The sequence below is a fragment of the Cupressus sempervirens genome, chromosome 11, assembly GCF_028749045.1.
Source record: "Cupressus sempervirens isolate cs-2001-9-10 chromosome 11, ASM2874904v1, whole genome shotgun sequence".
Classification (NCBI taxonomy): domain Eukaryota; kingdom Viridiplantae; phylum Streptophyta; class Pinopsida; order Cupressales; family Cupressaceae; genus Cupressus; species Cupressus sempervirens.
Genome location: NC_143128.1, coordinates 230593344 through 230737522, shown reverse-complemented (window position 1 = coordinate 230737522; position 144179 = coordinate 230593344). Strand labels below are relative to the sequence as shown.

Sequence of the window (144179 nt, the reverse complement as noted above, 5' to 3'; positions counted from 1 at the left end):
ATTTTTACTTCTTCAAAGTGAGGTGGGAAATTATTTTTGGAAATGTAGGTAGCTCGCAAGGATTATGGGTTATTTATTTCTATTTGTGTTTAGGTATTGGTGAGCATAGAGTGTTTGTGGTTTTTTAGTGTGAGAAAACTAGTGCTTCTAATTGCAGTGTGTTTGGGCTTTTTTAGTGTGAGCATACCAGTGCTTCTTTTACATGGATAATAGGGCGAAAGAGGAAATGAGTTGAACTATCCAGCTATGTGGAATGGAAGAACAAACTAGAGGTTTGGTATATCCTTAGGCATGGCAATTTTACGAGTTACATGGAGAGACTTAAAGGAAATAACCTGACAATCATGCACCAGTTTGTAAAATCTTGGAAGGATGGCTCAATTTTGGTCAAGAATCAGAGGATGAAAGTCACAAAAGAAACCATCGTGGAGGCTATTGGTTTGGATTTGGATAGGATGAATTTATACAAGGAAAGGTAGATATCAGACAAGACAATTAATGACTTTTTTGAGATTGAACAGGAAAGAAATTGTCTAGTAAAGATAGGTAATTCTTACTTCAACCCAGCTTCTATGTCTCGTCTTTAGTAGTTTGTTTTCTTTGTTATTATGGAATATTTTACTTTGGATGGTAGATACACAAATTTTATGGTTACCACTTTATGTTTGCAAACCATTTTCATCATAATATTAGGGTGAATTTTCCTTCCTACTTGTTGCAATCTTTTGCCATCTCTACCGAAGCCATTCAACGTGACCCAATTGGAGAACATGTCTGGCATAAAGAGTTTATGGTTTTGATCATGAATGTGCTCAAATCTAAAAAAATCCCAAAACCTAGGAACTTTAAAGGGGGAGATGAAGACACTAAAGGAAGCATTCAAGAAAAGGGCTATGACTCTGATATGCAAGATGATGCCAATGGAGGACTACCAAGCCCAAAAAGAGGTTCAAGTGGTAGCAACAAGAAAAAGGAAAAAGAATTCTGATAAGGAGGATTTTTACCAGGAGAGGGAGAGTGATTTTGTTGAAGAAATTTTTAGAGAGCACATCAAAAATAAGGGAGGCAGAAAAGGTAAGAGCAAGGGTTGTCATAATGAGAGGGCCTCTCCTCATTCTGATGATGAGCCTCTGGCTCAATGCTTGGAGAGGAAAAGGAAGTCTATGTGGTGACAGGATAATAAAAATGTAAAAAAGGTTAAAGAGGATTCTGACTATGCTAAGGATGATGAGTAGGGGTCTAAATCTAATGGGGGTGATTATGCAGGGAGTAGATTAGGGTCTCCTAAAGGCTTATTTGGAAACCCTAGCTCTATTTAGAAATACATTAGCATCTTAAAGCATAGAATGTTTTTGCTAAGCAAGGAAATGGAGCAATTTTCCAAAATAGCCAGAGGGAAAAGAGGCTTAGGACAACATATTGACAAGCTCTCAGAGGTCATGAGAAACACTGAAGAAGTGAAAAATCTTATGCATAAGATTCCTATGTTGGAAGCTAAGTAGAGGGTTATGGACAAGGACATTATCAGTATCCAAGGGAAGGTGTCTAAACTTGAAACTAGGTTGGGCAACATGGATAAGTAGCTTAAGAAAATGGTGGATAAGGTAACCAATTTCTTGAAGAAGAATGAGGTAGATAAAGGCCAGGATTCTCCCCTAGGGGCTAATTCTCAAGGACCTAGTATGCATACCTAGGCCCATTTGAAGAAGATCGAGGAAACCAATAGAAAACCATGCATTCTCTGGTACACCAAGTTGTGAATATGATCAATACTCCTTAGTTGGTTAGTTGTTGTACCTTAATTGGACTTTTGCTATCTTTTCCAACACTATCCTTTGTGACCTCCTTTTGTTGTTGGAGGTCTATTTCATGTTTGTTCTTGATTTCTTTTCTCTATTGTTCTTTTCTCCTACTTATCTCTAGAACTCTATTGTTGTAAAGGTTCAGGTCCTTTAAAACCTATTTTACTTAATCAAAACATATACTAAATAGTAGGCCTTTTGGCCAAATGTCTAAACCAAAAGCTTTGATACTACATGTAAGGACTAACCTAATCTTAGAAATGAATAAAAAATTTATTGGAAGAATGATAATAATAATTCAACAAAGAATTCACAACATTTTTAAAATTTAATTATGGATTACTTGGAGGATGAGTCCACATGGGACAAAATTTCATTTATCCACTTAGATTCTTTTGTCTAGGGAAACAAATTGATCAACTAGACCATCTTCAATTTGCTAGGAATAGAAATTGATAATTTTTCTAAATGGCCTTCTTCTATCCATTCGGGATAGTTCTTGTATGGAAAAGAATATTAATGTACTTAGATCAAAGGGTCTTTTTTCACTCTTTGGAAACATCCAGGTCTACACTTGCTTTCTATAATTTCATAGCCAACCCTACATGTGTTCCAAGGTTCTAAGCAAGGCCAACATAAATCTATACCCTTCCTTGGGTTCTAGGTGTACAACTAGGTGCTAGACTACTGAGAGTTTCCTAAGCCCTATGCCTCATCTCAACTTTTGAGCTTTTGGCCAAGTATAGGTACCTTCCTAAGAATCATTTTGTATTCTAAGTTGTATTAGTTTAAAAAATTTTAAATTAATGAGGCTTAAGTAGCCACAAAATCTATGTCCAAGGTATATGTGCTCTTCTTCACCATCATACACCCACTTAGGTGAATCAGGTGGTAACTCATACCATACATCCTAACTTCACTAAGTTTCAATCTGAAAACATACTTAATTGTTTGGAGTGATCTATTATTTTCTCCAAATAATTTTATTCTAAAAATATAACCAAACTTTTTGGAGGGATTTCCTATGTCCATATGTCCCACTCCTCTCTATTATCATTTCCAAGGCTTGTTCTTTTCAAATAGTTCAACATACTTTAAGTGATTGGATATATAAAGTCTAATGATTGAAGGTTGTTGTTAGATTGAAGGTGACATTATTTATATACATTTGTTTTTGCCAAAGATTTAACTCTCAGTAACCTGAATTCATCCATTTCAGTGTCAACTAGTTATAGATCCAAATATTATTGAAGCCTTAATCCCACTAGTACTCTATTGTTTTCCAAAAGAGTTTCTAAACAAGACATATTGAGGAATTAAACCAAATCCTACCTATATCTATACAACCTATAACAAAGTAAAATATCATAGTATTTCCAAAGAAATTTTATAAAAAAAATAACTAAAATTTCAAATCAAATAATTTTTCTTATAGTTTATTGTTATTTCTATGAATGAAGACTTTTCAAAAAATTTAATAGCAAAAAATTTTAAGAGGCTTCCTCAAAATTAAAAAGAAAAATGTTACAAGGTCATTTTCAACAAATAGATCCTTAAAAATAATGGTTTAGGAAGCATAGTTCACTCTTAAACAAAATTTCAACCCATAATTATGGTGTAATAGTGCATAATACCTTTTTCCTTAATCTCTAAAAAATAATTTTAACAGTAAGACATTTTGTCAAAAATTGGCAAACATTCTAGTTATCAAGAACATTCAGGTTTTATAGAAGCTAAAATGGGGAAATATCTAAATCTCCTCCTAGTAGTGGTGCATAGGGTATATATGAAATAAGAAACTATATCTTTTTCTTTCTTTCCAGATTTTACATAGGCTAGAAGGAAAAGAAATAATTTATATCATTCTTAGAATTCTAAAATAAATAATACATATATATTAGAGTTAATTACTATTTTATTTCATGTAGATGAGATATTTAAAGCTTACACAATAATCAATGTGTTGGGTGATGCGACGCGCTCCCCTGCCCATAGGTGGTTAATTATGTGGTGTTCCATGTTCACTAACAGTCATGGCTTTTGGTGCAACGGAAAATGGGCCCTACAATTGGTATCAGAGCCTGGTTTTGGCCTGGTCATGGGTTCAAATCTCCCTAGTGCCTTCCTGATCCACGTAAGCACCTGGTATGCGCGTCGAGGGGGAGATTGTTGGGTGATGCGACGCGCTCCCCTGCCCACAGGTGGTTAATTATGTGGTGTTCCATGTTCACTAACAGTCATGGCTTTTGGTGCAATGAAAAATGGGCCCTACACAATGAACATGATGAAAGTAATAAGACATAGCAATTTTTATACAAAATTGTCCAAGAAAAATTTTCAAGATAAGAAGAATGCATATGATCTACTTTCAATTTAAATTAAAATGTGACATGCTATCTCAAGCTATCTAAAATAAACCTTTTTAAAGCCAAAGCTCCCAATATTCTTAGCATTCTTCTTTTAAGCTATAACTAAGCATCATAGATCTACAAATTAGAAAATAAAATTTCAAATGAATTCTTAAGTCACAATAAGTTTTCCAATACTAAATTGTAGGACAATAATAAAAGAAAGGAATGATAACATACCTAGAAGTTTCTTTTTAAGGCTACAAGGTTAGCAACAAAGGTACATGACCTTTCTTATTATTTTCTTTCTTGACAACCCTCTACTCCCTCTACTTGCTAATACCTCCTAAAAATAATGTCCCATCCATATATATTTTCTTCAATCAACATTCACTTAGGGTTCTTGCTCCTGAATGCTCTTTTCCTTCCCTCCAAATCTGATTATTTTTGCATATATCCTTCTGCATAAATCAAATTTGGTGTGTTCTAGAAATCACTTATGGCTATAGATGTCAATGGACTACTCTGTAGTGGCCATGTTTTCCTTTAGCAATGCTCCTTTCTAAAATGAGCATGTATAAAACCTAGGCTTGTGTGTTTGCTTGTGTGTGTGTGTGTGTGTGTGTGTGTGTGTGTGTGTGTGTGTGTGTGTGTGTGTGTGTGTGTTTGTTGTGTTGCCTTTTCCCATTATTGGCTCAGTAAACATTTAAAATGTAATGGAAGAAATGCTCGATTATGGTTTCCCTTTTACATTGGCTTATAATTTCATTTAATTTTTCTTTAAGCTATATAGTCTATTTGTTGTAAGTGTCCTTTAATACTTTGTTGTTTATAATTTTCCTATTATTTTTATATCAAATGCAAAGTAACCTTTAATTATTAAATATTTAAAATTTAATGATTAGTTCTTTTTATTTTTCAAATTTAATAATCTATAAATGGCTATCACTTATAACATCTATAATAAATTTTATAAATTATTTCAAAACTTTCATAAATATTTACTATGGACTTGATTTGGAAGTCTATCAAGATAAATTTTATTTTGATTTTAAATTTTAATAATTATTATAAAAATGAATGATGGTACAATAATTTTCTATCCATTAAGTCGATTATTTAAATTTGATTATTTTATAAAATAAAATCCTATTAACTTTAATTGTTCCAAATGTTGTCTTTTGAAATTGTTTTCTATTATGAATCTTATCAATATTATAAGATGCAAGAATTAATGAATATCATCTAGAAGAATCAATTAGTTTCAACATTTACAAAATGTAAATGAAATTGAATTAAATATTCACAAAATATTTAATACTTAAGATACCAAATTAAATATATTCAAAATGTTTAAATACATAGTTTCTCAAAAATCAAATTAAATAATCTTTATTTAAATAACATCTAAAATAAAATTGGTAACTCAAATAACCACGTAATAATGAAATAAATAACTTCTCAGAATTTTAAGAAAAATTAGTTCCATTAAAAAATAATGAGATATTTATAAGAACATTACCTAAGGGCTAAATTAAAAAAACACAAAAATATTTAAATAATAACTTCTGAAGAAATCAAATTAAGTATCCCATGAGGACAAATTAATTATTCATAAAATATTTAAATAGTAACTTAAATATCCCATGAGAATAAATCATTTATCTACAAAACATTTAAATAATTTACCTTTAAGAAATTTAAAATTGAATAGAATTGATGATAAAAGATCACAAGTCATACTTTTCAAGTTATCAATAGGTACATAAGAGTTTTGCAAAGGATGAACTATAGAGTATCATGACATCTTATTTATGTACAAAAATAAATAGGTTTACTAAATCTACATGGCAATAAATATATTAAAAAATTTGGTATGTCTAAGAATGAGTTGTGAAAAATATGTTGCAAGTCTTATTGGGAAACAAGATGTTGAGGGGTAGTGGGGTGGGGGGTGAATTAGAATCTTAAAACCTTTTAGTTCCTCAAACAATATAATAGATTAACTGCATTCACTTCTAATCCATCCCATATCTTAGATCTCATACCATTTAATCATAAATTGTAATGTTGAAAACAAATCCATCTAAACAGAACATCCATGAAAATATAAAAATAGAACACAAAGGTTTTGATAACCTAGAAACCCCAAGGTGAAGGTAAAACTAGGTTGGGGATGAGACCTACAAATATTTACTGTTGCAAGAACAAAGTTTGTCTCTTAGGGATACAATTTGATCACTTATACTAATCTACCCTATGAGGGGTCTTCTCGATTAAAAGCAATATAAGACTATTAAGTCTACCTTGATTAAGGGATTTAAAATCACAATAAAGGAAGCACTATTTTAGGAGATTTAAACAAGGTCTTTTAAAACCACTCTGTTAAGAGATTTTCCTAGATTCACTTGTTAGAATGTCTCAGTACCTAATCCCTCAATTTTCTCTATCAAAGTTGTTTATGGATCTTCTCTCTTTAATGTCTAACTTTGATCTCCTAATTTTTTTTGCTATGTTCTACTCTTCACTGCTAGGTTTCTCTCTTTGATATCCTTATCAAACTTAGCCTTCCTTGCTTTGTCCTTAGCTTGTTTGCTCCTTCACATTTTCATCTTACTCTCATTACTCTTTCCATAATTATTTAGGGTCAGATTGCTTCTTAAATAGACAATCCTAGAATATTCTAGATCATAATTAACAATTCATAATTCGTCCTTTTGTTGTTTAATGCTTCTAATTTTTGATTGGTTAATCTTCTTTTCTTGGGATTAATGCCTTCTAACAAAATGTGTAATTTTCTCCTTAACTATCTCTACAATCCTTAAATTTCATATAGAAGTTGGCCAAAATGGTTTACATAAGTGTTTATGTCATTAAAAACATAAATGCCAAAACTTGTAACTTGGCAATTGAATGTTCTAATGCTCGGTCATAACTAACATTCATGTTATGATTCAACTTCTATAGGCTCAACATATATTGATTGACTCGACATAAGTTAACTTTACGTTGCTCGATCTCCATTATTTTACTTGACATGTATGCTAACTTGGTCTCTACTGGGGTGCTTGAAAACCTTTGACTTGTTTGGCACGTAGTGATATATAAATAAGTCCTTGTAGCTTGACATTCTCAAGATGGCTCGGTCATAGTGATGATTGACCAATGCTGCATAGAAAATAATTAAGTGTTGAACACTAATAGAAAATAAGGCTTAGAGATCAATAATCTCCCCCTTTGATATTAGTGGCAAGAACACTTTTCCATGACTTAGCAATCCATTCAAAATTACAAAATATCAAAAATAGATATAAAAATAGCACTCCCCTTGAGATTGTGATTTAGTCTTCAAAGACTTAACTCTATTAAATACATTTTTGTAAATTTTGATGCTGACTCATCTGATAACTCTACTACTGATCCAATCTTCTAACTTCTACTATGCATAAATTATTTCCCCCTTTTTGAATGATTATTTTAATGATAACCTTTCCCCCTTAATTTTTGTCATGAGTAGAATTCCCCTATATTTTTGGCACTATGACTTGGGGTTTGCAGGGGTTAGTTGGTATGTGTCCAAACATGTTTTGTGAGAAGACAAAATTTCTTCAAGTCCTTGATTCCATTTTGATCTCATTAATTCCATGACTTGAATTTGAATATCTAGTTGAGCAGTTAGCTCAATTAGGCTCTCTACTATTGAGATCTATGTGAATCTCTCATTATTAGATTATGTGCTATAGTTAGATCCTTTTGAATTATCTCTAAATGGGATAGTAGGATGAATTGAATAGATATTAGTTTATTCATTATGTTATTGTCTATTGAGTTATCATTTTTCATGATGCTTAATGGCAGGAATCCTTTCAAACTCCTCTTTTGAAAAGATAATCTAGGATCAACTCCAAGGTTCTAAGTGATCTTGTGAACTACTAGAATCTGCTCAGTAGAAGATAAATGTGAGTGTTCAAGAGGAGGCCTTTTCTAGTTATGACCAATTTTAGATAAAATATTGAATTTTCTTTCTAACTCAAAAAAGTAACCACACAAAAAGAAATATACTTTTCTATTTTTCTATTTATAATGAATACAGTTTTATCTATGCAACTATATGAATTCTTAAATTAACCAAGTGTTTGTAAAATAAAATATTGAAGATAGGGTAACAATAATTTTAAGCAAATGACTTGAAAAATAAATTCCTATTGGACATAAGCCATGGAAACAACACATCTACTAATTAAGCCTTTGAAAATATCAATAGCTAATAAATGAAAATAGGAACAAAACTTCCTTAATTCCACTAATGTAATTGTTGATGGTAATTCAGTAATCGTAAGATGTTTCACTTTTCATCAGATCACAAGGCCACAAAATGGTGCGCTCATGTGAGACAAAATCTATGCAGGAACAATAGGGTGATATCTTCTCCAACTAAGTACATCAATAGAATTTGTAAACATGTGGCAAACACCAAAATTAAAAGATCGCTCAATCAAAATAACACAACAAAACCATTGGCCCCATTACACTTCATGAACATACATCCACAAAATATAACACACTCAGGAAAGAATAACTACACTCCAAATGAGAACACCAATAGCATATATTATTGCATTAAAATAATAGCTTGGAATACATGTTTAAGTCCTTAATTTATAGGAAATCTTCTCCTCAATTTGTGTTGACAGTGAGAGATCTCTATAGGAAAATATATGATTCTAAAATAATAAAACAAATCTATTTATGTACAAATTGACTCTCTAACTGGTGCTAAGTAGGTCTCCACACTTGTTTATATCATTAAATGGGTGCATGAGCCTTTACATGTCTTAAAACAAAGAAAGCATGAGAAAATAAGAAGAAAAAGGCATTAGATGATGTAGGAGTCTTTGGAGATGCCAAAAATAGAAGCTCAACCTTCTTTAGAGGTTTGTAGAGGTTTGTAGGAGTTAAACTACCATTAGAATGAGTTTTTGATGCATGAAAAGCTCTAAATTTGAGCTGGTAGATAACTATCAATGTACCTCTAAGTTCTTCAAAAAAAAATTGCGCACCTTTGGAGAAGCACACCTTTGGAGAAGTGCACCTTGGAGGAAAGGTCCAAAAAATGCAAAATTTTCGCTAGTGTCAAAACTAAAATTCTAGCTTCTAGGTTTTATTCCCCTTCATACCAAAGATATGTCTAGGTATTTTCTCTTTAATTTCTCTATGATCTCCATCACTTGAGTTTCATCTAGAAAATCTAAAGCATCATATTTATCCTTTACTTTTTGTCAATAGTTCCCCACCTCTATGTGAGTCTCTACAAAATCTCCCAATTTTGCATCCAATTCTAGTAATGCCTCTTTGGTCTTAAATGCTTCTCTAATATCCTCATTAGTAGAAGCTTCTTCAAAAGTCTTCTAAAATTTTTCAACAACTTCTTGCACATTCATGAGTCTATCCCTTGAATCATCTTCAAAAATATCAAGTCAAGCATCACTGTAATGCCTCTCTACTTCCAAAATCTGCTCTTGGGCTTGATCCTTGAGCTTATGAATATTTGCATGTAATGTTTCCATTACTTTATTACCATTCACAATATTCTCAATCCAATTATCTATCTTATCTAACTCATCTTTCATATATACATCTATCAACATTTGATACCTTCGATCCTTTATTGATTGTAACATTTGCAGGTCTTTACCCTAGGTATGTATGTCATCCATCAACCTAAAATCCTAGTTCAATATAGAAACCAGCTTGTCTACATTATCCTATGTGTGGTGTAATAACTTAAGATTTCCTTTTATGATCTTCACACCTTTTTCTTTAAAACTTTCCTACCATTGCTAACAAGTCTTCAAAAATGGATCTAATTGTACATTCTCCTTATCCCTCCTATCGAGTGCCACACCTAAAGTATCCTCAATATTTTTAGGATCCAATGGACCAACAACTTCATCCAAAATAACCTCTTAGTATTTCATTCTACTTTCAAAGATTTAGCAATTCAAACTCATCTTGTTCTAAGTGCCTAAACACTTCTTTGATTCTCATAGTGACCATCAATTTGACAGTATCCAAAGTGGGTTTTCCAAGCAAGACCTCTTTGATTTGATAATGTTTTGGGGTCAAATCCTCAATATCTACATGTAGAGAAGGGATAGAAACATGGGCGAACAAGTCCTAATTTTTATTACTCATAATAAAGGACAATGTTTGTGCATCATACATGGGTGGCTCAAGTTTCTTGAGAGCTTCAATTAATTCTCTCATTCCCTCTTCCTTAGTAAATACAACTATATTTTGTGTCCAACCATCACCTCTTTTCTCAACCATCTTGGAGTATCTTCCATTGGAGACTTATTCTTAGATGAAGAGGGAGCTTGTACCATTGGGCCCTTGCCTTTATCACTCCTCCCTGGAGTCTTCTCCTTTTGTGAGAGATCTATATTAGGCATCTGTGTCTATTGAGTCCATAGTCCTCACCTCTATATCTTGGGAAGTTTTTTGTGAATCCTCATCTATTTGCCCCTCCTCTAATACTTTGTTAGTGGGTCTTTTTTTTTGCTCTTCTATCTGTTTAGCTTGTACCTTTTATTCATTATTTAGAGGGAGAGGAGTAACTAACCTTTATCCAAGCAAGATAAATCTTGACTTGGTGATGATGGAGCAATTAAAATTCCTTTGTGGCTGAGGTAGAAATTGAATCCAATCCTCTTGTGGAGGTTGATTTTTTGGTGTATCCCTTATCTGACTCCTACAAGTTCATTGCCTACATGCATGAAATCAAAATCTATCATCCTAAATACATCAACCCCTTAGTCCTCTTGCTCATTAATCCATTGTTGTAACTCATGTTTCAAAGTTGTAACCTGAATAGGTTGTGTAGGAATGGATGGTGGTGTTATAGTGGAGCTCCTTATCTATTCTACCTCAGTAGCCCTAGCAAGATGATTCCTTTGACTTAAGGGAAGGTTATCCTCTTCATATTTTTCATCCTATTCTTCTTCCTTTGAAATAACTTCTAGCATTGATGGAAAAGGAATAACCTTTCTTATCATGTTTTGTCTCCTTTTCCTTTTAACTGAAGTTTTCATCTTTCTTTTCTTAGGAGTTAATGGAGAGGATTCTTCCTCTTGGGAAGGAAAAGGCACTTCTTATGATTTTGCTTTAGCTTCTTTCCCTTGTTCTAGTGGTGGCATTGGTAGATTATCCCAAGTTTGAGTAACTTCTACATTCCCTGCCCCTTGGTTCTCAGGTGTTTGAGTTGCCTCCTCTTTAGGACTAGCTTACTAAGGGGAAGTTATTTTCCTATTATTTATACCCTTATATGCCCTAAAGTATCCAACTTCTCTATCAATTTGATGCACTATTTTTGGCCTTATTAGAGACTGAGCTATGAATGTCAAAACTATCACTTTCACTCCTCTACCTTTCATTGGGTGGGCTTTAGCTTGGAAAACTATTATTTGTGGAATTAGATCCAGTTTGAATGGTCTCTTAATCCATTGCTTGGTTAACTGGATGATATGCCTCACCCTATGATTGATATCTATATTTTCTTCTCTATTAATCTCTATTATAATTGATTTAGAATAACTGAGAGGGGGGATGAATTAGTTATTCAAGGTCTAGATGTCCTATTCAAATTTTTCACTAAGTGTAGTGAACCAATTCAACCATTCATTCATCCAGGCTTTAACTTATCTAATCAACAAGTTACTATAAATCAACATGCAGGTATAACACACAAGAAATCAACACATGATATAGTGATTTACGTGGAAACCCAATTTGGGAAAAACCACCAGTAACATACTACTCAATTCTCACCCTTATGAAGTAATTCCCTATGAAAGGCCTGCCTTATTAAAATCTTAAAAAACACTATTAAATGTGACCTTGTTAGAGGATTTAACCACCCTGTTAGAAGTGGGCTTGGTTAAAGGACTTTAGAACATTCACTTGGAATGCCACCCTATTAAAGGATTTACAAAGGACTGTTAGACCAACCTAAGTCCATAGGATTTTCAGATCTAAAACAATTGCTAGAGAGTATTAGAAAATTTTGACCTAACTACAACACACAACTTATCTTGCAGATCTCAGATCACTTCTCAGCTCATACCCTTGCCTGGCCTTCAATCTCTATAACTCTTGACAGCTTGCCCTCCTTTCAAACTTTTTCCCCTTGAGTCTCCATACTTAATGTACCAGTGCAATAATCTCTTCATGACCACTTGTAGAAGAAGAGCCTCTATGCTATTCCTTCTCCTAGATGTCACCTCCTTGACACCCTTTCAATCACTTCGTAGATTTGTCTCTTTAGCAACAACAATATCAATAGCTCTTTACTTCTTGGTCTATAACTTCTTAAATAAAAGTCTTGGAGTACCTTTTCCCACTCAATTCTTCCATTTTTCAATTTCAATTCACATGGATTAGGTAGGATCCATTGCATCTAACCCATATTCTATTTGCTCTAGAAACTTCTTGATTAATCCTTTAGAATTCACCCAAAAATGGCTTTCATAGGATTCTGTGCTAACAACTCATCATCCTTATCTTCCAACTCATTTACAAAATTCAATGTGGCCACTATGTTGGCTTAGATTTGGTGAATCTTCATCTTTTGAAATAATACAATAGCTCGACACTATTGAAATACTGGTGCTCAGCACATACTATGTTACTCGGCATCAACTGTGTTTTTCCTAATGCTCGGCACATAAAGATCACTTGGCACCAACTGAATGTTTTCTAATGCTTGACACGTGATCTTCACTTGGCACTTGAAAATCACTTGGCATACACTAGAAATTTCTATTAATCATCTTCTACTAAGAATTTGCTTGACTTAAACTAGCTTGCTCGACACCCACTAAAGATCTTAGTTTAAGCTTTGCAGTCAACCTTCTTACCACTTCTTCCTCAAATGTTCCTAAGTGTGACCAGCCTCTATATCTTTTGAATATATCATCAATACATTACTTGACCATTGTCTTAACTAATCCTTGCACTTCATTACAACATCATAACTCAACCTTTCCCTTAGGTGCTTTTTTTACATCTTATTGATCAAATCCTCTTCATCAATCAACTAAGTGATAGTACTTGGATCTTATAAGAAAATATAATCCCTACAAATAGCAGGTTTGACATCAATGAAAAACAATGATTGAAAACATTATTTTACAACAATCTCCCTCTTTGATCTTCAACAACAATGAGATTTTCAATTAGATTTCCAACAAACTCGCTCTCTGGAATTGATGGCAAACCAAATTGATCAACCATCAGACTAAACCATTCAACCACAAGCTTACTAGGTTAGAACAGTAAGTCAAATGCCAAAAAGTAAATTGTAACATCACATCTCCTTCTTCTAATTGCTTCATTTCATCTTCTCCCTCTTTGCTACTATATCCTTGTTCTTTTTCTTTCTCCCTTTATAGTGTTCATCTTTGTCTATTCTGATCAACCTCTAAAATCTCCCTCTATCTTTATTCCAATTGTCTACTTCTCCATTTTTTTTGATCTTTTATCTTCAATAGTTGTTGATCAGTTGTTTACTTCTCCCTTTTTGACAACAATGCCAAATATGTAGCTCTTACAAGTTCATTTAATATCTCCCTCTGTCACCTTGCTTGTATCTGATTTGGAATTTTAGCACTTTTACTACTTTAGGCATGGATCCCAAAGTAAACATCTTTTGCATCAATGTGTAAAATCTTCAATTTCAGCTTATTTTATGCATGGCATGCTTTTTGGTTCAAGTAGCATTAGCTAGGGGTATCACCCCTAACTTACCTCTAAGATACTCAAAAGCATATTTTGGTAGTGCTTTTTTGAAGATATCAACAATTTATTCTTTTGAGCTAACATATTTCATCTTCACTTGTTTGTCTTCCACCAGCTCTCTTACATAGTGATACTTGATTGCAATATGCTTGGTTTTAGCATGCATCACTAGATTTTTTGATATGTTAATGAAACTTGTATTATCACAATAAAGTATCATAGGCTCAATTACCTCTTCCTTCATACCTTGCAGCAAGTGTTTGATCCATACAATATTAGTGCAGTTTATAAAAACTACCACATATTTAGCTTCAGTAGTAGACTGTGAGGTGCAGTTTTTCTTTTTTCTTGTTTATGTTGTCAACCTCTTTACTAAGAAAAGTGCTCTTCGACTGGTGCCTTTTCTATCATCAATTTTACCTCCCCAATCTGCATCAGTGTAAGCTTTCAACTCAAACTTCTCATTTCTCTTGTAGTACAAACCAAAGTCATAAGTTTCTTTCAAGTATCTCAATATTCTCTTCACTGCCATTAAGTGATTTTCTCTTGGATTTGGAGAAAATCTTGCTACTATTCCAATAGCTAATGCAATGTTGGTCTACTATGTAAAACATATTGCAACTTGCCAATCATTTTCCTATACAATATCTAATTTACTTCATCTAATTCTTCATTCTTAGATAGATTATGACCTGTTGCCATTGGTGTACTGACTGGTTTTGATTCTTCTAGCCCAAATCTCTTGAGTACTTCCTTGATCTATTCATATTGGGTCACAAATATGCCATGCTTCAACTGATGCACATGTAATCCAACAAAGAATTTAATTTCTCCAAACATTGACATCTAAAATTCATGTTTCATTTGATCAAAAAAATATTTGCATAACACATCTTTTCCTCCAAATATTATGTCATCAACAAATATTTATGATATCAAAATGAATTTACCTTCTTCAGCTTTGATGTACAAGTTATTGTTGTCATCTATTCTTTCAAATCCTATTTTCACAAGATATTTGTGCAACCTTTCATACCATGCTCTTGGTGCTTTCTTTAATACATAAAGTGCTTTGTGTAGCTTACAGACCATATCCTTGTTCTTCTTATCAACAAATCCCTCTGGTTGTTCTATGTAGACTTCCTCATCTAGTATACCATTTAGAAAAGTAGACTTCACATTCATTTGGTAGACATTGAAACCTTTGTGTGTAGCATATGCAAGTAATGTTCTTAGTCCTTCCATTCTTGCAAGAAGGGAAAATGTTTCTCCATAATCCAATCCTTCTTCTTGTGCATAGCCTTTGCAAATTAGTCTGGCTTTGTTTCTTGTTATCTCACCATTCTCATCAAATTTGTCTTTAAACACCCATTTTGTACCAATCACATTCTTATCAGCTGGTTTGGGAACTAGAGACCATGTTTTGTTCTTCTCAATCTGATCTATCTCTTTTTTCATGGCTTTATACCAGTCATCATCTTGTAATGCATCTTTTACTAATTTGGGTTCAACCTTGCTTAGTAGACATGATTCATTTATGAGCCTATTCCTTGTCATTGGTTTGGCATCCTTGTCATCAATGATTTGATCTACAAGGTGATGTTTTCTTACATACTTGGCTAATTTGGGTTCAGTCCTTCTTTCCATGTTTGATCCTTCAACTTTAGTGTCATTTCATTCTTCTTCATCTGGCATGTCATCATTCCTTTCTTGCATACTATTTTCAAAATCAGAGTGTGCATTTTCTATTTTCTACAACTCAACTTTTGAATGTAGCTTGACATTGACTAGTTGAGACTCAGTAGATACTGAAGTTTGTTGTTGATTCCCAACTTGATTTGTAGCATTGTCTTCAACTGTCATTCATTCATAGAAGTATACAAAGGATCTATAATTCTCTATTTGCTTTGACTCATCAACCTAAACTTCTACATGCTCATCAAAATTTACATTTTCACTCTCCACAACTCTATTAGTGTTAACATTCAAACACTTATATGCCTTACTCCTAGTGGAGTATCCAAGAAATATGCCTTCATCACTTTTTGCATCAAACTTGCCATTTCTAGTATCTTTTAGAATATAACATTTACAACCAAATAATTTGAAATGTTTAACATTATGTGAATGAGCATACCACAATTCAAAAGGTGTTGCATTTATACCTTTCTTGACATGAACTCTATTTAGTGTGTAGACAGTAGTACTTACAACTTCTCTCTAGTATTTAATGCAACATTCTTCTCCATCATCAAGGTCCTAGAATAGTCAATCACTGACCTATTTCTTCTTTCAGCAATTCCATTCTATGGTGGAGTTCTTGGTGCTAACGTTTGCCTTTTAATACCTTTATCATTGCAGAATAGTTCAAACTCTCTTGATGTGAACTCACCTCCTCTGTCTAACCTTAGGCATTTCAGGTTCTTTCCTATTTCCTTCTCAACACTGGTCAAATACCACTTGAACATTTGGAATGCATTAGATTTTTTGTTTAAGAACATAGTAGTCATCATCCTGGGATATTCATCTACAAATAGCATTATGTATCTATCTCTTAGGTAGCTTTGCACTTCTATTGGACCACATTAGTCTATATGAATTAACTCTAGTACTTCATTGGAAGTGTATGTTTTTCTTTTGAAACTAGACTTAGTCATCTTCCCTAGTTGACATTGTTTGCACATTGTGTTTTCAGTTTTCTTCAACTTGGGCAACCCTCTGACTTTGTTCTTCTTGCTAATGTTGATCATATTATTAAAATTAACATGACGCAACCTTTTGTGCCACAACCAAACATCATCAAGTCTAAAACCAAGACATGTTGCATCTTCCATATCTAGGTAAAATATATTACTCCTAGCTTGTTCACCATTTCCTATCAAATTTCCATCAGTATCATAGATCTTGGCAGTTTTTTTTTTCCAAATTCAACTTTGTAACCTACATTGCCTAACTATGATACACTCAACAAGTTGTAGTTCAATCCTTCAACATAGTATGCATTATCACATGAAATTTTCTCTATAAGTTTGATAGAGCCTTTTCTTTTGATTTGACATGGGGTATCATTACCAAATCTAACACTATTTCCATCATACTAAGTAAAGGTAATGAACTTACTTTTATCTCCTATCATGTGATGTGAGCATCCACTGTCTATGATCCACTTGTCATTCTTGTTCACATAGGTAACCAATGCTATTGCTTCATCTTCATCTTTGTTTGATTCATCCTTCATGGCTACATAGACTACTTCATCATCATTCTCATCAGAGCCTTCTTGAACAATGTAGCATCTCTTACCTTTCTCCTTGTGATCTTTGCTATCATCTTCTCTTTTGTTCTTGTACTTGTTTTCTTCTTTATCATTCTTCTTTTGTGGACATCTTGCAGTAATATGACCAACTTCATTGTAATTGAAACATATGATAGGGAGTTTACCTTTGAATTTGCCTTTACCTCTATGGAATCTCCTAGCCAATAGTGCTTTTAACTATTCCACATCTTCTCATCCATGTTGTTATCACTAGATGCATGTTTTCCTTTTCTTCTCCTCTTGCTTGATGTGTCCTCTCTAGTATCTTTCATTGTAATCTTGGCCTTGAAAGAAGATTCAAGGTTCTCAAGTCTGTAGTTGTCAAAATTGGATAGCTCAAAGGTAGTAAGTCTTCCTACTATTCCTTCAAAGTTTAGTGTGTTCCCTTATACACACCTCAGCTCTTGGATGGCTGAAACTCTTATAGCATAGATAGGGAGCAAAGTTCTTAAATATTTGTTGGTTGCTATTTCTTTTTCCAATTGTCGACCTAGAATTCTTATTGCACTCACCACTTCTTTCATTCTTGCAGTGTACTAAGCAACATTTTCTCCTTCATCCATCTTCATGTCATCAAAATTTCCTCTTAGAGTTTCTCTCTTTGCTCTTTGGACATTTGGATCTCCTCCATAGATTTATGACAAGGTTTTCCACATCTTGAATGTAGTGTCATAGTCTTTGACGTCATCATATTCAACATAGTTAAGTGTAGAGGCAATCTCCAACATTTCTTGGTTATGCTCCTTCTTTTTGTTCAAATCATCTACAGTAAGAGGTCCTACTAGAGTTACATGTTCTATTCCAATTGAGGTTTGTGCATAGTCACCTATTGATCCAAGGTGCAATTTCATCAGACTCTACCATGCATCAAAGTTGTCTTTGTTAAGCTTGGGAACTTCTCTCTTGGATATCTTGATCTTCCTGCTTCTAGTACCTTGAAACTAAATCAGCAGAAGGCTCTAATACCAATTGTTAGAATTTCTTTAGAATAACTAAGAGAGCGGGGGGGGGGGGGGGTGAATTAGTTGAATTAGTTATTCAAGGTCTAGATGTCCTATTCAAAATTTTCACTAAGTGTAGTGAACCAATTCAACCATTCATTCATCCAAGCTTTAACTTATCTAATCAGCAAGTTACTGTAAATCAACATGTAGGTATAACACACAAGAAATTAACACATGACATAGTGATTTACGTGGAAACTCAATTTGGGAAAAACTACCAGTAACATGCTACTCAATTGTCACCCTTCTAAAGTGATGCCTTGTGAAAGGCCTGCCCTATTAAAGGCTTACAACACATTATTAAATGTGACCTTGTTAGAGGATTTACTCACCCTATTAGAAGTGGGCCTAGTTAAAGGACTTTAGAACATTCACTTGGAATTTCACCCTATTAAAGGATATACAAATGGTTGTTAGACCAACCTAAGTCCATAGGCTCTTTAGATCTAAAAAAATTGCTAGAGAGTATTAGAAAATCTTGACTTGACTACAACATACAACTTATCTTGCAGATCTTAGATCACTTCTCAGCTCATACCCTTGCCTGGCCTTCAATCTCTGCAACTCTTGATAGCTTGCCCTCCTTTCAAGCTTTGTCCTCTTCATTCTTCATACTCAACATACTAGTGAAATCATCTCTTTATGAAAACTTGTAGAATCAAAGCCTTTGTGCTCTTCCTTCTCCTAGATGTCACCTCCTTGACACCCTTTCAATCACTTTGTAGATTTGGCTCTTTAGCAGGAATAGTATCAGTAGCTATTTGCTTCTTGGTCTATAACTTCTTAAATATAAGTCTTGGAGTACCTTTTCCCACTTTATTCTTTAATTTTTCAATTTCAACTCACATGGATTAGGTAGGATTCATTGCATCTAACCCACATTCTTTTTCCTCTAGAAACTTCTTGATTAATCCTCTAGAATTTGGCCAAAAGTGGTTTTCATAGTATTCTATGCCAACAACTCATCATCCTTATCTTCCAACTCATTCAAAAAATTCAATGTAGCCACTACGTCAGCTTAGATTGGGTGAATCTTCATCTTTTGAAATAATGCAGCAGCTCAGAACTATTGAAATACTAGTGCTCGACACATACTATGTTACTTGACATCAACAATGTTTTTATTGATGCTTAGTAGTTAAAGATCACTTGGCACCAATTGAATATTTTCTAATGCTTGGCACCTGACCTTCACTCGACACTTGAAGATCACTCAACACACACTAGAAATGTCTATTACTCAACTTTTACTAAGAATTTGCATGGCTTCAACTTACTTGCTCGAAACCCACTAAAGATCTTAGTTTAAGTTTTGCAGTAAACCTTGTTACAACTTCTTCCTCCAATCTTTCTTAGTGTGACCAACCTCTGTATCTTTGAGTATGCCATCAATAAATTACTTGACCATTTTCTTAACTAATCCTTGCACTTCATTACAGTATCATAACTCAACCTTTCCGTTAGGTGCTTTTGTTACATCTTGTTGATCAAATCCTCTTCATCAATCAACTAAGTGATACTAGTTGGATATTATAAGAAAATATTATCCCTACAAATAGTATATTTGACATCAATGAAAAAAAAATGATTGAAAACATTCTTTTACAACAATCTTCCTCTTTGATCCTCAACAACAATGAGCTTTTCAATCAGATTTCCAACAATTTTTGCATTCATGATAGGCCAATAATATATCTTATCTTGGTTATATAAGGGATCTAAGACCTCTTCAGTATCTTGCTACACAATATTTAATAGGACCTTCATTTTCAAGGCACTACCTGCCAAATAAAGAGTCATTCTACAATAATCCCTTATTTGGATCTCGTAGTCATCTACTACATTCATCCAATGATCCTCTATGGCATCTTCGTGTTTGAACTATTTTCCTACCAAGTACTAAACTCTTTCAACGTTATCAAAACATGGACAAGGGGAGTTATAATCCTCTAAAGGATACTGATCCCATTATGACTCAAAATTTATGATATCATGCTTTTGTTTGACACCAAATGGAGCTATAGAGATGGGTCATACTTAGGTATTCTTATGATTCTTACTTACTCTATCGTATACAAATGAGAGTTTTTGTGCAATCTCTAGGAATATGAATCTATCACACGGATACCTAGGGAGCTTCTTTGGCTACTACCCTTAAATAGCTGAATGCCTTGAATTGGATGTAGTAGGAACCTATTTTTCTAATCTTTGATGTTGCCTCTTCTGACATCCTTTCTACATAGTCTCCCTCAATGAAATAGATAACTACACAAATTAAAGCATCATTTATTGTTTTGTATTGTTTGCTGTTATCTAAGAGATTTTTCCTCACCAACTAGGGTTATACCACATAAGGCCATGCATCAACATCTCACAAGTTGCCCCTTTTAAACAACCTTGGATAATCTGTTGTTTTTTCTACTAATAGATACACCAAATAAGATGTCATATAGAACCTTAGGTCATTTTTTATCACCACCAATTGTTCATCTAAATTCTCACTGAGAATTATGGCCCAGTCAATTGGCATCTTTTTTTGTTCTAATGGTTTCAATGAAGTGCACCATCCATATGTTTAAGTGTCATGTTGCTGGTAATCCCATGATTCTACTCAGGAACACTATGGAATGTCTAATATCATCTTTCATATAACCTCTTGTCATATCTACTTTTCCTACTTTTCACCCAAGAGGAGTCCTATCAATGCAATACAAGGATTGAACAATTTCTATGGCTTCCTATTCATGCTCTCTATACCACCTTTTTGCTTGATGGTATGTCAACCTAATGTACTAATCTACCCTTACAAGATGGAAAAATTTCTCTATATTCTTAGGCCTCAGATCTAGGATGATCTCTCTATTTATACCTTTTACCACCCTTTCTTTTGAAACATAATTCTTTTCCAATGCCATAATCAACTCAGAAGATTGTACTAAAACTGAGTGTAAAGATGCTTTTACTAACCCTAATCTTATAAGTGCAGAAACCATAGGGGGCCTCTCATTTGGTTTGTTTCATAGAACTAGGAATTCTTTCCAGTCAATATGGCCTAGCTCAGTGTCTCGAATCTTTGAATGAGCATCCTGGAAGCATGATTTTTGATAGAAACCACTATTTTTATAGCCATCTTTGTAGTGAGGGAGGACAAGGAGGAAGCCATTTTATCTTCCCAAAATAGACATCCATTATTCTATAAGGTTGGAAACAAAACCCTAAACAAACCCTAGTTATGATAAAAAGAAACCCAGAATGCAAAACTGTGACAAAACTAGCAAAAACCCTATTTTATACTTTATTAGATAGAATTTGGTGCACCTCGTGCACCTTTATGGTGTGCTAGGTGTGCCACTCATAAGAAAAACCCTAAAAAATAAGGGTGTACACATAGTGCAACTTGTGAGGTGCACTAGGTGCACACCCTATAATGCAAAATTTAGCCAAGTGTTTTAGACAAGAGGCACAACTTTTGGGGTGCATTGTGTGTGCACTCTTACTATGCATGTAGAGGATGTTTTCTTGAACAGTGCACATGTACACACCTTAGATAGGTGCACACATGTGCACCTTTCACTTGGTCAATTTTTCTTAGGTTTGTTAAGTTTGTTAAATGTTTGTGAGAAAAAAGGTGCACACCTAGTACACCTTGGATAGGTGTACAAAATACACACCTTTTAACATGATGATTTGTGTGTTGTGCGTAGGTTCTATGAAGATTAGCACATCTCACAAAGTGTGGAGATGTGTTCACCAGAGTGCAGAAGGAGAAAGTGAAGTGAGAAAGAGGGGTGGGGTCTTGGGCTTCATAGGCCCAAGATGGAGCACAACTTTAGAGTTGCGCACCTAGGCATGCGCACACTTCCAAGGGTAAGTGCTCTTGCATTAGTGGACATAGTGCACTAGTGCACCTTGAGGGGTGTGCTAGGTTTGCTATGTGCACTAGTGCATCATTTTCTATAAAAAAATCAATTTTCACCTTAAAACTCTAATTTTTGGCAAATGGGTTTTTCAAATAGTGAGCTAGACTAGGCTTAGAAACCAGGTAGAACCCTAAAAAATACTCTAACCCTAGACTAGGGATCTAGAAAGATAAAAAAATATACTAGAGGGTCTCCATTTCTAGGAGAAATGGACATGCATTGTGAAACCACAATAATGTGCATAGGTGCACACTTCCAAGGGTAAGTTCTCCCGCATTAGTGGACTTAGTGCACTAGCACACCTTAAGGGGTGTGCTAGTACACCCTTTTCTATAAAAAATTCATTTTTCACCTTAAAACTCTAATTTATGACAAATGGGTTTTTTGAATAGTGAGCTAGACTAGGTTTAGACACTAGGTAGAACCCTAAAATTTACTCTAACCCTAGACTAGGGATTTGGAATGCGGCATGTGTTGTGAAACCACAACACTATCTTTAGCCATCAACGTAACTAATATTCCCTTATCAAGTGCTAGTTTATTATAAGAATGTGAGCTTGAACTTGTGTTTTTGCCCAAAGAAATAGTACAAGCCTTCATATCTTCATATATCTGATCAATAGAGTGTTGATTCTCCAATGTGAAGAAATAAACATCATAAAGTTTCATATGTAAAGAATGAATAAATGAAAAAAATTCTTCTAAACTTGTTACTAGGTTAGAAAGCTCAACCTACCTAATTGTAAGTTAAGTTGAGGCTTTATCCAAAACTTTGTTCTCAAATATATTCTCAGACTATCTTAACAATTTATCATTGTTCTCTATATCCTCATTGTGTACCTTATCAACTATGTATACTAGTTGATCAAAAATTTGATGTTGCTCAATAACATCATGAATCTCAAAAGAATCAACAAAAATATCCTTAATATCATGCAATACCTGCTTTTGATTGAGTTCTCTCCTTAATTGCTCTTACTTTGTCTTGTGACTTAGCAAAGTTTGTAAATTCTACATCTATTCCAGAGTCAATTTTTTTAGGTCATACATGGGTAGTGTGATGACCTTATTCAAACTTATTGTCTCCTCCGGTGTATCAATTTTGTGTGCCACTATTTGTTACCAAGGGGTACTATCACTAGGTAGTGATATTTGTAATTTTTTACCCTTTATACTCATTCCACATGTCTGTCTAAGCTTATGTGGAGTTTATATAACCTGTTGAAAATGTGTAACCATTAATGTATTAGTTGGAATGACACTCAAAAGCTATATAAGAGATTGAATGGCCTCTTTCTCTTTTGGTTTCCCTGGCTCTACCAACTCTAATTACTTTTCTTCCTCTTTTGCCTTTTCTCATATGATTTGCTATCTATTACATGGGTGAATTGTGGAAGCACAATAATTGCCTTCCTTTCTACTTGATACTCATTTCTGGAATATGTATAATTGATGTAACTCAAAAACTATTAGTTTCTACACTTTCAATCCATTGACAGTCTTGCATTTGTAGAAAAAATGGACTGGTGCATGGTAGATAGATGTTTGGGGTATTTGATTTAGCATTTTTCAAATCTTCCTCAGTTAATACATTAGTGGTGTTGAATCAAGAATGTCCTCAATACTAAAAACTTAATGTTTTTCACTCCCCTCTATCAATTGTTTCACTTCATCTTCTAATTTTGCAAGTTCTTCATCATCATCTTGACCTTCTAGTTCTGCAACATCTCTTCCCTCTTTCTTTTTTTAGCTGATGCAACTAGCAATCCAAATTCTTTCTTCCATATAATAATGCTCTCTTTTTCAACTTCATGAGATTTACTCTTCAATTTTTGGCATGCCCTCTCTTTAGGTATGAATTTCTTTACAACATCTTTTAGGGTTATAGACATATGTGTCTTCCCTATGTTAGGCATTGTTTGTGCTAAAGTGGTCTCCCTTATTTGTCTCTCACTAGATAATTCCCACTTCCACTTAGCATCAAATTTATTATACAAATATTTAGGAATTCCTTCACCTAATTCTAGAGGTGTGTACCTAAATTTTATCATCATATCTATCATAGCTTTCTCTATCTTTTCTTGATCAACTTTGTTTAAAGAATCATAATCAATTTGTTTAAGTCCTACTATTCTAGCTGAATATCTAATCTTCTTGCATACCTGATCAATAGTCATTAGAGGCAGTCTGGGTACAATCTAAAGTTTTCTTAGATCATCAAACTCAATTTCCTCTTCATCTTCCTCCTCCTCATCAAGAGTCACAACTAATTTTCTTCTTGGCCTCTTAGGTAGGCTCTGCTAAGCTTCTTTGGCATGTTTCCTCTTTGCTAGGTTTCTCTTTGTCTTAGCAGTTAGGGACTGAGTTTCTTTAGATCTAGTAAGCATCTTCCTCTTTAGATTAGGATAAAAAGGTGTGACTATTTTCTTCACATTTTTCTTTAGATCCTTATTCACCTTAGGATCAAAAATCACCACTTTCATTTGTTTAGTTTTCTTGGGCTCGACAACAACTCATTATTTACCTTTTGACTCTTTGACTTATATTTCTTCACCATATTATTCATCCTCTCCTTTTTCGTCAATTATTTGGAGCTGTCATGTGTCAATTTTTCCCTCAAGATCTTTAATCATATTCTTTTATTTTCTATCTATCTTGGGCACTTTAGTTTGCATAAGCATCTTAATCTTGGCAAATGCTAAATGGCTCAATATTCTTATCTATCTCCTCATATAACAATGAAATAACTACTGTAGTGACTACATCTACATTAACTTTATATTGAATTGGCCTTAACCATGTAACCCTTGGTAACATTGCCTTGGCATATGTATAATTTATGTCTACCATAAATCATATATCATCAAAATAATGATCCACCACTAATTTTAATATTCTCATCCCATTTTTCATCTTGTTCTTGAATGCATCAAAATAGTTGTCCATAATAGCCTCAAACTTTTCTCCCAATTATTCAATGAGATCATTAATTTGTTTAGTAGCTAGTCTACTCCTATCCCATGCAACTATGCTAACAGTAAGGAATGAATTATGTACATATAAAAAATAAAATAAAAACAATGATCCAAACTTACAAGATGTTTTCTTCACCTTTCTTATTGCTCCTATATTTTCTAATAGCTATTGTAATTGTAGCTCAACCAAATCATAACTATGATTTGTCTTCACTATCTTATAACCTAGGTTGACTACCACGCAAGGAGCATTGTTCAATTGGATCAACTAATAGAATTTGTGTGCAATTACACATACTAAAAACTCCATAACTAGATCTTCAATCCCATAAATTGATAGCCATCGATCATTCCACTTAGCCTTTGTCTGTTCCTCAATAGTGTCTTTTGCGGTGCACCTCATTGCCTTTGGTCTATTAAGGTAGGACAACTAGTAACTCAATGAATAATTATCTTGTTTGTCTTTATTGATCCACCTTCTAACCATATTTTCATGTAGTGTACTTGATTTAGTACAATATTGATTCATTCTACCTTGAATAACTTTGGAAATGCTAGGGCACAAGTAATCCATTTCTTGGCAACAATCTTATTTTCATCTCTCAGAACTTCATTGTCACACAACTTATCATAGGCTACTCTTAGTTTGTAGTCTCCAATTTTTATAACCTTGAACATGTAACATGATTGTGCATCATGAACCATTAAAAATCTTGGTGGGATTGACAACAGGATGCTTGATGTGTCTCTACTCATTAAAATGTTGGGGCACTCCTTGAATTTTGGTGGACACCGATCATTCCTCATAATGCTAGGGCACGAGTAATCCATTTCTTGGCAACAATCTTATTTTCATCTCTAAGAACTCCATTGTCACACAACTTATCATAGGCTAATCCTAGTTTGTAGTCTCCAATTTTTATGATCTTGAACATGTAAAGTGATTGTGTTTCGTGAACCATTAAAAATCTTGGTGGGATTGACAATAGGGCACTAGATGTGTCTCTAGTCATCACAATGTTGGGGCACTCCTTGAATTTTGGTGGAGGACATCGATCATTCCTCACAATATATGCATTACTTTCCTTCGACATTTCCTTTCTGGAAATATATGTTTAGGATGTCATTTTAAAAGTAGGGTTTAAAAAAATTTATTTCAACAACTTCAAAATTCACTTAATTTGGCACTAAAACCTTACTGAATTCTTAAAAATTTTCCAACGATGCACTGTGATTCACTTATTCTTTCCCTGAATTTGCCTTGATCAATTTTGAATCACCTGAATTTACTAAAATTTCTTGGTAAATGAAAATAAACTTCAAAAATGTGATATATACCTTGAATATGTTCATTTATGTATGCAATAAATGCATTGTACTATATTAGGTGCATAATAGTTGTCCCAACCTTCACATTGTGTTCACACTTCCTTTATATTCAAATACTTGGTCACTATTACTTGACTCAGTCAATACAATTTAGCTCGACCAATACATCATCTTAGTTAATATAAGCTCTTGATCTATATTGCAATGCTTAGTCAATTCAAACATTATTATTGATGCTTGACACTTGATAGTTTAATTGATTCTATAGCCCAATTCTTCTCTCAGATGTGTCCTAGTGCATCTTGATTCATGCTGTTATGGAATTTTAATCACATTTCTTGTTAGAAACTAGTGTATAATATATCATTCAAGTATATAGTACCTTAAGTACCTTCTTTTCTTAGTTGATGCAGTGTGATCACTTTGTCCATCAGATTAGGTGATCTCAACTCCACTTGATCCACTACCTCCAACTTCTACAATTTTTTCCCATGAATGTTTCATCTCAAATTTTCCTTTTCCTTTGTTGTTTTCATTATTTGGTATTGGTTCTATGTCCTACAGTTCTTACTAACATGTCCAACCTTAAGACAACTAAAACATACTAGACTTTCATTCAACCATTTCTTGTAATTACCTCTAAAACGTGTCTATCCTCTCCACAATAATGATATTTATACCATGCATTATAATCATAATTGTGAGATTTACCTTTCTTAATTGCATGAACTTTTCTTTTAGATGTTGAGTTGGATTTTTCTTTGGATCTGCATTCTTGAGCTTTATGTCCATATTTCTAATAGTTTTAATAATGTCCTTCAAATCTAGGTCAAGGTGTAGCAGGTGCATCATTTATCTTTGTCATGCATTCATGTACTTGTTGTCCTTATTTCTTGAAATTAAAATAATTCCCAATAAATTTAGGTTTCGGATTTTGTATACCTTTCTTGCTTCTACAAATATTTGTTGTGTCAAGTTTACCACAATGATGACATGTAGGTTTTTCCTTTAGATTTTGCATTTCTTTTTCTCTCCACTCTTTGACGACTCTCCTTAGTAGATGAAGAATGCTTGATATGTCCTAGACTAGAAGTGTCACTAGATGACTTTGGTGATCTCATTAGTTCTTCAAAGTATCTTATAGCTTCACTTGGTTGATTCATTCTTGCCATAAGTTCTTTTTCAAATCTCAATTCATTCCTTGGTCACTTTTTGATCTTAGATTTGTAATATCCATGTCCTTTCTATTTAGTATCAACTGAATCATCATGTCAAGTTGAGTATTTGAAGGTCAAATGACCTTTCTTCAAGTCTGGTATCCATTTTTCTTTTGTTTTCTTCAGCCATGATTGTGTCTTCTTCAATTTTCTTCTTTTTTAGTCACTTTACATAATCTTATTGGTGTAAATAAGTATTCACTATTTACATTTACTTAAGTTTACTTAAGTTAATGTATTATTTTATTATTTTGCATTGTTTTATTATTTTATTTTTTGAGACACTTAGGAGTTTGCACACCTTTTTTAAGTTGTCATGTTGACAACACAAAAGTATGCAACTCTATTTTAGCACATGGTGTCTACAATAATGATTTGTGTGTTACACCTTGTAGGCTTATCCTCTCATCACCGCACTTACTTTTGTGCTTAATGGAGGATAACCCATTTTTGGTGGACATGTGCCTGGTTGTATGACATATCATGATTCTGATTATGAGGCATTCTAGATGTATCTCAGCGACCTTTATATACAGACACTCCTAGTGTACTTTAACACTGCATATTGAATGAATATATCATCATTTTGATCATACTCTCTCTTTCTGGTCTACAGTTGTACTTGTGTTTGAGTTCTTAGTTCCTAGGTGAATTTTTCCCTTAGGAAAATTCTTACATGGTATCAGAGCTTGGATATTTTCTCATCACATACTCATTCAAGACCATTGTTGCTTCAAAAACTAAGCTCGAATGTGGAGTACTACAAAAATTGGGACCATCTAGAGCTAGATCTAACCTCACCATTGTGTTTGAAATGCTAAATTAGTGAAGATTGACTATAAACTTGGCTACCTTGGCCCAAAGTTGAACATGAGGAAATTTTTTTTGCAAATTGAAACCCAAAGGCCCCAATTTGTAGTTCAGGTATGGTTATTTTTTGCAGATTTAATTGATTTATTTAGATCTGTAATTTTTCATCAGAATTCTCAGATTTTTTTTTTTGCCCTTCAAGCACCCAGCAGAGAAATTTTTTTAACAAAACTAGGCAGTGACACCCCGGATCTACTATTTGGTGGAATATTTTATTGGTTCAAAAGAGAAATTCCTTTTTAAAATCTGTAGAGGCCGTACTACACATAGCACATACAACAACGGTACAAAATTCACAGCTGGTGTCACATAATCTAGCAATGAAAAACTTCATCAGACCGACCAAGTTAACAGGGAGGCAACTGAAATTCCACCAGTTGCCTCTTTGTTTTCAAAGGATACTACATTTGAGTTATAAATACATTTCATATCTATCATGGGTTACATGTGGTATTATCCCCACAAGCCCTCCCGCCTGTATTTACAAATCTGATGCACTTTTTCAGTACTCGGCGTGTAAAGTCAAAACTTCTGGCATGTGTTAATAGCTCAACAATATTCAAAACTCAACAAATGGAAATTTTCTTCTTCGGCTCGTGCATTTTAAAAATAGTGACAACATTTAAATTCTTTCACCCATGGTTTTGATTTTTTTGGCCCCGTATAATATCTTTGGCTGCAACTGTACTTTGTCTCCGACACCTACGTGAATTTTTTTATGGCACTATTTCTAGTTATTGTGGCAATGGATAAATTTTTTGGCACCTACACTATTTGGCGATGTGTGTTAAATCGACGACAGTGTACCACTTACCATGTGGACCCAATAGGAGTCACCACATGACCTTTATTAATTGGTCTAGCCTGTAGCAACATGTGACAAACATACTAACAATTCTATATGATTCCATACTACTGTATGATGCCACATGTCATTCGTATCATATGGACACTGAGTCAACCTGACATGTCAGTAGGGTGCCCATTTTTCGTTGATGTCAGCTAGTCACTACGTTAAATTTGATGGTCATTTGACCATCAAACATAGGAATTTTTAAACTACTATGATGGCCATTTGATCATCAAATTTAAGCTCTTATTTTTCCTTTCAGACCCCTCTCCAAATTGCTTTTCTATTTGGTAGCCTGAATTTGTGACCCCATAACTTGGACATCTAGACTCCGATTCAAGTGCATTTTTTTTTGAAATTGGGTAGAATTTCCTAAATTTTCTAATGTTGGTGTTATTTTTTGGTTTTGGTGTAAGAATTTTTTAGAAATTACATTTTTTGGCAACTAGACCTACATAATCCTACATTTTGCAAACTTCAAATGCTCCGTACGAGCACAATTAGTCACTTTTTTAGGTTCTATTTTTTTTTTAAGTGCATTTTTTTGGTCTACTTTCCAAATCTTTAGTCAGATTGTAGGGTTGTTTGGACAAAAATCTCACTTTTAGAATTAGGCTTTTTCTACATTGTGAAGCTTGATTACTTTTTAGAATTGTTGTGCATCTGAGCTATAGTGATTAGTGATAGATTTGGGCCTTATAAGGTAGTCATAAAAGAAAAATAAAAAAATCCACTTTGTTCATTTTGACAAGTGGCCCATTATACATGCACTACTTATAAATTACCAAAAGCATCTTTCTTTTTTTGTGTGTGGCGGGGGGGGGGGGGTCTTTTGATTGAGTGAAAAGGGGGTGTGTAATATGTTCTTGTGTCTCTCTTTTGTGCTCTTTTCATTTTCTACATCATGGGTTTTAAATGTCCTTCTCTAACTTCATGCAACTATTCTACATGGAAAGATATTGCATGGAGTAGATTAATGGAAAAAGGATGTGGTCTTTACATTGATGGTACAATTACCAAACCTACTAATGCTAAAGAACACATTAAATGACAAAAAAAAGATCAACAAGCTTTAGGAGCTATCAGGAGTTGTGTTCATACATATCTCTTCTTTCACATTGCCAATTGTACAGAATCCAAAGCAACTTGGGATAAACTTAAATCATTGTATGGTAAAGTGGATGAAGAAAAGGGATTTTAGATTGAGGATGATCTACATCTCTTGGATCCAAAGAAATTTGACACAATTTAGGATCACATCAACAAAGAAAATGAGTATAGGGCACTTCTTGAAGATTGTGGAAATCCCATGAAGGATGAAAAGTTGATTCATCATATCTTGAAGAGGCTACCTTCTGAGTATGCTTCCTATGTTTTGAGTTTTAATACTCACAAGTTGACCATGGGATCTACTTACCAAAATCCTTCAATTGATGCATTTGTAGAGATTTTGATTGTTGAACAATCTCACTTGATGGATTTAGGACTTCTCAAGTCATCAAAGACCAAAGCCTTGGTGGCTAGTGATGAGCACCAATCAAGTCAAGGAGGGAAAATCAACAACAAAAAGAAGTAGTGGAAGTAGAAATCATAATCTGAGACACAAAAATCCTCCTCTCAACAAGGTAGTTCTTCTTCCAACAAAAAGGAAAGTAATGAAAAGAAGGACAAAATATTTTGTGCATACTACAAAAAACCAAATCATGACGAGCATCATTGCAAACTAAAAGAATCGATGAGTTAGAAAATATGCTCAAGAAGAATAAGATTCAAGTGCCACATAATTTTAAGGATTCATCTCCAACCTCTTCAAAGGGTAAAGGATTCTAGTGCCTCTTAACATATGGGTTCTTCAAAGGGAAACTTTTCTTCATTGAAGCAGACAAAGGTACCATACATCTTCATGGGAGATGATACTAAAATGGAATTTGAAGGGAAAGGAAATGTGGAAGTGGAAAATGGGGAATTCAAAGATGTTCTCTACATTCCAAACCTTAGCTCCAATCTCCTATCAATTTACCAAATCACTCACCTTGGAGATGGTCATAAAGTTGAGTTCCTTCCAGATTCAGTGATTGGTGCGAAGTCTTAGAGATGATTCATTGGTTGTAGTGGGGAAAGTCAATAATGACAAGAGGCTTTATTCCTTCTCCCACTTTGTTCCTAAGTCTCCTTCTCAATCCTTGTTGACTCACTCTATTTAAAAAATCACATTATGACATGAGAAGTTTGGTTTCCTTGCCTTCTACTATATTTAACAACTTTTCTCAAAACACATGGTCAAAGGTCTACCTACTATCAACTTTTCTAAAGGAGAATGTTCATCATTTTTAGTTTATATGCATCTTGAGGAGAAGTATGATAAAAGGAAGTCTTCATGAGCACTAGTTGTTCTCCAGTTAGTTCACATGGTTTTAGCAGGACCCTTTGTAATGACTTCAGTCAGCCAAGGCTCCTACATCCTCACATTTGTTGATGACTTTTCAAGATTAATTTGGGTCTACTTCCTTCATCACAAGAATGAAGTGGTTCATAAGCTTCAAGACTAAAAGACTGATGTTCAACACAAATCTAGGAAATCCATCAAGGTACTAAGGGTGAACAATGAGAACAAATATGTGAATAGAAGACTTAAGGACTTTTGTAGAATTGAGGGGATTGATCTTCAAAACCCACTTGCATTCAGTTTGCACAATATAGATGTTGCAACTATGAGGATTAGGACTCTTCAAACCATAGCAAGTTGCATGATAAAAGCCAAGTCTCTTGATCCTACACTTGAAGTTGAAGCCATTAGTAGTGCTACTCACATACTTAATAGGTCTCCTCATAATGCCTTAGACAGGAAGACTCCTTTTGAGACATGGTGCAATGGAAAACTAGTTGTGAGTCATTTCAAAGTATTTAATTGCCTAGCATGGGAAAACCTATCTTCTAGGGGTTGAAAGGCACTGGCATCTAGGCCTTGTACCTTTGTCAAATATGAAGACAATGCTAAGGCATATAAACTGATGGATCCAAAGAATCATGAGATTTTTGTGGAGAAGGATGTTCAAATTGAGGAAAGTTCACCTAGCTTATCCTCTAATCCTTTCTACACTTCATACATAGTGGAAATTGATAGTGACACTAGTGGTAGTGCTTCAATAGATCTAGACATGTGGGGTTCTATTGATAGTTGTAGTGAGAGGTCACATCATTAGTTCAATCCACATGCTTACATTGCCACAGTGAAAGGTCAAACACATCATGGTACATCTTGTCTTCCAACTCTAGCTTTAGTTGACTTGGGAGATACCCTTGATGACTTACATCTCCTCTTTTATGAAGGTAATCCTTCTATAGTTGTTGCGAGGGCTCACTCTGACCCTTATGTCCATTCTCTACATGATCAATCTTCACAAGTTGGCATGATTGTGGATCCTTATGTACAACAATTGGAGGAGGTCTCTTTGTTAGTTGAGGAGACAAATGGTTCATTGGAACAAGTTCAACAGACATCCTTTCCAGATCTGCATTTGTTCTTTTTAGCACAGTTGGAAGGGGTGAGCATTAGCATTAGCATATGGATACTTGAGTAGCTTTTAAGGCCACCATACATCTTCAAGAATTTACCTTTTCAATTGTTTCTTCCAAAGGGGAGGAACATCATTCTGCATTCTTGGACCAACTTCTTCCTTGGAGCATCTCTCACTACCAGGCATTCTTCATTGGTGGGGCGGGGGGTACTACATTATCTCTCTTCCTCTTCTTTCTTATGGGGGGGACTTTTTCCTCTTATGAGGTTTAGTGCTTCTTCTTCTTCACTTTTGTATATACTAGATGCATGTTGTAATGTGGAGGTCTTGATTACTCCACCCATCCATACATCCCTATTTTTCTCTCTTTTTGGGGGAGGGTTTTTCCCATGAAGTTTTCCATCTTTCTCCACTTTATGAGAGATTGCATTTCATTATGTACATGGGTACCTAACATGGCCTAGTAGCCGAGACTCATTATGCATCTTCATCCTAGTTTTTGTAAGCTTAAGGGAATTCCCCTAAGTTTCACTTAAGGGGGGGGGGGGGGTGGGGTGTTGGTGTAAATAAGTATTCACTATTTACACTTACTTAAGTTTACTTAGATTAATGCATTATTTTATTATTTTTCATTATTTCATTATTTTATTTTGTTAGACACTTAGGAGTTTGGACACCTTTTTTGAGTTGTCACGTTGACAACACAGAAGTATGCAACTCTATTTTAGCACATGGTGTCTACAACATTGATTTGTGTGTTACACCTTGTAGGCTTATCCTATCATCATCACGCTTACTTCCATGCTTAATGGAGGATAATCCATATCTGGTGGACATGTGCCTAGTTGTATGACATATCATGATGCTAATTACTAGACATTCTAGATGTATCTCAGAGAATTTTATATACAGACACTCCTCATGTACTTTAACAATAAATATTGAATGAATATATCATCATTTTGATCATACTCTCTCTTTCTAGTCTATAGTTGTGCTTGTGTTTGAGCTCTTAGTTCCTAGGTGAATTTTTCCCTTAGGAAAATTCTTATAAGTCTTACTAATTGAATTTCATACTCTTTCTCTAGTCATTTTACTTCTTCATTTAGAATGTTGTTCTTTTCCAATAGATCTACTATTGTTGCATCATTGTTACTAGAATTCCCACTATTTAGCAATTCTTTGGTATCAACTTTCTTATATAGAGTGTTATTCTACCAAATGACCATGCGTTTCCTTTTCTTTAAGGATTTCCTTAACTCTTCTTTTGTAATTTCAATTTATTGTAGTGTTATATGGATTTCAATCATTTGATTCTCAATGATCTTTCCCAATTTGTAAACCTTCATCTCCAAGATCTGATAATTTTATAATAAGTGTTCTATTCAAAAATGATAATTTTATGTTATAAATATGTGTCATATTAGTCTATGGATTTTTTTGATTAAGAAAAATAGGTTTTACAGGGATCCTGAAACCCGAGAGTTTTTACATAATATCTGACATAATAATTTTAAATAAAGTCCAGACCCTATGCATCTACCTATAAAAAGCCATAACAAAAGACAGGCCCATGGCTAGGAAATAAAAGTTAGCTAACCTAAACTGAGAAAAGGATGAAGCAAAAAATAAGATCTCTTACTATTAGTTCTCCCTATTTAGATCCTGCAAATTTTCTGTAGCTCTGTTGGCACTCTAGATTTCAATGCCCACACGTTCCTATTTTAGGTCATTTGATTGTTCCACTGGGCCCTTGGTCTCTTTCATTTCTCCCTCAGTTTGCCTAAATTTTGTGCTGGCCTTTTCTTCCTTTCCCCCACTAATTTCTACATTTTTCAATGATTTTCCCAGACTATTGATGTTCTCATTCAGAGTGTTTAGAGTGGTAATCACATAATTATCCATGTTTTGGTTTGATATCTCCATCCTTTGTACCCTTTTCTCAATCTTAGAGAGATGATCCTCCTAGTTAGCATGATATTCCTAGTTGTTGCTCATCTTCCTAGCTCCTTTTCTCCTTGATCTCTTCAATCTCATGGAATAGCCACTTGATTGAGAAAAAGTTGTCTATCATACTATTTATAGCATTATTGAGTAGATTGAGCCCTATCTCTCTTGCATTATCTAAAATTGCTACCAGAGCTGGGTTTATGAGTTCATCAAAATGGATTTTTCCTTCTTTTTCTTCCATAACATGAGGGTTCATTATCTCCCTAACAATCCCCATCTTCACTATTTTAGTTTTGAAGTTTCTCCATGCCCTCCTTCTTTCTTTCATTATCATCTCCCCACTATCTTCCACCAAGATTTCTTAATCTTCCCCTATGGTGAATAGATAGAAGGGAAGAGGCTCGAAACCTTAGGGGTCTGATCTTTTCTCTCTTCTAGTAGTGAATCCTCCTTAGCCTTTCTCTTCTTGGGGCTTCCCAACAAAATATAAATGTCCTCCCCCTTTTTCTCACTGTCCTCTCCCTTCTTCTCTTCCTCTGATTCTATTTCCTCTTCTTATTTGCTATACTCCTCCTCCTATTCCACAAGTTTTGGGGTTAAGCCCCAAGGGCTCTTTCTACTAGGAACAATGTTGGCTGAGGGAGAAATTGTCTCCCCTCCCTTAGGCTTCGTACCTTTTGAGGGGGTGTTATCCTCATCTTTCGAGCTTTGAATTTGAACTTCCTTAGAATTGGAATAATTTGAGCTCCCACTATCCTCTAAAGCATCCCTAGAGTGACCTAAATATTTATCCCTAGTCCGAGTCTTGAGATATTCATAGACCAAAAGGAGAAAACCCTCATGAAGGGTTGGGTTTGTATTGGGTTTCTTCTTGAAACCCTCAATGCCCTTACTCATTGAAGTAAATAGATAAAAAGGAAAGGAAATTTTTATGCAAATTTTTATGCCTTGTCTAAAATAGTTTAACAAAATAAAGTGGTGTGTTCTGACACTATCAAATCTTGTATCTAGAGATATAAATTCAATAACTACCCTTTATACATATATCCATAACTTCTTTATCTACTCCATTTCATAGTATGTCTCGGCTTATACTAACTTCTTCCTTTCTTCCTCATCCTTCACAAAATCTTTGACTACATTAATTAACATTTTCTTATCCCTATAAAAATTTATCGCTTCCATGGGTGTCTCCATGACTTGAGCTATCATTTCCACATTGACTTGGTGAGAGACCCCATCAATTTTAACATGCCCATCCTTCCAAGTGTTCACCATGAGCTTGGTGATCTCCCTATCAAAACTGTGGAGTTTTTCAATGTACCTCACTATTCAACCCTTCTCGAGTTTGTTTCAGACCTTTGTTCTTTTCCTCCATTTTTCTACCTCTTGGCCAGCTCCTTCCTACTCCTCTCCCAGACCATCTTGATCTCTTGTTCAAAAATCCTACCCTAGTTCTGTGTTCCTACACAGACTTCAACTTCTTGATATTTTTGTATCCCTAAACCTTTTTTGCCTTTGGTAATTTAAATGGGGGATGGAAAAGTGACCCATAAAATTTGCCACAAGTACACAAAATGATGGAGAGTTATTACCTTCCCATGATTTTCATTAACATCTTATCTTTTGTGTAAGCTTACATATCTTTCCATAATTAATATTAGATTTCCTTTATACTTCCCTAGATATGTTCCAGCATTATAATATCTTTCACGGTCATTGCAAAGATGTCATTTTTGTGCCACATAGTCATCATGTTTTTGGCTACCACCTCATTCACAAACTAGTCCACATATGAGTTGGCCTCTCTATACACATGGCTAACATGGACCCTTTAAAATTTTCCCAAGTTTGATTGAATCTCCTCCACAACATTTTTGATGGTCTAGGAGGGCCAACAGGAACCTTTTAAACAATTTATTATATTTAAAGAGTCTTCGTCCAACCCAAGGTTCTTAATCTATTTGCCAAAGCCAATTTGACAATATGACAAGCTACACTAGCCTACGTGAAGTGGTTTATCTGAGTCCCTAGGGGGTAGGAAAAGGCCACAGCACTAATCCCATTATTGTTTCTTATAATTCCTCCACATCTAGTGGGGCCTAGATTTTCTTTGGTTTCCCCATTGAAATTGGTTTTATGCCATTCTTCTAGGGGAAAAAGCCACTTAGCCTCATATCTTTTCCTCTCCCTATCCTTTATCTTTTTTATATTGTTTCCTCCTTATTCGATGTCTCCCCCCTTTTTGATGGTGAAGTTCTCCTTCAAAATGTTATGAATTTTATCTGCAATAACAAAAGCAAGGGTTTTCCTATCTTTGAAGATATGATTATTTCTCTCTTTCCATATTCCCCAATAGAAATGTGGAAGAGACTAGGAGCATATCATCTATGTCTTCATTCCTTTATGCATACAATTCCATTGTCTGAAGAAATCCTACATGTTGGTGGATTTACACCAACTAACCCCATAGCCCCTAGTCATAAGATCTCATACCTCTGAGGAGTAGGGGTAATGAATAAATAGGTGGTTAACCATCTCTAAATCATGCTTACAAAGGTTTCACATATTTGGGATAATTTGACCCCTCTTAGCCAGGTCAGCCAAGGTAAGAATTTTTTCTTGAAGAAGCAGCCAGAAGAATATGTTGATTTTCAGAGTGAGGCCAATCATCCAAGTCTTTGCCCACATGGGTTTCTCCATCCTATTCCATAGTGAGAAGTATCCTAAAGTAACTAAATATAACCCATTGGAATTTTCTCCCCATATAATTTTATCCCTCTTGTTATTAAGGATCATGGCATTCAAGATAGTCATTAGTGGTTTGAGATCCTAGGAAACTAGGGATAGGTCTTTCCATCCCTAATCAGCTCTATAGTCACTATTTTTTAGACCAAATCTTCTTATACATAAATCAATCCATCTCTCATAGTTAGGGTAATCTATGAGGGCTCCCTAGCTTAACCAATTATCTTTCTAGAATAAGATACTTTCACCATTGCGTACTTTCCACTTTGCCTTTGATCTAGCCAATGATTTTTCCTTAAGGGTCCCATTCCAAATAAAAGATCCATGTGGAATACTAGCTTCATAAAATATGAAGCTAAGTGACTACCTTCTCAAGTACTTCTCCATATGATATCCTACTATTGTCCAGAACTTTGAAAAATGCACCATATCTACTTTGCTAATAGAGCATTGTTGAGGTGTCTAATTTTTCTAATGCCTAGACCACCATAGCATTTAAGAAGGAAAACATTTTCCCATGCCACTAAATGATATCTCTTTTTTCTTCAACCCCTATCCAAAAAAATTCCCTTTGGATTTTCTCCATTCTATCAGCATGTTTAGCTAGGATCCCAAAAATGTTGAGAGCATAACTTGGGAGGTTTTGAAGAGTTGATTACACCAAGGTACATTTACCTACTTGACTAAGGGTAGCTCCTTTCCAACCTACCAACTTCTTGTTGAATCCATCAATAATACCATTCCAAAAAGATTCTAAAGGTTTTGACCCCAGTGGCATTCCAATATAACTAGCTAGAAGAGACCCCACACCACATCCTAGGATTCAAGCTATTTTTCTTTGTCGCTCAATTGGGGTGTTAACAAAGAAGAGTGAGCTTTTTTCCTAGTTAATAGACTAGCATGTATGCCTCGTGTAGGTATTCAACAAGATTTTTAACACCTTAGCCTCTTGAACCATGGCTTCCCCACCCAGAATAGTGCCATCCACAAATTGTTGATGGGTGAATGAAATATATCTAGATGATGTTAAGACCATACAGGCTCTGATCCTGTCTTTTCCTCAAGATTAACCTCCCAATACACTTAGCCATAACAATTAATAGGATAGAGGATAATGGATCACCCTATCTAAGCCCTCCTAAGGGGAAACAAAAATTTGAGGGAGCACCATTGACTAAAATGGCTAGAGAGGGGGTGGAGACAAGTTGAAGAATTAGTTTACAAATCTGGACATCAAATCCAAAACCCTAGAGAACAACCTTCAAGAAGTCCTAGTCCACCCTGACATAGGCTTTTGATTTGTCTAGCTTGAGTAGAAAGCCTTCCCTCTTCCCAACTTCCAAGGAATGAATCACCTCATGGACCATCATTATTGAGTCTAGGATCTGTCTCACTAGGACAAATCTAGTTTGCTATGGAGAAATAATCAAATGGAGAACACTAAGAATCGTGATGGTCAAAACTTCTGAAATGATTTTATAGAAAGAATTACATAGGCTAATAGGTCTAAACTTATCCATTGAGTCAGCCCTTGGGATTTTTGGAATTAGCACAAAAAATGTAGCATTAATTTCCTTCAAAAGATTTTGGGCCCCAAAAAATTCTTGCACTACCTTCACCACATCTCCTTTGACCACCTCCTAGTATTTATGAAAAAGGAATGTCAGGAATCCATCTAGCCCTAGAGCTTTACTAGTAGGAAGAGATAAAAGAGTTTGATAAATTTCATGTGAAGTGGGAATAGCCTTTAGAATTGAATTATGATGGTCCTATAATAGATTGGGGATTGAAGTCAAAATATCCTCTTGATATCTTAGCAAAAGTGAAGAGTCCTTAGAAAGAAGCAAAGAAAAGAAATGCACTACTTCATCCATGATCTCATTATCCTTTGTCAAGGTGGTTTGCCCCCTCTTTATACTCAAAATCCTATTATGTGCTTGGTGCTTTAAGGCAGAGAGATGGAAGAACCTGGTATTCTAATCCACCTCTTTGAACCAATTGACTCTAGATCTTTGCTTCCAAAAGTGTTCTTCCTTGCTAATGATATTATGGAGTTCAGATAGGATAGATCTTTCTTCGATCCTATTATGATCATTATATCCTTCATGTTGTATCCATTCCTAGACTTTTTGAAGATGGTCTATCTTCTCATCCTTCTCTTAGAAGATATACCTAAAATCTATCTTATTCCAAACTTTGATGTTTCTTTTCACATTTTCAAATTTTTGAGCTATCATGAACATTGTTGTACCTTCCACCTCTATATTACACTAAGAAGAAATCTTAGCTTTCAAATCTGAGTGGGAAGTCCACATCTTCTCAAAATGAAAGGGGAAATTTTGTTTGGCCATTAGAGGACTAAATGAGAGTGAGATGGGTGAGTGGTCTAATCCAACTCTAGGAAGAAGGGAGAGTCTACACATGTGGGTTTGCATATAGTTTAGGGAAATAAGGGCTTTGTCAAGAAAAACCTGGATGCAATCCATGCCAGTTCACCTATTTGACCAAGTGAATTGTCCCCCCAAAAGATCAACATCCATAAAGGCCAAATTGTTAATAAAATTTGAGAGGTCTAATTTACTTTCATAATCCGAGGCTAGCCACCCAAATTTTTCTTCATCTGAAAGAGGGGTGTTGAAATCCCCATAATGACACCATTATTTATGTTACTATTATGAATTTAATCAAGAATATTGGCCCAAAAAACCCTTCTCTCCCTTTTGGATTTGGAAGCATACACATTTAAGATAAACCAAGAGTCACCACTATGTACATGGTAGGCCTTGCAAAGGAGGGCATTACCTTCATTGAGAACAATAGAGATTTGGAAATCCTTTTTGTTGAAGAGTGTTAGAACCCCCCTACAACTTCCTCTAAGTCTATGGCCTCACTACTCATATTACTACTGAAGGATAACTTATCTACCATGTCTTTTCTCATTTATTTTTTCTTGAATTAGCAAAAAATTAGGTTTTTGGTCTCTAATCATATTTTAGACTATCTCCTATCTATGAGCACCATTTAGGCCCCTTATGTTCCAATATATGATCTTCATTTACTTTTTATAGAGCATTCCTTGATGGTTCTCTAGCTTCCATTTACCAAGTTCTTTCTAGCCTCCTCTTGCAATGCTTGACTCGAGCTTTTTCTACCTAGAGACTTAGGTTTTACCCCAACATCTTCTTTTGCCCTACTTTTGGTCATTGTTGGAGACAATGTGGGAATATCTCAATTTTCTTTTTTCTTTTTTTTTAACCATACTCCACTTACCTTTATTGTCTTGAGAGAAACTATTTATCCATTCCTAAAATTTTGAGAAGTATTCTGGGGAAGACTTATTAATTAGATCTAAAAACTTCATCCCTAGGTCATTGGATACTGGTGGATTTTCCAGAGGAACCAAAGGGAGGTCCAAGGAGATCCTTTGATCCTAAACCTCATCTACCATCTCTTGCCCTACATGTCTTACCCCTTCTACTTTGTTTCCTTCACTTAGGTTGTAATCAGAAACCTTTGAGAGTCCTCTTGATCCTCTAGTTGGGGCCAATGATTCTATTTTTGACTTGTTCTCCATTAGAGGGTTCTCCAACATACTAACTTCCTACTCTTTCTCAATTTGTGAATTTTTACTTGCCACTTCTATGGCTTGGGGATCAACATCCTAGTCCTCATTTTCTGACTCCTTTGATCCTTTACCTCCTACATTGCTCTGATCTCCTTCCTAGTCAAGGATACTATTCTTTCCCACAATCCCATCCTGGTTCTCTAAGATATTGGTTGTTTTATGTTTCCAAACCATTTTCTTACCATTACTAAAGTACTAGTAGGCTTACTCTTTTTCCTTTCTGCCTTAGCTTTAGGACATTAGTTTTCCTTGTGCCCAAATTTAAAATAGAGGAAGCATGCAAATGGCACCGTTCGATAAATCAATTTTTGAACATGCACTCCTAGTTTTGAGTGGAATGTCAATTTTTCTGGTATGTCTACACCTTCTCTTACCCCTATTCAAATATGAGCATAGGTGAGATGTCTTTTTGAGGCTATAGTTGGATCTATTGAGAGGAGCTCCCTAAAGGAGTTGGCTACTTCCATAAAAAAACATCGTCACTCCAAAATTCTAAGGGGAGCTTTGGAAGCCTTACCTAGATAGGGGCTTGCACAAAGAAAGTCATTCAGATTCAACTTTAAAGACCACTTGTGGAGAACTAGAGTGAAATGATCTACAACCCATGACCCCTCAAATTAAATGTGTGAGAGGTCTTCCATAAAAGAAAAATCAAAAGACAAAAAGCCCTTATCCATGGTCATGATAGAGACTTGACCTTTGAGGGCCCATTTCTTCTTAAAAAAAGATCTCACAATATATATATTTTGCCTTAGCCCTAAGAATTTTCCAACCAAGGTTGAAGCCATTGACACAATGCTATGATCCATGAGCTCAGCCAGAATGGCAATGGCACATGATCCTTTCTCTACTTCAGGGAGAATCTTAATAGGTGGGAAAGATGACTTACTTGTAGTTTTGACCCTAAAAAGTGGCAACCATTTAGTAGAGCCTTGTAGACCCACCTTGGGAACCAATGGAATCTTGTCCAACACCTTGGGGGGAGCATCTAGGTCCCCATCATCTTTGTTCATCTGGTCCCTTGTACTAGGAGATCCTTGATTGTCCTCCTTCTATGACCTATGCCCCAAGCTAGGGGCCTAATTTTGACAATCTAGAGAAATCTTACCCTGTTTAGAATTCAAAATTTGAATTTCATTCTTCCCTCCCTTTCCAACACTTGCCATCAACTAACCAATTTTGTTAGCTCAGCATCCACTAACAATTAGTTGGCTTTTGCTTCCTAGCTATGGGCCTGTCTTTTGTTATGGCTTTTTATAGGTAGATCCATAGGGTTTGGACTTTATTTAAAATTATTATGTCAAATATTATGTAAAAAATCTTGGGTATCAAGATCCTTGTAAAATGTATTTTTCTTAATAAAAAACCATACAAAAAGAGAACTCATAAAACCATATTGTGTTAACTAGGAAACCCTAGCCAAGGGAAAACCCTAGTGGGGATGGTACCTACAAATTAATCCATTAATCAAAAGTATCATGTCAAGGATATTGACCATATTAGGAGTTTATTAAATACATATAGTGTCTTGGTCCTTGTTAGAGGACTAGCCCTATTAAAAGCCTCAAAATTGGTTAGTTGATAAAAAGCATTGGAAAGGGAGGGAAGAAAGACATTCAAAATTCAAACTTTGAACAAGGTGAGATTTCTTTGGAATGTCAGAATCAGGCCCTTGGCTTGGGGCTTGGGTCATAGAAGGAGGACAGTTAGGGATCTTTTGGTACAAGGGACTAGATGAAGAAAGATGATGGGGACCCAGATGCTACGCCCAAGGTGTTGGACAAGATTCTATTGGTTCCCAAGGTGGGTCTACTAGGCTCTCCTAAATGGTCATCAATTTTTTGGGTCAAGCCTACAGGTAAATCCTCTTTCCCAACTATTAAGATTCTCCCTAAGGTGGAGAAAGGATCTTGTACCATTGCCATTTTGGACAAGCTCATGGATCATAGCATTGTGTCAATAGCTTCAACCTTGGTTGGAAAATTCTTAGGGGCAAAGGAAAATATAGATATTGTGAGATCTTTTATTAAGAAGTAATGGGCCCTCAAAGGTCAAGTTTCTATCACAACCATGGCTAAGGGCTTTTTATCTTTTTATTTTTCTTGTATGGAAGACCTCTCAAACATTTTGTGTGAGGGGTCATAGGCCATAGGTCGATGTTATATTATTAATTTATTTTCTATTGCATTCAATTACCAATTATACAATAAAAATTTTATAAAGTATTTATAAGGTAAAATTAAGATATTTATTAAAGATTAGCACCATTTTAAGAAAAAAAATTGAAGTACTAATTTTTGGAGTTGTTTTATTTTAGAGAATACATAATAGTTTGTTTATTTTTAAAAAATTAAATTTTAATATAAAATAACTTAGATTATACAAAAATTTAATAAAAATATATAATCATAATCAAATGATCAATTAATTTTGTCTCAAATTGTATTGATTTTGAAAGACAAATTTTTGGCAGGAACTATGCTGCTCTACAAAATTGTTTCATGTCAAGATAATAATCATGAATTCTTATAAATTTGATCATCTATATGATTTTTAATAGTGAAAATAAGTAGAAGATAATTTCTGCATGTCAAATTATTATATTTCTATTATGAATCAACTATGTAGTTTTTGGATTCAAAGACCCATGTTGACTTGTAGTTTATATGAATGCATGTCACATGAGAAAGAATGACACACTTAACACTCATTGGATAGGTGATGCTCAAAAAGGTCAAGCACTAAGACTTCCTAGGTGGTCACCCATCCCAATACTACTCCAACTTCAACACACTTAACTATAGAGATTCTCTCATGGTTAAACCCACTCTGCTTGCAACTCCATTTGTAAAACCTTTACCAAGTGCATTACCTTATGAACCATTCATTTGAAAGACCTTTTATTGTATTAATTGATAAGTAGGAGACATTTTACACAATAATTATGATTGTGATATTCCTATCAAGATTCAATTGTGTAGTTTTTTGGAGTGAAACTCATTGACCCATGTTAAATCTTGAAAACACTATCACAATTTGACATGTTGTGGAAAATATTGTTAATCTCATATTGGTTTTGACATATGAGTGACTACACACTTAGTCATATTCCTAAAGTGCATGTTGAGTAAGTAGTGTATGTTGAGCAGAATATATAGTATGAGTTGAGCACTAGTATGTGTTGGGCAGATAGTTAGTGCTTAGTTACTCCAATGACAAGCAAGTTATTATACACCAAGCGATTTAGATTGCAAGTGAACAATGGATGCCGAGTCATTCTGGAGATGAGTTACAACATCAAAGATATAGTGGATGCTAAACATTAGAGGCTTTAAGTTCTGAGTAAATAATTTTAGACATAGTTGTTTGTAATGGCAAAAACTTCTATGTAAACCGTTTTTGGGCCGAGTTGGGGTTTATTTTATGATTCTAGATGATGAGATCAAATATACATTAAGAATCCCTATATAATACATGAAACCAATTAGAGAAAGGGATGTTCTAAGTGGAAAAATGGGTGAATCACAATCATTGATCCTTACCTAACCCTAACTCACCTAGATCTTCTTAAGGAAGGAAAATCCTAAAGAAAAAAGGAGTGAAGAGAGAAGTTTGCATGGGCAGATAGAGAATTCATGGTGACTAAGGAGTTGTGAATTGAGATATGTATTGCAAAATTAGTTAGAGAGAATAAAGGAAAGAAGAGAGGAGAGAAGTGATACATATTATTAGAGAGGATCAAGTACACACTAGGAAAGAGGTGATATGTTATCTAGCAAAGGAGTGATAATTGAAGGATTAAGGTTGAGGCATTCTAATAGGTGAATCAATAAAATCTCTTAACATAGTAGCCCTAAAAGGTTCCAAGTTCTAATAATTTTTTTTGTAAATATCTTAATTGGGTGCTTACTTCATTGTAAGTTGAAGTCCTTTAACCAGGCACACTTCTAATAGGGTATTGAAATCCTTTAATAGGGTAATATCTAAAATTCTTTATAAGCCTTTAACAAGGTAGACCTTTCATAGGGTAGATCGTAGTATATGATTAAACATTGTAACCTTCTTTGGATACACTTTACAACTTCAGTAGTGAATTTTTTGGGTGTCATCCCCATCCCTATTTTTCCTTCTCATTAGAGGGTCTTTGGGTAACCAAATTTCATGTGTCATATGTGATGAATGTTTATTTGTTTTCATGCTATGGATAAACATGATTAGTTTGGTATTTCCATTTATATGTAAATTTTGATATGGATGTGTCGTGAATGTTTTAGTGAATAAAGTTTTGAAGAACCAATTCACTCCCCACCTCTTAGAGTTTACTTTCCCTATTGTATTTCCAACAATTGGTATTAGAACCTTTTTCTTGAAAAGGAAACCTTTGAATTTTTGAGGAAGATCTTGAAGATGGAAGTCTACAAGTTGGGAAAAGTCATTGAGAACCAAAAGATTGAAATCTAGCTTGGCCTACATCAGCTGAATGAAGTAATAGATGATTTGAAGCACTCATTAAAGAGAAGGAAAGAGATGGCTATTGAGGAGAATGACACACATTACTAAGAGAAAGATACTACTAAAATGTTTATAGATGGAAACAAAAGTGAATTTGATGCAACTATTGTAGATTTGATGGAAAAGAATGGTTTCCTAGTTGAAGAGGTCAAAAATATTAAGATAGAACAAGAAGTCCAATTAGTATTTCTATGTGAGTAGATTGAGCAGAAAAAGAAAGCTAAGGAAGACAAATTCATGATTGAAGATGACAAAAGGATACTAACCAATAGACTGGAAGAGAAGACATTAGAGGTACATAGGATTCCTAGCATGCAATTGGAAACAATGAATCAAATGATGATTGCCAATCATGAATTGAATGGCAAGGACATTAAGATCACAATCTTGAAGTTATAGAATGAATAACTAAGAACTAATCAAAACAAAGAAAAAGAAATTGTTGAAAGTTTCAAAAAACCTAATAAATCCATCAAGTACTTTGAAAAATTGATGAGATCTCCTAGATCTAACAATGATACTACTAGATTGGGATACACTAGTACTAAGGAAGGAGAATCTTCTAAAAGTAGTGAATAAAAAAGAAAAAAAGGTAAGAACTACAAACCCACTTGTTATAATTGAAGAAAGATAGGTCATATAACAAATGTTTGCAGAAAAAATAATGTAAATCAAAACCCTAAAAATAATTTCATGGGTTACTATCACAAGTGCAACAAGAAAGAGCATCAGGTACATGAATATATGACTAAGACTACAGGCACACAAAGATTTGAAAGATATTACCATAATTTTCATGAGTATGGACATAGAGCATATGAATGTAGATCTAATGTGAAGTGGACATCAAACAAGCAGACAAAGGGACAACGCAATGGAAAACCCTACAATTGGGATTATAATACAAGCTATAGTTGTGACTATTGTCAAGAGTATGGACATGTTGCTGAGAATTTCATTAGAACACATTTTAGAAGTGAATATAGTAGATGGTTGAGTCAAACTACACGTTTTAGTTGTTTGAAGACTGGCCACATCAGCAGGAGTTGTCTAACAAGGTAAAAAACACCTAGCAACAAATTCAACAAAGGCAAAGGGAAGATTGATGTTGAGAATGTCAGAGTGTAGATGAACAAGACATAGAAGAAAAAGGAAGATTGCAGCACATCAATTTTAGATGAGGTCACATCATCCACTAGATTAGGTGATCACATCACCCCCAACTAGGCAATCAAAAGGTATGTGGGACTAATATTGCATTGATATATTTTACATCAATTCCAAGAATCTAAGTTCTAAAAAGAGTATATATGCATGAATTAAGATTCAATGTATTGTTTACAACCTAGAAGAAATATATAAGTTTTTTTAGTTTTCATGTTGTTTTCAAGCTTGAAAATTTTCAATTGGTGCTAAGCTATTAAAGGTGATATTATTGGCCAAGCTCATTGTGGTTGTCGAGTGTAAAATAAATTATGTATAAGTCAAGTGAGTTGAAATCTCTATAATAGCTGAGCTTACAGTTGTGTAAGCAATAAGCATTTATTGCCAAGTTTTAAAGGGCTATATGGTCATTTTTTGACTCATTTGCATTCATTTGAGATTGAAGAGAGCACGAAGAGCATAAGATGAATTGGAAAGAAGGATTCAAGAATTTTTGAACTAGATTTAGCTGCTACTCATCACCAATCATTAGATTCATAAGTTATTTATCACATGTCAAGTTACGTTGTCTGAATAATCACAAACACTAGTTCTTTGATATGACCTCTAATTCTTATAATACTATTATAAAGGAAGGAAAACAAGTTACAAATATTCAATTGATAAGCAATAAGATTAAAAAAAGAACTTTCTAAGCTATTCCTAAGATTGCATAAAAGGGAGATCCAACTAGTGCATTATTAATGATACCACCACGAGTTTTGATTATATAAGATATAAGATGTCACTACACTTGTAAGGTTGGAAGTATTGGAGACATGGAAATCAGAGATTTATATGGAAAAATATGTGTTGATGGAGTATTGAAGGACAATATCAAGATTGTTGAGAACAAAGGGTTAGCCAGTGCCCTATATTTTCCAAATGTATTCAAGATAGGATGGATTAAAATTGTGTTGAGCATGGTACATGATCACTTAGTATGGCTGGAAAATAGCCCTACCAAGATTACTAAAAGGATTATTCAATGTGTAATAGTGTATCCTACCCTAGATAGACCCAAGACCATGTGTAGTGATGTAAAGGAAGTAATTGAAAATAATATAGGGGTTGCATGGAACAAAAGAGGAATGACAATTGACACAATTTTAGATCCCCTAACTGCATTTGTAGTGAGAATTATTGCTCACAAGTTCTTTCAATCTAGTAGATTAAAAATTGTATCTTGTATGGCTGTGGATTTCTGCTACAAGATAGTCAAGAAGGATCACTCATATGATCTTTCTAGTTACAACTCCAATAGTTATCAAAAAACCTAGGAGCCATAAGAAAGACTAAGAGCACATAATGAAAATTTAGTTCATTACTAGTTTTTATATATTTCTACGTGCATAACACATTTCCTTCTTTTGGAAAAGTTGCTTGGAAGACCAACATGTCAATTGTAGTTCAAATTTGAGAGTTCATAGAGAAACTTGAAGAGAATTTTGAGTCAGTCATGAAAAATTACTTTGAATACTTTAACAAGTCTATGAAGCAAAAACTGAGGATACCAATGTAACTAGTAGAGAAATATTATGATGATGTTTGTTTTCTAGTGGATTCTAATTTTACATATGTACAAGCAGTTGTTCCTAGGGTTAGATGGATTAGACCATTTCCCAATGAAATCAATGTGGATGAGGCATCAAAAACCATCACAAATTTATTAGTAGAGGAATTAGACAAAGGTGCAACCTAATTTGGAAACTATGAGGAAGCCAAATCTAGAATTACAATAGATTTGAAGACAACTTCCATAGTGAGAAAGAATAACAAAATTGTGAAGAAGTTTAAAGAAAGATTTGGTGAAGGGGGAGATGAAGCAGAAGAAGAAGATGAGGATGAGGATGAAGAATATGAGCAAACAACTCAAGCCCCACTTACACTAACACAAGGTCTTGGAGAAGACCAAGAAGAAGAGGAAGTTGAACTTGATGAAGGTTTCAAGGGAGAAGAAGCCAGTGAAGCACCTAAGCCTATAGAAAAGAAGAAGAGAAAAGCCAAGGAGCCAACATTAAAGAAACCTAAGAATATTGTGAAACCAACATAAAAAAATCTAATTGTACCTATCACTAGGGATAGTGCAAGGGCTACTGCAAAGAAAATAGAGGAAGCTGACAAACTCGAAGGTAAAAGATCAACTGCTACCATAGAGAAAAGTCAACAAGAACAACCATAGAGGAGAAAGTACATTGTTCTAGATGAATTAGATGAGAGAGGACTAAGTTAGATGACAATAGTCAATTCCAAGTGGTAAGCAATAGTCCCTCTTCTGATTTAGACAACTTGTGTGATAACATTAGAAACAATGTAGATTTGTCAAGTTTCACACATGTTGAGTTTGAAAAACTTGGTAAAATAGAAATGAACAAGGTCAAAGAATCTATATATAAAATGATGACCATATTCAAGATTACCCATATTGAGCCTGCAAACTCTCTACCCAAAAGTGTATATGACAAAGTTGAGCAAAGATGACAATATAGTTTAACTATTGAAAGGAATATTAGGGAGACTACTCTTGCCATAGTAATGTCAGAATTAGATAATTCATTTATGAATAGGGATATTAACAAATACAAGGGAGTATTTTCTCCCAAATATAGATCCTTTAACATTTTTCAGAACATTTTGTAGAATAACATTTAGAAAGTTGTCAAATAGAACACCCAAATATGCAAGGTTATCTATGGGTTGTAGATTGAAAAAGATATTAAGCAAGAACCTAATAAGTAGGTGAGGAAAAACATGACCAAGAGGTAGTTGAGGTTACAAAGGATGGATCTATCAAGGATGGTCATGAGGGAGGAGCCAAAAGGGAAATAGAGGTAGAGGCAAAAACTAAAGAAGAGAAACAATAGGATCAAAGTGTACTTGAGGTACACATGCCAAGTGCCAGTCCCCCTCATGGGCAACAAGTAATTCAACAAGAAACAATAAAGATTAAGGGTTTTTTTTATTACACTATGTAAAACATCAATCCTTTGATAGAGGATGATTTGAAGAGGGCTTTACAGGATTCAAATTTAGCTGCTAAAATTTGGCTGGTTAAGGCTTACAATGATCACTTATGGTGATCTGCCCTGTTAGGAGCAAGTAGGACTGCTAGATCCACCTTGTTAGAGGATTTACAAACATACAATGAAGTATGCACTCTGTTAGGAGATTTACAAAAGACTGCTAAGTCTACCCTGTTAAAAGATTTACAAAACTAATTCACCTATTAGGATGAAGTAGTGGATCTAGTTGCAACTAGTTTGCTGATTAGATCTTATGTACTGATCACTTGATGTGATGGATATATCTTTGCTTCTCCTTGATAACCTTGTTGAATACTCTACTGCTGATTCTCTTTTAATTCGCTCTTACTACACTGTTACTTCTCTTCATCATTCATAAATGGCACAATACATTACATATATACCATTCCAATATTTACAGCAACAAGGTCGGCCAAACACAAGTGGACAAAACATTACTGAGTTGGCCAGAAAGTAGAAAACTTAGGTTTCTCAAACTCACTCGATGACCTTCTGACACACGGCATCCACTACATTACTTGGCATCATCATGCACTTGGTAGAGGTAGGGGCTCGATCCATACTAATCACTCTGAGTAGCTTGGAACTTGGTAACCACTGGTGACTCGGTAAACATTGTGTCACTCGGTAGAAACTAACTCCTTCGATTCACTTGGTAAGCACTGAATACTTCTTTTACCTTTCTGTCTTGGTAATCACTGAAACCTTCATTTACCTTCCTGACTCGATAAATAATAAATCCTTCGTTTACCTTTCTGACTCGGTAAACATTAAAACCTTCATTTACCTTCTTGACTCGGTAAACACCAAAACCTTCGTTTACCTTTCTGACTCGGTAAACACTAAACCTTCATTTACCTTTCTGACTCGGTAAACACTAAAACCTTTGTTTACCTTTCTGACTTGGTAAACATTGCTAAACATACTTGGTAACCAATGAATGCTCGGTATGAACTATAAACTAAGTGATGAACTTGGTAAGCATTTAGAATCAAATAAGTGTTGTAACTAATGACAAATGTATCATTATTCCAACAATCTCCCCCTTTGACATTAGTGACAAAAACACTTATGAGCCAAAATTTATATACAAGATCTGACAAAACTGATTTGATTCTGCTGTGCTGAATATACATGGGCTACCTTACATATAACTCCCCCATACAATGTACACAAGGTTTTTACATGAGTTATATGACTTTATTCTTTATTACTTTATTACCTTCTCCCCTTTTGTGTCTGATTTTTCTCTATATATTACTTTCTCCCCCTTTTTGACAATAATGCCAAAGAATAAAGAATGTATTTACATGGAGACACCAAATGTGTGATAAACTCAGAATGTACCTGAAGAATTAGTTGCAGAGTTTTATCCCAATTATCTTGCAGGATTTTACATGTGGAGAGAGCTACTTGAAATTCTGCATAAAGTTCAATCATATGGTCTGCAACAGAGAAATTATTGTCATGGATCAATGTTTTTGAATATGCAATGTGCTTCTACATTGTGTTCATGACAGGAAGGATCATATTCTGGATGTCAATCAGAGTAGACCTGATCCTTGCTTCCTCTCTCAGCAATTCTGCCTGTTTCTCTGACAAAAATCTTATTTTATGATGATGGGATGAACTTGCACTGTGGTCAGATTGCAGCATTTGGGCACTGACCTTCATGTCCTCATCGATTTTATTCAACTTTTCTTTGATTTCTTTGGTATACTCGGTAACATCACAAAGTTTGCCAAAAAGTGAAGTTACATTATTAAAAGAATTCTCAAAATTACTTAGAATTGTAGACAATTCTACCTGTTTTAATGCAATATGCTGAGCAATGTGCTCAAGCACCTTATTGTCAAATTTCTTCTCTGCCTTTTCAATCAATTTTTCTTGGTCGGAGGTATCCTCATTGAATTTATATACAGCCTCTTCCAACTAAATCAAAATGTGTTGAGTAGAATCTACTTCAACACCTATAGCCTCTGTTAATATATTTTTAGCACTTTCAATAATGATATATTCCTGGTCTCTTTCATGCCTGAGCTGTTTTTGTCATGCCTTTTGCTCTAATAGTTGACTAATCATTCTCATTTCATCAACTGATGCAGTATCTAGATCTATCTTAGGAATGACAATGTCCTTATCCAGATCTATTTCTTCATCTACTGCCTTACTGGAAAACATGTATCTCTTTGGTTTTTCTGTAGTGACTGCACCTTTGCCCTTTGAAATTGAAACAATAGTTGATGATGCTGGACTGGCTATCAAAACTGGAATGGGACCAACTAAAGGCAAACTAAGAGAAGTGTTGGCTGTATCAAAACTTGATATACTTCCCAAAAATGATGTGCTAGTCAAAAATGATGTACATACTGGTATTTTTACAATTGGAGAACTGACTGGAGTAAAAATTGGGGCCAATGTGGCTGAGGAAGATAAAATTGATATGAAACTTGGAAGACTTATTGTACAAGTTGCAGGTGGAAGAGATACACTCGGTGAAGTAGCTACTGTAGTGGATGACTCGATGGCTGATGATGTGCTTGGAAGCTCGGTAACTGAAGAAGTGACCGCCAACTCGGTAGATGAAGTGCTTGGCACTTGTATTGCAGAAACTTGGAGCTGAGAGGAGACTGGAGGAAATTGAGCAATGGATGTCTCTGTTGTGCTCACAATTTTGCTTGAAGATCCTATCTCCATAGTAGATTTTACAGTCTTTGGTGGAGAGTGAGGAAGGGAGGCTTCTTCTTCCTCAATTTCTTTTCTAGCTTCTTCTTCAATTTCTAACATTAATGACTGCAAGTCTTCTGGTATGTCTTCAATGTCATCACCCTCATCATCATCATCATTATCATCACTGTTGTCATTATCCTCAATCTGCATTTTCTCATGTTCTGTTCTGGTTTCAAACTTTAATGCTTTGAAGTTTGTGAAGCTACCTCCTTCATCTAATTTCTTTAGTCTTGCTTCAAAGGTGAGTGGAGGCTTAACAAATATAGGTTCCTTCTTTCCCTGTCTTGTTCTCCTGGAGAATACTGCAGTGGTTTGCTTTTTAGGTTTGGTGATAGTCACCTTACCTTTCTTTCGTTGAGGCTCTTCTTTTTCTTCTTCCTTTTCTTCATCTCCTCCTCTCCCGTCTGTTATCATGAGAGGTCCAGTATCATCTTTTAGCTTTTCTATCTTTCTCCTACCTTTAGAGATTGCTTGAGGAAGCTTGATTTCAAGCTCTATTCTAACCTTAGCCTCTTCATAGGTTCCAAATGTAGGGAACTTGGGATCCACTAGTTCATTTACCAGTGCCTCAATGATATCTCTGGCATCATCAATATTTAGCTCATAGGGCAATGGTTTTACCCATGCCACTCGGGGTTTGACTACCTGGATGTAGACTCTATCACAGTCAACCATGAAAGAGACATCATCCTTATACTCTTCAACAAGTTTTGGAGGTATCCTGAACTTGTTGTTCATCCTTTCCTTGAAATCTTCAAAATAATTATCCATTACCTTATCAAAATTCATACCCATTTCTGCTATGAATTCATTTATTTGATACAAAATTGGATTATCTTTCCTCCATACAATTGCACCCTTAGATGGAAAGAATTTATGTACATAGAAAAATAAACAAACTAGAAAAGAACCAAATTTACAAGGGTTTGTCTTTGCAGTCCTTATGCTATCCATGTTTTTATTGAATTGTTTTAATAGCACATTAGCTAGGTCAAACTCCATATTTTTCTTTACAATTTTATATGCCAAATCTATAGCCTCACAAGGTACACTATTCAGCCTGTTGGAACTATACAGTTTGTATGCAATAACACAAATACCAAATTTCAGTTCTATATCTGAAACATTGTTGAGCTTTAAACCTCTACCATCCCATTCAGCTTGGGTTAATTTTTGGAGGTCATCTCGACCTAGGGTTTTGGTGGTTTTGGCTTTGGTCAACATTGGTAAGCCCGTGATCTTGTGGACCATCTTCTTTGTTATGAGGATGGGTTGTTCTAACCACAATTGTCCATTATGCACACGGCTTAAGATATACCTCACCCATTTCACTTGGAAACTCCTTGGTAGATGTGGGATATGGGTTAAACCTTTGGTTTCCAAATGTTTGAACTCAGGTTTTAGGGTTCCATTCATGCATAACTCAGCTAGGGTACTATCCATATCTAGTGTCCCTATTTCTTGCACAGTACAATTGAACTGAGTACGAATATCAATGATAAGAAGTACCTTTGGAGGGATCTGCGATTGAGCTCCATGCAGGTCGAGTGATTCAGCGATGGCAGGAACAATTTTGAAATTGGGTGCCTCCCATTCAATTCCCTTCATAAGCATTTTAGAACCTCTCTTCACCTTGCTGCCACTGGTGCTTGCAGATGCCATTGCTACTCGGTGAGAGAACAATTTTGTAACACAATTTCTTTGCTGGAAAATTGCTTCAAATCACTTGAACTCGCTTGGATGCACTTGAAAATATATTTGCTCTGTGAACTCTGAATTCGCGGTGAAAAATGAGATCAAATTCTGCCTTTTTGATCAAAATCTTGTCATTAATGCTTGGGTACATAGGTAGCTGAGAATTAGGGTTTTATAAATAGTCACTGACTTACTCGGTAAACCTTGCAGCTTGGTGAACACACAAAACCTTTCTTATTTTCCCGACCAAGCTCGGTAAAGTCTGAAAACCAACCTTACTTGGTAGATGCAACACTGTGAATTATGACTTGTATCTGCAATACTAATTTTTCATTTCCACTTCTTCTTTCTGGAACTACCTAGGATATGGCTTGAAGATGTAGTCCCTTATCCTTCTTGATAAGTCTTAATTAGATATGGTGGAGTCACCCATTTCTCGAGTGACATTTCCATCATTTGAATTTTCTTGCTTGGTAGACTTAGGAATCCACTGTTGTTTCATTTGCTTTCGAATATTATCAGCTCTAGTTTTCTTTTCATCTTCAACCTTTCCTATATTCATGCAATTCTTGGCTATATGACCAATTTTTGTACATGTATAGCACCTTACAGTAGTTTCCTTCTTCCTTAGGTGATGTCTAGCACAATTTATGCCAGTATGTCCATATTCTCCACAATAGTGACATCTGCACCAGGTGTTGTAGTCCCATCCGAATATAGCTTTGACAAGTTGTTCAGCTAGATTGAATGATTTGGATTTGCACTGGAATGCCTTATGACCATGCTTTTTGTATTTGTGACAATTGCCCTCAAATTTTGGTTTTTCTTTACACTCATTTTCCTTGTGACCATGCTGATTGCAGTTGAAGCATTTGTCATTGAATTTTGCTTTCCCATTGCTCCAGCATTTGTTTGATGTATGACCTAACTTGCCACAGTCATTACAAGTGAGTCTTTTATTCCTTTTTTCACCTTGTTTTGAGGATTCACCTTCTTCCTTGTATCCAAGACCAGCTTTACCCTTTTGTTTATAAAAATTTTGCTCATTTTGCTGATTCAATTGATTCATGTCTGCTTGAGATTTCATCATCCTTTCACTGACTTGTTTTTCAATTTTTAGATCATTTTCCAAGCTTTAATTGGTTTGTCTCTCAGTTCTTAAGTCATTTTGTAGACTTTCATTTTGTGCTCTGAGAATCCTGATTTCTTCATTTGCATTGGATAGTTGATCTGCTAGATCTTCATGTTCAAGGGATTGATTTTGAGTTTCATGACTTATATCTTCCAATTCTTCTTATGCTTTGTTTCTTTGTTCCAAAACTTCACATAGCCTGATTGACTGTATTTCTTGCTCTCTTTTAAGCTTTCTTACCTCTTCTTGCAAAGATTCATTCTTTTCTAAAAGTTCTTTGATTGCTTTGTTAGCTTCTTCTGAATTACTTGATGGTAAAAAATCTTCAATCCTTTCTTCAACATAAAAATGGTCATTTATTTGTCTTGCAAGTTCCTTTCTTCTTTTTAGGGATTGAGAAAGATGTTCCTTTGCTTCTTTGAGTTGAACCATGGCCATCTCCAAATCTAGCTTCTCATTCTCAATAGTTTTGTCAAGTCTGAATATCTTCATTGTCCTTGATCTTTGCTCAAGTTGTCAAGCTCTGTCCTGAGAACCACAAAGCTCTAATACCAATTGTTGAAAATATTCAGGTCTAACAATGTTATTGAGAGGGGAGGGGTGAATCAGTAAGCTTTAAAATTTAAACCAATTTAGCATAATAACAAATTCACCATTCATTTATCTACTTTATTGTATGCATGAAAAGATTAACACACTGATTTGGTGACCCAGAAACCTTTCAAATTGAAAGTAAAACTGGGGTGGGGATGATGCCAACAAAACTTTAATACTGCAGTATAAAGTTGGCTGGTTAAGGCTTACAATGATCACTTTTGGTGATCTTCCCTGTTAGGAGCAAGTAGGATTGCTAGATCCACCTTGTTAGAGGATTTACAAACATACAATGAAGTATGCACTCTGTTAGGAGATTTACAAAAGACTGTTAAGTCTACCTTGTTAAAGGATTTACAAAACTGATTCACCTGTTAGGATGAAGCAGTGGATCTGGTTGCAACTGGTTTGCTGATTAGATCTTATGTACTGATCACTTGATGTGATGGATATATCTTTGTTTCTCCTTGATAACCTTGTTGAATACTCCGCTGCTGATTCTCTTTTAATTTGATCTTACTACACTATTACTTCTCTTCATCATTCATAAATGGCACAATACATTACATATATACCATTCCAATATTTATAGCAACAAGGTCGGCCAAACACAAGTGGACAAAACATTACTGAGTCGGCCAGAAAGTAGAAAACTCAGGTTTCTCAAACTCACTCGGTGACCTTCTGACACATGGCATCCACTACATTACTTGGCATCGTCATGCACACAGTAGTGGTAGGGGCTCAGTCCATACTAATCACTCTGAGTAGCTTGGAACTTGGTAACCACTGGTGACTTGGTACACATTCTGTCACTCGGTAGAAACTAACTCTTTCGATTCAATTGGCAAGCATTGAATACTTCTTTTACCTTTCTGTCTTGGTAATCACTGAAACCTTCATTTACCTTCCTGACTTGGTAAGTAATAAATCCTTCGTTTACCTTTCTGACTCGGTAAACATTAAAACCTTCGTTTACCTTCTTGACTCGGTAAACACCAAAACCTTCGTTTACCTTTCTGACTCGGTAAACACTAAACCTTCGTTTACCTTTTTGACTCGGTAAACACTAAAACCTTTATTTACCTTTCTGACTTGGTAAACACTGTTGAACATACTTGGTAACCAACGAATGCTCGGTATGAACTGTAAACTGAGTGATGAACTCGGTAAGCATTCAGAATCAAATAAGTGTTGTAACTAATGACAAATGTATCATTATTCCAACAAAAAGAACATATCTATATTGAGAATCCCTATGTAGTATGTGCAAAAAATTAGATTGAGAGATGTTATAAGAAAAAAAATAGGTGAATCATAATCATTGATTCTTACCTAACCCTAGGATTGTTAATCTCAAATTGGTTTTGACATATGAGTGACTACACACTTGGTCACATTCCTAAAGTGCATGTTGCATAAATAGTGTATGCTAAGCATAAGTGTCAGATAATGCAAGCTGAGTAGAATATATAGTATGCGCCAAGAAAATAGTTAGAGTTGAGTAACTCTAGTGATGAGAAAGTTAGTATATGCTAAGTGATTTAGATGCTGAGTGAATAGTGGATGCCAAGTCATTCAAGACACACATTACACCATTGAACATATTGTGGATGTTGAGCATCATAGGCTTTAAGTGTTGAGTAAACAATTTTGGACATAGTTGTTTGTAATGGCACAATCTTCTATGTAAACCATTTTTGGGCTGACTTAAGGATTGTTTTGTGATTCTAGATTATAAGAATGAATCTATATTAAGAATCCCTATGTAGTACATGCAACCAATCAAATTGAGGGATTTTATAAAAAAAAAATGGGTCAACCACAATCATTGATTCATACCTAACCCTAAGTCACCTAGGCATTCTTAAGGAAGGAAAACTCTAAAGAACAAAGGAGCAAAGAGAGAAGTTTGCATGCAAAAACAGAGCATTCATTATGATTGAGATGTGCATTGTAGAATAAGCTAGAGAGAATAGAGGAAAGTAGATAAGAGAGAAGTGATACATCTAATCGGAGAGGATCAAGTACACATCAAGAAAGAGGTGATCTTTTATCTAGCAAAGGAGTTCTAACTAAAGGATCAAGGCTATGACATTCTAATAGGTGAATTAGTAAAATCTCTTAATAGGTTTCAAGTTCTAGTATACTTTTGTGTAAATCCCTTAACTGAATGCTTACTTCATTGTAAGTGGAATTCCTTTAACCAAGCACACTTCTAACAAAGTGTTGAAATCCTTTAATAGGGTAAGATCTAACAATATTTGTAAGCCTTTAACAAGGTAGACCTTTCACATGGTAGATCATAGTTCATGATCAAACATTGTAACCTTCATTAGATACACTTTATAATTCTAGTAGTGAAGATTTGTGGGTGTCATCCCCATCCCATTTTACCTTCTCATTGGAGGGTTTTTGGGTAACCAAATATCTTATGTCATATATGTTGAATGTTTATTTGTTTTCATGCTATGGATAAACATGCTTAGTTTGGTATTTCAGTTTATATGAAAATTGTGAGATGGATGTGTGGTAAATGTTTTAGTGGATAAAGTTTTGAAGGACTGATTTACCCCCCACCCCCCTCCACCTCTCAGAGTTTGCTTTCCCTCTTGTATTTCTAAAAAATATCTCCTAAGTTTATCAATTTATTAGCTGAAGGGGATTTCTAATGAATGATTCATAAGGTAAAACACATGATTAGGGTTTTTCAAATGTAAAGTGGGCTTAACCATGGAGGAAACTCCATAGTTAAGCACACTTTAGCTAGAGTAGTACTAGGATTGGTCACCTCCTAGGAAGTCTTGGTGCTTCACCATTGTGAGAATCACCTATATCCAATAAGTGCTAAGTGTTTCGTTGATTTTCATGAGAGATGGGTTTTCATGAACCACTACACATGAAAAATGGGTCAACAAAAAGAAGAGCTTTGTCAATATTGGGGCTCTGTAACTTTCCCTCTCTTTCAATGCTTGAGTTTTGATGAGCTAATGTGGCCCCCTTCTAGAGGCCAGAGCCCTGGAATATGCCCTAATCTACAAATTTTTTGACTTTAAGTGGGAGAACCCAAGTGGTGGTGGATCCCAAGTTGCTTACAGGTGGGGACCCTATTGTATCAAATCTTCTCTAGCGATCGTCTAGATAAAACTATGGCAAGCTCACCCCTCGTGGCCCTAGGATGGAAGGACATGGTTCTTAGAGAGAAATCAACCTAACACTCTCTGGAAGAACCCAAGATGATCAATGGAGTTGATGGGTTGGAGATTTTTGTCCCATATAGTTTGGTTGATAGTGTGTATGCTAACCTAAGATTGTGTTTGGTGGGATGCTTTGTGGCCTTTTGCCCATTGATTAAGATGGTTAGGAAATGGGTGATTCAGAAGTGGAAGATGAAAGGAAGTGTGGTTGTCTTTACGATGCTAGGAGGTCTCTTTTCCTTCAAGTTTATAGTGATAGAAGGTATGGAAATGGTTCATGATGGGACATGGTACTATGGTAAACATATCCTCACCATGACTAAATGGTAGTCAACCTTGGATCTAATGAAGGAGTTAAACATGTTGGTTCTAGTTTGGGTCAAACTCTTGGGACTCCCCCTAGAGTTTAGGATGAAAGGGTCCTCAAGTTGATTGGGAACTCCATTGGGCATTTCATTACTATGGATTTGGTTACACTTCATAAGTCTAGGCTAGTTTTTGCAAGATCCAATGTGAATGTAGTGATTGATGCTACAGTACCTAAGTCCATAATGTTGAGCTCTAAGTGGGGGAAGAATATTCATCATATAGTTTATGAGAATGCAGGGTCCAGGGACATGTACTTGTGGACTATAAAAACTTTAGTAAGCCTTCTGGAATTAGAGGAGAGAAGTTGAGGGAAGAAGAAGTAGTGGTCCCACCTAATGAGAAGGTGTAAGAGGAAGTTGGAGGGAAGGGTTCTAGGGACTCTAAAATTCTAAAAATTCTTGAGATGGGTAATGAGGTGTCAAATAAGTTTCTCACTAGTTCTTAGGGGGATGCACCATAGGTTGACGTGCCCCCTATGCTCACTAAGAGACCTATGGAGATAGGAGAGTCTTTAGATGTGATGGAGGAAGGAGATTTTTGACATTGATAAGGGTGAACCTTTCCCCTTTCTTTAAGGAATTAAGGATCTTCTAAAAACCCCTATGTGAAATAAGGTGATAGAGGAGGTTTGTTGGGAGTTGGAGGGAATGTGCATGGAGATTAAGGAAGAAAAGGGGGTTGAGTTGGTTGATAAAGAGGTGGCCCATATGGCTAGTTGGAGTGAGGAATCCACCGTAGAAGCCAAGCCAGTAGAATTGATGATTGCTTCTTCTTCAGCCTCTATTGCCTTTCTCAGAATAGATGAAGGAATATGGAAAACACAGAGAAGACAACTTAAAGAGTCAAAGAAACTAGAGGTAGGGATGGAGATGAAACTAGATGTGGGGAAGATGACTAAGTATAACAAAAGGACTAAGAAGATGGTGAGGGAGATGGCTAGTGGAAAACAACCAACCTTGGAGGCTATGATCAATAGTAGGAAAGGATTGTCCTATCTAAGAATATGAGGGGGTTGAATAGCCCTCAAAAGCAATTTGCACCTAAAAAACAACTGAATAATATTAGGATAGATATCCTACTAATTCAAGTAGTTAAAATGTCCTTCAGAAATTTGGATAATATTGTAGGTTATATTTGGTCAGGGGCTAGTTATTGTTATAGTGAAGTAGAGGGAGCTCTGAGAGGAGTGGCTACCTTATGGAACCCTAATGTGGGGAAAGGGAGATTTATTCATAGTTCTTAGTGCTACCATATTCCTAAGCATAAGAAATATGAGGAGATCTAGAATGTCATTAATGTGTATGCCCTAAACTCAAGAAAGGGAAGATGTTAGCTCTGGAAGGAGTTGTCTGACTTCCTATCACATTCCAAGATATTGTTTTGTATGAGATATTTCAACACTTTGTTGTACCCCTCAGAGAAGGTTGGATGAGCAATTAATTTAATGGATAGTATGAAGGATTTGGTTGAATTTTACTTGATGGATTTAGAGTTGAGAGGTATTAAGCTAACTTGGTCAAATAATCGAAAGGGGGAAGACCTCATTCAAGTAAAAATTGATAGACTCCTTGTTCCAGCTAGTTAGATGGGGATGATTTCTTCCACCCTAACAAGACCTCCCATGATGGTCTTAGATCATTCCCCTATTCACAAGGAGGTGTAGGGAGGGCCCAAGGCCTTTTAGATATGAAATAATGTGGTAGTCCTACCTAGATTTTAGAAAATGTGTTGAGGAATGGTGGAATATAAAAATTGAGGGTATTGCAATGTTTAGGCTTTCAGTTAAATTGGATAATGTGAGAAGGAATGTTAAGCCTTGGAATAAGAGATACTTTGGTGATACATTTAAAATCTAGAAGGAGATGAAAGGCAAGATGGAGAACCTCCAAAAGGTGATGGGGGATGATTCAACCTTAGAAGATATGATTATTAGAGAGGAAAATTATAGGAGGCTGTGGAAAGACACTATGAATAGGGAGGAAATATTCTAGAAACAAAGTTCAAGAATCTTGTGGTTGAAATTGGGGGATAGAAATATGAAATTCTTTCATAGGTCTGTCTCTAATCATAAAAGGAGAAACATGATTGACTCTGTGATGGATGACCACAACAATAAAATTACTAAGATGGGGGAGATTGGTAATTGGGTGAGTAGTTAGTTACAAAATTCTAATAAGGAGGAGCATAGGGTATACAATAGGGAAGATATGGAGTGGCTCATTGACACCATCCTTAATGTGTTATTAGTAGAGGAGAATGTTGTTCTTTCCCATCAGGTCATGAAAGAAGAAGAGCATAGGGTTGTTTTGACCATGAAGACCTATAAATCTCTGGATCCTAATGGATTCCCCATAGCCTTCTTCCAACATTTCTAGGATGTAATAAAATTTGATGTGGTTAGAGCTGCAAGAGATTTCTTCAAGATTGGGAAGATTCTCAAAAGAATTAATAGAAAATTTATAGTTTTGGTCCCAAAAATTAGGGACTCGGTGGCTCTAACTAACTTTAGACCTATCATCTTATGCAAACCCATCTATAAGGTCTTCTCTAAGATCTTGATGAGCTACCTAAAGTCGCTTCTTCACAAATTCATTGGTAAATATCATAATGGGTTTGTCCCAAGTTGCCAAATCTTGGATGTTTCTATTACTACCCATGAGGTGCTTTACTCGATGGATAAGAGTGGTAATCTGGGTATGGTTTTGAAGCTAGATATTTCAAAAGAATATGATAGGATTAGCTAGTCCTTCCTATATGAAGTCATGAAGAAGTTAGGATTCAACCAAAAAGTCATTAAAATCATCAAGACTATGATAGAGATTATGAATTACTCAGTGTTGGTGAATGGTTCACCCTGAGGGAACTTGATTGTGGAAAGGAGCTTTAGAAAATGAGACCTTATTTCACCTTATCTATTTATTATGGTTGCTAAAGTTTTGGGAAGAACTTTCTTGAAGATGGAAAAAAGGGGAGAGATTAAAGGTATTAAACTAGCCACCTCCCTCTCAGTAGAGGTTATACAATAATTTGTGGATGATACTTTCCTAAGTGGATATTGTTTGGTTATTGAAGCAAGAGCCTAGAAACACGTCTTGGAGATATATGTTGTGAATGCTAGCCAATAAAATAATTTGGATAAAAGAAAGGTGTTTTTCTTCAATATAGAGCCTAATATTTAGAGGAGAGTGATAAATATTCTGGGTTGCAATACAACATTCCTACTTGATACTTATTTGGCTCTCTCACTAACTGTTAAGGAGGTAAGTAATAAATTTTGGAATACTATTCTTGAAAAGATGATGAAGTTAATTGGGTGGAAGGGTAAACTCTTTAGTAGTGTAGGGAAGCTCCAACTTCTGATGTCCTCCCTTTAGGCTATACCTATTTACTTCCTCTCCCTATTTAAAATCACTAAGGCTATGGCTAAGAAAATGGAAAGAATCCAAACAAACTTCCTATGGTTGGGGGGAGAAAAAGAACCACATGAACCTAGTGAGTTGGGATACTCTATGTAAACCTGTGTAGAGGTGGTTTAGGAATCAAAAATATTTTTGACTTGAATAATACCCTCTTTACTAAAGTTTGTTGGAAACAAGAGGAGGATGAGGCTAGTTAGTGTAGGATTCTCAAAGCCAAGTATCTGGGGAATTTGAATTATATCTATTGTCTTTGGGAGAATGATCTACCTGTAGAGTCCAAGATTTGGGTTAATATCATTAGAAATAGAAGTCTTCTTAGGGAAGGTGTGAGATGGGTGGTGGGAGAGAGTAGTCAAGTTAGATTCTAGGAGGATATTTGGTTGGTTGCTAAACCGTTGGTCTACTCAAAGTTTGGTTTCCTAAGGGATTATTTCCAAAAAATGATGGGAAATAAGGTGATGGATTATATTGGGGCTAGCAAAAAGTGGAGGAAGATACAACTACCTATGGGATATGTAGAAGGGGGGAGCCTATTTGGGGAGCTAGAGGAACTCCTTAAAGGATACAAAATACTAAAGGTGAATTAGGAGGATACTCTCATTTGGAAAGAAAATTTGTCTAGGGATTTCTTAGTTAGTTTAGCTTATAGCATGATATTTGAGAAGGATATGACACCTAATTATTGGCAAAAGATCTGGTTTAGTCATTTGATTCTGAAAGGAAACATCTTCTAGCGGGTCACTATTAATGGGAAGATTCTAATGATTGAAAATCTTAGTAAAATGGGCTTCCAAATACCTAATAGATTGTATCTATGTAAAGACGAGGAAGAAATTATCCTCCACCTCTTCCTGGATTGTATCTTTTTGAAAAGTGTTTGGAGAAGGTCACTCTAGATGCTAGAGGTAGAGTGGGTTTTCAATATGGGGATCAAATAATTTTCTATTAATTTGAAGAGCTCATTCAATCATCCCCTTCTCATCTAAATGTGGAAAGTGGTCCCCACCCCCCCATTGTCTGTTGGGGGCATTTGGAAGAAGAGAAATAATAGGGTCTTCATAAATGAAGAAAGAAGCGAGGAGATTGTAACTAGATTGATTGTCAAGCTATTAGTGGATAACATGCAAAATTGCAAGTGGAAGAGATCATTGTCTCTTCCTACACTAGGTGAATAGAGGATTGCCAAGAAAGGGAAGCTTGAGAACGATTCATGGAGCTTGATAATTCAAAGTAGCTAGAAAGAGAAAGGATGAGATCGTGCCCTCCAAAGGATAGTTGGGTTAAACTAGACTTTGATGGAGCTACAAGAAGGAATGGGTCAACTAGAGGGGTTATCATAAGGGATAGAAATGGTAGAATGTTGTTGGCTTATGTGCATAATCTAGGAAAAGTGTCTAATAATGTTGCAGAGGCTATGACTCTCATTTGGGGCCTAAAGCTAACAATTGGAGTGGGATGGCAGAATGTGATTATTGAAGGAGACACGAAGGTCATCATAGACATAGTGAAGGGTAATATAAAAGTAGGTCAAATGATTAGAAGGTTGATTGAAGAAGTGTGACATTTATTAACATTCTTGAAGCATTATGATCTACAATATATTTACTAGGAGGGTAATACAGTGGCATACGTGATGGTAGCGATGGATCTAAGGATGCATGGATTACATTATTGGAGAGAGATAGGGGTGTTACCCAATTTGGTAATACCTTTGATGAATAAAGAAAACCACCCATGATTGGGTCTATATGGAATGGTTATGCTGATTATGGTGACAACTTAGTGTTAATTTGACTAATGGGGTCAGGTCAGAATAGATAGATGGCCAAAAATTATGGAAAGGGTACTCTCAATTATAAAGATGCAAGGTTCAAGTGGGGAAATGAAATTTAAGTACAATTGAAGTGTATTTTTTATAATTTATCTTTCTATGAATCTGTACTACACATCTCTTAATAATTCAAATTTCAAATGGCATCAATTTTTTGTTGATGATGAGACAAAGTGAAAAAGGGGTAGTGGAAGCTAGTGCATGGTAACTAGATTGAGAAAAGACATGGGTATTCATGACATTAAAGGAATTTATGGGCTTTATTTTGTGCAACTTATTTTTTTTTGCATATGTGTGCCTGTGATTTTAGAATTCATCCCCAGCCTAGAATTCTAAAGGGTGTGAGTAGTGTTGTGAAGAATGGTGAAATGGGGAGAGACCTACTTCATATTGAACTATAAATGGTTGAGGATAGTTCTTGAAAACCCCTTGGTACATGTTAAAGGAGGGAGATATTGACCCATTCATGGAGATGATGAATGGCTATGACGAGAGCTATTCACTCCAATTTGTGAATTCCTAGGAGGATAGAAGGGTGATGGTGAATTGTATCACATTCCAAGTATTTGAGGAATTTATTCCTTTAGCAATGAGAATTATTCTAAAGGGTAGAAAATGGTAGAAAGTGATGAGGTTTTAGACAAGGCTAGCTTAAGCTACTTCTTTCAAGAGGGAGAGGAACCCATATGCCACCATGGTGGGTTTCTTAGGGAAAAGCTTCTAGAGCCTTGGAATGAGGTGTGTCTAGTGTTGATGAAGTATCTCACTCTCGAAGGGAGGTATGGAGTGTGCTATTATTATCATTTTCCCCTCCTAAACCATTTTAGACATTGTGATAGCCTTTATGTTCCTTTTTTTTTTGTTGCATGAGCTAGTTGACATTGTTTCGGATGTGAAGGAAAAAATAAAAAAGGTGCTAATTACACTATCCTTCACTACAATTTGATGTTACACCTATACCATTTTAACTTGACTTTGTTACCTTCTACAATTATGGAGGTTGATATCATTTATCTCCATAACCTCCACCCCTATAGTGTCCCTTTGAGAATTACTATACCTAGGGCCCTACCCCCAATCTTCTCCTAGCTAGTCCCCTAAGGAGAGAAATAAGACCCCGCCTAGGAAAAGGGTGAATTTGGTGAAAGGGAAGGAGAAGGAATTAGTGGATTTAGAAGATAAGGTCAGAGAGGGTAGAAGAAGGTTTGGCAGACTAGAAAAAATGAATGCCAAATGGAAAATGAGAACCATTGCCTAGCAGGAGGAGGATGAGTCAGATTATGATGAAGTGACCCCGCCTAAGCAAAGGATGAAATACAATACATTTAATTACAGAGAGAGAAAGGAGGAGAGTATGGACAATGGAGGTTGAAGTTTTGGATTCCTCTATATTAGGTTCAAGAGGGGAGGAAAAGGAGAGTAAGGAGGTGACTCACATCTCTGTGTCTCTCACAATGAATACAATGGACCTCATGTAGGATCAATTCATAGAGACAATGGATAAGGTCCCCTCTCCCATGATTATTTCCTCCACATCTTGGGTGATTCTTGTAGGAAAAATTATTTCTAACTCCTTGGTTTGTAGGTTGATAGTGTGGGCATCAAAACAGACAAGCTAGGAGGCATGTAAGAACCCCAAATAGGCTCTACGCTGATCACTGTTTGTTTCCCTAGGTGTAATAATTGTTTTTGGTTTGTTTTTGAATGTTTTAAGCTGTTTTTGGGTTTTTGAGTTGATGAAAAGAAAATATGAATATTGAAAACTAATCTACCTCAAATTATAACTCAAATCTGATTATAATGCTAATCAAATTCATTTATTCAGATGGCTCCTAATGTTTGTACAATACTTATTGCTGGAAGCATACATTAAAAACATCATCATTAATAGTTGAAAAAACCTAATTTTTGTCTTCGATACGCAACCATGCTGCTGGTTGCTTCCTCCTTGGGCAACGCCTATCAAAAACCACAATATTAAATCTCTAATTTTTAATTCACTGTAGCGCTGTACTGTTCATAGCACTGTAGCTACTGTTATAACCCCTTCCAACCTGTAAACAGATTCATCCACTTTTTCCCTACTGAAACACAATATTGACTCCAGAATGAAGTCAACTCACAGGCAAAATTCAAGTGATATTTCACACCCTCAAATTGCATCAACTCTGAAGATACTACGTTCTCCACAGTCTGAATTCTTCTTAAACTTGTAGAAACCCTTGTTGCCACAACTTCAAGAAATTTCACAAGGCAAAGTTTTTAAGCAATTCTCATAACCTGCTCTTAAAGGAAGACAAGGTTTGTTTATAAGGACTCCTCAACTCTAGAATGAGTCTCCACGCTCAATGTGGGATAAAAGATATAATAATAACATAAAAAATGTTATTACATTAAAACTTAGAAAACCCCTTTTAATTTTTCCATAAGCTTGGACCCACAATTAATTGAAACGATGGCCCCTTTTATAATATCATGACCCTCACTTAAGTTATATATTATAACTTAACAATATAGGCTCAAAACCAATAATGTTTATTTTAACTAAATAAACATTAATATCTCCATTATTACTCAACATTTTTGAATGTCGTTTGGACTGGAAGCTAACATGATAGAATTGCATATGACCATACCCCTTTTCTAAAAATAGCAAGGGTCTATCTTTATAACTCCAAAACTACTAAAAATAGCCTGACCAAGCCAAACTCAAAGGAAAACTCATCATAAACAAACTTTGGCAACCCAGAAGAGTACTCTGCTCTGGTCCTTGGAGGATCTCCATACCAAGGTGACCCTCTATCCAATATTATTAGCCTACGAGGGTCTCTGATAGGCTAATCACCAGCTAAAGTGATGTCTCTAGCTAGAAGGGGACATCACAAGGCAATTTGGAGGAAACTATGGAATCCCTAAATTTGGGGGTTAAGGAGCTAAGGGAGAAAATGTAGGTCCCAGAAGATAGGTTCAACCTATTGTCAAAGGTCACAATTAAGGTGACCCATGCAATGACTACTACCTTGCATTTAATGAAGGACAACTAGGATGAGGATCTAAACTGGAGGATTCCAAGTTGTTGTTCAGGTTCCTGGTAGAAGATTGGATGAATATCCTCCTCTAAGGGAAAGTTGAGGGAAAGCCTAATTAGTACCTTACTCATTTTTGGTTATTTATTTTTGGTTTTTTTGGTTTTTGGACTTGGTTAGTTTTAAGGAAATGTTGCCTTTTAAAAAAAACTATTTACTTTTTAGTAGTGTGTTATAGGTTATCTTAGTAGGATGCATGCTAGTTTTTATGCTTCTTCGTATGTTGTTTTTGGTGTGTTAAGTTTTTTTAGGGGGGTGATCCTTTTTGTTGGATGGTAATCTGTTGGTAGTTTGTTAGCTTGTTTTGTAAGGGCTAGCCCCCTTGTTTAGGCTACTTAATATTTTAAAAACATGGATTAATGAGTTTGACTACAAAAACTACATAATTGAATCCTAATAGCAATATCACAATTGCTAAAGTAGACTCATATAATCTTATTTTTCCTTTCAATTATGTAAATTTTATTAAATTTTTAGTTTTGAAAATTTTGTATAAATTATTGAAGGGATTCACATCCTTGGTTAAGAGGAAGAGCCTCTTGACGTTTGCATATAATTACTTATTTTATTGATATTGTTTCGCATCTTCAATCAAACCCTAGGAATATAAATTAAATAAAATAAATTATCATGTTAAGGTTTTAAAAGTTAATGCACCATCTAGTCATTCACCAAATTGAACATTAATTTATGTAGTTTATTGATTCATTTGTGTGCAATATTTGTGATTTGTGATTTTTGTGCATGATTTGCGATTTCTGGGGCCAATAAAGAGTGCATATTATTTTTTTATTGTTCTCTAGATTTAGAAAATATATTTTCTAAAAAATTAATGTATGTTTACTAGGTGTGGAAGATTGATTAGGGATTTGTGGAATGGTATATTCTCTACATAACCCCAATAATAAATGAGGGAGATGAAATTTCCAAGTAATCTTTGAAAGACATTAAAATGTGATGTCATCTTAATCATTCCAAAAATTCAAAATATGTTAAATAGGAATTTCAAAATTCACTAAAATAGGGGGTTGTTTAAGGAGAGTAAAGAACTTATCAATTTAATAAATATTGTGTAGTGGTTCTAAATACCTTTGATCCTAGGAGAAATGTAAAGAGAAATGTTTAGAGTGAGCCAAATAACAACAATACACATGAGATCATATTATGTCCATAGCTTATGAGGCAGATCCATGGCACGTAGAATTGATCTAGAGAAAAAGATTCAAGTATCATGTTTCTTTTGATTTAATTTGTTAATTTAGCATATAATTATTCTTTATCTACATATCTTCATTTTTTAGGTCAATTATGTGCTTATTGGTGGCACTTTTTAATTTCCCTACAATAATCCTTATAAATATTGTGTTTCCTTTTACATTTTTAGCGTCAATCCATTTTTATGACCTTTATACTCCAAGGTTTTGATCTTAAGGCTGCAACTTCATACTTATTTGAATTATAAGTATGCACTTTTAGATAATTTCTTCATTTTTTAGATTTGTATAGGATTGACATGTGTGTTTAGTGTTACTTCATTTATATATAATTCTTCAAGGGTTTCACAATGCCTTGTACAGTCTCATAAACATTTACCTTGCCCAAAATTCATATAATCCTTAGGATTAAAATTATACATATCTTGTACTTTTATTAATTGTAAGTAACTACCTTAGTGTATTTTCATTATAAAAAAACATAATAGGACTTCATAATTTTACTTAGTGCATACCTAAAATTTGAGTACAGGTCCTCTAACCCATTCAAACTTTATCAAAATTGAGGAAATCCCTTATTTCTATGTATACTTCCCTATTTATTCTCCAATCAAATAACTTATCTCACCTCTTAGGCCCTATTTACCTTTTTGTGGCCCCAATATACCATCATGACATCACAATTAGATTTCTAATCTAATCCTACATTGATTGAATATCTAAGACCCATAGACCACATTTGGATATGTCTAGGTCAAGACATGACACCATTGGAGACATATCCTTAGGAAATGTCATCAACGCTAGCATATCCTTTGGGTTTTGTGCATAGATTTAGCAGAGGATTAAGATTTTTATTTGACTTTCTCAAATCTACTCTTGATTTTGTATCAACAAAAAACCACACTTCATTTTGGCATGATTAGAGAAATTCAACAGTTGAAGTCCCAATTTGAAGACATCCCATAAAGTGAGGAATTGTGAATCAAGTTTTTAACAACTATTCTATTTCTTTTCAAGCATCCAAGCATTCAAACATATTTCAACATCATGGAGGAAAAAAATCATGTTGATAGATTAGAGGAGATCACAAACTAATGATTAGATTGTATCTTCCTCTAAAGGATTAGGTGAGTAAAATAATAGTCATGTGTCATGTTTGGGGCTAACTACACAATTTTGGTTGAGTAGAACTCGATTGACTAATACTTAGCCAAAATAAAATGTTGCCTTAGTGGCAGGGTTTACTTAATAGAGTAAGATTTAGTTGAGTCCTACTCAATTGATTACTAATTGACCAAAAACCCTAAGATATATAACCTAACCACAACCTCTCATTTGTTCACTAAGATCTTTGCATAACAATAGAGGGGCTAAAGGGATACTTGTTGAAAATGAGGTAGGAGTCCACTTTTTTTAAAAAAAATATTATTTTGGTAATTATATGTATTGTTTATTTATTTCTAATATTTTAATATGCAAATAAGTTTAATTTTAGTTTTTATAAAATAGTAATTTATTAGATAAGTATTTATTTTTAAATTATTTTTTTATAAATATATATATTTAAAGAATTTCTTTTATATATCATGGATAGATGACTTAGATTAAATTAAATTTTTAAACCAAGCAACTTGACCATTAAACCTATGATACACTATTATAATTAAAACATTAAATCATCAAAGTATACATAACAACATTACACATGTTCATATCAAAATTATACATGTGCATATCAATATTAAAGCATTAAAGCAAATATATGAACATTATACATGTATATAAAAGCACAAATATCAAAAAAGGTGTTTAGTGAAATAATAATCATGTAGGTAGGCATGAAACTATAAGGATGAGAAATAAAATCACAATATATTATAAATGTGTAATATTAGGACCATTTGTAGTCATAAACATTAGGACCATGTATAGTCATAATGATAGTAGGGATAAAATACAAATTAGGTGAAATGGTAGAAAATGGAAAAGTGCTATTATCATCTTGGATCTATATTGATACCTACTTTGACATCACTTACATTGTTTTTGCAAAATATAGGTATAGATAATTTACTTAGACAATATTTTATTATCTTAAGCATTAATGCAAGTGATATTTTTCTTTACATAGAATAATGAAACTTATGTAATTGAACATGTCATTCCAACATTATCTATGATTTGAGGATTTCATATTTGACTTCTTACTAGTGTAAGCATATTATTTTAAATGTGACTACTTGACTTGTAATTAACACTAGTTATGTGTGACAAAGCTAGAATTTGAATATAAAATTTAAATTGGATGTTCATGTATTCTTGGTTTTGTTATATAGATATACATGCATGATTGGTTCAATAGTTTTGATGCATCGAGTGTTGACATTTAATGAAAATGATGGGGAGATTGGTAATGTCGTGATGTTTTTATTGCTAGCAACAATTTTATGAAAAACATGTGTGACATTACAATAAGGCTAAATGGAAGGTCATTGATAAGGTTAACTTGTGTGTTCTTAATTGACTAAGTTCTTAATTCACCAAGTCATGATAGAGTAGGATCAATGCATGCTTTGGTGTATATTATGGTGTGTAGTCATGGCCATCATGTTTAGATATGTTGTGTATGAAGAAAGTTATGGTCAATTTGGTGAACACATGAAGCTGGTTCATAGTGCAAAAAAAAGAGTAGGAATAGAGCAGATAATTTGATCAAGGTACTCAACATGAATCTAATCATAATGTATTATTGGAGATATAAAATCTTGATGATGTTAATGAGTTTTTTTGTCAACCACACATTACTTGGCTATCGATAGATAAAGTTATTGGTTTTTGATGTTTCACAATGAGAGAAGTAAAGAATAATGAATAATAATTGATTAGATTATTTATTGTTAATAACAAATTGGTCTGTAGAATTGATTAGTATAAGAAGGATACATGATGATGTGTAAATATTGATGTAGAATGTTAGGTATGACCTATTTTGGTCAAATTTATCAAAGATCTGTGAGGAGGTGCATAAAATGTAACACATTTTGACTTTCTTGTTAAATCAATGAGCAGTTGGCTGAAGATCATTTTCAACTTGCTTGGAAGACTTACAAGGAAGGAGATTTTCATTTCTTACAAAGTGTCAAAGATATGGAAAATACTAACTAAATATATTAATAATAATTTATGCATAAAAAAGGAAAGCTAGGAAGAGAAAAAGAGAAGATAATATGTGATGATAGAAAATTATGAATGAGGAAGTGTGATTAAAGACGAGTTAATTTTCATATGAGGAAGAAGTGTGATATTAATTAGATATATTCAAGAAAGACAATGTTTCTATTTGTGTATATATTCTCATTTTTGTTCTCTAATATTTTTAACAAGCTAAATCCCTTAATAGGGCCATGCTTAACAATGTGAGAAGGATTGTTGATAGGATTTGAAGGCTAAATCCATTGATAGGGTAACACATTAGCTTGCATTATGAATCTCTTAATAGAGTATTCTTTAAAATGAGTATGACTTTAGCAAGGTAATTCTAACCAATGTTAAAAGGCCATATTTCATAGAGATTAGTGAAATATTATGGGTTTCATCTTCACTATGGGTTTTACCTCTAACAAGGGTTTCCATAATGCCAAAGACCTTGGTGTTGTATGCTAAAATTTATTGACGTTAGATGTTATATAGTATTCTATATCTTATTTATTTCTACATGTTGGTTCTCCTAGAGGTCAGAATATGTGTTGCACTGATTCACCCCTAGTGCCTATTTAGACTAATAATTAGTATTAGAGTCATGCTCTCTTGAAGAAGCCTAACAAATTAGGAATGATCCTTAGAATAGTTATGGAAGCTTAAAAGTGCAATAAGTAGCATGTGGAAGAAGAAGGGATGACTAATGAACTAAAAAATTAGTTGATATATATTCATTGTCAAGAGACAAGAACTACATGAGAAAATATATAATAGTCAAGACTACATTGAACTATTGTTAGAGTAGAATGGATCTAAAGGATCTAAGGAGATGATTATAGACCTGATGAAGGAGAATGCAAAATTGATAATAAAAAACAATAATGTAAATTAAAAATCGGATGACCTAGTCATCAGATTAGGTGAAGAGTTTGAAGCTAGGAGATCTATAGAAAATTATCTAAAGGATAAGGAAAATTTTCTCAAAGAAAAAGAGGAAGATCCATTAAGAACATCAAAAGACATTGTTATCATTTAAGAGAACCTACATGAAAGAATGAAGAGGTTGAAATTGAAAAGAAAGAAAATGAGCATTTAAAGAGTGAACTAAAATCTTCCAATGAAGCAAGTGTCATTGTGAGTAAATGCAATGAAAGATCTACCAAGTTGGTTGAACAAATCAAAATTAAAAGGATGAACAAGGAGAAAAAAAAATGACTTTGGTTTGTTTAAAACCTAGAGATTGGTGAGTCATCCAAGAAGAATGAGAAAGAGGAATCTTCATCAATGGGGACACAAAGAAAATATGGTAATAAAATTTATATAGATATTTTATGTAATTTTCATAAGGTGGGTCACATGGAAAACATATGTAGGAGCAAGTTGGTTAATAGGAAAGATACTTCCAATGGGTGTTTTTTCAACTGTAATAAGTTTTGACATGTTGCAAAGGATTGTAGGCATAGAAATTTTACGGAATATTGTCATTTTTGTAAAAATTATGGTCAGAAGGTTAAAAAATATAGATCAAGGATTAAGAATTTGAGGGCATCTATGAATTGGTTAAGCCCTTATCAAAAGGAAAGAAGTTCTAAGGTTATATGTTTTATTTTTGGAAAAAAAATTGTCACTTGGATAATAGTTAAAAATTGAGGAATATAAGTAATATGATAGGATCTTAGAGAATTACTATTATATCATGCTACCACTATCATAAGTTAGGACACTTGGAAAGGAGTTAGGGATCAAGGAACAAAGTAGTGATCATAGTAGAAAAGGAAGAACAAAAGAAGATGGTTGATGCATATGAAGTCATACAAGAGATGTATAAGGTATAGAAGAAGAATAAATATGTTAGGGAAGAAGGAAAGACATATGATGATACCATATTACCTCACGGTGTGTGTGCCTCATCACCTAACTAAGCTAACATTTGGGCCAAGGGAAGAAAAATAAGAAAATATCAATTTTGGTAACCGAATCTAGAAATGAGTGAGAATATGTCTAAAAGTTTTTGGTTGAATCAAGTGATTATGCTTGTTGATTGATGGAGTGGAGGGGGGTGTGAATCAGAATCTTAAATGCTTAAACTTTTCTACAACTCATTCACACATTCACCAATTTTCTTATGCATGTAAAACTTGTAAAAGTAATCTTGTTGTAACATGTAGATCTAATCTATCACATGCCTGAAAGTAAATAGATAACACAATATTTTGTTACACAAAAACCTTCCAAGGTGAAGGTAAGATTAGGGTGGGGATGACACCCACAAATATTCACTATTGTAATAATAAAGTTAACCTATTAGGGTTACAATGTTTGACCATAATATATGATCTACCCTATGAGGGCTCTTCCCTATTAAAAGCTTTTGAGACTATTAGGTCTCACCTTGTTAGAGGATTTAACACTTATAATAAAGTAAGGACTCTGTTAGGAGATTTACAAAGATCTATTAAGACCACTTTGTTAAGAGATTTACCCTATTTCAAATTTACTAGAATAGATTCAATATCTGACTCTCAGTTTTCTCCATAAGCTGATTTTGAGTCTTTTCTTTGCAAACTAATCATCTCTTCTGATCTGATAAATATTTTATCCCCTTTCACTTCACTAATTAGGTCACTTTTCTACTAAGAGATAACATAACACTTCTACTTGACTTCTGATCTAATCTTGATCCTTCACTTCACAATTCACATATTACTCCTCTCTTCGTAAAGTTTGTCACACCATAGATCATCTATGTTGTTTGCATCACTCTCCATGTATCTAGGTTAAAATCTTCTCTATTTAAAGAATTATGTAAAGACTTTTCTAGATTCTTCCATATTTTGCCTCTTTATCTAAGTTATTGATCACAAAAAATAGGGATATGTGATCCATGCCATAAAAAGTATAATCTCTTCTATAACAACCTCTACAAATATTAAATGGCCCTTCCATGTCGGATTGAAAATGGTTTACCTTAAAGTTTGTATCATTTTTAACTTATATAAACCTTGCATTTCTTGGTACTTATTGTCTTTGATACTCGACATTTCTTTTGATACTCAGTCTATAATGTTCTCAACTTATTACTATGTAAGTTAGTACTTATATGCTTGAACTACTTGGTAGGTATTGAAATTGGCCTGTATAGAAAATTCTCGATAACCACATACTTTATTTTCTTCTATAGAGCTCAATATATACAAGTTTATATACATGACTTTCCCTATATAGGGTATCTCAGTTGCAGTGATGATGATTTGACACTATCTAGTAAATGACCAAGTTTTTGAGACTAATAGACAACAATAGCTAGAGATACCAACAATTTCCCCCTTTGACATTAGTGGAAAAAACACTTTATCATGATTACATCATTACAAATGTAATTTGATATGAGTACTCCCCCTAAGTCATATAACTCAGTTCAATGTAAAACTTCAAAATTGTGACTCATGTTGATTGAATAATAAATAAACAATGTATAAATGAATACTTATAGAGTTACTCTAAGTAGTCTGATATCATAGTATCATATTATGTTTTCCTCTCTACTGCATGACAATCATTCCCCCTTTTTTTAACACTAATTTCATAGCTAATGGAGTGGAATGGATGGAAGAAAACCATATTTATCAATGAATGGTTGATGAACTTGGGTGATCATGGAAAATGCATGATCCCAAGTGGTTATTGCTGCCACCAAAATGTGATTCTACAACTGTAACTGTGTTGCTAAATCAACTAAGCTATTAGCCACTAAAATATTGTGATCTTCATTGATAAGATCTTGTGTTGATTACATTTTACTTTGCATGACCACAAAATGAGGTATTAACATAGCTTGAATAGTGATCAATTTGGATCTCATGTTGTTGTTAGCTTCTTGAAGCTTGACCAATTTTCCTTGAGCATTCAATAACTTGTTGTAGTATTCAATAATAGATTCTACTGACTATGAAATAATATTGTTGGGTCTTTGCATCTCATCTTGAATCTATTGAATTTTTGCATGAATTTCATTTGTAAACCTTGGCACATCTGACAAAATATTGTACAAACATTGTACCCTTTGTATAAGTTCTATCATATTATATACAGCTCTTGTAACTAAGCTTTCTTCTTGGCAGTCATTGTAGAAACTTTATCTACAACCTTATTATCAAATCTTCTCACTAACCAATCCATTCACTTCTTATTGGATTCCATTTACTTGTTCAATAATATTTACAAGTTGGGTAATTATTAGGGCTTTTTCATCAAAAATTTTAATATCAAAATCTTTAACCAAAATATTTTTAACACCATATAACACCTTCTTTTGTTTTTGCTCTCTCCTTAGTTCTTCTTGCTTCTTTTTCTTCACCAAAATTTCTTGTAAATTTTTTTTTCCAATGTAATTGTGGCATTTCAATTACTTCATCCAAACTAACATCAATATTTGGTTCAATGGCTTTTATTGATTTACCTTTACTTGGTGAAGGAGTTTAGTTTCTTGGCACTACTTTGAGAGTTGGAGAGGGGGTATCACCTATCAGTCATGCTGGTGCATTGGTTCTTAGGACAACAATAGTTACACCCAATTAATTTTTTCTCACCTCTTTATCTACCTTAGTGTGATGTGTTGATAGAATTTGACTTTCTACACCTGTGTCCTTTATCTATGCCACTGCCTCTTTAACTATCTCTATGAGCCTTGATTGCTTGGCCTCTAGAGTGTTAGGAATCTTAACATGTATAGATGACATGTTACCTTGTAGAATTGGCATGCCTAAACTTTCTCCACTACTATGATAATCTTTAATGGTCACTATCTTAGTTCCTTTCTTTGTATATGATGCATTAGTAGATAACCCAAAAATGTTTTTTTATCTTGCTATGTTATAGCTTTAATTTTATTTTGTAATATCAAGAAAATTATATATTTAGAAACAAATCTGATCATGTAGTTCTCCAAAAATGTTTCCTTATGATCTTGTGATAGATTAGGCACAACCTTTACTAGAGTGTCAGTTCTTATATTTTCCTTTTCCACTTCTTCCTACTACCACCTTCTTTTAAGTATATCACAAAATTTTATGGGTATATTCATCTCAATTTCATTTGGAGATAACTTATTATTAGCAATCATATCTATCATAGCATCCTCAATTTTGGTTCAATCAATATTATCCAATGTGTCATATTTTACAAATCTAAAACTAGATAATCATGAAGATCTTCTAAGACATGTACATACCTCATCAATATTTTTTTTTCATCTTGTAAGTGGTCCTTTGACTAGTCTCCTTCTTTTTTGTTTAGATACTCTGGGCTCAATAGTCTCTACTACCCTTTATTTGGAAATCTGGTTAGTACTAACAATTTCCCTAGTCCTTGGCTTACTTGGTGGTAGAGGAGAGAGGGGCATCACCATTGGCTTCTTATCAATTCTTCTAGCCTTCTTTCTAGATGAAGTGGCAAAAATTGGGGCTTTACCCTTGTCTCCTTCTTCTTCTTCCTCTTCCTCATCACCACTACCCTTTTCTTCATCTTCTCCAAGGAATTGTTTGATCTTTAGCGGTTCCTATCCTTTGCCTAGGGTGCCTAGTTTTGCCTCTAGGTCTTCAATAATTATCTTCCTTTTCTTCTCCTTAGAAGCTATCTTAATATTCATATCTATTCTATCCTTAGCTTCCTCATATTTTCCAAAGATTAAGTGTATGTATCAATTTCTTCTTTCAATAATGCAACAATGTTTGCATTCGCTAAGTCACTATCAATTTCATAATCAAAACCTTGTAACCAAGCCTTCCTTGGATTTACTTCCTGTAAAAATGTATTATGTGTATCTACAAGAAAACATATTTCATTGTAAAACCTAATTATTGATTCTTTAGGTATTCACATTCTCATCTTCATTCTTTGCTTGAATTCCTCAAAATAAGTATCCATGAAACTCTTAAAATTTGCTCCTAACTAAGTAGCATATTCACTTATTTATCTCATCATTGATTTCTTTTGTTGCCAAACAATATCACCAATACCAAGAAAATATTTCTATATGTAAAATAAGATACACATAACAAGGGATCCAAACTTACACATTGAGTTATTTTTTTCTAATGGATGTTAGATTTTATACCAATTAAAGTCTTTGAAGTTCAACAAGATCATATTCATGACATTTCATCACTATTTTCCATGCTTGATCCACATCCATACACAACACATTATTTAGTCTACTTGACTAGTAAAATTTGTGACTTGTAACCCTCAATTCAAAATCAATTAATGGATCAAAAATATTTATAATGGACAAATCTTGCCCATTCCACTCGACACCTATGTTTGCCTCAATTTCCTCTTGACTCAGACATCACATAGTTTTCTTCTCATCTAGAGTTGGATGGCCTATAACCTTGTGAATCATTTTCTTTTTGATCTCTATGGGTCCATTCTATAACCAAAACTTCGTATCATGAATTCTACTTAGAAATATTTTGATCCAGTCAATCTTGAAATTCCTTGGGAACTCTAGGGCACAAGTTAACCCTTTCCTTTTAAAAAATTTGTATTCATCCCTCAATATTACTTCATTATATAACCTCTCATATTTTGCTCTCAATTCATAATCTCCTACTTCTCCAATCTTACACATATAACAACTTATTACATCTTGAATCATAATAACCTTTGGTGGTACCAAGGATAACACATCCATTGAATCTCCTTTCATTGCAATTTCTAGAATAACATAAAAATTTGGTGGAGGAAAAGTGTCACTCTTCACCAATTGAATTTTACTAACCTCTTGATTCATTCCAATAGTGAATGAAGTTGTCATTTCCTCTTTGTTAGGGTTTGAAAAATATTCTTTCCTCTGAATTAATCGGCATAAGTCAGATCTTTACTTGATCAATCTTCTTGTCTCAGATTTTCTCCAAATTTCTCTGTGCTCTTGAAATTTGTATGCAAGGTGTGAGATAATGTCTTAAAATTTTGATATATACCTTATTTTTGTGGATTTAGGGTCTCCATTAATTTTTATTACTCTAGTAGGAAGAAGCCAGCTATCTTAGTCGCCAATAGTGCCTTCAAACAAGATCTTTACTATGCAACTTAGTCTCTTCCATCTAAGTTAGCCTATACACTAGTTTACTTTTGAAGTACTCATTCCATGTTGCAATGCTTAGTCAACATAGACAATTTTACTAATGTTCAACACTAATTTTATGAATGATTCTTTTGTACTAATTCTTTCACAAATTTGTTCATGTACATCTTTATATATGCAAATATGAAATTTGGAATATTTCATGTTAGGAACTAATGTATGATATATCAATTAAATATACAATTCCATACATACCTATCTTGCTTAGTTTGAGATGCCATGATCACCTTCTCCATTAGATTAGGTGACCTCAACTCCATTTTCTCCACTATAGTCATCTTCTACTTTCTTTCTCCATGTTTGATTCATCTCCTTTACTTTTTTAATGTCCACTTTACCTTTATCATTTTCTTTGATGTGATTTTATGATGGTACTTGAGTCCTATAATTATTGCTTAAATGTCCAAACTTGTGACACTTGGAACATGCATTTCTAGGGCATAATTATGCCTTTAGTTTGTCCAATAAGATTTTGTCTATGATCTGAATTCATATGCTCTATGTCCATAATTTTGCTAGTTATAGAAATATCATTCAAATCTAGGCATGGTAGGTGATTTACTCATTCTTGACCTACATTCATGTATTTGATATCCTTGTTTCTTGCAGTAAAAATAATAACCAATAAATTTGGGTTTAGGTTTTTTTCATACCATGTTTACTTCAACAGATGTTTGCAATATGACCTTTTTTTCCATAATAATAGCATTTTTTTCCCTTTGACTTTGCATTCCTCAATTCTCCATTCCTGGATGATTCTCCTTGCTTAGTGCATGAATGTCCTAAGCCATTAGTATTGCCAAATGAATTCATAAGTTCTTCAAGGGATTTCACCTCTTCATTTGGTTTGTTAAATATTTCCATAAATTCTTTCTCATTTTTCAATTATCATTCAGTGTGTCCTTCTATAATATCAAATTTTCTATTTCCACAGCCTTTTAGTTTAATTCTTGATTTGCAAGAATAAGTTGATTTATCATGTCTAGTTGATTTTTTGTGAGCTTTTGCACATTTGATATCCATTCTTCAAGTCTAGTAGCCATTACCCTTTTGGTTTCTTCATCCATAGCCTTGTCTTCTTCAAATTTCTTCATTTTCTTAGTTACTTCACATAGTCTTACTGATTGGATTTCATGCTCCCATTTTAGTCCTCTTATTTCTTCATTCAATATTTTGTCCTTTTCAAGTAGATCTATAGATACTTTGTCATTTGGATTGACTGGTTCAAATAGTCCTTCAGTCTCAACTTCTTCATTAGGAAAATTGTTTATCCTAAATAGAAAATTCCTTTCTTCTTTTCAAGGGTTTCTTCAAATCTTTTCTTTCTTTCTCAAGTTTTTGTAGTATGAGTTGGATGTCAATCACCTAACTTTCAATAACCTTGCCTAGTTTATAAGCCTCCATCTCCAAGAAATTAAGCTTCTCTGAGAGAACCAATACTCTAATACTAATTATTGATTGATGGAAGTACAAATAGGATAACAAGATATTGAGAGGGGGGTGAATCAAAATCTTAAACACTTAAACTTTTCAACAACTCGTTGACACATTCGCCACTTGTCTTATGCATGCAAAACTTGTAAAGTAATATTGTTGTAACATGTAGATCTAATCTATCACATGCATGAACATAAACAGATAATACAATATTTGGTTACCCACAAACCCTCCAAGGTGAAGGTAAAAAATGGGAGGAAATGACACCCACAAATCTTCACTATTATAGTAATAAAGTTAACTTGTTAGGGTTACAATGTTTGACCATAATATGTGATCTACCCTATGAGGGGTCTGCCTCGTTAAAAGCTTATGAGACTTTTAGGTCTCACCTTGTTAGGGTATTTAACACTTACAATAAAGTAAAGACTATGTTAGGATATTTACAAAGATTTGTTAAGACCACTCTATTAAGAGATTTACCCTAATTCAAGTTTACTAGAACTGATTTAGTGCCTAACTCTTAGTTTTATTTGTAAGTTGATTTTGAGTCTTCTCTTTGCAAACTAGTCCTCTCTTCTGATCTAATCTTGATCCTTCACTTTACAATTCACATATTACTCTTCTCTTCATGACATCTATCACACTGTAGGTCATCTATGTCATTCACATCTCTCTCCATGTATCTAGGTTAAAATCTTTTCTTTTTAAAGAGTTATGTAAAGAGTTTCCTAGATGCTTCCATATTTTGCCTCTTCATTTGAGTCATTGATCACAAAACATAGGGATATGTGATCCACATAATAAAATATGTAATCTCTACTATAACAACATCTAAAAATATTAAATTTTCCTTCCATGTCGGCTTGAAAATTGTTAACCTCAAAATTTGTATCATTTTTGACTTTTTTATAATTTATGCATTGCTCAGTACTTACTATCTCTAATACTTGACATTTCTTTTGATTCTCAATCTATACTGTGCTCAACACTTACTATGTAACTCAACACTCATATGCTTGAAATGCTTAGTATGTGTTGAAACCATATTGTATAGAAAATACTTAGAAACCATATACTTTCCTAGATCCATAGAGCTCAATATAGATAATTTTATATACATGACTCAACCTATATAAAATAGCTTGGTTTTAGTGATGACCATCTAATTCTATCTAGTAAATGACTAAGTGTTTGACACTAATAGACAATAATAGCTCAAGATACCTATTAAACACCAAAAAATTGGCAAAGACCTAAACAATGCAATTTTGATCAATCGACGCGAATTAAGGATTAAATCAGAGGAACACAACAAACTTTCAAATCAATCATTACATCAAGTCATTAATCAATCAATCAAGTATCAAATCAAAAGGAATTAAATCACTTTAAAAAGAGGAAAAATAATTCACAAATCAAAAAAGGAAAAAGGAAAAGACAAGAAGTTGAAAATAAATGGAACAATAAATAAATCAATTTAATCCATTATCCCCTCAAAAGTGAAAATCCTCCTTTTTACATTTAAAAGAATTAAAAATTCATCCTTTATCCTCACAAGCTAAGTCTTTTGAACTTTTCCTCTTGGTGCCTTATGAGATATTTATAGTTTTACCATTACTCCCAGTCAAAAGTGAATTCCTAATCTTTACCCCAACCCCTTCCAAAATCCTATAAATAGGAGGGAGATTCAAGAGATAAGGGACCCAAGTTTTAGGCATCTGCATTATAGGCACATTTAGATTTATCATCTTTTAGCATTTATTGTAGCAATTTCATGTCGTGTTGACAATATTTTAGCATTCTTTTCATATTATTTAGTATCATTTAGCATAAATTTAGTCTATTTCATGCTCATATCATATCATTTGAGGGTTATCATACTAATATAATCTACATTATCACACAAATATTGCACACATATTTTTAGATATGCATTCATGGCATACTCCCATTTAGAATTGTCACTGAGATGTTGGTTTGAGAGCAATCTTAGTAGTTGTAGTTAGGGAAACATGGGATGTTCGTAGAGTTTCTATTTGATAATTTTTTCATGTGTTTAGATTAGTTCATTTCCATTTTATTTGCACTCTTCTCTAAGGTCTCATGAATACATTAATCTACCATGTAAAAATTGGCACCCATCGTGGGACTTCGTGTTAAAACCTCTATGTTCTTAAAGTTTTCTTTTGAATCTTTTCTCTTCCTTTTAGATATGTGTTTTTTTGTAGTTTGTGGTATAGATCTGATTGATTGTAGCTTCTACAATGTTTTGAAAACTTTACAACAGCAACAAAAAAATCTCAAAGATATTCCTGAGTTCATGAAGGTTGGATCTACAAGTTTTCTAATGCTAGAGTACTTTTGAACTCTATTTCAATGCTTCTGAATAGTCTAATAAGGCATTTAAAGCTTTTTGTAGCACATTTAAAATATTTTGTAGTGCATTTAAAGTATTTTATAGTACATTTAAAGTTTTCTATAGCACATTTACTACTTTTTTAATCATTTACTAGTTTAAATAGTTCATCTGATACAGTTTGTAACATAAATGCTCATTCCTATAGTGCATTTGGTCAAAGTCATAAATTGTTGAATCTAACTTGCAGATCTAATTATTGGTTCCTTACAAGTCTCTTCCAAGCTAATGGGAACTTTGAGGTCATTGAAAACATGTGGCAAGAATGAAGACCCTCAAAAATGTGCCTAGCCTTTACTAGCATCGAATAAGGTAAGTGGACCTTGTCCCTTTTTCAATTCAAAGTGTGACATTTCTAAGTTTGAAACCTAGTTTAATAGAAACACTTGATCTTGTTGCCCTAAATGGGAGTAGGCCTATGCTCTCAACTCTTTTGAGTTGATCAAAATTCTAGACCTTCTATAAAGATTAGTCATAATCAAATGCGGAAAGAACCAACATATAGCTCAACTAGGAGCCCCTTGTCTTTTGTAGTTAAAGGGCTTGTAATTGAATCATTGTTTCTATTGTGTTTGGGAGGTCAAGATAGTAGGGATAGGGATATTATCTCACTCTTTTAGAATGATCAAATTCCCAGACCTGTTCTTGACTTCTATTTTTTCTTTCTTTCTATAAGCTAGATTTAATCAGCCATAGAAATGCTACCTCCTAAGATTTGCCTTAGTAGGGCCGGTGAGAGGGAACACCTTCCAATCTTGCATTCCCAATTAAATGTAAGCCACCTATGTTTAGAATATAACCTTCCTCTAGTAGTCCCATAAAGGATTGCGTCAAATCTCCTTAGCATTGGTGTAAGCTTTTTTTCATAGGAGAGGTAAATTTGAATATTGTTGGTTAAAAACTAAAACCCGCTAGTCACCAAATCTAGACAATCCTGTTAGGAAGGCCTTTTCTTCCATTTTATAGGTGCGTGTAGTTTCATATTTCATTTTTGTTTCTACTAATAATGTACTTGGATGTGTTTTACAACTTAATAATAAACTTCAGTTTGGATCACAGTCTTTCCAAAAAGACAACTAAAACCGATATGAAAACCAAGCTCAAAACAAGAATGCTATTGAAGACTCTAAAATAGCACATTTAATACTTAAAACAACACATTTGGCCCATTCTATGATGCATTTTAACTCTATTATAGTGCACCTAACTATAATGTATGCTTCTTAACATTTAAATTGTGCATTTGCTTTGTATTACAGTGCATTTGATTCATAAAAAGTGCATCTGAACATTTAAACAATGCTTTTTCTCTACAGAATAGTGCCTGGTGAATAGTAAATAACACATACACCAATTGAAATAATTCATTTGAGAAACCTTGTAGTGCATCTGAGAAAAAACCTAAAATAGAGGCTATTTGCATATATGACACTTACAAACAAACAATGGATTCGAATACCCTTTTTCCTCAATGACATTTTCCAAGACTAGAGATGCCAAAGTTGACCATAACCATTTTTGAAATATGAAAAATTACAAGTTCCATTCAAAGATTCTCAATCCAACAAGCCATTATTGCTTCACATCACATATCAAGCTAGAAATGTTCAGAGACACATCTGTTCCCTACTTGACTTCAAAAAAGTAAGCTCACCATCATCAATATTAGCAAAAACCTTTTCAAACTTAGCTTGTTACTCCAAAAAAACCATGGTCTATAGAAAAACTTATATTGTCAAAAATGCATAATAATTAGAGAAATCCTATCCACATCTCAAGCCACTACATATAACCAGTGTAGCCACAAAGTAGAAAGAAACAAATTGATCACCTATATGGGTGAGTGCTAGAATAACCAAAAGAACTGCCAAACACATAAAATCTCTAGATCTTATTGAACCTATCACACTAGTGGATTGTTCATCAAATATGGTTACCTAAAAATCCCCCCTATTTAATAAAAATCCAAAACCTTTTGCTAAGATGGGTTCATCCAATGTGTGGAATGAAAAGAGCATCGAAACTAAAATTGAAGATTTTCAACAAAATTCTAAGCTTCTTGATATCAAGGACAAGATACTTGAAAAATACAAAGAACATTACATACTAGCGTTATCACAACAAGGTGCAAAACTACCATCTGACTTTGATCTAACCAACCTTAAATGAGATGAAGAAGAGTCATCTCTAGATATTGTTACATCAAAACTACAAGACCCGTTGGAATTGTTTTAGAATAACTAAGAGGGGGGAGGGGGGGTGAATCAGTTATCCAAGGTCTAAATGCCCTAATAATACTTTTTCACAAATTATAGTGAGCCCATTTAACTATTCATGCATCCAAGCTTAAAACAACCATCTTAGCAAGTTACAACAAATCAACATGTAGGAATAAAACATGCAAGATCAACACATGACACAGTGATTTACGTGGAAACCCAATTTGGAAAAAACCACCGGTAACATGCTACTCAATTTTTACTCTTCTAAAGTGATGCCCGATTAAAGGCCTACCCTGTTAAAGGCTTACAACACATTGTTAAATGTGACCTTGTTAGAGGATTTCACCACACTGTTAGGAGTGGGCCTGGTCAAAGGAATTTGGAATATTCACTTGGAATGTCACCCTGTTAAAGGATTTACAACATGGCTATTAGACCAACCTAAGTCCATAGGATTTATACTAACTATTACAATTGCTAGAGAGTAGCAATAAGGGCTTTTGATCTGATACAACTCACAATATATATTGCAGATTTTAGATCATACTTTAGTTCAATCCTTTGCTTAGCTTCAATCATTGCAGCTCTGACAGCTTGTCTTCCTCTCAAGCTTTTTCTCCTTGAGTCTTCTTGCTCATTGTACCAATGCAATAATCTTTGTGGTCACCTATCAAAATAGAGTTTATGTGCTCTCTTCCTCCTTAGCACCTTCTTTAGCACTTCAATTTTCACTCTTCTAAAGTGATACCCTATTAAAGGCCTACCTTGTTAAAGGCTTACAACACACTATTAAATGTGACCTTGTTAGAGGATTTCACCACACTGTTAGGAGTGGGCCTGGTCAAAGGACTTTGGAACATTCACTTGGACTGTCACCCTGTTAACGGATTTACAACATGGCTATTAGAACAACCTAAGTCCATAGGATTTGTAGTAACTATTACAATTGCTAGAGAGTAACAATAAGGGCTTTTGATCTGATACAACTCACAACATATCTTGCAAATTTTAGATCATACTTTAGTTCAATCCTTTGCTTAGCTTCAATCATTACAGCTCTAATAGCTTGTCTTCCTCTCAAGCTTTGTCTCCTTGAGTCTTCTTGCTCATTGTACCAATGCAATAATCTCTGTGGTCACCTATCAAAATAGAGTTTATACCTTCTTTAGCACTTCAATTTTCACTCTTCTAAAGTGATGCCCTATTAAAGGCCTGCCCTGTTAAAGGCTTACAACACACTGTTAAATGTGACCTTGTTAGACGATTTCACCAAACTATTAGGAGTGGGCTTGGTCAAAGGACTTTGGAACATTCACTTGGAATGTCACCCTGTTAAAGGATTTACAACATGGCTATTAGACCAACCTAAGTCCATAGGATTTATATTAACTGTTACAATTGCTAGAGATTAACAATAAGGGCTTTTGATCTAATACAACTCACAACATATCTTGCAAATTTCAAATAATACTTTAGTTCAATCCTTTACTTGGCTTCAATCACTGCCACTCTGATAGCTTGTCTTTCTCTCAAGCTTTGTCTCCTTGAGTCTTCTTGCTCATTGTACCAATGCAATAATCTCTGTGGTCACCTATCAAAATAGAGTTTATGTGCTCTCTTCCTCCTTAGCACCTTCTTCAGCACTTCATTCTTTCACACTTGACCAACAACTTTGCTTCGTGACCTTATGACTCCTTAAATAGAAATTTGGAATAATTTTCTTGCTCAATTCTCCCTCTCCAACTTTAGGGTTTCAATATATTAGGTAGGATACAATGTATCTATCCCATATCTTGTTTTTATCTAGAAACTTCATCTAGAATCCAGTTGTATTTGCTCAAAATATTTTTACATAGAGTTATGTGCCACCAGCTCATCATTCTTATCTTCTATCTAGTTCACCAAATTCTAGATATCAACCATGTCAGCTCAAATTTGGTGAATCCTTAACTTTTCAAATAATGAAGTAGCTTGGCACTTATTGACTTTCTGATGCTTGGCACATGAACATAACTCGGCACTAGATCTTCACTCGGCACTTGATCTTCACTCAAAATTTGATCTTTACTTGGCACTATTGAAAATTTTCTCTACTTGAACTAGCTTGCTCAACTCCCTCTGATGAATTTAATCAAGCTTTGCAGACAGTTATATTACGACTTCTTCTTCTACAATTTCTAAGTGTAGCCAACCTCTTCATATTCAAGTATATTATCAATACATCACTTTATCATTGTCTTAACTAATCTTTTCACTTCATTCCAAAACCATAACTCAGCCTTTACCTTAGGTGCTTTTGTTACATCTCATTGATTCTTCATCAATCAACTAAGTGATAGTGCTTAGATCTTACAAGTAATTGCCATTCCAAAAAATAGCAGGTTTGACATCAGTGATAAAATAATGATTGAACATATTCTGTAGCAACAATATCTTTCATACAATGATTTGTTTCAATCATATTACAACAATCTCCCTCTTTGGCATTGATGGAAAACCAAACTAATCAACCAAACCAAAACTGACTGATCAACCAAGTTAACAAAATTCTAACTAGGCTAAAATAGTGAGTCAAATGCCAAAAAGAAAACTTGTTGACTTTTGTATTTCCCTCTAATCTATCTTTTTATTGAATCTCCTGAGCTACTCCTTCTAAGATCTGTCATCTTGATTTCTTGCTTCTGCTCCTCCCTTTCATATCTCCTATCCTTTTTGCTTCATGATCTGATTAGTTTCTATTATTCCTCTATTTTAGGGATTTGACCAAATGTAACTATTTCTCCCTCTTTCTATGGTCTCCCTCTTTCTTTGCTTTGATCAATTTATGCTATTTCTCCCTCTTTGACAACAATGCCAAAGACATATTATTTCAACATATTATCATGCAATTGTAGCATTTACAAGAACTTCCAATATCTCCCTTTTCCATCTTGCTTGTGACTTGTTTGGAATGTTAGTACTTTGATTACATTAGGCTAAACCTAAAGTAAGTACCCTTTGCATTAACTTATATCATCTAAACAATCAACTCATTTGATGTAGGGTAGTCTTGTTGTTACTTAAGAAGCCTTGGTTAGGGGTATCACCCCTAACTTATCTCTAAGATATTCAAATGCATCTTTAGGTAATGGTTTTGTGAAGATGTTAGCAGTTTGTTCTTTTGTATTGATATATTCCATCTTCACTTGCTTGTCTTCCACCAATTCTCTTATATAGTGACACTTGATTACAATATGCTTTATTTTGGCATGCATCATAGGGTTCTTTGATATGTTATCACTTGTTTTATCACCATAAAGTATCACAAGTTCAATTATTTCTTCCTTCATTCATTTCAACAGATGCTTGATCTACACAATATTGGTACAAGTTATAGCAGCAGTAACATACTCAGATTCTATTGTGGACTGTGATGTACAACTTTTCTTTTTACTAGTCCAAGTGACTAATCTTTTTCCTAAGAAAAGTGCTCCTCCACTGGTGTTTTTTCTATCATCTATGTTACCTCCCCAATCTACATCAGTGTAGGCCTTTAAATCAATTTTTTTAGTCCTCTTGTAGTGCAAACCAAAATCTTATGTACCTTTTAAATACCTCATTATTCTCTTAATAGCCATAAGACAATTCTCTCTTGGGTTTCCAAAAAATATTGCCACTATTCCAACAGATAAGGCAGTATCTGGTCTACTATGTACGACATATTGTAACTTTCCAATCATGGATCTGTACAATTTCTGATTTACTTCAGCTGAATCATCATTCTTAGATAAATTATGACCTATTTCCATTAGTGTACTTACTAGTTTTGATTCATCTAAACCAAATGTTTTGAGTATATCCTTGATATATTTTGATTGGGTTACAAATATACCATGTTTTAATTGATGTACTTACAATCCAACAAAAAATTTGAACTCTCCAAACATTGACATCTCAAATTCATGTTTTATCTGATTAGCAAAATCTTTACATAGAGCATCTTTTCCTCCAAATATTATATCATCAACAAAGATCTCAGAGATCAAAACATCTTTACCTTTCTCTTCCTTGATATATAGATTATTTTTGTCAACTATTTTCTCAAATCTTATCTTGACAAGATATTTGTGAAGTCTTTCATACCATGCTTTAGGTGCTTGTTTCAAACCATAGAATGCTTTATTGTAGTTTACAAATCATATCCCTATTGTTCTCATCAACAAATCCCTCTGGTTGTTCAATATAGACTTCCTCTTCCAATATGCCATTCAGAAAAGAAAACTTTACATCCATCTAATAGACTTTAAAACCTTTATATGTGGCATATGGAAGTAAAGTTCTTACTCCTTCCATTCTAGCAATAGGGGCAAATGTTTCCTCATATCTAATCCTTCTTCTTGAGCATAACCCTTCCATACTAGTATGGCTTTGTTTCTAGTAATCTCACCATTCTCATCTAGCTTGTTTCTGAATACCCACTTGGTGCCAATCACATTCTTGTTAGTTGGTTTGGGAACTAAACTCCAAGTTTTTTTTTTCTTTATTGGATCAATCTCTTCTTCCATAGCTTTATACTAGTCACCATCTTGCAATGCATCATACACTATCTTAGGTTCAAATTTTCTTAATAGACATGATTCATTTCTCGGTCTATTCCTTGTCATTGGTCTTGCATCTTTGTCACCAATTATTTGTTCAGCAGGGTGATGTTTCTTCACATATTTGGATAATCTTGGTTCTTTCCTTGTTTCCATGTTTGGTTTTTTAGATTTAGGGTCATTATGTACATAATTTTCATGTAGTTCTACATCTTTTTCATGTGTACTGATTTTAGAGTTAGAATGAGCATTTTCTTCATTCTACAACTCAGCTTTTGAATGCAACTCGGCATTCACTGGTTGTGACTCAGCTAAAGCTGAAACTTGTTGTTGAATCCCAATTTGATTGATAGCATCCTCATCAATAGGCATTCCTTCGTAAGAATAAACAAAGGTTCTATATTCATCCATTCTCATTAGTTCTTCAACTTGGACTTCTGTATGCTCATCAAAGTTTACATTTTCACTTTTCACAATTTTGTTAGTGCTAGTATTTAATCACTTATATGCTTTACTTTTAGTGGAGTAACCAAAGAATATGCCTTCATCACTTTTTGCATCAAATTTTCCATTTCTAGTATCTTTAAGGATAAAAAATTTGTAGCCAAATACTTTGAAATGCTTTACATTAGGTGAGTGACCATAACATAATTGAAAAGGTGTTGCATTTGTACCTTTCTTGACTTCTACTCAGTTCAGTGTGTGAACAACTATAATTACAACTTTTCTCCAATATTTCAGAGCAAAAATCTTTTCCATCATTAATATTCTAGCATAGTCAATCATAGATCTATTTCTTCTCTCAATAATTCCATTTTGTGGGGGAGTTCTAGGAGCTGATGTTTGTCTCTTGATTCCTTTGTCATTGCAAAATATCTCAAATTCATTTGATGTGAATTCTCCACCTCTGTCTGATCTTAGGAATTTCAAACTCTTTCCTGTTTCATTTTCAACTCTAGCCACATACCACTTAAATATTTGAAAATAATCAGATTTTTTCTTTAAGAACATAATAATCATCATCCTAGAATAGTCATCACCAAACAATATTATATATTTATCTCCGTTGTAGCTTTGCACTTCTATTGGACCACATAAATCAGTATGGACTAACTCAAGTACTTCTATAGATGTATAGTTTTTACTCTTGAAACTTGACTTAGTCATCTTTCCTAAGTGACATTGTTTGCACATGATGTTGTTAGGCTTCTTCAGTTTAGGTAAACCTCTAACTTTCTTCATTTTATTGATATTGACCAGATTGTCAAAATTGACATGACATAGCCTTTTATGCCATAACCACACATCATCAAATTTTGCAAAAAAAAAAGAAGCATTTTCCATATCAAGATAAAATAGATTACTTCTTGTTTGATCTCCTTTTCCTATCAATTTACCATCAGTATCATAGATTTTTGCAGTTTTGTTTCCAAATTCTACTTTGCACCCTACACTGCTTAACTGTGAGACACTCAGCAAATTGTAGTTTAGTCCTTCAACATAGTATGCATTATCACATGAAATTTTCTCTATAAGCTTAATGGAGCCTTTTCCTTTGATTTTACATGGAGCATCATTTCCAAATCTAACACTATTTCCATCATACTGAGTAAAGTAACAAACTTACTTTAGTCTCCTGTCATGTGATGTGAGCACCCACTATCTATGATCCATCTATCATTCTTGTTCACACATGTTACCAGTGTTGTAGGATCTTCTTCATTAGACTGGTCCATCATGGCCACATAAACAACTTCATCATCATTATCATTAGACTCCTCTTCAGCAATTAAGCACTTCTTGCCTTTGTCTTTGTAATCTCTCTTATCATCTTCTCTTCTATTTTTGTACTTGCTTCCTTCCTTGTATTCCTTTTTCTATGTACACCTTGTAGTAATATGTCCTACTTCATTGCAATTGAAACAAATGATAGGCAGCTTACCCTTGAATTTTCCTTTGCCTCTGTGAAATCTTCTAGCCAGTAATGCTTCTAATTGTTCCACATCTTCCTCATTAGTGCTACTATCATTGGATACATATTTCATCTTTCTTCCCTTTTTTGATTTCACCTGTTCAATGTCTTTCAATGATAGCTTGGCATTGAAAGTAGATTCAACATTCTCAGGTCTATAGTTATCAAAGTTAGATAACTCAAATGTAGTAAGTCTACCCACTATACCTTCAAAACTTAGATTATTTCCTAGTACACATCTTAGCTCTTATATAGTTGATACTCTAATAGCATAGATAGGGAGAAAGGTTCTTAAGAACTTACTATTAATAGTATCATCATCTAATTGACCATTCAAACATCTTATTGCACTTACAACTTCCTTTATTCTAGAGGCATACTGAGTAGCATTCTCACTTTCCTCCATTTTCATGTCATCAAACTTTCCTTTGAGGCTTTCTCTTTTTTCTCTTTGGACATTCCAATATCCTCCATAAATGTCTGATAGGGCTTTCCACATCTTGAATTTAGTTTTACATCCTTTGATATCATCAAATTTAGTGTAGTTGAGTGCAGAAGCAATCTCCAACATTGTCTAATTGTGTTCCTGTTTGTTTTTCAAATCTTCTACAGTAAGAGTACCAGTTGGATCGACATGTTCAGTAAAAATTGAATTTTGGACATATTTCCTATGGATCCAAGATGCGGCTTCATCAAAATTTTCCATGAAACAAAGTTCTCTTTTTTGAGCTTGGGAACTTCTCTCTTAGACATTTTGATCTTTTCTGCTTCTAGTTCGTTTAAACTAAATTAGCAGCAAGGCTCTGATACCAATTGTTGGAATTGTTTTAGAATAACTTGAGAGAGGGGGGGGGGGGGGGGGGGGGTTGGATCAGTTATCCAAGGTCTAAATGCCCAAATAATACTTTTCACAAATTATAGCGAGCCCATTAAACTATTCATGCATCCAAGCTTAAAATAACCATCTTAGCAAGTTACAACAAATCAACATGCAGGAATAAAACATGCAAGATCAACACATGACACAGTGATTTATGTGGAAACCCAATTTGGAAAAAACCACCAGTAACATGCTACTCAATTTTCACTCTTCTGAAGTGATGCCCTGTTAAAGGCTTACAACACACTATTAAATGTGACCTTGTTAGAGGATTTCACCACACTGTTGGGAGTGGGCCTGGTCAAAGAACTTTGGAACATTCACTTGAAATGTCACCTTGTTAAAGGATTTACAACATGGCTATTAGACCAACTAAGTCTATAGGATTTATACTAACTATTACAATTGCTAGAGAGTAACAATAAGGGCTTTTGATTTGATACAACTCACAATATATCTTGCAAATTTTAGATCATACTTCAGTTCAATCCTTTTCTTGGCTTCAATCACTACGGCTCTGACAACTTGTTTTCCTCTCAAGCTTCATCTCGTTGAGTCTTCTTGATCATCATACCAATATAATCATCTCTATGGTCATTTATCAAAATAGAGTTTCTATTCTCTCTTCCTCCTTAGCACCTTCTTCAGCATTTCATGCTTTCATTCTTGACCAACAATTTTTCTTCATGACCTTATGACTCCTTAAATTGAAATCTAGAATAATTTTCTCACTCGATTCTCCCTCTCCAACTTTAGGGTTTCAATAGATTAGGTAGGATACAATGTATCTATCCCATATCTTGTTTTTATCTAGAAACTTCATCTAGAATCCAGTTGTATTCACTCAAAACATTTTTACATAAAGTTCTATGCCACTAGCTCATCATTCTTATCTTCTATTTGGTTCAAAAAATTCTACATATCAACCATGTCAGCTCAAATTTGGTGAATCTTTGACTTTTCAAATAATGCAACAGCTCAGCACTTATTAACTTTTTGATGCTTAGCACATGAACATAACTCGGCACTAGATCTTCACTCGGCACTTGATCTTCACTCGGCACTATTGAAAACTTTCTCTCCTTGAACTAGCTTGCTCAACTCCCTCTAATGAATTTAATCAAGCTTTGTAAATAGTTAGATTATGACTTCTACAGTTTCTAAGTGTAGCCAACCTCTTCATATTCAAGTATATTATCAATACATCACTTTATCATTGTCTTAACTGATCTTTGCACTTCATTCCAAAACCATAACTCAACCTTTCCCTTAGGTTCTTTTGTTACATCTCATTGATTCTTCATCAATCAACTAAGTGATAGTTCTTGGATCTTACGAGCAATTTCCATTCCAGAAAATAGTAGGTTTAACATCAGTGACAAAATAATGATTGAACATATTCTGTAGCAACAATATCTTTCATATAATGATCTGTTTCAATCAGATTACAAAAAGACCTACAATTGGAAATAGAAAGGATGAAGCGAGGAAGCATACAACTTGTAGAATTTAGCCTTGAAAAGGTGTGTCCTCTTCCATTCGGTAAAAGCATTACCTTCAAACCCTTCCCTGAGAATGTATAGATACCAAAATATAGCAAATATTTTGGTATGTCGGATCCCTAAGACCATCTTAGACAATTCTATACACTAAGTATGGAATTTTTCTACAACACAACTTATCTAATGTGTGTGTTTCCTAGAAGCCTCAAAGGGCAAGCCATGGAGTGGTTCTCCAAGCTACCCTCTAACATTAAATCCTTTGATCAATTGGCTTCCATTTTCATCGCCCATTATTCTTATAATATTGAAAGGGAAGTTATAATGATTGATTTTTGTAACACAAAAAAACTTCTTAAAGAATCATTCAAGGTATTCCTAGAGAGGTGGAGACACACAATTTCCAAGTATCATCAAGACATCTAGACAAAGAGAAGACTAACATCTTAATCAATAGTCTCTCTAAACCCATGAACTACTAGCTCTAGCTCCAAGGGTCTAAAGACTTTAAGACTCCCTTAAAGAATGTCGCTAAGGTAGAATAGACCTTGATAAATAACAACATTATTAAGTTATCAAAAGATGGTAAGGGTTTCTCAAAAAACTCCTCATAGACTCACAATTCATCCAATCAGTTCATTGATAAACAAAATTCATTGTGGAGAAATAACCATGGGGTGGTTGAAGCTAATAATGTTAAACCACAAACTCAACCCCATCCAAACTAGTAGTATCCTATTGTCAATAACACCAATGTGAACACTAGACAAAACCCACCCAAATAGGACAATGTTCCTCCATTTTACCAATGCAATCTAGATACTCCTTCAACATCCACTCAACAAGTACCTTATAATCAAGCTCCTCCCCCAAAAGGATACCGATCTTTAGATATATCTAAAGAATATACACCTATTGGTATGTCTTATGAGAGTGTATTGCAAATACTCTTAGCTAATGAAATCCTTGTACTCCCTAAGGAAAAGTCATATGAACCACAAGTTAAACCAAAGTGGTGGAGTGACAAGAATATTTGTGCCTGCCACTAAAATAGGTGGCATTAACCAACAATTGTCACACCCTTAAAAGGGCTATACAAAAACTAATCAATGATGGAACTATTGAAGTAAATAACCTTCACAATAATGAAGACCACATGGCCTTCAAGAACCATTTTATGAGCCATGAGAAGGGTGAATCCTCTAAAAAAAACCAGAACACACCTTCCCATGACAAGGTTAACTATGCTCACCATTACGATAATACCTTCAACATGATCTCTATATTTGATGATGTCGTAAATGTCATCATAATTAAAGATAAAAATAAAAAATAATCATCAAACATTTTTAACCAAGGTCAAGCCTCTAAAGTCATCCTACCAGGCCCCATGATGGGTTATGATCATGTAACTATGAGTTCCACGTTACCCAAATAAAGCTTGGTCAACTAGTTACTCAAGACTCCCACTCATATCTCTATTTTTGATTTATTGCAAATTTCCCCTAAGCATAAAGAGATCATCACCAAGGCCTTAGTGCCAAATGACCTTAATGTTAGTAGACTTAAAAACATGGTAAGTAACCTTGTTGCCCCTCATTATGTATCCTTTTCTACTCAAGATGACATGTCAGTCATTCATCCCCAAAACTCCTCATTGCACATTGAGGTATTTATTCAGAGAATCAAAGTTAAAAGAGCCTTGGTTGATTGCAAAGCAGGACTAAAAATTTGCACATTGAATTTGGTAAAATCCCTAGGGTATACAAAGAATGAAGTTGATCCAAAGGTGAAAATCACCATTAAGGCTTATGATGATGAGGAGAGATCCTCCAAGGGTATGTTTATTCTGCCAATGAGGTTAGGTCCAGTTGTAAGAGAAATTGTTTGTCAAGTCTTGGAATTAAAATTAACTTACAATATCCTATTAGGAAGGTAGTGGATCCATGACATGCAATTTGTTCCTTCCACTTACCATCAATGTCTCAATTTTCCATACATGGGTCAAAATATTGTAATTCCCTTACTCATAACAAGGAAGAAACCAACACCCTGAAAGAGGATATCAACCAGTCCATATCAACAAACATGACATGTTCTATTAGCCAAGATAATGACCACTTATCTACATCAACTAAGGGTAAAGGTAAAGTTGGTTATTCAAGTTCTTCCCTTCCTTCACCATCATCATCCAAAGAGTCTAAATAGTCAAATTATGAAAAAATGGATTATTTGATTAAAGAATTTGATCACAAATTTAAATTACTAAGTAGGTGTGTAGGTGAATATTTAGTTTCATTGTTTGATCCACCACTCTCTCCAAGATCTCATGGAAGCAAAATATTGTCACTCTTGGCTAAGCCCCAAAGAATTTTATACCTATGGGAAGTGGAGGAGATTTGGGTTACTTTCTCCCGTAGGCTGTGGTAGTATTTTCTTTCATCTATAGATTTGAGCCTCACATACCTTGCGTATATTGTGGACACCCTCTAGTTGATCATTGTACATCCTAGTCCAAACCTTATAGGATTGTTGGTGTGTTTGAAATTCTTGAGTGTTTGAAACACACTTGCCTTGTACATATTTCATTGTTTGATTTTGCATCTCATATTAGAAAAAATCCAAAAACATCATAAAACATAAAAATCCAAAAAATCATAAAAGTTCAAAAATCCAAAAAAATAAAAAATAATTTCAAAAAAAACAAAAATAAGTCTTGGTTCATGTTCCCTTAGGGCCCGTTTGGCTAGTGGATACGAGATGGTATTAGAATACAAAATTTTGAAGAATCTTGTATCCACCGTTTGGGTCCGCCGAATGGGAATAGGAATTCTAAAAAAGTGGGATCCCATATGCTTATTTACCCCCCAAAACAAGGATTTGGGCTTCCACCAAAATAGGTGGAATTTCCCAAAATCCCGTTTTAATTCCATTTTTATAAAACTGGGCATTACAATTATTGCAAAAACAATGTTTTATCGCATCCACTCGATTGACTCATATTTGGCGCTCTTTTTGCAACACCACATTTTTGGCCTCTGCACATCTACTCTACTGGTTCTAACCTCTGCTTGTTTGTTCTTTGCAGGTATAGACTTTTCAAAATCATTTGTTTGTATGCTTCAGTTTTTGGGTCATATGGTAAACCCTACTTTGGACCCCATTTATTTTGTACTCATGTGGAATGACATTGTAAATCGAGTACCTTTTATGCAATTTTTTGGATGATAGTAATAATGGTGGTCAATTTATATGCAGGTGGATTCGAAACTACTCACGCTGTGGCCAGGTAAATGTTGCTGGGTAGAACTCTTTTCTTACTGCTAGCTTTGTTTCTTATTAGGGTTTTGTCATTTTCTTACTGTGTCGGCCATGTCATTTTGTTTGGTGGAAAAACCACAATGCCTAGATGGAATTTTCTTTTCAATCTAGTTTTTTGGTCAATGTTTCCCTAGATTTGCTTTAAAAAACACTTTTGAATGAGTTTGAAAAGGCATGTTATTTTTTTGTGAGAGAAATTGACTGTCACGATGTCTGATTACCCCAAATCGTATGGTGATTGCGTCATTCAAATTGAGGGATTCTATGCTAATAGAAACAAATGAATGGAAACCCATGAAATAATTTATGAATACATATAGGCTCAAATAATTGGACAGGACGATGGGAAGATTTCATTCCTATATGCTTGGAGTAAAATAAATGGGTGTGCAGATTGGGGAAATAATTACAATCTGACATTGACTAGTAAGTAAAACATAATCTAATCTGATCGAAACATCGGTCCCCAAACCCTATCTCCACAACAAGATATGACAAGGAGATTCATTTGCCTCTCTTTCTCAGTGCCAAGCACGTCAACTTCTCTTCTTTCCAATAAGATTGGGGTATCTTCGCATTAGACAAATGATATAGTACCAAGGCCAAGGAAATGATATAGATCACATCATTCTTGTATTTTTAATTATTCTATGATGTCACAATGTCTGTTAATTATTTTGTGAGAGAAATTTATAGTCATGGTCTCTATTATGTTTTTTGGTGATAGAAATGCATACTGTCATGGTCCCACTGTAATATTTTTCAATGTTATGTAAATGCTTTGCCTATTACATTGGGCATCCTTGCATTTGTCAGTAGTATTAAAATCTTGAGAACAAGTGACTACCTCTAATCTGGTTTTTAGGATCTTTAGAGCATCTTCTAACTTTTTAAGAAAGTTGTGTTTGGATAGGTTTTCAAATCTTTGAGGATAATTCTCTAATGAGCAATTTTTTACTGTTATAAAACACTTTACCTATTGATTGGGTTGGGTTGGGTTGGGTTGATGAATACAAAAAATTATGCAAGAAACATTAGATCATATATGAGGTAACTTATGCTTTGGCCTACTCATTCATATATTGGCTTGGTGCATTGGCTCAGAACATTTATACAAGTTTAGTTCAAATCAGGTCAGCTCTCGCTCTGTCAGGTCTGATATTATCTCATTTGGAGAGCCTTAAAATGAATTTCCTATCAGTGATGTTACAGTTTATCTTTCACCCAAGTGGAGTGAAACTTTAAACTTCCTATATGATCAATTCAATAGACGATTCTTGGACAATCAGACCTAGTTGCCATATTTCCTGTCCATGAGCTATCTTGCCAGTGCAGGCATGACTCATGTCCTTCATCTGCATTCCTAGATTGGTTTATGGATGTTTGTAGTAGCACAATTGGCAACCACTAAATCCAAGCCATTTATAATTGTGGGCAACACTAGCTCAAATATATATTCATTATTTGAAATCTATTTAACCACCACATTGGCAACTCAAAGATGTTACTTTTAGCTAACAATCTAGGTAACATATAAATACTTTTAGAAATGAGTTCAAGTTGTAGTAGTTCATTGCTCACAATAGATGTTACTAAAAAAAAACCTAGAATATATTAGATAACCTTGGCAATTGATTTGTATTTAGGATTTGGGTGTAGTGCACTACAATAAATGAGGCTAGGTGCGTAAGGCTTGGGAGAATTTGATTGAAGATTTACCATTCAGCCATTGCATCTAAGCTGTGAAGGTCATCCCTTCAGGAGAGATGTTCAGCTTATAAAAAAACAAGGTCTAAATGACATAATTTTGCACTTGAGACGTTGATTCTTCTCATTTCTTTTGTTGATGTTATTCCTTGAACCATTGCTATATATTTAGACCAAACCAATTTTCACTTTTCTCTTCTCGAATAAATTGCTCAAGATCCTTTATCTCTTATTATATGTCTTTCAACAATCAAATCAATTGATTATTTTGTGTAAATTTATACTTGGTTTACAGATACATGCTTTGGATTTGTGCACAAAATATTCAGTTGATGTATCAGAGGCAAATCAATTCCATTAATTCAAGACAAATGGGCGATCTATTAAAACTCCATCAGTACGAGCTCTAAGCTGTTCGGTTCTCCTCACATCGAATTCTATGTAAATTAGCTTACCTCGCCCTGACAGGAAAGTTTTATACCTTGTGTAGGGAAAAATATGTGTCTCCTATGACAATGGTGACATCAGGAGGAATCTCTTGAGAAAAAATCCTACTAGAAAGATTCATCCAAGTTTAGATCATTAAAAATGGACAAACTTTAAATAGCAATGCACTTCTTTTTTATTTTTCAAATCACATCCTCTGATCAGAACAGACTGTAAAACCATTGATATGAAAATCTCTGCACAATCTAATATAAAAATATTGTATTATTCAGTGTAAAAAAATATAAAACCATCAATATCCATAAATATGAATTTACCACCTTGCCTTTTTATTTATTGTTTTTGTGATGGGGGAGTTTGTGGTGTCTCTTGGAAGAAGATGAATGAGAAGACATAGGAGACTACAGGATATATAAATTTTGTATGTTGCTCTTTCCTTGGCAGGTTTTTTATGCTTATGATTATGCTATAGAACAAGGTGAGAGTTTCCCAGTCAGGATACCAAGTTGTTTCTGTTATAATCATGCTATTTCTATTGGTAAATCATGCAGTTATTTTTAAGACAAAGATTGACAGTATGAAATTTTTTGTAATGGAGACTCAAGTTCCTTGCTCCAAATCATATGAATGTGAGGGAACAACAAGTTGAGCTTGCAGACATGGTGAGCAATAGAAAAGAAACCAAGAAAACTATGAAAAACCCAAATGTCAAAAATCCCACCTTGCCAGAACATTCAAGGGAGGCCAAAAAAGACTTCACCATCCTACGGGCATTTGTAAGCATGGATATGATAATACTATTCTTAGCAAAAAAATTTAGAATTTGAGAAAAACTAAAGATAACCATTCAACGTATATGCTAGAACACATATTTAAAGGCATAAATATCATAATAAATAGCAGAAACCAAAATATATCCCAAACAGAAAATGCTACTACAATAGAAATAAAACTCAAATTTTTTATTCATGTTCCAAATCTTAATTTCTGCATTTGTTTAGAACAATCTTCTCACCATCAGCGATGGGAGAACTCTAGTAGATAATGTATTTTTATTTGTAAATTATGCAATATATCTAGAAATTGATGAAGGTCTCCCTCATATGATTGATTATCTTGATTTTGATGAGAATCCTCATGCTACACTCCCTTCCTTATTGGTGTGTGGTGAAAGGATGATTTTGGTGGGGAGATTACGGAACAACAGTCCCATCTTGGGCTGGTTTCCTGTGATAAAGCATGATTTGGTGGGGCTATGGGAGTTGGATTTGACATCAAATTATAAGAGCTGGTCTCTACTTTCTAAGTCTCCCCTAGATTTGTTGGAAGCTGCCATCAAGTCATCACATGGTACAGATTTTTTAGTTGTATCAGATGGTAGAGATGGAATTTGGTTTATGCTTAGAGGAAGCAAGAATCTCTTGAGGTTTAATTTGAGTTCCATGGAGTGGAGATCATTGCTGGACCAATCTGGAGTTCCATGGAGTGGAGGTTTTCTACACAGTCTACAATATCTTTTCATTCTTGAAACAATCTGGTGGACCACATACTCGTAGGCTTTGTATGCTCACAATTGCACTACTCTAGGCTGTGATGGGCATATTTATATAGCTCTTTCTCTGCCAGGTTCTTTGTATGTAGCATGTATACATATGGGGTTCATAGTGTAGAAGAGTTTAGAATTTTGTCTATCTACTAGTTCATTGGCAGATACTTCCACACAATTCACCGTAGCCTACAGTAGTAGCTACTTCCTTTCATTGAGAATTCTTCAACAGTAGTTAGAAAAGAAGAAAGACTATATATTCAAGCTGTAGGTAGTGAAGAGAATAGATTGTATGCTTCCTTTGTTATATCTTCCAGCATTCCTTCATTCCTTCAGCACTAGTTAGAAAAGAAGCAAGACTATATATTCAAGTTGTAGGTAGTGAAATTTTTAATACAAATAGATTTAGATATTAATTTTTCTCATTTATAGTCATTATTTGCTGCAATATATTTTATATGCTTGGAGAATAGTATATTTATTTCTTGAAAATTTATTAGGTGTAGTATATTTTAATCCCAGTTCTATTAAAATGTGCAATTGATATTTAGCTTATAGGAATACGTTTTTCATGTGATCATGGCATATGTTAAAAGATGGTCTCTTTTTGTTGTAGAAATATCATAAATATAAGACTCCACTATCCCATAAATATGAATAGTCAGCCCTTACTCATGACAACACTAGTCTAATCAAAATTTTCTCTTCATTGGTTTTAGGGTGTTGATGGATGTACTCAAAGACAAACATATTCTAGGGTACGTTGCTAGGAAGAGATGAGTCATTTGTGCTCTTGTAGTTAGTCTTGCAGCCTTTGCCGCATCAATAGTAGTAGTTGCACAAGAAGGTAGAAAATCAATATCCAAGTGCAAAAGAGGTGAGATTCCCTTTTATAAACATATTGTCTATTCAAATGAGACTGATTGTCATGATCAAATTCGAATGAGTAGACGAGCCTTCTTTTGTCTAGCAGATATTCTTAGGCAAAAGGGAAGCATCACAAATACCATGCACTTAACTCTAGAAGAACAATTAGTGATGTTTCTCCATACTCGTGGCCATAATTTGAGGAATCATAAGATTGCTCACAACTTTGGTCACTCAGGAGAGACAATATCTTTTGCCACCTGGTCCACACACTCCTCCAAAAATTAGCGGGAAAGATCATTTTGATTTGTACTTCAAGGTACACATCCTATTGGTACATTTTTGTTTTCTTGACTCTAAATTCTATTATTGCATGCCTTTTGATTATAAATATTCCTAATGTAGGATTGTGTGGGAGCAATCGATGGAACTCATATTTCGGTCACTGTTGATGTCAACATGCAAGCTCCATATCGTGACAGAAAAGGAAACTTTTCACAAAATGTTATGGGTGTGTCTTCATTTGATTATAAGTTTCAGTACGTCCTTGCTAGATGGGAAGGGTCAGCTGCAGATAGTCATGTTCTAGATTTGGCCTTGTCAAGATTCGATCCATTGGTAGTCCCCCCTAGTATGTCAAATATATTTATATATTGATGCATATGACATTTTTTAATAAAATACATTAATATACCTTATTTTATGTAGGAAAATATTATTTAGTGGATGTTGGATATCCCAATGTACCTGGATTTTTGGCACCTTATCATTGCACACGTTACCACCTAAAAGAGTTCTCAAGGGAAAACTCAATAAACACTCCACAAGATTTGTTTAAACATCGGCACTCATCACTAAAGAATGCAATAGAGTGCACATTTGGCATTTTGAAGTAGTGCTTTCCTATCCTAAGACATGCGATGTCATATCAAATCAGAACCCAAACAAAGATTGTTTTGGCGTGTTGCATACTGCACAACTTCATCACCATAGAAGACGACATTTCTTTTGAAGTTGACATTGAAGAGGAAGATGATCGTGAGGGGATAGATGTACCAATACTTGAGACACATGGGATGACTCAACGTGATAGAGATGATTGGGGGAGGTTTCAAGATGAAATAGCACAAAGGATGTGGGATGATTACAGAGCTCCATCTTAGTTGTGAAAGCGTAGTATTTAGTACTAGTTGTAAACTCCATTTTTTGTTCATGCATCTTGTTACAACAATCAAAACAATCTTATTGTAGCTCTAAATTTGAAAAATCTTTTTGAACCATATTTGGAATCATTCCTTCTTTTTTCACAAATTATGTTCTCTCAGCTGCCCTTCATGTCAATTGGAATAGTCATCGAGTAAATAGGATGATTTCAAATACACAGTTTTCCCATTGCTTAGTTGCTCAGGTTTACAGACTATAGGACTTCAAAGCTTGATTCTGCATATCAGCTTGTTCACAAGCTTACTAAGACAATTTTAAAATCAATACTAGTCATCATATCAGCTACTCACATCTTTAATTAATGATGTTATTATTGACACATGCTTCAACATTTTGTTGAAAAATCTAGAAATCATGCTTTTTCTTGTTTGTGTTTTTCAATGTGGCTTTTTAACCTCTTATATTTTGTTTTTATTAAAAACATTACTAGTATGCTTACTGAAGATGAATTTTCTTGGCATTGTTAAATAATTCAAGACATCACTCTTGAGTCTTGAGCACATTGTGAGCTCAAAGTTTGCATGAAGGATGTTATTTTATCTCAGAACTAACAAAATTGTATTATATAAATATATTTTTGGCATCTTCAAAGTCCTAACTCAGTAGCCTTCTTACAATATGGAAAAGCTTTAACAAAAAATCCCACACCAATATATTATATTTTTTGCATTCGACTCTAGAAAATTTAGATGTTGCTCACAGCAAGTAGAAGATCCTCAATGCAAGGCTATTGAAAATCACTCACACTGCTAGAAAAACCTAGTCAGATACAGACTTGTATTGCTCTTGGTCTTGCTTCTATGTAGCCTCAAATCATTTACTGTCTTCTTTTTTGCTATCCTCCTTTTCTCTAAATCTTCATGCCAACTGTCCTTGATTTTTCTCTTAGTCAGTGGGGAACATTGACTTCTATCTTTGGCTCCTACTATTCTCCTCTTCCCATAATAGCTACTTCTCAAGGCTTAAACTCCATATGATTCAATGATACATAGACTTGTAGAGTATACTAGAAGCCTTAACTAGCTCGCCTAGTATTGATTTTGAATAAGATGACTCACAACAGGGAGAAGAATTCTGTTTCCACATATTTTATGAAGTTCTAGTTGTAACTTCTAAGAGCATCTGGATGGTGACTCACCTCTTACTTAGATGTATTTATGGTGAGCTGTAGGTAATTGGTGATTCCCCCAGTGTCTGAACCACCCAAGGGTAATTGTTGGCTTCTTCATTATTGAATCCTCAATTTTGGTGCAATGTGAAAACTCCCCACTCGAACCTAGATTTTGCTTTGTTGTTGTCAATGACACACAGAAAGTAATAGATTACAACTCTTATGCCTAACAGAAGGAGGCTCAAATAATTTTGGTGGATGCTGGAAGTGGTTCTTTCCCTACAAATCTACTCCTATTTGTCTAGCACAATGAACTTGAAAAATCATACTCTGTTATTGCTTGTTGATCTCCAGTGCAGAGGTTACTCAGAATGACTGTATAGAGTGTTGTCTTGCCCATTCTTTAGCCCTCTGAGGTTTCTGTCCCTAAAGACATCAAGTTGCCTAAAGTTGAGTGCAACAATAATTCAGCATAAGCAGTCCTGTCCACCCACATTGCCTTTATACCATTCATGTTAAGATTTGAAAATACAAGCTAGCCTAGTTTAGGCGGCAAAAATCAGGTTGGTCCTTAGAATTATATTTACTATTATAATGAACTTAAAAAAGCTACAATTTGATTTAAAAAATTTCTTGTTAGCTTGTGATATTGCTGAGAAGATTCATCTTTGTAGTCTTACACCTGTGTTTCATGAGTATTGGTTCAAATGAACCCATCTCTCATTAGATTGAATGGAACACTTAGCACTCATTGTATCTAGTTGATTCTTGCAAAGGTGAAATTGAAAAGAATAAGTTGCTAGTCACCTGAATATTAAGCCCTTATTTACAAGACTTGTCACCTAAATCTGAGGAATCCATGTGATTGTGACTCTTGATTCATAGGCTATTAGTTTGCATCTCCAAGAATTTGTGGTGGGCTTGCAAAGTCTTGAGCTGAATTAATAGTAGTAAACTTTTCTGTCTTGGATCAGCGAACTCACAAATTTTGACAAAAAATTACAATATCTTTTGGATTTTTGTCTTTTGGTAGAACTTTGCTGACACTAAATCAATCTTAGGCTTAGTCCCAAAAATATGCTTTATTTACTATATGCTTCAGCATATGTATTTGAAAAAATTATATCTCATCATGTTCTTAACTTGTTTGGTTCATTAATATGCATTTTTACACTTTTGAACTTATTATGTTTTTTTTAAAATTTTAATGCAAATATGGCTGATACATTTTAGTAGATGGTGATACTATTCTACGTAAGCACTCTAAATTGTTTCACCTTTCTATCAACACCTTGATATATATAGTACTTTTGATGAGCATGGATAATGATGACGTTCAAGTCACTGAAACACCACCTTCTATGAAAAAGGTATTTTGGAAACCATGTATGGAACATAAGCTTTTGGACTTGCTACATGAACAAGTCATGCTTGGAAGGAAAGGAGAAGGAGGCTTCAAAAAAGAAGCTTGGATAGCTATTGAAAGAAAGTTTAATGCAGATATGAACATGAGCTTGTCTAAGGACAATTTCAAAAATAAGCTAAAAACTTGGAAACAAGGTTACAGAATAATGAAGGAGCTGAAAAATACTAGTGGTTTTGCAAGGAATGAGTCTACGCAATCTATGGATGCTGATGAAACTATTTGGGATGAGTTGCTGAAGGTAACATGTCCATTTGAATATTTTAATATTATTTAATGAGTGATTAAGTTATTATTGATGATCAATATCTTTGACAACATGCAGAGGAAGGAATTTAAAAGTGCGAAAGTGTTTAAAAGGCAGTCTTTCCAATATTATAATGACCTTGCCTTGATTGTGGGCAATGATATTGCTGAGGGTGCGATTGCTGGCACTGCACAAGAAGCAGAAGAAGGACATAATATGGATGAGATAGTGGATCTTAATGATGATTATGATGAAATTCATACACCTATTGGGGTTGCTGCTGATCTAGATGCGAAAGATACAAGAATTCTAGTGTCCAATCAATTTAGTACAGCAATTGGGAAACATACTTGTTCAGGATCATCCTTAAGGAGGCTGAAGAGGATGAAGGCTAGTATGGTTAATTCTATGGATGGGATGTCTCATTCAATCAATAAGCTAAATGAGACCCTCCTCAAGTCCCAAGTTATTGAGTTGAGTGAAGAGCGTAAGACAAAAGATTTGGAAAAGGTCTATGCTGCACTAAAAGTCACTGGTGAACTTAGTATGGCTACTTTGATTACGGCATTTGACACCTTTGTGGTTGATTCTGATAGAGCCAAAGGGTTCTTGATTATGAATGATGATGAGAGAGGAGAATATGTTTGAATGAAGTTTTTAGGGCTTTAAGTTACAATGTTTGATAATTATGACAATCATTTTATAACAGTTGGGTGTTGCTTAATTTTGGTGGTTCACATCCCATTCGATAGATGTAACCAAGGATTTGCAGATTTTTGGCAAAAGTTTATTAGGACCTTTGGATTTTCATATAGAACATATTTTTTTTTTGACATTTTTAATTAAGTTTTGATGATCCAAATATAATCATATGGTTTTATTTCATATAGAACATATATTTATGTTGATATTGTTAATTATGTTTTCATGAGCTGAATATAATCATATGGTTTTATATATCCATCTATTGTTGGCAATCATTATATTCATTTCTATCTGCTTTTGAAAGTTTTTTAGAGATCTTTTATTCAAGATCTATTTGGTTATTGTTTGAGATGTGTTGATTGGAGAGCTGTTGTTGACATGCTGGTCAAATATAATTGTTGTTAACATGCTGGTTGGATAATAGATTTTAACTACTGTTAACATGTCGCTGGTTGGATATTAGATTTTAACTATTGTTAACATGCTGCTGGTTGGATATAACTATTGTTAACTGTTGTAGGTTTTCTACTAAAATAAACTTTAGATTGATGCTACTCTGTTATGTCATTGTATTAGCTAATGACAACACTACTCATTTGATGTTTTTTGTTCAGTCTGAGATGTCATTATACTTGCAACTAAAATGAGATGTTAGCCTCTATTGAAGAGCATGAATGTTAGCAGCCCGTGTATGGATATATTAGAATTGATTTTTTAGTTTCTATAGGCAAAATATAACCAATAGTTGGTTCAACACAACCATAGATCAAATTCATCTTAAAATCATGTGGAAGGGTGGTGTTCTGTTTGAATTTCACTATATTGGACCTCATGAAGTTTTCCATAGTTGAACCAAGTAAAGCTAAAACAAGTTAAGGTCATCTCATCCACTTGATAAACATTTTATCTTACTATTTATTACGTAACATTTATACATTAGTACATAATAACAATATAAATACTCCTTGCAATTGATTTCCTGAATGTTTATATGCTTGTTTGGCCTCTACACCAATTAAGACATGGTGCATTGTTTTTTGATATAGGATTCATGGATTCAAAAGTTGTGCCCATTCATAATTGCCCATGTGGTGCTGGGGCGTGCATATTAAAAGTGTCGCGCACAAGAAAAAATCCTGGGCGTGAATTTTGGTGTTGTCCTGAGAGTAAAAAGGTTATTAATTATGATATGTTATGTATTGTATGTTTCAAACTAATGACATGTAATAATATTAGTATGAACTAATATTTCGTATTGTAGGGGAGCGGAGGTTGTGGACATTTTAAGTGGTTCGACTCTACAACTACTCATAATGAAAAAAACCAGTGGAAATTGTGTAAGCTATAGGAGGTGGCCAGGGCTAACATTGGTTCAATGACAAAAGATGAAATGTGTAAAATGTTTAAGGCATGAGAGGCTGAAATAATCTTTTTACGCTACCTTCTATGTGTAATTATTGGCCTCTTATTCGACCTTGTTTTTTGGGCCCTTTTTCGACAATGAGCTTAATATAGATAGAACTTGATTACATGTTTTGTGTTGCCTTTTGGCCTCTTACTCGGTCTTGTATATTGGAACCTTATGCGAGAATGATTAAATAAAGATAGAAATTTGTTATATGTTTTATCAGTTAAGTTAAAATAAAATTTGTAAACTTAATTTAGTTCCTAGTTTAAAATTTGAAATTATTAGACATTCTTTTCCAAAATTAACAATCTCAAGATAATTATATGAAATTTTGAAATATGAGAAATTATAAATAGTGTATTTTATGTTGTGTCAAAAATATCTGAAAAATAAAAATAATATAAAGATGTTCAACAATTCTTATATATTCTAACTCATTTTAAATATTCTTTTGTTTAAATATTGTACAATTTTATTTTTTTAAATTTATTTCTTACTACTTAAATTGTTCTAGTTAAATTAAAAGATATTTTATATTTCACAAATGTTATATTATATTTATTTCTATTTTTTTGAACCTTACATTTTATATATTTGTATTATTAGAAGCATACTTGCTTTTTCTATTTTATATTAAATTTTACAATACAAAATTTAGATAAAATTTGAGATTTCATTGGTTTCAGATTCAACTCAAGCTCTCCAAAAGATCTTGTTTTGTATACAAATATTTGACCATTTTTTTAGTAATATCACAACAAATTATAAATTAATGTAGTTTTATTTTGGTGGACTAAGTATTTTCCATAATTTTGATGACAATTAAATATAATGGCTTTAAAATCATATAATGTCTAATCATGTTAAAATGATGTATTAAAAATATATTTCATTCATCTTTTTAAAAAAATAACTTGTTCATGTCGGTATTCCAATTCTGATTCTTAATGTGCAACCAAATAGAGGAAATGCGTATTCTCATATTGAATTCTTGATGAACCAAACGGGCCCAAAATGAATTCCCAAAACCAAAACCTAGATTTCAAGTTCAAGAATCCCAAATCAAAGATTTTGGATGTCAATTTTGAAATCATATTCCAGCAACCAAATGGGCCCTTAGTCAAGTTGTCCACATCAATTCCACGTCACTACTTCTTTCCATCACATTCATCACCCTCACATAGCTCTTGTCTTCATCATTCAAATCATCACTTGACGTCTTCATCATCTCTATTCATCCAAATCATTTCCTTTTCATTCAATCTAATTCCTAATCTCCATCCTATTCATGCTTCATCCTCCACATCACACTTCAATTCCCTCATCCAATGCTTCACAATCATTCTTCTAATCCAATTCATTGTCAAATTCAATCATTTCTAATCAATTCTTAATTCGATCTATTTACATATTCATCCATAATCAATCTTTCTAATTTCTTTCATGTCTTCTTCTAATTCAAATTTTCATCACATCTTCTACTTTGAACATAGGAGCATTTTAATAAATATTGGACTTTAATTCAAATCTCACATTCACTTGTTTGCAATATCATATGGTTTTTATCAAATCAAATCAAACCCTGATCCAATCAATATCAAATCAAATCAAATTAAGTCAAATCAATATCAAGTCCAATCCATCTCAAATAAAATCAATACAAAGTCAAACATTTGCTCCTAGTCCCAAGTTCATATTTCCTTCATCATCAAATCTTTCATCACTCTTCATCTAAAATCTATGGATCTGAATTGGCTTAATCAAATGGTTCATGATATTGCATGCCAATATGGAGTTATACCTCCCTTTCAACCTATAGATCAAATCCATCCTCATAACTTCATATCCAATTCTAATCCATATCATGTTCATTATTCTTCTATCTTTGATGAGAGAAATCCACCTCATTATCCTTCAACTACATACAATTCCATTCATAGCCCACACAATTCCTCCAACACAAATGACCTAGCCAAGGAAATGGACCAACTAAAGAATTATCTTTTAGCAAGTCAAAAAAAGGAGTCTACTTTCCATGCCATGTGTCCTCTTCCTCCATGTTTCAAAGACCCTAGTCCTCATGTCCCATCCAACCTCAACCCTCCATGCAATTCCCTTCACAATCCTAATCCTCCAAAAACATCATCCCCACCTCGTAAGGGGTATTTCTCATCATTCATGGCTAAGTGTAAAATTCAAGATAAAGTGAGCCAGTCCTCCAAATTCATATCCCCAATTCCATCTCACGAGATTCCTCCAAAGCATGTCATTATAGATTCCTCTCCTCCTCTAGATCTAAGCATTTGTCCATCCCATCATTCTCCTATCCCTCAAGATCCAATTATCCCTCCTAGTCCATCTCATGATCCACTTCCTAATCAAGATAAAGGCATTCCATGTACCATGCACATTACTGCTTCCACTCCATCTTACGAGTTAGCATCCGTAGATCCTCCACTTCATGAAGAGGTTTCCTTCCACTCCATCCACAGATATTCCTCCATGTCAAGATCAAATCATTCCATCTCATGATTCTCGTCCATCACACTATCCACTCATTCCACTACATGATCCTCTTTTAAGTCAAGATCAAAGCTCCCCTTCATTTTTCTTTGATGATCCCACTCCATCTCACGATCCTATTAGCCCTCATAATCCCCTTCATTATCCTAATCCTCCACATGATCCTATCACACCTATCCAACCCCCTCATGAACCCCATATACATGGACTCGCATCTTGTGTTGAAACTAATAAGTATCCCATTGAAGAAAACATGGCTCAATATGTTGGTACACCTTCCACTCCTTCCAAACCTAAATTTCCTCCATCCAAACCTAAATGTTCCCATCCTCCATATTCCAAGTTCATTTTGGGACCTTATATCCATATTCTCGTTCCTTCCTCACTTCCATCCATTCTAGGTCCTTATATTCCACTGCCAAACCTTTCATCCATTTTTCCACTTCATCCCCTCATGCTCCTAAAGATCAAAAAAGGCACACATCCTTGAGCTCCTTACAATGTTCACCATCCATACACTCTCCACCCCATTTATCTTCATGCACTCATACCATGGCTAATGGAAGCAAATTAGATGCCAAAGAAAAAGAGAATAAAGCCAAAAATCCACAAAAGCCCAAGGATCAACATGTCCCATCTAAAACACATGTCCAAGAAAAGAAAAATTTGATCCAAAACAAAATTAGAAGGCCACAAAGGCTGAAAATCAAAAATGCAAAAATTTTGTGGATCGCAAAGCTACTTAGTGCAGCAATGAATCTCAAAGAAAGATTCCAAACGACGTCCAATTCTACTAATCCAAAGGCTTCCCTCATGCATAAATCATCCACACTTCCATTTTCCAAATCCATTTTGGGTCCTTATATACCTAAATCCACCATCCCCAATCCATTGCCACCTTCTTCCATTTTCGGTCCCTATATCCCAAAATCCACACTTTCTCCTACATAAACTCCACAATTTCCTCCTTTCAATCACCTATCAAGGTGTGTGCCAATGACGATCTTTCTACATCCTTCATCCACTCACTCACAAGTCTTCCAACCTAGATTCCATCAACCATGTCTTCCTACCACCCACTCCACCCCCTTATTCCACACTTTCTCATAAGTCATTGTCCTCCATTTCCTAACCCATTTCATCCTTCTTTTCACCATCCTACGAACATCTATGAGCAAATTGTAAAAATTCCTTGAAAATAACAAAGAATAAAGGAAAAAAATCAAGGGATACCATCCATTTAAATAGATTCTTGAGTTCTCCCTTCATTTTCCTATCATGTATCCATTGTCTTCCACTTATCCATATATTCACTTTTCCTCTTCCACTTGCACTCTACACTGGGGGCAAGCTCCAACCATACCAAAATTCCATACATACCTGCCATGCTTCCATCTACCATTCATCATCCACTTCCATCTTTGATCTTGACTTTCACTTTCCTTTCATCCATCCATATGCACTTTCCATATCCCTTGCTCATTATCCATACATTTTCCTACATACATCCATAATTCTTCCATATATTTGATCTTGACATTCTATCCATATCTTACATTCCATAATCCTTGTCATGTTCATTTCATTCATTTTCCATCCTTACACCTACATACTTCCATCCTTCTTTCATATGTCCTTGATCTTGGTTATCCCTTCCATCCCATTCACTTCATATCACACATTTCATCCATACCCTCCATATCATTCTCCCTTTCCATACCTCCCTCCCATATCCCTTATTCATTCCCCTTTCATACCCATGCTTGTGATCACTATTAGAGGCACAATACCAAAATGTTCATACATACTTTGGTAGAGCACATGCCTTCCCTTCCTCCCTAAATTAGCCTTCACATCTTCTTTCCATTTTCATGCATCCTTTCCCACCATATTCCTATACTTGGTATGGGGCATTGGGACTCCTCCGAAACATGGTCCTTGGTTCCACATTTTTCCGATACCATGTCATTTGGCCACTCATATCCTTTCACCATTCCTTTCATCCACCGACTCACATTGCTTTTCCTCAATTTACCATGCCTTGGTTCTCCCTTTTCATTGGTCCCAATCCATTCTATTCCACATTCATTCAATAAATTCATTTCTATCTATTATATGCATTCGTTCATATCACATTCAATCTAATTCTTCCAACTCACTTCAATCAACTTCATTCATCCTCTATTTCAATCAATTTTCCCTTCTTCTAAATCCATCAATTTCAATTCTACTCTCATCATTCTTCCAATCTTATCCATGTTCATTCTTCTACTTTCATTTCACTTTCATCTATTCATCCAACTTCCCATAAAAAATTTTAAAAAAAAAAAAAAAAAACCACTTGTGCAATCAAGACTAATCCAATCAATCTAATCTTGTAATTATGTACATCAATCCTTAATGAATTCATCAATTTGACCAAATTAGCTGACAATCCATTGACCATATTCAACATTATAATGGGATGAATCCTTCCCAATCCTTGGATGTGCATTACGCTTACCGTAGCTTTGCTATCCTTAATTAGTCATCGTCAATCAATCCATTAATAGGTTTTCAGCTTGACTAGGGGCAAAATGTTGGTTTGCTTTTGGTTTATTATGCATGATTTCTTGTTACTTGTATGCATTACTATTTTTTGCATTTATCATGGTCTTTGCCTCCTATTGTGCCAGGAATCATGGTCTTCCATATCATGGTTTCATAAGGAATATGGTTTTATTAGACCCCTATTTTCACATACTTGACACATTGTCATCTTGATTCCTCATACCTTGGTGCATAGTGTTGAAGACAATATCAAACTTAGGTTGTTCATGCCATTGGAGCATAACTCCTATCCATCCTTCCATCCATTTTGAGAGAACATCCGTGTTCTCCTAACCCACATGTCCTCTCAAGGGGGCATACCCTTCCACCCTCATCATCCTTCCTCATCCTTCCATGACTAGGGCATCATGCTACTACTCTTATCCTTCCATCTGCTATATTTTATTCTTCTTTGATATAACATTACTAATGCTATATCAAAGAGGGGAAAAATGTAGACACCTAAAATTGTCCAAATCCCATTTTCTAGCCAATTAAATAGATATTTATTATGTATTTAATTACCCTACCTTTAATTAATTTAATTTTACAGTTATTTAATTATATTCGCCTTACCTTGATTTAAATAAACTAAGATTTATTTAAATCCTAGCCATTCCTTGATTGAAATAAACTAAGGTTTATTTAAATCCTAACTCCACTTTAATTAAGTAGTTCATTTACTTAATTGATCCCTTTCCTAATCCCATTTGGAATTAAATATTATATTTAATCTTATTTGAGCACATGGCTTCTAACTTTAACCCTCACCTAACCTCACTATCCTAACTAACCCATCTTGCTAAATCTACCCACTTCCTAATCATGCTTGTTTTGCATTATCACCTTGCTAATCACCTTTTAATCCTAAGTGTGTGCTCACACATGTGTGAGGGATGTTCACACTTCCCACATCCCTCATTTCTTTCATGCCTCTTGCACACTTGTCCTCTTGTATGAGAGTCAAGGTGTCTCACACATGTGTGAGAGACCATCCTTCTGACACCTCTTGCACACTTTTCCTCTTGCATGAGAATCAAGGTGTCTCACATGTGTGAGAATCCATGCCTTCTTACACCTCTTGAACACTTGTCCTCTTGCATGAGAATCAAGGTGTCTCACACGTGTGAGAATCCATGCTTCTCACACCTCTTCTCACAAGTCTTGATCATGTCACCATCAAAGGTTTCTCACACATGTGTGAGCATATTTCCCCCTTTGAATGGTCAAAACCCTAATTCACTTAGAGTTTACTTGACCTCCACCTCATGGACACCTCATCTATCTTGAGAGATCCTAGCCCTTCATCTTGCATTTAATCTCAGTCGTTCATTTCATCTCATTTCTTATAAAAGGAGAGCCCTCTCCTCATTTCCACAAGTACCATCTACTTCATTGTTATGTTGTAAGATTTGTGAGCAACCACACCCCATGAGAAAGAAAATCATCAACCACTTGGTTATTTGTGAGGTTTGCATAGTGCTATTTTGGTTTCATGTGCATAGACGCTTAAAATCGTCCCTAAAAACTATATTATTTTATTAATATTGCCCATGACATTGTAATTAATTATTGATTAATTAATTACATTTTCACATTCGTCTAGTTATTTAATTTAATTAATTAATTAAATAAGTTCATTCTCTTAAGTATTTAAATCTGATTTAAATACTCCTAGCCTTAATGTGTTAAATTAATTTAACACATGACCCTCCATATTCCTCTTTTTAAATAAATTTTATTTATTTAAACCCTCACATCCCATTAATTTCTCTAAACCCATGATTAAATTAAATTTCATTTAATTTAATCTTAAGCCTAACCTAGAGCCTAGCCTATACTCATCATTTTAATCCTCTTATACCTATTTTTTCTCTAATCCCACTTAATCATTCTTAATCATCTCCCTAATCCCCCTCATTAGCCTAAGAGTGTGCTCACACATGTGTGAGATGGCATGCCTACACACTCTTGTCTCCCACTCTTCTTCTCAAGTTTTCTCACACATGTGTGAGAAAACTTTGAATTCTTGACCATTTGCATGGCTTGCATGTCACCTTATGTGGCATCTACATGGATGCCACCTCACCAAGCCCTCCCTCAAGCCTATAAATAAAGAACTTTTCTCAAACATTTTCATCTCCCATTATTGCATTGTTACTATACCATTTTGAGTTTTGAGCTTTTATACTTAGGGTTTTGCATTGTAGTTTGATTTTCATAGAGATTTTTAGAATCATACTAACACTTTGGTAGCTGATTTAGTTTACATCATGCATTGGTAACCTAGTTTCTACATGCATTTGTAGCTTCATTTTAGCTTGCATTTTTATCATAGTTTGCATATCTAGTTAGTTCTTTCATTGCATATCATCTTCATCCTTGAATGCCTTCAAGAATGGATCTCTCTATAGCCATTTCTTGAGGTATTCTTCATCTCATTTAGTCTAGATTCATATCTTACTTGCATACTCACTTGTACTCACTCACTCAAGAGATTCATTTATTGTTGTGTTTGGGAGAGCATATCAAACATATCCCCATCTTAACACACCAACAAGGCCTCTTATGGGTGCCTTTGTTGAGCTATAGAGGTGGCTATAATGTTAGATTTTTTGGTTGCCTAGGGTTACAAAATCCAAGAAAGTATTAGGTCATATTTATTCCTTGCATTTTGGTGAATGCTTGATGCATTTTGAAGGTTTTAAACTAGTGTTTGTTTGTTAACTTATGCTTCTTGCAAGTTTTATTTTCTAGCACACATTTTGGCATGCCCGGTGGAACCCATGTCCCTGGTTTCATTTCAAAAATTTGCAAACAACTTTGGTTTAGTCATAAAATATCGCATTGTTGTCTACGTAGGCCGTAGTGCCATCTATGCTTGTCGTCTATGCAGACCAGCATCTCCGCAGACCAGTGTCTACACTCTTTAGCATCTCCATAGTAGTTCAAAACAATACTTGCATTTAAGCCATTCTGTCATCTAAGTTTTTGTTCTGTCATCTCCGAGTGTTAGTCTATCATCTGTAACTTTAGTTCTGTCATCTGCGAGAATAGTTTTGTCATCTTCGAGGTTACTTCTATCATCTGCAAAGTTAGTTTGTCATCTGCAAAGATAATTCTGTTGTCTATGTTGTGGGTGGGACTTTGTTTGTCATCTCTGAGTTTTGGTGTCTACACTTTTCACATTATCGTCTATGTCTAAAATTATTTAGTTTGCTTTGAAGGGTCTTTTGTCATCTTCGAGTTTCAGCATCTGCATAGTTTGGCATCTACGTGTTTTGTCATCTGCTCATTTTAGCATCTACACTTATATTTTGGCATCTCCGCGTTTTACCAAAATCGTTCAATTTTTAATAATAATTTTTGCTAACTGATTGACTTGTAGATTTTAACTAACAGTTTTCATGAAGAGAAGTAACCTTAAAAACCTTAAAAATAAAACCAATAGTGATTTCCATCACTAAAGTAGATTTGTAGTAATTTTTATCACTTAAACCTTTAGGGCTAATGAACTTGTATGGATTTCAACACTTTCATTTGAATGCATGAATCTTTAGGTTAGCTAACATTTGGACCTTAGTGCTTAAAATTGACATGAATGTTTAAGTAGCTAATGTTTGGACTTTAGTGCTTAAAATGGACATGAATATTCAGGGTAGAAGACACATTTGGATTTGGTGCTTAAAAAAGAATTCACATCGTCTTGAATGATTTAAAGGATAATGGACATGTATACCTAGGCTAGACAATATTTGGAATTGGTGCTTAAAATGGACATGTATGCCTAGGCTAGATCACATTTGGGTTTGGTGCTAAAAATGAAGTCATACAATCTTGAATGCCCTAAGGTAAATTGACTTTATTTCTTGCATTTTTATTTTCAACATTTTACTTTCATGCACTCGCTTTACTTTCTTGTTAACGAACCCACATTTTCATTTACGTTGGCACTATTTCAATTTGGAAAGAACCTTGCATGTTTTAATCATGAGTGTCTTCAAGTAGATAGAAAACTTAAAGCTTCATTGGGAAAGAACAAGTGTCTTTTAAACCCCAAGACCACTTATGTATTCTCTATCCTCGTGCCTTTGGGAAATCTTGGGTGCACAAAAAATAAGTGGTGTTATTTTTTATTTTATTTTTTTAGGAGGCTTTCTTGGGGATTTCATCACCCCTTGGGATGACCTCAACTCTAGTATTCTGACGGAGTATAAAAATTAGGAGGTGAATCGAAAGACACCTCTCTTGGAAGTGGAATATCGTCACTCTTGGCTAAGCCCCAAAGAACTTTATATCTTTGGGAAGTGAAGGAGGAGATTTTGGTTACTGTCTCACTCTAGCTGTGTGGCAGTGTTTCTTTTCATCTACAGAGTTGGGCCTCACGTACCTTTTGTATATTGAGGATGCCCTTTATATAAGCCTCATTCATCCTAGAGATAGCCTTATTAGGGTTGTTGATGTGTTCAATGTGCTTGTTCAAACATTCAAAACCAAAGCCAAAACATCAAACAAGTTTTAAAATGAGTGAAATTGTGAGGTAACCCTTTATTGAATGAGATAGGTTAAGTGAGGTCTTCTTGACTCACGATTACTTTTGGTAGTTTGCATTTTGAAATGGGTTGAGTCTAGTCACTTGAAATTTGGGTCTTGTTTTATTCCTGCCATGACCGATAAAGTCAACCAAGTCAAACATAAGAAAGTGAAGTTGTCCAAACCACCCATCTACAAGGAAAGGAAGAACCTAGCATATGGTGACAAACAATTCCAATATGCTATAAAAGACATTCAAAAAGAAGAATCTACACAAGACCATTATGATAGAATTCAATACAATGGAAAACTTTGAAATTGGTCTGCTTTCCTAGGAGTGAACCCAAGGTTTTTATTTCTACTGAATGAGAATTGAGTTAACTGCATTAGTGCTACATCATTCTCATCTTCTATATCTTCCTCCATCTTTCCAAACTCCTAGTCTTCCATTTTCAAATTTTCTTCTAGAGAGCTTAAACCTTAAAACATTTTTGACATTACAACAATAGACCTTTCATCCATAAGCAAACATCTATCCTAATCACACCTACTTATTTGGGATCACAATTCCATCTCCAAATAGTAGGCCATCAACTTGGTGTCCTATATTTCCTACAAGATCACTTGGCTATCTTTGGTAGGAGAAAGATACTACTATCTTCTAATCACACTTTTTTTGCTAAACCAAGGTCTTTTGTTCACACTTGGGTAATTGACCCTTTAATCACATAAGGTTAATAGCTCTTATCCTCATTTTCTTATTCTTCCACAATCTTCCACCCATTGGTTTGGTCATTCTTGTATGGTACACACATGATCAAGAAGGTTCATGTTTAATCCCATGTCATGTTTATGGAAATCATTGAGGCAATCAAAGATGGAGAATCCTTTTCCTCCACTCACAACTTTATTAGGGAACACAATTCCCTCTAGTTCAAACCTTGGTATGCCTAACTCAACATCCACATGAGAACCAGAAGATCCCTTCCATAACACAACATTTTTGGATAATGACGATGAAGTATACCAAGATGAAGATCCTATTGACCCTAATGATGTACCTAGTGATGTCAGGACATTCCTTTCAGACCCCTACAATGTGGAAATGATGGAGAAATCCATTAGGGCAAACAACACTGAGATATTCATAAATTTGGTCAAGGATGGTGTTAATGTTCCACCAAGCTTTGATGAGAACACTTTGTTTAGACAAATTAAAAAAGGTGGTGCACCCGTGTTGCCCACTTCAAATGCAGCTCCAACTTCTAGCAAAGGGAAAGAAACCATGTTAATAACTAGTGCTATGCCTACATCTAGCACTTCAACACAACCCACATTTCAATTGAGTGCAAAACATATTCAACAAATCATTAGTGTCATGCCTAATGTTACCACACATGCTAGTATTCCACAATCTACCTTGACAACTTCAACTGTGGGATGCTTAGGCACTAGACAAGTGCCTACTCAACCCATGACAATTTTGACACAACCAATGCACTCCTCTTATTTACAAGTGTCAACCACTATGGTAAAGATATCCATGCCAATTCCAACAACTACATATCAATACATTGGTCAAAGTGGAGTCCCTCCACCACCTCACACTACATTTGGGACTCCCTACAATTTAGGAGGTGGATTTGTGAACACCCAACAATCACAAGTGCAACCTAATCAAGATTTGGCTCAACAATTCCAAGAATTGTGAAATTTGGTCCTTAACATGAACAATAAAGGGGTGAAGGATGTCTCTTTTGAGGAAATTTGTCCTTTCTATTTGATAAATCCATTAATATGGTGTCATTTCCAACTAGTTTTGAAATACCTAAATTTGACAAGTATACGAGAGATACATGCCCTATCACCCATCTCAAGGAATTTTCCATTTTGTGCCAAGAAGTAGCCTACAGTGATGACTATCTTAAGAGGCTCTTTCCATGAAGTCTTGGAGGCCCCGCACTTGAGTGGTTAATGAATTTACCTAAGGGCTCCTTTACTTCTTTCAATTATTTGACAAGCAAGTTTATAGCACAATACTCTTACAAAAATGAACATCATGCCTCATTGAGTGACTTGTGCAACACAAAACAACGAAATGGAGAAACTTTTGCCAACTTCCTACAAAGGTGGAGACATCTTACTAATCGTATGTGTAGGACCAGAAAAATGGGTTAAATGCATAAATTATTGTGAGAAAATCACAAAACTCAATCAACATACGTTAACACCCACTAGTCTACCATGAAAGCCAAACTAATTAAGAAAGCAATAGAAACCCCCTTTTCATTTGTAGCTTCCATGTTCTTCTTTCTTCTCCAAATGATTGTAGCTCCAATTTGCCTATTGTGCACACAAGGTTGAAGCCAAAGCCTATGATGTGGATAATGCCATGAGAATACTTGACGTGTGATTTTATGTGAGAGAGATAATGCAACATGCAAAGAAGTAGAGACTCAAAGATTCAAAGATTTGGATTTTCAAAACTTCAGAATTCAAGCCTTCAAGGACCCAAAATGAGAGAAAGAGTGTTCATTTTATAATCAACACTCAAAGTGAGGGCATTGGATTTGTCACCCATAGATGTGTGATGTGCAAAGAGATTCCTATGATGCATATGATAGAATATGCCAATTGTGAGATTTTATGACACATGCAAGTCAAACTTGGCAAAATGTGGAAGAGAATCTATGACGCGTCATAAGGCACCTCAACCCACTTAAAGCCAAGAATCTATGACAAAGAAGCCAAATAGAGACATGCGTAAGAGGTAATAATATCTGATTATGGCAAATCTTAGCCAAGCGTCAAAGGAGAATCCACGAGGTGTCATATCCAAGTGTCATGATGATGGAGTATTTTATGGAATATTTGAATTAAAAATCCTCTTATTCCACAAAATAATAATTAGTAGAAAATGGAATTAATGGTGGAAAATGGAACTTAGGAAATTAAGAATTTCCATGGTTTCCAGATGATAAACCTATTAATTAATAAAATTAATTAGTTGAGGATGATAATTAGGAAGAATAATTAGAAAGAATAGGATTAAATTATGGCTTATTTAATCCTATAGAGAAAATTAGTAGATAATTGGCCAAATTGATTAAATGAATGCGACCGTATCCTTCGACAAAAATGTGACAATGATGGATATGGAATACGATGATGAAAAGGTAGACCAAAGCCATGGTCAAATTGATTGATTGAAGTTGATAACATGCCAAGGACACATGACATGAATTGGTTGATATGTAACATTTAACTGACATTGTAAATGCTACAAGATTGAAATTTATTGATAAGGTTTGATCATAATAACATCGACAAATGTTGTCAATGTTATTAAAATGATTGATGATGCCATGATTTGACATTGAAAGCCTCAACAATGTCAAAGATTGAATGACATGAATGATAGTTTGACCTAGCACTGAGAGCCATGACAGTACTAATGTCAGATTGATAAGATTGATACGTTGATAGGTTTCCAAGACACTGAAAGCCACAACAATGCCTAGGAGTGGATAAATGATGATTGATTTGGGATGTTTGATATGTTTCAAGTTGATTAGGACTGATCTTGAGTGATTTCAGGTTGATTTGGGGTGATTTTGAGTTGATTTGATATGATTTCGAGTTGATTTGATATGATTCCAAGTTGATTTGACATGATTTCGAGTTGATATGAAATTGATGTGAAAGGGGATACAAATGATGAAATATGGTCAATCTAGCCAAAAGATCAAAGTTAGTAGAATGAGAAAATGGGACAAATTAGTATGAATAAGTGATGAAATCGTAGATGTGAACCATTTTTGAGCGTCTACATTTTGCCCCTCTTTGATACAATGTGATTTTGAGTGTTGTATCAAAGAATAACTGATGAGAAAGCTACAAATACCCCAATAGGGATGATATATATGGGTGCCCCCTTGATAAATTGACTAAGATAAGAATATGATAAGTCAATTTATTGACAATAAGAAGACAAAACCATAGCAATTGACGGATCACAAATCAGAGCTAAGATGTGAAAGTTATGAGGTCTAGAGTGCAAAACAGGGTCAATCGGGAGCCCGAGAGTGATTGCATGGGTTAACACTCAAGAAAAAAAAAAATGATGAAAATGATATTTCATGTTGTTCGTAACAAAGATATGAATCCAACGCAACTAGCAGATTGCAATTCTGAGTTAAAATGCAAAAGCTATGGGCTTTAGAGTGCAACATAGGGGCTTCAGGAGTAGTTCTGGGTATCTTAAGTCCCCAACTACACCCAAAACTCAACCAAGTGCATCATTGATGCACTTGGTAAGCCCAAGTGGTCTCAAAAAGTGCAAAAATGTGCCTGAGAAGGCTCTGGGGGCCAAAATCAACATGACGGGGGGCAACTAGGAGCCCAAGAGTAATTTCAAGGATTAACACTCCATAAAGTGACCAAATAATGAAAATAATAGCTCATTTTTTTTAGAAGGAAGATATGAGTCCAATGCAACTGACAGTTTGTAAATCGGAGTTGAAACGCAAAAGTTATGGCCTCCGGAGTGCAACTTAGGGGTTCCAGGAGCAGTTCTGGACATCCTAGGTCCCCAATTGCACCCAAAACTCAACCAAGTGCGTCATTGATGCACTTGGTAAGCCCAAGTGTGCTGTGATAGTACCAAGTGTGTCAATGACGCACTTGGGAAGCCCAAATCTACCCTAAAAGTGTAGATTGTGCCCTAAAAGGCTTCGGGGCCCAGAATTAGTCTGATTGGACTCAATATGACTCAAAACTATGCGTACATGCCCAAAATGATGGAAAGATGTCATAACATGAGGGAAATCATCAAAAATGGTCATATTTGGTCAAATATGATGAGACAAATGTTAGACTGAGGTTGAACCAGGTGGAAAGCCTCATAAATTTGATTGACAGTGTAGGATGATGCAAGAATGCATGAATGCAAGATGAAGATGATTTGGTGAATCAGAAGACATGATCATGGTGATGGAGAATGAGATGAAGAAGAAAGATGAGATGAGGAGATGTTAGTATGATGGAAATAATTTTGCTTCTAGAAAGTGCACTATATGTCAAATGGAGCTTTATTTTTATATGGCAAACGTAATGCAATGCATCATGGCATAAAAGGGCCAGAGCACAAATGCAAGCCTTTTGCATAAACAAGCACGATGCAGACATAGAATGACCTTGTCCTTTCTAAGGCATATGTACATGCCCCAAACTCTCAAAGGTACATTGTAATAGACAAAAATGGAAAAAAGATGACCATGAACCATCCCGGCCAGTCTCATAGATTAGTTTTATATCATCGAGTGGCATAGGAACATGATCAAAGAAAAACAAAGTGAAAAATAAATCACTCACTGAACAACATGAGCCAAAAGCTATCCTTGTCCATTATTACTTTCTTTTTAGTATTTTAGGTGTTTAGATGGTGTTTGATAGGTTGATAATGTGATAGCACTATTTGTGGATTTAGTTGATAAGTTCATAGTGATCTGTTGGATTGATTGTTGGTTCACGTTGCTCGGATAGTTTGATTGGCATTGAAGTGTAGTGCTTTGGCTTTTCAGTCGACAAAGTGCAAGCGGTTACGCAAAAGGGATGGTTATCCATAGTGAATATGTACAAGGTTTATTGCAAATTTTTGACGAGTTTTGCGATTTTTAGGGTTTTTGAGGATATTTGATGTTTTTACTTGACTAGTTTCTTCAGGACATTTTGTGATTTTTAGGGTTTATTTCATGACATTTTATGATTTTTAGTGCTTTGTTCAAGACATGTTATGGTTTTTAGTGATTTTTCAGGATTTTATTTGAATGTTTAGGATTTTTTTAGGACATTATGTGATTTTTAGTGATTTTTTCAGGATCATATTTGAATTTTTAAGGATTTTTTCAGGACATTATGTGATTTTTAGTATTTTTTAGGATTGTATTTGAATTTTTAAGGATTTTTTCAGGACATTATGTGATTTTCTCAGAACATTTTATGATTTTTAGGGATTTTTTTAGGATTGTATAAGCATAAACAAGTATTAGCTCCAATCCATTATGTGATAGGTCTAATGGATAAAAAGAACTTAGGGATATGCCCCCATTTTAAATTCAAACTCATGCACCATGTAGGTAATATGCCCCCAGACAAGACGCAAACTATGTACAAAGGCCAATGATAGAGTGTGTGTGCAGACTGGTGATGTTTAGGCAAGGTAAAAAATGACATTAACTAGTTTGTGTTCCATGATAAGGGACCAAGGATGTCTTGCAATATGAAGGATATGATCAAGGAATGATAGAGGGGGAAAAGACCAGATGGAATCCTGATAGATGGAGGAGCGACATGGTGCCTGTTTGCCAGGTTTTCACCATGGTACTTGCCCAAAGTGCTTGTTTGCTAGGTTTTCACTTTTGGATAGAATTTTTCTCTTGACTCAAATTTTTGTGCCAAGATGCTTGTTTGTCAGGTTTTCATCAAGGCATCCTTTTTTTTTTCATGACTTTTTGATATTTTTTTAGGACTTTTAGATGAAATCAAGAATGTCACTGACAAATGCTGAGAAGATATCTATTGTTGGTGCTGCTAGCTAATGAGCTTTGGGTCAATGAATGACCATAACTACATAGGAGTCATTCTGAGTTTGTAGCTAAAATCAAACCACTAGAAAGGCCTCGAGATATACCATCATGTACCATATGTAAGACAATGTCTATCTCTTGCGAATCAAGGCATCTAAGGATAATTGGGTCAATAGATGTATCATGTGGGATGTCACTAATGATGACATATGCAAAGGATTGTTGGATAAAGGATTGATTTTGGTTATTGGACAAAGTAGGTAGTTTGATTTGGGGATAAACAAAGGGATATAAGGGAGGGTTGGGAGGGTTGAGACCAATGACCTTCTGAATGAACGCTGATTGAGAGAGCTCCAAAAGACTTTGTGGCATGTTGAACATTGGAACACTGATATTCATGGCATCATATTTTTCATTTTGTATCATTGGGAGATGCTTAGCTTTTGATTTTTTATGGTCTAATGGTGCTTTTCGGTTTTCACCAAGAGACCTATGCTTGCTATCTTTTTCTCTTTTTGCTTTGTAACTAGAAAGTGGAGTTGGATCCCCAAAATATGCTAATGCATTCTCTTTAGGAGAAACTACTTGTTTATGATCTTCAGTCATAATGCCTTCAAATTCTATTATAAGAGTGCCATCATTGTTGAATTGATCAAAAATTGGTGGTCCACATTGGTCCCAATCCAAAGGTTTAGGATAACTTGAGGAGATGTCATCATTAGTGTTGAATGGGATTTGGTTGAAGGTAGATATATGGGTAACTGATTCAACTGGGTCATTGGGGTTATGCTCAGAGGCTAGGGGATTGTTGGTTTCAAGTGGGATATCCTCAGATGCCTTTTCATCATCTAAAACATCCATAGTCTTACATGTAGGTACCATGGTACTAGGGGGACCTATTCGTAATGGTTTAAATCCAAGCCCCAAACTAGGAGGTTGTCCTTCTGTAGTGATAGGTTCAATTATTCCTTGTTTCTAAGATCCAAGACCACTATAGCCATCATAGCCTTGTTTCTGCATGATGGTAAACCCAAGTCCATACTTGCTAGGAGATATCAAAGTGGGTTCTCATTATGCTTTTGCTTTCTCAATACATACAGATGTATTCTCATTGATAGAAGTATCATTCTTTGTACTGATGGGAGAAAGTGGTGACTCCCTAATGTGAGAGACTTGAGACATAAAGTACTCTCCACACCCATTATCTTCAATCTTCATCTTTTCCTTGGCTTTACTGAGAAGTATATCGGCATCCACATACTTAGAGGGATTTGTGGGTTGTGCTTCATTGTTTGTTGGGATTTGAAATGCAGTAGCATCTCTAAGATTAGCACAAAACTAGAAAGGATCTGGATCACTAGGGATGGTAACCTCCACGTTGTCATAGGAAAACTTTAGACATTGATGATATGTAGAAGGGACTACTTTCATAGCATGAAGCCAAGGGTGTCCTAGTATCATGTTGTAATTCATTTCTATATCTAGGACATGGAACAATGTGTCTTTAGTAGCTGAACCAACTCTGAAAGGTAATGTGATGATGCCCCTAGAGAAGCATTCACCATCATCAAAAGCTTTTATCGTGATTCTTTGAGATGGATCCACATCATCTTCAGAATAACCCAAATTGTTGACAACCTTAAGAGTATAGATGTTTAGTCTTGCTCCTCCATCTATTAAGACACGTCTGAATTTGGCATTATGGATGAAGACTTCAAGATAAAGGGGATCATTATGGTTAGGTTTGTCCTTAGGAATATCTCGAGGTGAAAAAGTGATATGTTGTGATGCAGATAGGTTCCCAACCATGGCTTGGAACTAGGCAATATCAATGTTATCTAGGACTACTGACTCTTTAAGGGCTTGCTCCAAGATCTTCTGATGTTGGGGGGATGCACGTAGTAGGTCCAAAATGGATATTTGTGCATGGGTTTTGCCGAGTTGTTCAACAAGGCTATAATCAGATGAAGTAGGAGCAGTAGGTCTAGATGGGGGTACAGGTCTAGTAGAAGCAGTAGGTCTAGATGGGGCTCCAGGTAGGGTGATCTTGCTACGGTTTCAAGTGACAGCACAATGAGGGTCTTCAGCCTTCAATGTGAATGTGGATATGCGAAACTCAGACTCATTAAAGCAATTGATGGTGTAGTCATAGCCAGTGCATGTGTAATTCACATTACCTTGCGAGTTTGAGTTTGAACTTGAGGGTTTCTCTTTGTCATGATTACCCAAAGGATCTTTAAAAATAGTATGATCAGATTTGGATGCTAACAGTGATGGATCAATTGTGATGACACCATCATCAATAAGGTCTTGTATTGCATGTTTCAATTGGAAGCATGATGAATTCTTGAGTCCTTTGGTGCGATGGTAATCACAATACTTTTTTTCATCCCACCAATCAGCTTTAGTCAATGGTTCATCTTTGATTGGGGGTAATTGCAGGAAGTTATTACTCAGTAACTATTGTAATGCAGTCTCAAGTGGTATTCCCAATGGTGTGAATTTCCTGTCTTTGGTTCTAGGATGTCTTTTGTCTTGTGTGGAAGTCTCAGTTTTCTATTGTTGAGGTGTTGTTTGATTAGGAGTTTTTGAATTTGTAGGGTTTACACCTTTTAAAGTCAATTGAGGTTGTGTTTTGCTAATCGTGCGGGCATCCAAAATGCCATCATTAGTCACATTCTTATTTTTGGAGAAAAATTATGCCTTTTCATTAGACGAGTTGGTGTTGGTGTTGTCCTTGTTTGTCTTGAGGATTCCCTTACAGATAAGAGCATCTTCAATACTAGCCCCTTTTTTCATCAGTTTAGAAATGGTGCTTGGACTCTTGATTTTGAGTTCATACATTAAGTCTGGGACTAAGTTTTCAATGCACAGGTTTACTTGTTGTTCTTCAAGAATGTCTAGTGAGCATTGACTAACTAGGCTTCTCCAACACAGTAAGAATGTGATGAATGATTCTCCAGTCTTCTTTTTAGTTGAGCACAAATTAGAAAGTGTCACCTCATTTGTAATGTTAAAGGAAAAGTGGGAGATAAACTTGTTTGCTAGCTCTGACCAAGATTTGATATTACCAGGAAGTTTGGAGTACCATTCAAGTGTAGGCCCACCTAGAGAATGAGGGAACAATCTCATAAGGTAAGTGGGCTCATCACTGAGTTTAGTACACGAAGCACAAAATTCTTGGATGTGATCAACAAGGTTTCCTTTTCCTCGGTGTTTTTACAACCTTGGAGCTTCAAAGTGTTTTGGGAATGGAGGCATATACAAACTTTTATCGAATGGATTAGGACATAGGTCTCTTTCTGTATATAGAGCCTATTTCTTTTGGACTCCCAATGCCTCGACTTGTTTGGAAAGTTGTTTGAATTGTTGTAATAGTTCTTCATTGGGGTTTTGCATGATGGTATTTCCTTCAAGTCTTTTATGTCTATGAGTAGATCATTTGCTATGGCAAGAACTATGTCTACTTGGTTCTAACATTTCTATGTCTAATGAGTCTGATGAAGTGTCACTGGGTGGTGGAGGTAAGTTGGCACCTCGAAGACAGAAAGGTCCCTGTTGTTGGGGAATTTGTTTTGGTATTTGATGTGGCACTTGTTGTGGGATTGACTACAATTGTTGTACCATGTGTTGTTGTTGTGCTATGTGTTGTGGTTGTTGTTGGGATACCTCTATTGGTTGTATGTGAAACCATGTGCGTGCTTGTTGTTCTAAAGGTATCTGTTGAGGTTTTTGTGGCACATGTTGTTGTTGTAACAAATGTTGCTGGTATGCAATTTGTTGCTCAAGGAATTTTTGGTATTCCAACTATTGCTCAAGTTGCTCTTGTTGTTTAGAAAACTTCATTTTTTGTTGTTGGAATTGCTGCTGAAATTGTTGTTGATAAATTGTGTGTAAGTCAAGTGGGTCCATATGGGATTGCGTGTTAGGAATGTTGGATGTTTGCCCCACTTGTGGTTGTTGTCATTGTGTTTGATGTTGTTGTTGATATGTGGGATGTGTGTCAAGCAGATGTAGACTTGATTGTGCCTTGGAAGTGTTAATTCCTTGTACTACTATAGGTTGTTGTTGTCATGGGGGTTGACTAAGTCCTTGAGAAATGAACGTCATGTTTGTATTGTTGTTTTGGTACCTTTGTGTTTTAGATGTTCTTGCTTGCGACATCATATTGACTTGACTATGAGATGTGTCCCTATTAGGAATGGGTGTAATGTTGATAAGACTTTTCCTTTGTGCATCTATAGGGATGGTTGCACTTGATGTTTCACATGTTGTGTTTATGAGAGGCTCCATAGTGTTTGATGTCGTAGCACGGGGTAAAGTTAGAAGCAAAGGTGTACTTTGTTGATTTGCCTCCAAAGAAGGTATGTCTGGCATCCCTAGAGCATGGCTCCCTCTAGGTGCATCTTGTTGTTGCATCATATGACTAAAATAAATTCTTAATGTCCTTTTGGGGTGTTTAGGGATTGGTGGTATTTCATCAAACAAGGGGTTAACATTGATGTGTTCAAATGTACTTTGGAGGATTTCAATTGTTGGTTCTTGATGGGACCTTATAGGTGCCATTATTGTGTTTGAAAACTCCAAAGGTTTTTTTCCCTTGTCTAAGTCCAAATTTATCATGGGTTGGATGTTTTCAATTGTTGTGTTGGTTTGATTTTTGGACCTAGGACCTTCCAAGTTTGGGTTTAATTTGACAATTTCTTGTGTTGCCAAATGTTTGAAGTTCTTGAAAAAACATTTGTCTTGACATGCCCTAGCCATTTCTTCATTAGTGATGCCATAATTAGTGTCAGAGTCATCACTTAGGTGTACAATACCTTTTTGTATGTCTGATGTGTTAGGTTGGCTGAATTCAAATGCATGTGATTGCTCATCTTTAGGTGAGGTTGGTACACTTCCTCCTCCTAGTGGCATTGGCACGAATATAGGTTCAAAGTTAGGACTCCATTGAACCATCCCATGTGTGGGGGAAGTGTTTGGAGGAAATCTCATGGTAGGTGTATTGTTCAAGGTTTTTTGTGCCATAGCTTGAGATCTTGTGGATACATGTTCAAGGGGTCGGCTAGTAATGCTTATGATGCCTCGATTTGGTCTTCGTCAAAGGTTTGTTGGATTTTATTTCTCTTTCTTTGTCTTAGATGAGGTTTTGGTTGGGATTTGTGCCTCAAAAAACAAAGGTTGATAGAGTTCCTCGGGTCTCTGAGCTGATTGTGTCCTAGTAAGTGCTGGCATGATACCTAAGAGTGCAAATGCAATAGAATTTTTGAGTGTTTTGGGTGATTTAGAGTGGTGGGTATGAAAGATATGAGTGTTTTTTGGATTTTCAAGTGTTTAGGAATGTTATGCAATGTGAGGAAATTCTAGATGAATTATAGTTTTGATGTGCAAAGTGAAAATGTCCTAGGGATGTTATGCAAATGCAAAATGCAAGGTGATGTTTTGAAGTTTGACTAGAGGGGATGAAAATGACTCTAAGGTATGCAAAATGACAATTAGGGTTATGTTTTGGACTTGTTAAAGATGCTAAAGGTTGATGTATGCAAGGTATATCATGAAAATTATGATGTTCTTAGGTTTCTAATGACGTTTGGGACATGCAAAATGAGGGTAAATGCTCAAGAAGGCAATTTGGTTGATGGACAATTTGATAGGGTTTGGTAGTGAAAATGATGCTAAGGATTTTGATCAATGAAATATGAAGGGGATATACCACTAGGGAAAATCAAAATGACATTTGGGGATGCTAGGGATATGATTATGCTATGACAAGGGTATATGGAAATTTTTGAACTTAGGTAAAACCTTTTAGAAAGTATTTTGTCTAAGAGTTTAACCTTGTGATAAAGGACTTTGGATCTTGACCAAAAAAAATGATAAAAGATGAAAAGATCAAATTGATAAAATATGACAAGGTCAAATATATCAAGACATAGATAGATATTGACCAAATAAAATGATAAGAAAAGAGAAAAAGACTAGTCAAGATCCATTATCTGTCAACACTAGGAGATACTCTAAGACTCATACTTTGTTTAGATTTTTGACTAAATTCAAAGGTTTTGGGGGTTCAAAATGACATTTAGAGGACTCAAAATGGTGGTTATGCTGAGAAGATATGTGATAAAAAAAATTCCTATGATGCAAAAGGGGATTTTGGGTGCAAGATGCGGTTTTGGGTCAAGTGCAGAACAGGGAGGTCTAGAGGCTCCTAGATGCAGTTTTGGGGTCCTAAAGTGCAGTTCAGAGGCCCAAAATGGTCATGCATGTACCCAAGTGTGCCCTAAAAATGAAAAGTGCACCATAATAGTACCAAATACGTCATTGATGCACTTGGAGCCAGTTTGGGCATAGTTGGTAGTTTCTAGGCGCAGTTGGTAAGCTAGGAAGAATGTTTGCTGATTTTGAGGGGTATGGTTACCAAACTGACATGCCAAGAAGTCAGGATGTTGGGGTTGATTTTAGGATGGGTTGGGAGATTAAAAATGAAGTTTATGACATATATAATGATGTATTAAGTGAAGGTGATGAAGATTAGGTGTTGTAGAATGCAGATCTGGGCAAGCTAGTGCAAGGGGAGCTAACCAGGTACCTAAGGACACTGTTGAAGCCCCAAAATGTTATCTGGAACCCAAAAATGGATCTTAGGACCACCAAGTGTGCCCAAATATTGAAAAATACATTAGTGACATAGTTGGGGCCCAGTTGGGCACAGTTGGTAGTTTCTAGGCATAGTTGGTAAACTGGGCTGAAATTGAGGCAATTTTGGGAGCTATTGTTTCAGGATTGATGTCATAGGGAGGTAAATAGTAGAGGATAGTGTTAGGGCTAGTATGAATGCTCAAAATTATGATTAGGACACCCAAAATGATGGATAACATTGTCAAGATGATGAATAGGTATGCAAAGATGCAAGGTGGTGAATGCAAAGTGTTGATTTTGAGATGGGAATGCAAAAACTAAGGAAAGTAAACTGAACCTACATGGATGCAATATGAAAAGTAATAGATACTCAATGAGGACTAAAAGGTTCAATATGAAGTCTATATGATGTATGAATGAGGCCTATACTAGGGTAAATGCAAGTGAAGTCTATGCAAGTGTGAGACCTACGTTTTGCCAAGCACATTTAGGAGCACAAGTCAACATGGTTTTCAAGGTTTGAGTGTGTTGAACCAAAGTTTTCAAAGTTTGATAAAGGTTGAAATGTTTTGGAAATGTGTGATGTTTTGAAAAGTTCAAATGATATCCAAGGTGTAAATTTAACAATTTGGCTTTTATCTTGATTATGTTTTACACACATGCAAGACACATTAAGACAAGAATAGTTGTTGTAAAAAGTTAATAAACACACCACAACCTAGGCTTTTAGGACTGTATCCACTGAATTCCTACTTGAACCAAAGTTCAACCATGCTTATCCAGAGTGGACAACCTAGGATCTTGGCACCACAGGCTCCCCCTTACAGCGCACTCACTTCTCGGGGCTACCAAGATCCACTTCCCAAGGGGCATGACTTCCCAAGGGACTGTTGCCTCTACTAAGGACCACGAGAATGTAGGATGTCTTCATGGGCATGGGTGACCCCTTAAGCCAATGGATAGAAAGGATTTTGGCCACTAAAACATGGTTTTTAGTAAGGGCATTCCGTTCGGCAAGTTAATGATAAACTTCTGCAGAAGGTCTCCCAGCCCTGAGAACCAGGGTTTGATGCACTACAAGGGTACTGGAGGAGAGCTATCACACAGCAATACCGTCAACATAGCTTTCACTGTAATTGAATTTTATATAGTGGCTGGAATGTTGACCTAGCTTTGTCCCATTACTGCTCTGGGGTCGTCCCCTGGCATACCCAATATCAAGTATCTTGGTCCAAGGCAGGCCTCTTATAGAAGTTACATGGATTTCTCTTACACCCAAGATCCACGAATGGCAAGGGGAGAGAATACATCCAATGAAACTCCTAGAGATTTAACACTATAGACACGCTAGGCAGAAAAGAAAAAGGTTCTTTTTAAGCACCAAACGAAATGTTATCTAATCTAGGAAATCCACACACATAGTTTGAAAAGACACACAAAGTCTTTGACAACATCCTGCAAAGCACATATTAGTAGTTTCTCATGATCACATCTTCATCAAACGATTGCCACATGTTGAAAATATACCATCAGTCACACAAAATCACCTAATCTATGTCCTAGAGAGTGATAGGAGCTTGAAATGCAGATTTTGATTGGTGCATGTGCTTACTATGAACCTAAGTGTGCTCCGATAGTGCAAATTGCTCCCCAGAAGGCCAAAATGGCTTTGAACATCCCCAAGTGCACCCAAATAGTGAAAACTACATCAATGACATATTTGGGGCATAGTTGGTAGTTTTAGGGCACAGTTGGGAAGTCAGGTGCAGGGTGTGGGGAAATGGGTGCCTAGTCAAGACCTAGAAAATAAAATTTTCAAAGCTACACTCCCAAGTGTGCCCAAATAGTGTAGACTGCATCATTGACATAGTTGGGGCCTAGATGGGTGAAGTCGGTAAATTGGAAATAGCAAAATGAGGTTTTGGTGGTTTATGGGCTCCTCAAACTGCTCCTAGGGGTCCTAAGTGCGCCCTAGGACAACAAGCTAATAGAATGCATGAAACAACAACATATGAGCATTTTATTGAACCCCATAATTAATCTAGGTGTAAAAAGGAAGAGCAAACAGTCATTATACCCTTCCAAGTGAGCTCCTTCCTTGCACTTGCAAGCACAAAACAAGAAAACACAAGTTAGATATGCATGTTCACGTCAGGTTCATCAAATGTAGGAGCAAAAAAAATAGGTTAAATGCATAACTTACTATGAGAAAATCACAAAACTCAATCAACATACGTTAGCACCCACTAGTCTACCATGAAAGCCAAACTAATTAAGAAAGTAATAGAAACCCCCTTTTCATTTGTAGCTCCCATGTTCTTCTTTCTTCTCCAAATGATTGTAGCTCCAATTTTCCTATAGTGCACAGAAGGTTGAAGCCAAAGCCTATGATGTGGATAATGCCATGAGAATACTTGAAGTGTGATTTTATGTGAGACAGAGAATGCAACATGCAAAGAAGTAGAGACTCGAAGATTCAAAGATTTGGATTTTCAAAACTTCAGCATTCAAGCCTTCAAGGACCCAAAATGAGAGAAAGAGTGTTCATTTTATAATCAACACTCAAAGTGAGGGCATTGGATTTTTCACCCATAGATGTGTTATGTGGCAAGAGATTCCTATGACACATATGATAGAATATGCCAATTGTGATATTCTATGACACATGCAAGTCAAACTTGGCTAAATGTGGAAGAGAATCTATGACACGTCATAAGACACCTCAACCGACTTAAAGCCAAGAATCTATGACAAAGAAGCCAAATAGAGACATGCGTAAGAGGTAATAATATTTGATTATGAAAAATCTCAGCCAAGTGTCAAAGGAGAATCCACGAGGTGTCATATCCAAGTGTCATGATGATGGAGTATTTTATGGAATATTTGAATTAAAAATCCTCTTATTCCACAAAATAAGAATTAGTAGAAAATGGAATTAATGGTGGAAAATGGAACTTAGGAAATTAAGAATTTCCATGGTTTGCAGATGATAAACCAATTAATTAATAAAATTAATTAGTTGAGGATGATAATTAGGAAGAATAATTAGAAAGAATAGGATTAAATTATGGGTTATTTAATCCTATAGAGAAAATTAGTAGATAATTGGCCAAATTGATTAAATGAATACGACCGTATCCTTTGACAAAAATGTGACAATGATGGATATGGAATAAGATGATGACAAGGTAGACCAAAGCCATGGTCAAATTGATTGATTGAAGTTGATAACATGCCAAGGACACATGACATGAATTGGTTGATATGTAACATTTAACCGCCATTGTAAATGCTACAAGATTGAAATTTATTGATAAGTTTTGATCATAATAACATTGAAAAATGTTGTCAATGTTATTAAAATGGTTGATGATGTCATGATTTGACATTGAAAGCCTCAACAATGTCAAAGATTGAATGACATGAATGATATTTTGACCTAGCACTGAGAGCCATGACAATACTAATGTCAAATTGATAAGATTGATAAATTGATAGGTTTCCAAGACACAGAAAGCCACAACAATGCCTAGGAGTAGATAAATGATGATTGATTTGGGATGTTTGATATGTTTCAAGTTGATTAGGACTGATCTTGAGTGATTCTAGGTTCATTTAGGGTGATTTTGAGTTTATTTGATATGATTTTGAGTTAATTTGATATGATTTCAATTTGATTTGATCTGATTTCGAGCTGATTTGATATGATTTCAAGTTGATATGAAATTGATGTGAAAGGGGATACAAATGACAAAATATGGTCAATCTGGCCAAAAGATCAAAGTTAGAAGAATGAGAAAATGGGACAAATTAGTATGAAGAAGTGATGAAATTGTAGATGCGAACCATTGTTGAGCGTCTACAGTATGCCATGTAAAATTGAAGATTCCCATCTTGTGGATATATTTATCAAGAACTTGATACCTGAAATGTCCTTCCACATGAAAATGGCTAGCCCCAAATACTTTTCCACTTTAGTAAAAAATGGCAAGAATATTGAAAATGGACTTTTGGAAAAAGGTACCATCAAACATTATAATTCATCATCCTCCAACAATGAGTCAAACAACAATAGAAAACCCAAATTTTGGTCCAAGAATAAAGGTGTTACACATGATGGTGTTACTGATGTCAAAAATCTTCAAGGAAGGTACAACAATAATTACCATAATCAAAACAACAATAATTCAAATCATGATGATCAAGGCAATCAATAATCTCGTAATCAAACACAATTCTTTCCACACAACAACAACTACAATCGTGACTATGATCAAAATAGAAAGTTCACTAACTTTTATGAACCTTTGGAGACCATCTTTCAAAAATTAGTAGATCACAACTTGATGGTATTTCCTAACAGACATCCTTTTGATGAAAATCAACCAAAGTCAAAGTGGTATAGGGAAAATGAATATTGTAAATACACCGTATCAAAGGACATGACACCAACAAATGTATCAAAATCAAAGTTTTTATCCAAAATCTTGTTGATGATGGGGAAATTGAAGTAGAAGGAGGTCCAACCTCTAAAAATGCTAAATTGAAGATATTTCAAAAACCATTTCTTGATCACAACAATGGTAATAACAATACCAACAATGTGAATCAAGCATCCACATCAAATGCATTACCTTATGATTATTCTACTAACCACATATCAGGGTTTGACTCCTTATGTGGCCATATTGAAGAGGTAGAAACTCATGTGAATACCCTTGTCTTACAAGTAGTTGATTGTGATGCCACCACTCGACGAGGAAGACTGACTTTGCAAGCTGCTACTCCCAATAACACTAATCCACCAATGCCACATGTGCCTGCCGCGCCATCCACCTTACAAAGGCTCACTTTTCACTATGATGTGTTGTCCCAGCTAGGTAAGACTCCTACACAAATATCTATTCTTGAGCTTCTAAGCACATCACCTATCTATAAAGAGATCTTAGAGAAGGCTCTTTTAGAGTCTCGTGTTCCTGAAAATATTAATGCTTCCCAATTCACTGCTATGATTGGAAACCTTGCCACTCAACAACACCTTGTCTTCACAGATAAAGATTTCCAAGGTCCTGATCCCCACCATAATTTGTTGCTCCACATTGAAGTCCTTATATAATGACATAAGATTAAAACAGTCCTTATAGACAATGGATCCGGTTTGAACCTTTGTACATTGAAAATGATTCATTTCTTGGGACTACTAGAGGATCTCCTAGATGTTAATAAAAGGATCACAATAAAAGCATATGATGAAAGGGAAAGAGAATCAAAATGAGTCATCATGTTGCCTCTAAAATTTGGACAAGCCATCATAAATACTGAATGCCATGTCTTAGACTTGGATTTTCCATATAACATCTTGCTTGGTAGACCATGGATACATACACTAAAGGCGGTCCCATCTACCTATCATCAATGTTTGAAATTCTCCCACCAAGGACAAGAGATCACAATCCCAGGGGATCCCACTCCTTTTGAATTTTGTAAAATATTGGAAGGTGCACCAATGAATTTTTGTCCAATAAGTGAGTTTTCCAAAATTGTACCTAAATCTCTCACCATAACAAAACAATCTTTCACAACAATACTAGAATTAGCTAATGAGGATGCAAGTTCCCACAAGGGAAAAGAGAAGATTGAAGATAATAAAATTAACACCATAGGGAAGAAGGTTACTTTTGCTGATTTAGGAATGGGAGAGTATAAGTTTGTAAATGCCTTGTGTGTTGGACAACTACCACTTTCCCCTCATTCCTTTGGAAACCCTCCTCAATTATCACCTTCTACTAATAAGGAAACCATGCAAGTTAACAAGAAAACCTTTGAGCATTGGGGTTCACTTAGTGATGAGCACATGGAAGATAATATCCTAGATTGGCTATATTATGATGGAAAAGATGAACCTGTGGAGTTTCCTAAGGATAAATATATTAAGGCACCTCCCATTATTGAAAATATGGGATATCATGGTACCGGCCTTGGACCAAAAGAAGATGGAATTAGACAAACCTTAGAAGCTAATAGCTATCCTAAAGGACATGGATTGTGCTCCATTAAACCTAAGGTATTCTTTGCTGACAACTATTGTACAGTTGAACCTAATTTTGAGGCTAAAGAGGAGGAATTCTTTGAAGTACCTTTCCAATACTTTGAAGATGACCTAGATAACTATGTCCACACCATTACCATAGATGACCTTTCATCCATTAACCTACCTCTCACCAATCTCGACATGATAGACTGGGACCTTCAATATACACCGCCAACTCTTGACATTTGTAAGAATGATGAAGCAGTGATGGCACTTTTTGGCCTTAAGAGTCTCTGAGATTATGAACATGAGATCCAATACAATGAGGAAGCCTACTTTGGTAGCCAACTCAACTCCCTTAGTTGCAAAAGTGAAAAAGAAAATAAAAAAATAAAAAATAAAAGAAACATCCTCTAGTGAAAACTCTTCTAGGGCACTTTTGGATGAAGAAAAAGATAAAATAAAGGATGCATCTTCTAGTGAAAACCTCTTAGAGGTACTAGAAGAGGGAGAGCTTGACTTGTCATTTAGATCCTTGCCACCAAAAAAGTCACCTATTTTGAATGAAGACACAATTCTTGTCAATTTGGGAATAGAGGATAATCCAAGAATCACCTACATTGCTACTACCTTAAGTCTTGAGGAACAAAAAGCCATGACTGAATTCTTAAAGAAGGGAAAAATCAATTTTGCATGGACATATAAAGAGATGCCTAGCCTAGACACAGATTTGGTTGTGCATCACTTGAAAATTGATCCCAAGATTAAACCAGTGAAGCAAAAGTTGTGCAAAATGCACCCTAACGTAGCACTCCTAGTCAAAGCAGAATTGCAAAAAATGTTAGAGGCAAAGTTCATTCATCCTATTGACTATCCTAAGTGGGTCTCCAACATTGCTCTTGTAGGAAAAGCATCTGGGGGCATCCGTGTTTGTTTGGATTTTCAAGATTTAAATCTCACATGTCCTAAGGATGATTTTCCACTTCCTAACATAGATATCATAGTGGATTTGACATTTGGACTTGAGATGTTTTCTTTGATGGATGGATTTTTTGGTTATAACTAAATTAAAATTGCAAAAAAAGATCAACATAAAATGGTATTTACCACCCCTTGGGGAACCTTTTGTTATCAAGTCATGCCTTTTGGCTTGAAAAATGCCGGTGCCACTTATCAACACGCAATTACTCTTATATTCCATGATCTTCTACATGTCATAATGGAGGACTATGTTGATGATATTCTAGGAAAATCCAAGACAAGAGAATCCCACATTGATGTCCTTACCACTATTTTTGGTAGGTTGGAGAAAAATAAAGTGTGCCTTAATCCTAAGAAGTGTGTATTTGGGGTAAAATCAGGCAAATTTTTAGGATACATTGTGTCAAGAAGAGATATTGAGGTGGATCCAGCGAAAGTGAAGGCCATCATGGATATGCCTCCACCTACCACATTGAAACAACTCTGCAGTTTTCAAGGAAAATTACAATCTATTAGGAGATTTGTGTTACAACTAGCAGATAAAGTCCATCCACTTCAGCATTTTCTTGGCAAGGGAAACAAGTTTCAATGAGATTGTTTATGCCAAAAAGCATTTGAACAAATTAAGACATATTTGGCTAATCCTCCAATTTTAGTACCTCTAGTTGCAGAACGACCATTGATTCTATACATTTCAGCTACTTTAGTTGCCTTAGGAGCACTTTTGGCACAATTAGATGATAATGGGAATGAGCAAGTCATATATTACCTTAGTCAAACACTAGTTGGCTATGAGTTAAACTACACTGCTATTGAGAGAGCATTTTTTGTTGTAGTCTTTTGTACACAAAAACTACATCATTATATGCTTAATCATACTATGTATCTCACTACCAATATAGATCCACTCAAATATTTGTTATCAAAAGCTGCCCTCACTGGCCAAGCAGCAAAATGGGTCTTAATTTTAAGTAAGTTTGACATTGTTTATAAGGATCATAAGGCCATTAAAGGAAAAGTAATTGCAAATCAGCTTGCTGAAGCTCCTCTTCAAGGAGACCATCCCATTGTAGCCAATTTTCTAGATGACATAATTATGACCGTAGCCCCTACTACACCATGGAAATTTTTTTTGATGGATCCTTTACACAAAAGGGATCAGGGGCAGGAATTTTGTTTGTGACACCACAAGGGGATCTCATTCCAAAGTCTTATAAAATCTCATTCCCTTGCACAAACAATATAGCTGAGTATGAAGGTTTAGTCACAAGACTACGTCAAGCTATCAGATGGAATATCAAAAAACTTCTTGTCTTTGGAGACTCACAATTGGTCATTAAACAAGTCACAGATGAATACCACACCAAGGATGAGAAATTGTTGCCCTACCACAAAATAGTTGAGGATCTTAAGAAACATTTTACAGAGATTGTTTTTCAATAGATTACAAGGGCTAATAATAAAGCAGCAGATTCCATAGCTACTATCGCCTCTATGATTGCCATGCCAAAATATAGTCCTAAATGTGAGTTTCTCGTTGAGAATCTTTTTACTCTTGCTTATGAGAAAATTGATTCAGAGTTGGTGTGTGAGATTGTCAGTCCTGAGTCTCCATGGTACGCTGACATCTTTACCTATTTATGTCACAAAACCATTCCCATAGCCCTCACCCCAAATCAAAGCAAAACCTTCATCTACTGAACTGCCCGCTATACCATCCTAGGTGACACACTTTTCCAAAAACACTTTGATGAAACCCTCCTTCGATGTCTCAATTCAGATGAAGCCTGAACAACGTTAAAAGAGGTTCACCAAGGGATTTGTGGTGCCCACTCTAGCGGCCTTACATTAGCTAAAAAGCTTCTTAGGACAGATTACTATTGGCCCACTATGGAAGCAGATGCATATCAGTTTGTAAAAAGATGTGTTCCATGTCAATAGCATGGTGATTTGATACACGCTCCCACCCAAGACCTTCAGCCCATCATCACTCCATGGCCTTTTTTCCACTCAAGATTTGATCTTGTTGGTCAAGTATACCCAAATTCCTCAAATGGCCACAAGTACATTATTGCTTCCACTGAGTACTTCATAAAGTGGGTCGAGGCTATTCCATTAACCTACATCACCAGAAAATAGATTTCAAAGTTCATCTTGAATTACATTATTTTTCATTTCGGTACACCTCAAGATATCATGGCTGATAATGGAACCCTTTCAAAAATCAAGAGGTTACCACACTATGTAGGAAATTTGGAATCACCTAGCATTTTTCCACCAGATACTACCCCCAAGGCAGTGGCCAAGTTGAAGCTACCAATAAAACTATTTTGAAAATCCTAAAGAAAATCATTGATGCAGCTGGCTGTGATTGGCACATCCAAATTTCCCCTGCCCTTTGGGCCTATCGTACCTCCATCTGCACCCCATAGGAGCCACCCCATTTTTCGTTGTTTATGGTTTTGAAGCCATCTTGCCCATCAAAATTGAGCTTCCTTCCCTTAGAATCTCTCTCAAGAATCTGATATCAGAAGAAGACTACCAAGTTGCTTTCTTGCTTACAAGAGCTACCACTCCTTGATGAGAGACAACTAAATGCACTAAACCACCTCTGCATGTATCAAAATTGCCTTTAGCTTCAGTATAATAAGAAAGTCAAGCCATAGGAATTTGAATTGGGTGACTTAGTTTTGTAGCATACTATGAAGAACCTTCAGAACTGTGAAAAGAAAGGCAAATTTGAGGCAAATTGGCTAGGTTTGCTTATCATTACAGCCAAATATGGTTCTGGGGCATATCAGATTTCTACTCCAGAGGGAGATCCACTCCCTAAGCCTGTAAATATCTAGCATCTCAAGTGGTTCTATGCTTGAGCCTTTGTAGTTCCTGTACAATGTTTATAGTCCTGCAAAAATCTCAAAAAAATTAGAAAATCAGAAAATCCAAAAACATTCATAAAATGTTCTTGAAAAAAGTATGGTTTGATCCATTGTCTATGAGGCTCATTTCGCTTCACTCCATTCCAATTCCCTTGTGCAAAGTCTTATCTAGCCTTTTATGTTTCATGCATCCAATAAAAGACCTCTTGTCTACGAGGCTTCATTTCACTTCCATCTTTTGAAAGACCTCTAGTTCGTGAGGCATTTTTTTGTCGAGTGATTGTCATTCCCATTACGCTGAGCTTTTTTTCACAACAGTGACCACACTTGGATTACACAAAATCACTATTTGAGACTTAATGCTTCAAGAAACTTGTTGACTTCACAGCCCTTGCCGAAAATGCACAATTTTATGATCATTTGACATTTTAACTTGATACACTTTCATAGGATGAATCCTTCCTATAGGCAACATTGTGACGTTCACTTCTAGAGCTAAGGTTCTTGGCAAGAACTATGGACTAAATGACTACTTGGTCATGATGTCTCTTTTTGGTTGATTTTATTTTTTGTGTGTGTTAGTGAAATATTTTTCTAGTGCACCTTGATCTTCCATATTTTGGTCATACCGGAATGGCTCTCATTGACTACACATGTTTTTGTGGTATGATCTATTTTTGAGGCTTTATTTCATGTGTGTCAATTTCAAGTTATGTTAATGTATTGCATAATGGAGGCAACGGGTTAGCACACATCCCACAAAAGATCCCTAAAAGATGTTGGGTGTGCCTAGACCTCTCTATTGCATATATGACATTTAATCCATCATGACTATGCAAACTACACCTATTGTCCTAAAGTCCCTATGGTTTTGTATGTCTAGTCCATGCAAAAGAGTCATGTCATTTATGCTTCTATAGCATATAATGCATAAACTCATTTGCAAAATCAACTTAAGGTGTTCTCCCCATATGAACACAATAGAATCTCTTGATATCATGTAGTTAGGATGCATGCAGTATAGGGTTTCATTCGAGTCGTGCTTGAGACAAGGTTCTATTTATTTCCCCCCTCCTATGCTATGCTACTGGGTTTCCATGAGTGATAGTTTTTATAGATATTCATTTATTAGTTCATTTCTATTAGGTTGCATTCACTTCTCCTTTTTTGCATTCATTCATTAGTATTCAGTTGATTCATCTCATCTAGTGTTCATTAGGCATTTTTAGTTCATTTTATTAGATTGCATTAGTTCATTTCATTAATTGCATACATTCATTTTAGTTATCACATCTAGGGGCATATACATCATAATCACATCTCACATATATATAGTGCATCCATGAAAAATAAAACAATTCATACATCTCATAATTTCCCACTAATCTGCATCAGACACATGTTAGGCGTCATGTACATATGCATACATCATAGGAAATATCACATAGCATCACATCCTACATCACAAACGTTAGTATCCACATCATAAATCCATACATATGCATCACATACATCCATACACACATAGAATCATCAACTCATGTCATGTATATATATTTAAAAATAATGTCTTTACACTCATATGCACATCATGTCGAATCATGTAGTACAAATGCATCATAAAAAATTGTTGCATCTGCACATATTTGTCAAAAAACTGCTCACTATATACAATCAAGTCACTAGTTGTGAGGGCCCTTCCTCCCCTATATCCCCCCCTCGAGGAGGTCTTTAATTTCCTATGGACTTCTCTGATCTGGCTCTACCACCTGAGACCCATGAGTTGGCTCCCTCTCAAAATTTGGCTGTCGTCGCTCCGCAGGCACAGCCTCCCTATAAAGTGACCTATAATAGGCTACCTCTTGTATGGCCTGTGTCTCTGCTTGGCTAGCTATGAGGGCCTCTTGCATCACTAAGATGGCTACCCTAGGCTATACCATTTGTATGGCCTATAAGGTAGCTACCTCCACTCAGAGCCTCTCTACCTCTCCTCGATCCCCTGCCCCTATATGGGTGCCCACCCCTGCAAACTCCCCTGCATCCACCAGTGCCTGTAAGGCTGCTAAGGCCTCTTTGCACTGTCCCCCCTAACCCTCTGCACCTGTAGCTCTGCCTGTATGACCCCCATAGCCTTCTCTAAACTATCTTCTCGTGCCTGTTGCACCTGTGCTACCCCTTGTAGTTGGGCTACCTCTATTTGGAGGTTGTCCCTCTTGGCCTTGACCATGTCTGGGTCATCTCCCTGTACCTATCTTTGTGGTGCCTACAGAGGTGCCTGTGGTGGTGCCTAGGGCTATGCTTGTGCCTGGGCCTGTGGTGCTCTCTGTGGTGGCCCTTGTGCTGGTGCTTGCCCTAGCCCTCTCCTCGCTCGGACTCTATGCTTGTGTGGTCCCTTCTGTGCCCTCTACGCTAGTGGTGGCATCATAGCTGCCTGCCTACCATCCCCTACTCTATATCCCTCCCCTTGTGCTTGCTCTATTGGTGGAGGTGCCCCTGGCACTATAAGCCTGACCCGTTCGTGGGCTGTCTACCACTGTGTGTATGCCAGTGTCATACATGTGTCTCCCCAGTCCTAGCCATGCACCCATGATACTACTGTCATCCCCATTTAAGAAGCTCGAGCCAATCATACGGTGGTCCTATGTCCCCATAGCTGGCCATACTCTCGCAACACCATAGGGTATAAGAATCTGTCTGGTACTATATCCTATACCCTGCCAAACTATCATCACAATCGAGAGGGCATATAGCGCATGATCAC

The 144179-nt window shown here is 35.0% G+C and overlaps 1 protein-coding gene across 1 annotated transcript; it reads left to right on the top strand.

Annotated features, from left to right (window-relative positions):
- The first annotated feature begins 106189 nt into the window (after window positions 1–106189).
- Window positions 106190–107188, top strand: LOC149529002 (uncharacterized). Its single transcript, XM_089808098.1, has 2 exons — window positions 106190–106534; window positions 106619–107188. Exons 1-2 carry the CDS (start codon window positions 106190–106192, stop codon window positions 107186–107188), a joined length of 915 nt encoding a protein of 304 aa, XP_089664224.1.
- Window positions 107189–144179: the final 36991 nt, after the last annotated feature.

Coding starts and splice junctions, on each gene's coding strand:
- LOC149529002 (XM_089808098.1), top strand. CDS start 106,190: ATGGATAATGATGACGTTCAAGTCACTGAAACACCACCTTCTATGAAA. Junction 106,535..106,618: donor TTTGGGATGAGTTGCTGAAG/GTAACATGTCCA, acceptor GACAACATGCAG/AGGAAGGAATTTAAAAGTGC.